This window comes from Cyprinus carpio, unplaced genomic scaffold, assembly GCF_018340385.1.
Source record: "Cyprinus carpio isolate SPL01 unplaced genomic scaffold, ASM1834038v1 S000006694, whole genome shotgun sequence".
Classification (NCBI taxonomy): Eukaryota; Metazoa; Chordata; class Actinopteri; order Cypriniformes; family Cyprinidae; genus Cyprinus; species Cyprinus carpio.
The window spans coordinates 1,177,985-1,315,866 of NW_024879306.1; the positions used below are offsets into that span (position 1 = coordinate 1,177,985).

At 37.8% G+C, this 137,882-nt stretch overlaps 5 protein-coding genes, 1 long non-coding RNA gene and 11 pseudogenes across 9 annotated transcripts; 9 read left to right on the top strand and 8 right to left on the bottom strand.

Annotated features, from left to right (window-relative positions):
• Positions 1-1,447: 1,447 nt before the first annotated feature.
• On the top strand, positions 1,448-7,953 carry LOC109058789 (annotated as a pseudogene).
• Positions 7,954-11,357: 3,404 nt separating this feature from the next.
• On the top strand, positions 11,358-13,221 carry LOC122144475 (annotated as a pseudogene).
• Positions 13,222-32,521: 19,300 nt separating this feature from the next.
• On the bottom strand, positions 32,522-35,133 carry LOC109101906 (annotated as a pseudogene).
• A 1,346-nt stretch (positions 35,134-36,479) lies between these two features.
• On the top strand, positions 36,480-39,270 carry LOC109101559 (beta-crystallin B1-like). Its single transcript, XM_019114922.2, has 6 exons — positions 36,480-36,529; positions 36,881-36,978; positions 37,067-37,185; positions 37,268-37,400; positions 37,478-37,620; positions 38,593-39,270. Exons 2-6 carry the CDS (start codon positions 36,886-36,888, stop codon positions 38,762-38,764), a joined length of 660 nt encoding a protein of 219 aa, XP_018970467.1. The 5' UTR covers positions 36,480-36,529; positions 36,881-36,885; the 3' UTR covers positions 38,765-39,270.
• Positions 39,271-40,489: 1,219 nt separating this feature from the next.
• On the bottom strand, positions 40,490-48,817 carry LOC109101558 (calcium-binding protein 2-like). Of its 3 annotated transcripts, XR_006159729.1 has the most exons (8): positions 48,699-48,817; positions 47,618-47,866; positions 42,198-42,228; positions 41,974-42,105; positions 41,656-41,765; positions 41,435-41,582; positions 41,239-41,320; positions 40,490-40,703 (listed from the first exon to the last, which is right to left on the bottom strand). XR_006159729.1 is itself a non-coding variant. In XM_019114917.2 (7 exons), the coding sequence occupies exons 1-7, from the start codon at positions 48,783-48,785 to the stop codon at positions 41,295-41,297; spliced, it is 783 nt and encodes a 260-aa protein (XP_018970462.2). In that variant the 5' UTR covers positions 48,786-48,817; the 3' UTR covers positions 41,135-41,294. The 3 variants fall into 3 exon arrangements, 2 of the variants coding, with proteins under 2 accessions (XP_018970462.2, XP_018970465.1); XM_019114917.2 differs by lacking the exon at positions 40,490-40,703 and having other exon boundaries at positions 41,135-41,320; XM_019114920.2 differs by lacking the exons at positions 40,490-40,703; positions 47,618-47,866; positions 48,699-48,817 and adding an exon at positions 43,737-43,823 and having other exon boundaries at positions 41,135-41,320.
• A 13,180-nt stretch (positions 48,818-61,997) lies between these two features.
• On the bottom strand, positions 61,998-63,959 carry LOC122144476 (microsomal glutathione S-transferase 2-like). Its single transcript, XM_042755386.1, has 4 exons — positions 63,309-63,959; positions 62,471-62,570; positions 62,215-62,285; positions 61,998-62,083 (listed from the first exon to the last, which is right to left on the bottom strand). Exons 1-4 carry the CDS (start codon positions 63,367-63,369, stop codon positions 61,998-62,000), a joined length of 318 nt encoding a protein of 105 aa, XP_042611320.1. The 5' UTR covers positions 63,370-63,959.
• A 126-nt stretch (positions 63,960-64,085) lies between these two features.
• LOC109102490 lies at positions 64,086-68,242 on the top strand (annotated as a pseudogene).
• Positions 68,243-68,444: 202 nt separating this feature from the next.
• LOC122144467 lies at positions 68,445-70,198 on the top strand. Of its 2 annotated transcripts, none has more exons than XR_006159728.1 (5): positions 68,445-68,488; positions 68,832-68,996; positions 69,684-69,744; positions 69,838-69,969; positions 70,061-70,198. It is a non-coding gene; the product is annotated as an uncharacterized LOC122144467 (long non-coding RNA). The 2 variants fall into 2 exon arrangements; XR_006159727.1 differs by lacking the exon at positions 68,445-68,488 and adding an exon at positions 68,523-68,707.
• Positions 70,199-73,801: 3,603 nt separating this feature from the next.
• Positions 73,802-75,629, bottom strand: LOC122144466 (annotated as a pseudogene).
• Positions 75,630-76,134: 505 nt separating this feature from the next.
• LOC122144477 lies at positions 76,135-81,267 on the top strand (annotated as a pseudogene).
• A 1,639-nt stretch (positions 81,268-82,906) lies between these two features.
• On the bottom strand, positions 82,907-94,329 carry LOC109063558 (annotated as a pseudogene).
• Positions 94,330-95,195: 866 nt separating this feature from the next.
• On the top strand, positions 95,196-96,254 carry LOC122144481 (NADH dehydrogenase [ubiquinone] 1 subunit C1, mitochondrial-like). The gene is made up of 4 exons (XM_042755391.1): positions 95,196-95,312; positions 95,812-95,908; positions 95,993-96,065; positions 96,165-96,254. Exons 1-3 carry the CDS (start codon positions 95,260-95,262, stop codon positions 96,050-96,052), a joined length of 210 nt encoding a protein of 69 aa, XP_042611325.1. The 5' UTR covers positions 95,196-95,259; the 3' UTR covers positions 96,053-96,065; positions 96,165-96,254.
• Positions 96,255-98,250: 1,996 nt separating this feature from the next.
• LOC122144478 lies at positions 98,251-106,532 on the top strand (annotated as a pseudogene).
• Positions 106,533-118,466: 11,934 nt separating this feature from the next.
• Positions 118,467-121,219, top strand: LOC122144482 (annotated as a pseudogene).
• A 1,279-nt stretch (positions 121,220-122,498) lies between these two features.
• On the bottom strand, positions 122,499-131,497 carry LOC109101575 (nocturnin-like). Its single transcript, XM_042755389.1, has 4 exons — positions 131,071-131,497; positions 130,699-130,894; positions 124,331-124,591; positions 122,499-123,796 (listed from the first exon to the last, which is right to left on the bottom strand). Exons 1-4 carry the CDS (start codon positions 131,074-131,076, stop codon positions 122,916-122,918), a joined length of 1,344 nt encoding a protein of 447 aa, XP_042611323.1. The 5' UTR covers positions 131,077-131,497; the 3' UTR covers positions 122,499-122,915.
• A 1,265-nt stretch (positions 131,498-132,762) lies between these two features.
• On the bottom strand, positions 132,763-134,614 carry LOC122134090 (annotated as a pseudogene).
• Positions 134,615-135,089: 475 nt separating this feature from the next.
• Positions 135,090-137,882, bottom strand: part of LOC122144479 — a 16,771-nt pseudogene continuing 13,978 nt past the window's right edge.

Here is a 137,882-nt window from a genome sequence, read left to right on the forward strand (position 1 = left end):
TGCAAAGCTTTGAAAGTCCTCAATACAGTTTTTCATTTTTTCATCCCTCCAATGCACGGTGTTTGCTGTCACATCTTTCATTGTCCAGCAGTTTCAGAAATCATAGCTGTATGCAAATCCTCCAAAGTCTCTTTTTTATTTTCATCTTTATCCATGATGTTTCTCTCTCAGAGCACAATGATGTCTGCAGGATCCCAGATGTGGCTGAAGGGTGCTATTGCCCACAGAGTTCCTGAGCTGTTTAAACAGCATCCACAGAAGAAGTCCCATCAGAAGCAGCAATACTGTGAAGAGCCCCACATACACACTTAAGTTCCAGCCCCATCCCGCTGTAAGAGGCAAAGAGGTGGACGCCACCAGAAACCTCCTCGGGGAGGGCATCGGTTGCAATAAAATTGCATAAAACTACTGCAGCCCTTTAGTGAATCCTCAGATCAAGCAGTGTGATAGTTCATAGTTCACTTTGGTGTGTAAGATTTATCCATGACAAGTGTCCTTGATGTCCCTCTGTCATTAAATCTTTATAATCCAGAAGGAAGCGTGCTGTCTCTGTGGTGTTGTGCAAAAAGAGAATAATGCTTGAAGCCCTCTCTGCAGCTGCGCCCCTCCTACTGTAGAGTCACATTCACGCCCATTCATCCACTCCTGTGTGTGTGACCAAAATGTCCCCACAAATAAATAAATAAATAAAATCGCTACTAAACATGTTTAATAATGTAATAATGAAAATCTCATAATGTAGAAAGGTTTAAGTCATAGCTTAGTGCACAGTAGAAATCAATGTGTGGATGTTTGGAAAAGCATAATCAAAGATCAATATGATGGAGCCTTGGTTTCTTAAACCAGCCTTAGATGGTTTGGCTGGTCTGTTTGCATTTTTTAAATGGTTTTTGTACACTTTCAGCTGACCACCAACCCAGCTTGACCAGTCTGGGATACCAGCTACTCCTAAAACCAGAAAACAGATCTATCATAAAGAAATTAATATGTTTTTTTTCAGCAGGGCTCTTCCTCCATGGTAGTGTTATTATTACGCTGAAGACATATTAAAAACAATTAAAATCAATGCGTGTGCTTCATATATGTTCAGCAAAATAAAAATTAGAACTAAAAACCTGAGTTGGAATAATTAAATAAATAATTATGTTAATTATTAACACATGTTTTATTTATTTTAAATATTTACAATTATTTAATTCCTTGTTTAAATTATTAGGGCACTAAGGGAAAAACTAGAAACGGCTGGATACAGACTAACGTTATCCGTTTACATGTTTGGAAACAGGAAACTGGGGAAATTATTTATTGTTTTTATCAGAGTTTTTATCAGGGTTTTAGGGCATCGAGGGGGAAAACTGTTTGCTTTTTGACTTGATTAAAATATAAAATATTTTCCAGTGTTTTGAACGAATCTTATTACGCGTGCTATTACCATGGTAACCAGAGACGGTTTGGGTGGCTGACAAACATGGCGCTGCTGAGGAAACGTGTTAGCTGTAAACAAAAACACTTTTGCTGCTGCTGTACTTAGACGGATTTTTATTTATTTTTTTCCGCGAAGCGAACCATATCGTTTGGATAAATGTGTATGAAAAGGTGGAATATGTTTTATTTTTTTACGTATTAATGCGACTTGAATTTTCTTGTAAAGCGGACCAACTGACACAGCTAATGTTAGCCTCTTCATCTGCAGCAGAATCAGCCACTAACGAACTAATCCGCAGGATAATCCAGAATAGTCAGGACCACTGTGTCCATCGGAAAAACTCGAAATACAGACTTCTATTTCAAAGTACCTAACGTTAATTGGGGAATTAATTACACAGGACTACTCTGGGGCATCTTCAATATCAACGCTAACAGAAAACGGTTAAGCTGTCACAGTTCAGAAGGATCTGTGGAGTGATTATTCTGACAGACGAAATGGAGTTGAACTTAAACCACGTTGATTATCTCCAGGTAAGGTCTCAACTTCTCTATGTATTTGCATATCTGCTGTGATTTACAGTGATGGCGAATGTGCACTTGGTCGTTTAAAATGCACACTTGTAAGGCCTGTGGCTGAGTCATTAGGCATTTTAAATATTATTGATCATTAGAAAGATAATTTACTAATGGCCATGTCATCTTTGTTTTCTCAGGTTGGAGTGACTTCTCAAAAAAAACCATGAAACTTCTCCCAACTGTGGGGCGAAAAGCAACTCAAAAGGTATATCTGCATCCCTTTTAAAAGAATATCCCAGGTTTAGGTCAAGATATTAAGTCAAGCTTGTGAAAATCATCTGTTCACAGAAAATTATTATTACCATACATCTTATAACACAAATAATATTACTCATTCCTCACAGTGCGGACATTTATGCAAAAAAAAAAATAAAAAACTACATTACATTCTCCGTAATCAGGAATTGCGAGGAATATTCTTTTAACAGGAAAGTTCAGTCTTAAAACTTGCTGCAAGTGTATGAAATCAGGTATTAATATCCATAACTAAAATGTACAGTCTTATAAACTTTCCATAGTTTCAAGGACTTAATGACATTTCTTCTTTAGACTATTTCATGGGTTACTTTGTAAAACGAGGGCACTGGAGATTAGATCTTACTTGTGAACGAGTATGCAACATGTTCTGTTTATTTGAGCATGTGCTTGACATTTCTCCCCCGCTCAATTAAACAAGGAACAAGCATTTGTCTATAAGCACCCTGTTGGTGTATCTGGTGATGCTAGTGTGTCGGTTTCTCATTTCAGGTGGTTGTTGCAGATCATGATGGTGTTGTGACCTGTTTTGGAATGAAAAAAGGGGAGGCTGTGGTATTTATCAGAAGCGTTTCCTGTTTTAGTGTACACAAACATTCAAAAGTTTGGGTTCAGTCAGATGTTGGAAGGAAAGAATACCGTAAAATCAACAAGGATGCATCAAATTGATGAACGGTGACAGTAAAGACATTTATGATATTATTAAATGTTTTGTTTTAAATGATAAAATACATTTATTTTGAACTTTATATTAATCAACGAATCCTGAGAAAAATCACGGTCTTCACAAAAATATTAAACAGCACAACTGTTTGCAACATTAATAATAATAAATAATATTTCTCAAGCTCCAATCACTGTGATTGCCATCACAGGTATAAATTGCATTTAAAAATATTTTAAATTAGAGACAGTTATTTTTAAATGTAAAAAAATATTTTATCATACTATTTTTTACTGTATTTTTGATCACATAAATGCATCCTAGGTAAATATAAGATACTTATTTCAGAAACATACAAAAATCTTATTGACCCCAAACTTTTGAATGGTAGTGTGTATATTAATGTAAACAAACAAAGTTATTTTTACTCAATGGGAGAATAAATGTCTGCCTTTTTTGTCAGCCTGTGTTCAAATCACTCCCAGGACAGAAGATCTCCAGACTTGAGCTTGGAGGGGCTTTGGGAACCCCAGAGGAAAAAGATCTTTGTCAGCTCTGGCTCTGAAGTGAGAGGATATACGAAAAAGGGCAAACAGTTTCTTACATTTGAAGCAAACCTAACAGAGAGTATAAATGCCATGTGAGATCTGCTTCTTGTTTTTCAGACTCTCTCAACTTTGGGTATTTTGTGCTTTACTTTTTGTTGTGCCTTACTTTCCCACAGGCATGTTTCAGGGGCAGATCTGTTTGTGTGTGCCAGTTACATTTATAACCATTACTGTGACTGCAAGGATCAGGACTACTACCTGTCAGGAGACAAGATCAACGACGTCCTGTGTTTACCTGTGGAGACTGTGGGCCACATTGTGCCCATCCTGGCCTGCCAGGACAGAGTACTTAGAGTATTGCAGGTAGTCCGACACAACCTCTAGTCATGTTGGCCACCTTTTGTCTCTACTTTGTTACCCAATTATACTTTAGCTATCACTGGTAGCCGTGATATCCTTTACTTGGTGGCCATATCCAATTCTTGATGCTCAAGTCCACAGTCATCCTACACTTTGTGCTCCATCAGGGCTCCGACCTTCAGTACCACGTAGAAGTTCCCGGACCTCCAACTGTTCTGGAACTTCTCAACAGAGATGGAGGTATGTGCTAAAAATCTGCTCACTCGTTTTAATGTGAAAGAATGTATTGTTTGAGTCTGAGTATTTGATGCATAATATCTTGATCTTCAGGAAAGGGTGGTGAGGAAGTTCTTTATGGAACAGCTGATGGGAAACTAGGTCTTGTGCAGATTACCAAATCTGGGCCCATTACTAGTTGGGAATTGGATAATGAGAAGAAAAAAGGAGGTAGGAATTAGATAGTGAGGGGCTATTAGAAATTAAAAATTGAAGCCATGCTAATTTGTATTGGTCTTTTGGTGTTTTCAAGGTGTGTGCTTTGTATTGATACCTTTTGACATTGTTGGTGATGGTGTGAAGGACATCCTGGTGGGAAGGGATGATGGGACTGTGGAGGTCTACGGGTTGGACAGTTCAAATGAGCCAACGGTGCGCTTTGAGAATGTGAGTGTCACATTTGAATGATAAGCGATACATGGAACAGCCTCATTTTGTCTCAGATTCAATTCTGCTGCGCTATAGTTGTGGTGGTAATTGTCTTTCTCTGTTTACAAGGTTTTGTCTGAGAGTGTCACATCAATCCAGGGTGGCTGCGTCGGAAAGGAAATGTATGATGAAGTTCTTACAACAACTTACACAGGTTAGCTGGGGCATTTTACTACGTATTTCTAAGAACAATACTGTATGGGTGATGTAAGTATACAGTTTATCATTCACCTGTGTTGACTGAGAGGTCATGTGACTGGTTTTCAGGATGGGTGTCAGGCCTCACCACAGAGCCTCAGCAGATGGTTGCAGGCCCAGGGGATGAAATCAAGATGAGCCGGGAGACCCAGGGGAAGGTGGCTGCACTCAGGTACTACACATCCGGCTGTTTCCTGCCATGATGAGGAGTCTGAAACAGCCTGCAGAACATCTGTTTACCAAACTGACATAGATTTTGAAATACCTTCTGCCATGCTTTGTTTGGTAATGCATGTGTTTGTACAGGGCAGAGTTAGAGCAGTTGCAGGTGAAAGTGTTGCAGGGCAGAGAAAAATACCAGCAGAGCTCTCAATCCAGCACGGCAGTGTCCGCTGTGCCAGTCTTTAGCATCAATGACAAATTCACATTGTGCCAGGATGATGCCAGCTACAGCCTCACACTAGAGGTGCAGACCGCCATTGACAACATTTTGCTGCTACAGGTGAGAGCAATACACTCATTTATCTTGCTTTTATTTATATAAACTACTGTTCAAAAGTTTGGGGTTGGTAAGATTGTTTTAGTGTTTTTCAAAGAAGTCTCTTATGCTAATAAAGCCTGTATTTCTTTGATCAAAAATATAGTAAAGAATGTGAAATATTATTACAATGTGAAAATAACTTTTCTGTTTGAGTATAATTAAAACATTTATTTTATAATTTATACATTTATTCCTGTGACGGCAAAGCTGATTTTTCAGCAGCCATTACTCCCGGTTTTCAGTGTCACACACGATCCTTCAGAAATCAGTCTATTATGCTGATTTTGTACTCAATAAATCAGTCAGCATTGAACTGGAAGTCAGAACTGGAACTATGCATTTTAATTAAAGTTGTATTTTAGATCTTCGCTAATTCTACATTATTTTTAGATGTATTGTAATTTCGGCATTATGAGTTTCCTTTCATTCACTTGCATGTTTTTTTGTTTCTGATAGAGTGATGTTCCCATTGACCTGTTGGATGTTGATAAGAATTCAGCAGTGGTCAGCTTCAGCGAATGTGATTCAGAGGTAAAGCATCATTAAGCTTACTTAATGACCACATCACATGCGTTTGCAAAACTGTCCTTGTTTGTTCATCTAACCCCACAGTCAAACGGGAACTTCCTCCTCGCCACCTACAGGTGCCAAGCAAATACCACTAGGCTGGAACTGAAGGTGTCTGATGTGTTTGGATAGTTTTCAATATAATAATGTATGTTTTATTTTTTCTTAAATTGCAAGGTAGGCAATATCTGAGCATTTGTCCTGGTTTTTCTCTAAGGTGAGATCTATAGAGGGTCAGTATGGCACCCTTCAGGCTTACGTGACGCCAAGGCTACAGCCCAAAACCTGCCAGGTTCGACAATACCAGATCAAACCCCTTTCCCTCCACCAAAGGACACATGTAATTGATCAGGAGCGGTGAGCTTAGAGAAAAGCAGCAGTTATAAATTCTTATCATGCAGTTATTCTGCCAGCTAAATGTTACTGTTATTCTCTCTTCATGACTAGCCCCATGAACACCTTGAGACTGACAGGACAGTTCAGTTTTGCAGAGATCCATTCCTGGATTGTGTTCTGTCTTCCTGAGGTCCCAGAGAAAACCCCGGCAGGAGACAGCATCACATTCCACTTTCAGAACACTTTCTTAGGCACACAGCTAGAAGCCACATATTGGTGAGGCCTGCCTTTTCAATATCCAGATATGTTGTTTATTTATGAAATGTATCCATGAATAAGTACTATTTTTTCTTCATATGCATATGATTGTTTTTGAAAAAAGCTGATTATGATTTAAAATATATATATTAAAGTTGGACAAAGATCCTACTAGATGTATTGTAATCAATCTTTATACATTTTTGTAATGGGTTCCAGTAAAGGTGAGGCAAACTTCAAATCAGACAACATTTCTACCATATCCATACTGAAGGATGTTTTGTCCAAAGAGGCCACTAAGCGAAAAATCAATCTGAATATATCCTACGGTGAGTTCACAAGCTGATCTGTTAATTGATATATGTGGTCTTCCTCTTGACTAAATCCAATCACAAGTGATCAGTGTAGATGCATTTGGGTTGCGTAATGATACTAGTTTTGTCTAACACCATGTCTGTACTGGACTTGACAAATCGACCCATTGCAAATCATTTGCACTTTGTGTCAGTATGTCCAAAAATAGAACGAGGCATCAGTTTACTGTCGGGGATTTGACATGATGTGTCGCACCACACCGCATACAGTGTCGGCAGCATCACTGATTATAATGGGTTCTGTTGTCTTTTGTTGCGCCGTGTCGAGTCGTTCACATCCAGTGTAGACATGGTGTAAATGGTGATCTGTCTTGGCTGACCACTTGTGACTGGTTCAACTGAGACTATGTTTGATACCAGATAAAACTGATCTTAATTCTTCATGCATCACATATAATTAATAATTTGTTTGTTGTGTTGGCTGTTATTGTGTGGTTTTAGAGGTGAATGAGGACTCTGTGAGCCATACTCTTCGAATGATTCATCCCAAGCTAGAGTATCAGCTGATTTTGGCCAAAAAAGTTCAGCTTATTGATGCTTTAAAGGTAAAAAATAAAGACTACAAAAAAACTGCTAAAAAACAAGCCTATTGAGTGTGTTTGTGTGTGTATTTGTGTGTGTGTGTGTCTGTGTGTGTGTGTGTGGTCTGTGTTTTTGTATTTTCTTGCAGGAGCTGCAGGTGCATGAGGGGAATGCAGATTTTCTGATTCCAGAGTATCGTAGTATATTGGATGAATCTGCCCAGCTCTTAGAAGAATATAAGAAACAACCAGCTCACTTAGAAAGATTGTATGGTGAGTGAATTCAGATGAGCGAGGGAGATGGTATTTTACAATACATTATTTGAAATTTTAGATGTTAAGTTATTCACATGTACTGTAGATTTCTATAAGATTAATGTTTTTTCTCACAACCCCTGCATATTCAGATGAGTCTTTGGAGAAGAAATAATGACATATCTATGGGTTAACAAACCATTTTGTGTTTTCTTACAGGTATGATCACTGATCTGTTTCATCGACAAAGTTTCAAATTTAAAGGACAAAATGTCAAAACAAAAGTTTCACACGAGCTGCTTGCAATTTTTGAACAACTATGAACTTGATTCATTGATGGAATTTTTCAGTGAAGCTTGATGGAATGTAAAATTTAAAGCACTTTTTGGACTGTGTTTTGTGAATTTTGTTTTTGTGCATTAAACATTTGGTGTTCTATAGGGATCAAGCTGATTGTACCATTATAGATTCAAATTAACATGTTCAGTGCAATAAACACAAAAATTATCTGCGACTGCAGTTGTTGTAAAACTCATCCATTGTCTAGTTCCATTTCTACAGAAATAAAAAGAAAATCATGAAAAATTTCAGTTTTGTTTGTCTTTCAGTCAGGATACAAACTTTCAGTTAATAATATTTTAATATGTAACTTTATTTGGGGGGAAAAAACCTCCAAAAGTTCAGTATCAGAGACAGTGATTATTTGCTATACAAATTAGAAAATGTGCACATAAGTACCAAAAACATTAAAATTATTATTTATATTCAAAATTATTGTTGTTGTTATTTATGTTGTTTTATTTTCAGTATTTTTTTGTTTTAAGTACTGCTTGGGCAGAACATTTCACTAATGTAAGACTTACCCCTGTACATTTATATACTTGTAATTCTTGAGTTTGTATATTTATGTATAAACTTGACATCATGAGCTTAAATTTAACATTGTGCTCAAACAGTTTCAACAAATTCCTTTGAACCAATGTGAAAGTAACTCTCAACGGCTCGGTTCATAAAAGCAGAATCGCAGTTTGTACTTTCCAAGCTTCCGTAGAATCAATGACGTTCTTTTTTGCTTTATTATTGGCCCGTTTCAATAGTCGCGGGCTACTTGAACTGAGACGGCCACCCACCACAATATCAAATCAGGCAGCAGCATTAAAAAAAAGAAACACCAACAAGGCCGCAGTTCTACTTTTTCATAGAAGCATCTTTTGTGAGCTCTTGTGCCGCGTTGAGGGGGTTTTGCACACCGCCCATGGCGCGATTTCTGTAGTATAGTGCTGCATGATTTATTTTTGAATCTCGGTTTTGTAACACGCAGCTAGCGACTGTTTATTTTGTGTTTTTGTCCGGATTTCAACAGCTCCTTTCCACCAGTTTCCCTGGTTAGTGTTGCTTATCCATTGCTTTATTCGTTATTCACGTGTTAAAAACCCTCAAACCCTGGTGTTTAAGTGCTGGTTGATCGATCCGTCTTGCAGGGCGACTTGAGTTGATCTGCCTGCTGCTGTGAGGCGTTGTCGTCTGTCGGTCAAACACAAAGAAGCGCGCTTCAAGATACGGGAGCAGATATACCACAATCAAGAAAACATGCTTTCACGACTACGCGGTGCAGCAAAGAACAGAAGTGAAAATCGGGAAAATGTCAACCCTAAACCAGGCTCCAGGACTGTGCTGGGCGCCCTGGAGAACAATCAGCGCAGACAGCCCGTCCTGCGCGGCGCTAAACAGGGTCAGAGCACGCATGCCACACGGATATCAAATATGCTTCTATTACTGAATGATTTCATTGTAGCACGTACGAGTATTTAGTTTAATAATCGGTGTGTTTTGCTTTTAACAATTGCTAACTTAATAATGTTGATTTTAGATGAACTGAACGTTGCTGTAGTGAACTGGTCAAAGTGCTCGCAGGGCCCGTTGTCCCTTTTGAATCATGAATAATATAAATCTAAATCTCGTTCCCTTTTGGGGTCAAACTGCATTTAACGTTATGGCGCCACAGGTCAATGAATGAAATGCAGTGTTAAATGCCCCGCACTCATTCCCTCGCAATGCGGAGACCGCCATTTTACAAACCATTCACTGCTACCATGGTAAACCGGGTGGGTTGGTTAAAATGGTAGTTCACCAAAAACAAGTTGATGATCTGAGGACCACGATAGACCAAAAACACCAAAAAGATCTGTGACCTGAGGCTGCCATTCATATGTTTCCATATGAGAATTCCATGAAGTTTTTGTTACACTTCCATTTCTGGCCAGCTGTCCTTTTATTACTGCAACAGGTGCATATCTACTGTTTTGTTTTTTTTTTTTTGTTTTTTTTGTTTTTTGTGTTTTGTGCAAAGTGTAATTAAAGCTTAACACGTTTTTGTTTTTCAAAATCTGGGTACAGTTTTTTTATGGAGTGGGGTTGTGAATTTACACCAATTTTAATTCAGCCAAGATTCACCACACCATGAAGATTTGGATTAAAAAACGGGCTAGTTTTTAACATGCTTGCTCACACCAAAAGTGAGTTGTTGTTTTTTAAATATAGAATGTTTAACCTATATTTCAAACTATTTTTTTTTTTTTTTTTTTTTTTTTTTTTTTTTTTTTTTTAACATTACTACACCCCAAAATGGAAAATTGTCCATTAATTACTTACCCCATGTCGTTCCAAACCCATAAAAGCTTCAGTAATCTTCCGAACACAATTTAAGATATTTTGGATGAAAACTGGGAGGCTTGTGGCTGTCCCATAGACTGCCAAGTAAATAACACTGTCAAGGTCCAGGAAAGTATGAAAGACGTCGTCAGAATAGTCCACCTGCCATCAGTGATTCAATCTGAATTTTATGATGGATGAGAATACTTTCTGTATGCGAGAGAAACAAAAATAACAACTTTATTCAACAGTTTGTCTCCGCTTCACCGTAGTGCCATTTTGGAGAATATCCATAACAGCACATCAGTGCAACAAGACACGAGCATAAGCTGCTTGCGTCCAGTGGATATTCTCCAAAGTGGTGATGTGGAGAGAGACAGAGGAGACTAATTGTTGAATAAAGTTATTTTTGTTTTCTTCACTTACAAAAAGTGTTCTCATCGCTTTGTAAAATTCAGATTGATCCACTGATGGCAGATGGAGTATTCTGACGATGTCTTTCATACTTTTCTGGACCTTGACAGTGTAAGTTACTTGGCAGTCAATGGGACAGTCACAAGCCTCCCGGTTTTCATCCAAAATATCTTAAATTGTGTTCTGAAGACAAATTAAGCTTTTACAGGTTTGGAATGACAGGGGGGTAAGTGATGAGACCATTATCATTTTGAGGGGGTGAAGTAGTATCCCCTATCTAAGAGCAAAACATGTTTATTAAAAAGCAGACTTGTGTGCTTTCCTAAAGCTCAAAACAGTTTCTCATGACACAGCAAGACTGTGGGTTAAATTCCCAGTGAAATAAACATGTATGGACTGAACTTGCTCTTTCAGTGAAGTTTCTTCAGACAACGCATGTGAAGTGAAAGCATAAAATGTGATTACTTTCTGAGTATAGTTGAGAAACTAAAAACTAAAATGAATTTTATTTCAGGTCTGTGCTGCTGCCTTTAATAAGTGGTCGAACTGACTCTGACATCAGAATTGTATTATAAATTTTATGCATATTCCACATCAAAGAGGGTGTTAGAGAGATACTTTGACATGTTTTTGTGACCTTAAATTAGTCCATTTCAATAAAAAAATACACCACACACAACCAGTATTTCCAACCACTCAGTTGAAATGGGTCTAATTGACCTGCTACATAATGAAGCTACTGCGACCTTGCGAAGGGCTTTGTAAGTACCTTATGTACTGTATAGGATGTGTTTTCCCCCCAGCCACTCTAATCCAGTTTTTTTTGTTGTTTTTTTTTTTTTTTTTTTTCAGGTCTCTGGGCCCCAAATAATCGCATGCAAGTCCCTGAAGAACATGGCAGATTTTTGGAGAGAAAGCCCTCCACCAGGCCACCTGCTTTTTCAGATCCATGTGGATAGCCTGACGGTGCATGCTCTAAGAAAACATGTACCCAAAGAGCAACCATGGATTGCTCTCCCCTCTCACACTAAATCCCACCGTGACCCGCCTAAGGCAGCCACTCGCCACTATCGTCTCTTCCAGTGGATAGGGCCAGTTTTGGTAAGAAAAACGACTTAAGTGTTAAATGGGCAATGCCCATACTGTCTTCTGTTGCACTTTATAGAAAACCTGAAATACAACCTTGTACAACTTTTTTTAATATATAGTTTTCTCCTATGGATAGTCAATAAGTTGATAGTGAGAGATGAGGCCCACAAATGTCAATGAAGTCTCCGAGATTATGCAGCAGAAATACACGCAACACTTGCGGAAATGGAGGTGAGGATGTTTAAACGTGTTAAGTTCTCCATTTTAAACTCCTCTTTTAATGATGCGTGTTCTCCCTACTTCATGACTACTTATTTAATCATGTAGGTCAGTCAAAACCAAAAGTCTGGTTACATGAAGAAACAGCCCGACATCACAAACAGCATGCGAGCCATTCTGGTGGGACTGGTTGGTGGAGGTGGAGAGGAGTACAAGCTCCAGAATGAGACCCTGTAACCTGGCTGTGAACTACATCGATCGCTTTTTTGCTTCCATGTCTGTCCTGAGAGGAAAACTACAGCTGGTGGGCACAGCTGCTATGCTTCTGGCTTCGTAAGTATCTTTGCATTAGAGCCCTCAGGCTGCACTTGTTCTCCATGCTCACACTTCTCTGCTTGACTGTAGGAAGTTTGAGGAGATCTACCCCCCGGAGGTAGCAGAATTTGTTTACATCACTGACGACACCTACACAAAAAAACAAGTGTTGAGAATGGAGCATCTGGTGCTGACGGTTCTCTCGTTTGATCTTGCTGCTCCAACAATCAATCAGTTCCTCACCCAGTATTTCTTGCACCAGCCTGTGAGCAGCAAAGTAAGAGAGCTTATCACGATGTGATCAATGTTTCCTGCAGTTCAGAGTTGCATTGTGTGTTTTTACTTTTATTAAATTTAAACCTTTTTTTAAAATTTTTTTTTTTTTTCTTTAGTTTTTTTGTTGGGTTGAGCCTGATAGAGGACCCCTTCCCCTGAAATACCTCCCATCTCACTGCTGCTGCAGCTTTCATTCTGGCCAACCATACAATTGCAGGTGGATCATGGGTAAGTTTGCACGATCAGCTTGTGCAAAAACTAGGATACTGGCCGTTATGTGTACATTATGCTGTCTTAATTAGAATGGCCAAGGGATGATCAGTGTTTTCAGCATCAAATTGGTGTTTTATAGGGTTCACTTGGATATTTCGCTTTTTCCTCATAACTCTGTCTCTTGCAGTCAAAGGAATGTGTTGAGATGACTGGGCTACACTCTGGAGGATCTTATGTGCCGTGCATTCAGGATCTACATCAGACCCTACCTCGGTGCTGCTCAGCACACACAGCAGGCGTTGGTAGTGGAGAAGTACCAAGGGCTCAAAGTAAGTTCAACTTGCTCTCCATGCTAAATAGCTTGGTTAGCAAATGGCTAACTTTTTTTCCCCCCCTTCACTCCAGGTACCATGAAGTCTCTCTCATTGAGCCCTCCAGGAAGCTGGTGCTGAACTAACCAGGCCCATCAACATTGTGTTCAGTGGTTTCCAGACCTCCAGGGAATTTGTGCCCACCTCTTCTGATGGCTTTATTTCCTCATACTCCAATAACTGAAGCCATAGCCTCAATTTGGGGGAAATGGTGAGATCCTATTGTGATTTTTTTTTTTTTTTTTTTTTTTTTTTTTTTTCAGTCCTTAAGGATTGAGATTTTATTTTTATGCTTGATGCATCCAGATATTTTGTACGATTAGGTAATCAAGCAATTGTTTTAATATTCAGTGTCTGTATTCTATTTTTTTATGAAAGTCTCCAGCAATGCACTTGTTAGTCCCTGTTTTTTTTACACTGTTTAAGTGGCCCTCCCTTTACACATCTTAATAAAAGTAGCTGCGGGCCTTTTAATGTAACTTTGTTCATGTCATATTTCTAGTTGTTTGTGAGGTGGGAGGAGATAAACTGGTGTCTGATGGTCTGGCATATGTCCTAAGATGGACATTAAATTGAATTGCTCATGCTTCTTTATGGAAATGAGGCGCTTGATCATTGCTTCTTTGGTCTACTTTGGTTCGTGGTAAAAATGGTCCTCCATGCAGTCCACTTTAAATGCTAGCTGGATTTGAACTAGCTGTTGAAATAGGTACTAAATGGGTAATTTTTGTATCTGTCATGGTTCAAATTAAAGCATGGCTTTAAACTGTTCGCGTAACTGGTGCATTAAAACACATGGTTTCCTCTTTTATCTCTGGCACATTGTTTACGGTTGTAAGGTACGGTGCTGACGGTGGGGCAAACGCACATCTGAGTATTCTTATTGTTCTCCTGTTGCCAGCTTTTCCTCTTGTGAAATAGCATATGTATGTGCTTAAAAGAATTGTGTTGCCCGGACAAAGGGCCATGCGCAATGATGTAGTTTTAATGGATCTAAATTAAAGCATATTAAGTAAGATTTCACTTTCACGTACTACATTTAAATTAAAAACTTAAGCAAATTAAGTGGCATCCCTCCAACTCGTTCCGTTAGCGCATGTTTATGCACTAATGACCAGGTCAAAACTGTTACGATATAAGGGGACACAAAACTGTATCCGCAACCAAAACAACAAATGTCTCAATAGTCAAATTTCATCAAGGCATTTCAAGCGGTTCTATAAATGTCTGTGGACCTGTTCAAGTGGACGGATTCAGTTTATCTCCAGAGGAAATGCTCTCTAGCTCTATAACATTTTCATGCGTTGGTATATCACTGCTTTAATTAACTATAATCTTAATGTTGAAATTAAGCAAAATAATTATAGTGGCACAGTAACATCAACTATATTGCCATAAAATTACGATTTGTGGTATGGTAAGAAAAAAAACTCATGTAGCAATCATTGATTCGTAGGTCTTGGTGTATTAAATTATTTTTAGTGCAACACATACTCGGTTCTATAATTGTCATTAAAACTGTTTAGAGCTTTAAAATCTAACACATTAAACCCATAAGCTGGTAGTTAAATCTAACAACATTTCTATTAGATGTCATCTAACATTAGACTATAGTTCTAAACCGAGGACCATAAATATAATAGTATACAACATGCCTTAAACAAGCAAATAATTGACATTCTCAAATGCAGTTACACAACTTGCCTGAACTAAATCACATAGAATGCAAGAACAGCTGAGTATAGGGCTCTATGTAATAGACGAGAAATCTCAGAATATTTGGAACAAAACCAAATCATCAAGTTCACAATGTAAAAAAGTCATGGTATCATAAGTTATATATGACAACTTACTGAACTCATTGCAGATCATTGGCAATATTGGGAAAAGGTAGAGATTTAAAGGGTTAATCGCAGAGTAGCAACAATAACAAAAAGTTGTAGCAGAACTAAAAAAAATGGAATCACAAACAATAAAGACAGGACAAGCCTAATGACAGCTGAAATTTGAGTGATTTTTATCAGGAGTGGTATGATTTCATTAGAAAAGACAAAGCTAGTAAGAAGCTATATCTATTTTACACTAGCAGTTAAGATTAAAAAATCGAAAGGGCTCCTCTCTGACCCCTCTGAAAATCAATATGAATATAAGTAGCTTCTAATGAAACTAAAAAATGTTGGTAAACCCTAACAGAAAACAACTGTCACACAGAGATGACATCTTCTTGGTGTTTTGTTTTTGGATGTAGTATGTCAGATTGATAGGCTCTCCAAACATACGCGTACGCAGTCCATCAAGTGAGAAGAGGACATCCATCTCTGAGTGATTCAGAGCTGGCCATCCTGTTTGAAAGTCACTCTTGAAAATCTGCTCCCATTCTGGGAAACTGTAGTGTAGTAGTCTTGTGTCTGTTCGATAGACGACGGTGGGGAGAAAGGCGGACTAAGAAAGGCAATGCCTGTTGAGGCACATCCTCCTGATCGAATGCCCGGGACAGCCTAAGGCTTATCATCACAAAATGCTCCAGAAAAAGTCTCTCAGCTCTCGTGGACAGAGTCCTGACAGGACTAAACAACACAAAAAATAAAAGTAAAGCAGACTGTGCAAGACACTGAGTCTGGGCTGGTCACAAACACACCCACACACACATCACATATGCAGAATTGTAGTCTACATTAACAAATGCTAGAGCGTAGCTAAACTGGCTTCTGAATTATTCATTTGTCTATGGAAAAATGAAAACAACATGCAGAGGGCATCGCGTCATATTCGGGGATAAAGTACTGCACTGTGCTAAGTCTAACACATGCTCACAGTGTGATTCATCAGACCGAGATTCTGACCAGCACCAGATGGTGGGTTGAGGCTGAGTGACGGTATAGCCGCAGGAGTGGAGAAACCTTTGTAGTGAATGATTATGCCTAGAAGCAAGCGGCCTGACCAACTGTGAAATCACAAAATCTAACATCTTGATATTACAAGAAAACATGGCATGGATTATAATCATGTTTTATACCAGCAAAACAAAACTTACCTACTTGTTTAAATATCTATAAAGTCCTACTGTCTCATATTCATACATACATTCTAAGGCTAAATTATAAAACTTTTGCTGTGAAAGTCCCTGCACCAAACTACTACGAATTCTGTCATTGGATTGTAACTTTTTAGCAACAATCAAACATGTTCCTAAAACTGCATGGTTGTGTGGTACACGTCTTTCGCATTGAACTCGTTAATGATTTTTAAGAAAAGGTTATGTCAGAGCCAACTTTTATATGTGTTAGCTATTATGTCAAGAGGAACACTTAAAGTCCCTTTGAGGCAAGGCATGTACACTCGAGTGGCCAGTCTTTGAACCGCATCTCGGGCATGCAAGTGCAGATCCTACCATCTTGTGAAGGGGTCAACAATACAATTTCGCTAAAACTGTTCAACCAAGATTGAACCTTTCATATTTGAATCACAATTAAATCACCACAACAACGGTCTAAAATGTGGTTATTTGCACACAACAGCGTTTAAAGCTATTTTTCAGGCATCGGAGCAGCCATTGACACATGCACAATCCTGAGCGCACATCTCAAAACACGGACTGTGTTATATAGCAAACAGGGCTTCTAACGGCCACTGCAGAGCTGACTGACGGATTAGCAATTGGCTCTTTTACGTCAAAAGGGGGGCTGGTTCAATTCAATAGAGTGGACACATTGAGTGTTGCATTTTTCCCCATTCAAAAACTGAGTGAAAAGTCGTGGGTTAATTTATTTGTCGTTGCAGTATTCTAAGGATATGTAACAAAATCACTCAGCATAAGTGAGGCAATATGATTCACAAAACTGATTTCATGATATTGATTGTTCTAACAATGATCAAACATTTGCATCTAGAAGATTATAATCATTCAAAACTTACAGGTCTCTCACCTTAAGGCAATATAGCTCAACGATTTTGAATGACAATAACCATGCACTCCAGCTTCTCATCAGATTTTCTGTCCAATCAAATCGATCTCTAGAGTCTGAAGCGTCCCACCCACCACACTATAAATATACACTGAAGCAGCGGCTGAAATCGGTCACGTGTTCACAGTAGTAGTAATTTTCCGGTGTATGCTTGACTGGCACCGTAGTTACATATCTAGGGGATAGGAAACGAGTAGATTTGAGGACAGAGTAAAATAGGCTTTCCATTGGGCCAAATGAAGGCTGGGTTTCACGTTGTGTGAGGCGATTGCAACAGTGTACACACACTCTGCTCCAGGTCCAGAGACACACAATCGCAATGCGAGCGGGTCATATGCACAAGACGGTTTGCAGTGGTCTCGAATCCATTTGAAATTATACACAGAATGCTATATTTTATAACAATATGGGATGGAGGATTAGGGAGGAAAAAACTGTTAAGACTCATGTATCCAGAAACCAACACTGACGAGGAGTTCGAAAGAGCTCCTGCTTACCTTCTTGTTTCAGTTGAAATTATGTCATCACATAGAATTCCTGCTGCGTCTTTCAAGCCATTCAGTGGACCTTTAAACAAAACACTACTTTAATATGCATTATACAGAGGCATGATGAGAAGATAATATCTTTTTTTTTGAAGGTAAGCAGTTCCCCTCAGAGATACATTCCCAATAAACGCCCACCCACAATTGTATTGGCTGGATCGTTTAACCATCTCTAGCGGACTTGATTCATCACATATTTGTATCGATGTTCAACCGGCCTCAGGGTTGGCACGTTACCTCCCTAATATTATGTCATAGTTCAGAATTTTAAAGGGTTTAATGTTGTTCTAACACTCGGACCAAACAGCTGGAATGTCAGCACTGACCTGAAGAGCATGAAGATGGAGCTGGCATCAAGAAGATCCTCATTAGAAAGCAATAAACTTTAGGATGTTCCTGCGATCTGGCTGTGAGCTTGTTCAATAAGTTCCTCACAAACATAAGGCGTTTGGACCCTGGTCTGAGAACCGATGAAACAGAGAACAAAAATTCAGGATGGACTTATGACAAATACACATTTCTGAGCAATATAAGTACACAGGCAGAGACTACGATCAAGGACTTTTGTAGTGTAGGTGGTGTGGCGTGAGAATGTTGTGAATAAGGAGGAACCATGATGGAAAAATGCCACTGAGAAACAAAAAGTCCAAGGCTGCATAAAGACAATATATGATGCCATAACACTTACACACAACACAAAAGAGTATTTCCCCTCCAAGATTCTTCCAAAGGAAGGGGTCTTTGAGAAAGAAGAACAGGTACTTGTTGATTAGGGTAGGAGTTGACTAGTATGAGGGAGTAGTAGAGAGATAGGGGCAGCTGTCCTCCTGTAAGGCCTGGGCAGGAAGCGCTCTGCCTCAGCTGAAAGTGAGGAAGTCTATGGCTGGCATATACGCCCCCGAGCGCTGGTCAAGGCGTTTGACCCAGTAAATGACTCTGGATAGAAAGTTAGTAGCTGCTTGAGGACTGGACAGAAAACACAAAACAAAGTTCTTCTTCCAACTCATTCACCTTAAGAAAGAAACAAATAAAAAAATCGTGTGAGTTGGCTGTCGTCCTCCTTCTACTACCCCTAAATAGTCCTCATCATACTAATGTGATGCCACAAAACTACAATATCGTTAACTCCTATTGTTGCTGGCGTCAAATCGATCCCAAAGCACCTGAATTTGCAAATTGCTTGAAATTACTGGTTTAAACTTTATGGCTTCGTGGGAAATGTTGTGACTTTTTCTCAATTAAGGGTCATGAATGTGCATGCAAAGTTTCAACACCTAGATGTGTTTTGGACAAGGCAGAATTTGTTACAACTTTTGTGTTCAAAATTTGTGAAATCATTAGAACTTAGTAAAATTTGAGACTCAAAGGTTTACCTGAAATTGGAGATTGTCTTCTGAATCATGGCCCAGGGCTGTAAATCCATAAAATCCACTTTAAACATTCACTTTTTTGATCTAGTTCCACATTGTCTGACAAGCTACAATGGAGGTTTATGTGAATCTTTAAGGTGTTTTTCATAGTGCCAATTTTTGGCAAATGAAAACCAATGTGGGTCAATCTGATCCTTAACACATATGTTCGCACCCAGTTTTTGAACACAAAACAGGATGGTAAAACGCGCTTGTGAACCTGCCTTGTAAAAGACCATGACTCAACTCCCAAGTAGTGCAGAATGCACCACATGATGGCAAGCAGTAGACTGTGAACAGCGTTGACAGCCACATAAGCCGTTTCCAGCTTATTACTCCAAGAGGAATTCTGCACACATTAATATGATCACTGAGTAAGGTGATAACGAAGCATAAGAGTCATATATATATATCTATTATATAAATATTAGAGCCGACCAATATATTGTATAGAATGGGAAACCAACTTATGGACATTTTATGCAAGATATTACATAAAGTAAAAATAGTTATCAAATCGGATGTAACATTCACCACAAGCCAATCAATACAAATATTGACGATTCAAAGCGGTTAGTGTAAACGAATAGCCATACATTTGGGGTGGAGTATATGAATGTATCTCTGAGAGGAACGACTGTTTCTGAAATGTTTAGAGTGTATCTTCTTCATCTATCTCTGTATAATGCATATTAAAGAAGCGGTAAGAAGCACTGCTCTTTGTTACAGAAGCAATTCAAGCAAACGCTGTAATCGCTGCGTGTCCATAAGTGCCACCTGCTGTCAGAGAGGTGAATTCTGCCTTCTCATTTAGGTTTGTCTGCTTGTTTCTGTTTTAGTTTATGCAGAATGTTTTATGTCGTATAGTATCACAAAAAAAGTCCTGAAGCATTCTGTTTTTTGTTTTAAAAAATTTCATAAATTATCACCAATCTAATTTAGATAAAAACAACATGTATACAGTATTGTCACCGACGTACTGTGACTATATAACTTATTTTTGAACCCAGGACCCCCCCCTGCTAAAGTGCCTTGGGTGTGCACTGAAACACGCCACATGAACAGGTTTCCACCATTATACACACAACAAACTAGATGCTGGGCAAAATGACAATCAGATATAATAGTGATGTTGTTATTTTACTGTTTTATGTGTGGTGAAATATGCCCTTTGTGGCCTTTGCTTAGTTTCGTTGTGTTGGTTATACAATTTTCTTGTCTTTTGTTTTGTTTTGTGGCTCAATTTTTAATGTTTTGTTATATGCCATTTAAAAGCAAAAAACCAAATCCCGCACACATCCTATCTATGCAAAAAAATGCAAATTATTTATTTAAAGGCTAAAAATAACGTTTTGGTCGCATTACCTTATAAGGATTTTTTTTCAAACATGACATCCAAAGTACACCCCAGTTAAAAACTGATTCAAGCCCAATCACTGTAAAGATCCATTGAATTAATAACAACCCTCAATAGGTACATCATCAACTTGAAGTTCATATATGACACAAACATCCCCCCCCCTATACATACATCCAGGTCCAGATCCCGGCATTATAACATCACACATTAAATAAAGCTTACAATTGGACTGTGTTATATGATTTAAAAGATTTCAAAGAAACGCACACCATAACACTTTACAAATGGTAAACAATTTATTTCCCATGCCACAAACACTAACATAGACATTTAAAAAATTGTATTGATCCCTTGCTTACAGTAGTGAGTCCACTATCAACTGGCAAACCCATGTGCAGTGAAAGCTGCCATTTTAAAGCATCCATTTGCCAGTAGGAAGAGGCATCTCTCATTTACAGTGCAACGCATCACAGGCGTGAAAAATCAAGGGTGGCAAACAAGGAATTTCTCAGCATTTTTAGCTTTGCCGTGTTGTTTATTTACTTTCAGATTGCTCAGTAGTGTGATTGCCATATGTTGCAGGTTAATGCCTTATTCGTGTGTTGTATTTATGTAGTGTAACTCAACTTAAAACTTTTAAAATTATAATTGACTTCCATTTGGTATGCTCCAGAAATGGGAGGAGGCCTAATACTTATAAAAGGACTCACGGTACTCATTTTAAAAGTGTTTGGAGTTGTTGTGTGTGGGGGACCTTGAGGTATTTTTGGGCCAGGAAATTAGGCATAGCAATTAATTCCTCTCTGAGCATCTTAAAAAATGTATTTTCTTTGTACAGTTTTTGTATCTATTTTGGACTTTATTACTTTATCCTAGTTTTGTCATTACATTTATATTTTTGCATTTTGCTTGGGAACCACAATTTTTGCAGCACCGACAAAAATAAAACCGCCGGGGCGGTAGGCACCCCCCACTCAAAACCAGTTATATTGTTTGGATTGTGATGTGAGAAACTGCAGCTGGCATCTGCCTCTAATTTGAATGGAAATACCATCAAGCAATAGCCTTTGTTTTATATGAAAAGGATTATGTATGTCGCAAACGTTATAGATTGGTGGATTTTATGAATTAATATTGTAATTAGATTTGGGGCGGGGTTCGTTTTAAAAAGTTTCCCGAGATTTAAGTTTTGTTATTTGTTGACGCAGACCAATGTCATTACAATTTGGTGTTTGTTGAGATCTTCAATTTCACAAAGAAAAATTGCAGAACTCTGTCCCGCACAATTTTTGTTTTGTTTTGTTGGGCCAATCCACCTACCACCTCGGGACCCCTTTCCTTAAAGTAATGATGGACTGGAAATCTAATGACCTCCTGACTAGAACGCAGCATGCGGCCCACACGCCCTCCAGAAATGCTCCCGATCCTCCCGGCCCATACCCGCCCCAGCCCCCTGCCGGCCCTGGCCCCGTCCCCACCCCCCTACCCAGCACCGGCACCGCCACATCCATCTCGAGAAACCATGCCTGGGGGTGCGACGCCGTGCATGTTGGCGGCCGGCTCGTGAGTTGATGAACTCGTCTTACCGGTGGAGTTAGTGAGGGACGGGGCGCTGCGCCGCGGCCGGGGGCGAGCGAGTCCTCCGCGGGTGCGCCCGCAACCTCCCCCCCGACCAACATCCTTAAACCCAATCCTTCGTCCTAACATATCTTTCAATAACATAGTTGAGGAATCATTTTGTATATACAGTTTGTTTAAAAATAGCCTGAAACCTAAAAACACTGATTTTTGGTGAATGGAATGAAAAAGAAAACAGTGTTTGCCTATACATGCCATTTTCATGTATATTATTTATTTAGTATTTAGTTTTGAATACTTAGTCCTGGTGTCATCTACAAAGGGACACAGAATTAAAAAATCTGCATATTGTATTTTAAAAAAAAAAAAAGTTTTGTTTTCTCCATTTGTTTCTTATGCTCCAAACCAAGTTGTAATGGCATAAAAAAGAACAAAATATGGTTTTTGATTCTCCCAACCCCCCCCAGGAACACATTATCATTGGGTCATTGTTTAGTACTTAAAAGAAGCTTATACAAAACTAAAAAAGACCATAGACACTTACACGGACCAGTCTGAGGCTGAAGGAGGTGGAATCCATTGCTCTGTGTCTGCCATCTTTCAAATAGTTGCAAGGCTTTTACTATTTCCTGAGAGAAATAATTAAAAATAAGCTGTGCACGCACGCTCAGGAATCCTATTCACGAAACACACACAACTTCACATATTCAGTGCACAGCAGGAGGAAGGTGGGGGGCGCTTGCGCTATTAAAACCCTAGGAACGAAGAAATGGACAAAGTGACTAGAGTTAGTCTTCTAAAACCCTGGAAACAGTTCTTTATATGAGTTAGCGACCGTCTATGTTTGAAAGCGTTGTGGGGTACATGTTAGCAAGAGCACATTTAGCTCTTACTAGCTCTATTGGCTTATTTAAACATGAGGAGCTGATTCTGTACAACAACAATTTGTTGAAAAAAAACACATTATATTGTTTCACCAAGGCACTACCTACAACTCAGTAGAAATACATTCATAATGTACCATCCCCCAAAAGCAGAGAACTACAACTGTCAACGTAAATGCTTGACCGTTAACTAGTCCATGATATATTCACACCATCAACAACTTACAGATTAGGGCAATAATTACTGTACAACCCGTCATAAGCGTCGTCGCCAGATTTTGATTTATAATACGTAAATAAAAGTATGACGAAATTGTCCATTCATGTAGTATAAAGTACGTATTAATTTTTAGTGAAATATAGTCGGAAAGTATCTAGAACACTCTTCCAGTACGTTAGTCCCAGAGGAGCTAACAATGTAGCCGACAAGCTAACCTCTTCACACGAGACACTGCAGCGCTGCATATCCACTGGACAGCCCCCCTGAAATACTGGGAGCAACTTCTGCGCATATTTACGTTTCCATAGATGTCCATATGAAAAAAATTTGTTAATACCTGCGATATACTGTTGAATATCACGTTTCGTGAGAAGGTAAAAATTGGGGACACGTCTAGTAGTCACAGCTTAGGGCGCACACGCGCTTCTCTCCGATAGTAACCATAGACTTGTGGCAATAACGCACGAGAGGTTGGTCAGCTGAGTCGAGCCTCGCGACGCCTCGTGTGAATTTCTGAAATCTCCGCGACACGGTTCGGCCCCACAGGATGTATGCTCAAAGCGAAATTCATTGCCGTGCTATGGTTTTCATATCATCTGCCAGTTGGTTTTTTTTTTTTTGTTTTTTTTTTGTGTTCCGTATCAACATAATCTGTTTGTCAGCAGCAGTTGGATATGAATGGTTTTGAGAGAAAAACTCTCAGCTAACAAACTTTACTGCTATTTTATGGAGAAACCCATTAGTAGTAATGATACATGATTATTATGAATACGGGCCCAGGGCCCATTATTCAAAAAACATTTTAAGGCATTCTAAAAGTAGCAATCTCACCGCATTTAGGAAGAAAACTTCAAATAATATGGGCGTGTCAAGGTTCATAAAGGTTAGAAATCTAGAAAGTATGTTCACCAAAGCATTTTAGCGCTACAACTAGCTCCTAAATCTGTGAAACGTTTAGGAGTATGTGAAGAGGACTCACTAAGTCCAAGCCACTAACTATCCTAAAATGGCTTGTGCTGCCTCAGGCAAATCTGCCTCGGAACGTAAACATTTTAGAAATATTTGAAGGATAATAAGCTTTTATAAAGGATATATCACCTTTCGGTTTTGAAAGTTTATCCCAACTTTAAAATGTTCCTGCTGATTGTGTCCTTGTTTTCATTAACCAGTTGGGCAAGAAGAAACAGCTGTTCTTGCGTCCAGTTTGGTTGTTTCTTTTTACAATGTGCTATGCCTTACTATCAGCCATTTATTATTCTACTCTGTTAATTAAAAGGCTGATTATATGCATATTCACTGATTATGAGAAGCATACGTGTAGCGGGCTGACAATTAGAGGAACTGAAGCACACTGCAGTGAATTGTTATAATTAGTGACAGCCTGCCATTCTTACAGATCTTTATTTGAATGTGGCAAAGATTCTGATTTTTAAACTTTTATCTTGATACCTGTAAAAATATTTCGATGAATAAATGCTCTGACTGACTGACTACTCAGCCAAAGCGACTGTGGGCATTGTTAGGAAGCATTGCTCGACAGCCAATCCATAGCAACGAGGCGTCAGACCCCCCCCTTAGCGTCCTTAAGCTTCAGGCAAGGGAATAGCCTCGACCCCACCACAATGAGCAAGGGATTTTGTCACCCTTAATCACTTTACCACAATGTCGTTCCAAACCGTAAACGCCTTCGTCTAATCTTCGGAAACACAATTTAAGATATTTTGGATGATAAACCAGGAAAGGCCCTGTGACTGTCGCCAATTAGACTGCCAAGCAGTAAATTATACACAGATGAGTTCAAGGTCAATAAAAGCGTTATGAGTGCGTAGTCAGGAATACTCCATCGTGCCAGTCCAGACAGTGCAATCTGGGTTATATGAAGCGAAAAAACGGGAAACACTTTTTGTAAGTGAGAAAACAACATACGCAACAACAAAATATACGACTTTATTCAACAATTTCCTTCGTCACGAACAGTCTCCTCTGTGGACCATTCTCCATTAATGCGGTATGACATGATTCTGTATCATCCACGCCACAACGGATGCGCACGCTCAGAAAGCTGCAAGAGCTAAAATACAAGTAGAGAAAACAGTGGCATCCTTCTGTGAGAGCGCCCTGCGGGGCTCAATGATACCAGCCAAGAGCATACGAAAATATGGGATGCGGAACAAAGAGGGGAGGACCTAGGTTGACGAGAGGGACACGCACGCGTGATATTGTGAATTAAAGTCATTCTTTTGTTATTTGTGTTGTGGATGTCGTTTTATTCGCTTCACAAAAAAGTGTTCCTGTAGCGGATGCGTCATAGGAGATCAGGAACGCGCGCCAGATTGCACGTCTGGATGGTCAGATGGAGTTTATTGCCGGAGACTCTGTCATAACTGTTTTATGCGACCTTGACACTGTTATTTACTTAGATATGGGACAGTCCACAGGCCTCCCCGGTTTTCATCTAAAATACTCCTGAAAATTTGGTGTTCCGAAGATGGAACGAACACTTTTAGGATTTTGGAACGACATGGGGGTAGCCAGTGATTTAATGACACGCCGCAGTTAATGATCAGGGGAAGTGGGAGTAGTCCCTTTAACATGAGGGTGATCTATATCATGTCCCGACGAAAGCTTAAGTTAAAAAGTTTGTTCCACAGCGAAATGCTGTGAATAGGGTTAAGAGAGAAAACTCTGTGCTAAAAACTTTTACTGCTATTCTAGGAGAACTCTTAGTAGCGAAGATAAAAAAGTTTGTGTAATAGCCGGTGCCCAGAACTCTTCTCTTTGTCATCACTGCAACCACTCAGAAAACATTCCAAGCGCCACTAACATTGTCTTTTCGGAAATTTTAAAAATGCTTTGCAACATTTAAAAAATGTTTTTCCACTCTCCCTCTCTCACCAAGGACGCACCCCCCAAAAAAAAAATAAAAAAAAAGATCACTGGTGCTGATATTAATAAAAGAGTGAGGCCTTTTCCCACATTGTACGCGGAAAGACAACGAGCCACTGTGGAAATGCTTGAGCCCAGTTCGGCGCGGTATCAATCTGCGTTAACCGTGGAAGCTCACGAGTTTGTAGCGATGCACGTGCCGACCATTCTACACATCCAGTGATTTCGACACAAAAACAGGAGAGACAAAATTGGAAAATAAACGGGACTGGACGTTATTGAATTTCCTCATGTCATAACGACAAAAGGTCAGAATTAGTTTTTATTCGCTAAGACGTTTGGATCTGGACATGTTTCCGTATCAAGCAGTGAACGATTAAGTTGCTTAAACACAATTGATATTTAATCTGTTTTATAATTTTCCTGCGAGTGCATGAAAAGTAAATCATCGCTTAACAATGTTTGCCACAATCTAGCGACTCCCCATGAGATCAGCAGTGCACGGCCCCGACGTCTCAAACAGGTGTCTGGTAGCTCTGCACAGACTGCACGGGAGAAACGGCAGCGTTAAACTTTTAGAGCTTGCATATCTACCATTAATTTGAATTTGTGTTATGAGCATGTCTTCGTTTGTCACAGATGTTGACGTTCGAGACGCTTCTGGTGACCTGAAGAGCTGCAAAAAAACAGCAGAGCAGGGCAGAGAGTTCTGTGACACATGTGCTGCAGACCGCGAGGTTCTGACATAGAAAGTTCCATCATTTGCTCATATTAATCAGGTCTTTTTTCAATCTTCCCTTATGTTTACTGTACTTTCTCCACCCCTATCCAGGTGTTGTGTCAGTGCCTGTGCACAGCTGTGTGGTGTCTGCCTTCAAGTTCCTTGGCTCTGTTGGATGCTCTGTGTCAGCCATGCCATCACCCGAGAACGGACAGAGGAGACTGATAGAAGTCCACAAGCATGTGGAGGCCTTGTATACGTTGCTCAGTCTGGTCAGTCTGCTGTACTCAGGTCAGTTGAACGAGAACAAAGAGCGGAAGTTTCCTATCGGCAGCTTGCAAAATATGGCATCGACCATACCTCAGCAAGTAGCAAACAAAGGGCCGTCAAACTGAGCAAAAACACACAGACGGGAGTGCATGAAAGAGGTGGCGGAGAGAGAGTGTCAAACTGAGACCATCCACTTCTGAAGTGATTCAAAACCCAAAGAGACCCACTTGAAAGTGTTCATTTTGATTGGCAGCTATAATGGAGGACCCCGATCAGGGGATCTGCACGTACACGAAGATGGCTCTGATATCACCCTGGCCACACTTCAGAAACGTCCAGGTTAATCCAGAGAAAATGCCTTCCTTTCAAGTCATGGATGTGGTCCCTGAAACTAACGCAATGTATCCCACAGCGAGTGGACCAGCCTGCATTGCCCCAGGTCTACGTATGTCCCCCTTCAGCTTTCATTACCAACAGCCTCCAAACCCATGCCACCTCACCCTTACCCTTCTCATAGTACAAATGTTGAGACATTGGCCAATGAAGCCCCAGCCAGCATTTTGGGGCGGTTTTCAGAGGGTGAGGAGTGTGTTTTAGAACCATTTGCACGGTTTGCAGACAAGTATCCCAGGTTTGTATCAATTACTTTTTGACACCAACATTGTGCAGGCTGCAGGGCAGAGAGGGAAGCAGAGTCAGAGAGGAATGAGAGGGGACATCAAAACTGAGGGAAGGGCGACAAGGGTGCGGAGGGCACTGGGGCACGCGGAGGACGTTGCTCTGAAGGGGAGAAGGGTTGAGTATTTGTAAAAGAGAGCAAAACACGAATAGGTGCGGAAGAGTGGCGAGGTCGGCCTGGATGGGGCAAGGTGGAGGTAGGATTGGCAGGATGCTAGACACCAGACAAATGTTCAAGAATCACGAGAGGCTTAAACGGAGACGACAAGGCAGAGGAGCGATGAAAGAGGAAGGAGAGAGAGGCAGGTCTTCATCAAGGGGGAGACCCAGGCAGAGACAGACAGGGAGCAGAGGCAGATTGGTAGAACCAGTGTGTCAGGTAGGGGTCTCACGACATCTTCAGATGAGGAGGGGACATTACATAAAAATCTAAGTTTTTTTGTGATTTTTACTTCTGTTCGAATGAATGATATAAATGGGTCATATCATGAGCGATCTAATTTTCCTTGATCTTTTGAGGAAAATAAGCTTAAGAAGTGTTGCCTTTGGATAAAACATCAAAACATACTTTAACCTGGAATACATCCTCTCAAAACCGAAAAGACCATTCAGTTAGACTAGAATGAATGCACTGATGCATGACCACCTATATGTCAGAAATATTTAAAATATTAAAAATACACTACCATTTATAAGTTTGGTGTCAGAAAGACCACTAAGAATGGATTAAATTGAACAAAAATTACATTTATAATGTTACAAAAGATGAACTTTTGAACTTTCTATTTTTAAAGAATCAGTAAAAACCATGTTTACGATTTTCATTTCTGAATTCTTTTCACTTTCAGAATTTAGTTTTTCGATATTAAGGATCAGTGAACCTGCTAAAGACTGGCGTAAAGGCTGTTAGAAATTCAGCTTTTGACATCACAGGAATAAATTACTATTTTATACTATATTAAAACAGAAAAAAATGTTAATTTTAAACTGTAATAATATTTTACATTTTTTTCTGTAGTTTTTTTTCAACAAATGGAGCCTTAATGAGCTCAAAATAACTTCTTTAAAAACATTTACTTTTTTTTTTTTTAAATCTTACTGACCCCCCAAACTTTTAAATTAAAAGTATATTAAATATAAAAAATATTAACTAGTGATATGACCCCTTCAAATTATAAATGCAAACTAAAAGCATTACTCTAATTGTTCTCTGAATTACGACACTTGTCTCTTTTCTGTAGGAAATAGCTCCACCTCGAAGAGGGCGAAGAGTCGCCCCGCAAAACGTCCTTGCCGAAGCCAGATGTTTCCCAAAATTTCAGTGGAATTTTCACCACCTGATCAGAAAACCCATGAACCCTCCAGCTCCATCCCTGATGCACAACCGCAGCTCTCCCAGCAGCCAATCAGAGCGGCCTCGCTCAGCCAATGGGATGGCTTATAGATTGACGTCATTGCGCAGCTCCCATTTATGCCCAACAGTCAAAATATGGAATAACGAATACTGCAACTGTAGATTCCAACATGGACCCATCCAAGAAAACACAGTCCTCAGTTAAGCTTCACGGATCTGGGTATAACACCAACCGCAGTCTGAAGGTGAGCTGTCTGACATACTTGATAGTTTCTGAGAACGTTTGAGCAAACACGTTGCTGTATGCGACGTTTCAGACGTTCAAGATGGAATGGTGCCCAACATAATAGATGGAAAACAGCACCAACCTGTGGACAGTCCTCACAGCATTACACAGTCCAAACACACACACATCAAATGCACATGCCACTTTATGAACACAACAACAAAGGGATCAAAAGCCTCATTATCCAAGAACAGACACAAGGATCAATCTGCTCGTAGACCACAGAAGCCATCGCATGTGTTTTGGAGGTGTCAGGTGTGGAAATGGAGAAATCAACAGGACAGCAAAGTGAACAGAAGCCTAAATCTGGCAGGATGACCAGAAGCCAGAGTAGGAAGAGGAAGCTGGATGTTATTGAAGAACTGCCTAGGATAGACGAGCTTCTAGCCAAACGGAAGAAAAAACGCACGAAAAAAAAAAAGAACAACTTAGAGAAGATGAAGGTAGAGGCTTCGTACCAAAGAAGAAAAAAGAGAGAAAGACAGCTAGCAGGTGCATAGTGAAGAAAAGTGCACCAGCAGCACAGCTGACTCGAAGCTGCAGTGTTACGAGTTCATTAAGAAGGCGTCATGAACAGACCAGCTAGTGGCCAACAACATGAAGTGTGCCACACAATCAACAAAGACATTGAAGATTTTGACCGATGCAAAGTCTTCTGTAGAGTTTCATGCTCCCAAAGAGTCCAGTCTTGTAAAAAAAGACATGGACGCTGCAGTGCATTTACAGGGAGTTCACGACCCAAGCAATCAGCCACACAGAATAAATCCACTGGTCCCGTCCAGCTCTTTCTGCATTTGAGTTAATGCAAAAGATCTTGGGAAATCAGCAGAAAATGCGAGAGGAAGAGCAAAAAGGAGAAGAGAACAGAATGTGGACGGGTTGAAAAAAACAGAAAAGTAAAGGAGGTTGGCAAATGCACATGTATGTGGAGCTGAGGTGGAAAATGACTGAGAATACGGAAAGAGAAGAATGCTAGAATCAGGGTTGAAGGCCACAATAATAGCCGAATAAACCTAAAATGAAGATGAGGAAACAAGTGGGGGAATGAAGGAGGCTGGCAATCAGAAGAACATTCTTCTTCAGCAGAATCTGCCATCAGTAATTGTAAGAGCTCAAAAAGGTTCAATTCTTTGCCCATATTAGAGATTTGGATATATATTAATGGTATTTACATAAGATTAACCTTTACTGCCATCTAGTGCTCACTTAAAACACATTTTCAAAAACACGAATAACTTTTGATCCTCACAAAATGAATATCATAGTATTATTGAATATTATAATGTTTTGATGCATCTGTAGCAGTGTTGTTTAATATTTATATACAGTTATAGTATTTTATAAATTACGATAAATTCAAATTTGTTAATTAAAAATGTAGTTTTTATTTTTTCTTTTTAGCCTTTATTTGTGTATCTTTATTTCAGTTTTACCTTTATTCAGTTTTAGTACTTTAAGCTTATTTTATGTTCAAGTAGTTGCTTAAGTTTTCAATCTAATATTTATATTTGATTTCAGCTTGATTTTGATTAATAAAATTCTTCAGCTTTAGTTAACTGTAACAACCTGGACTATTTAGTGATGATGATTTTGTATTTAGACAAGAAAGTATAGATTTAACAGACTAACAATTTGATATTGGTCATTCATTTGTTATTAGCAAAAAAACATGAAATTACACGATCAGCTTAATTAATAATTCTCTGTTGTAACTATTATTTATTCACAGGTTGCACCAGTCAAAAGGGAGAGGGGACTGATGGAAGGACAGCCTACAGCAAAGAAAGATTTGAGACTGCTGACTCTCTCAATGATTGTCCTTTGCAAAGATGCAGCACAGAAGGCCTCAAGCTTAAAAACACGACAGACATGCCTTTTGTCTCACACGCACTGGTCCCCACCACACCTCTAGAGAAACTCGGATAAAACACACAAGGGTCAATAGCAGTTCAGAAGAGGGATGAGGATGTTGATGTTGTTGGAGGTCTCTAGTTCTTGTCTGAGTCCTTCCCTGTGCTGCCAATCACTGCTGATATTGTTCTCAGCACAGAGGAGGAGGAGGACAGTGATGAAGACGACGAGATTGATGTTATAAGTTTAGGATCTAATTAAACGTAGTAATTTCTGTTACTGTTTATTACTGTTTAGCTTCAGAGTTCTAGGTGTGTGTTGGTGCATATTTGAAATAGTTTCTCAAATGATCAAAGACTTAGAACATGGTATCTTTTCCCTGTGTATAATTCAACACACGTTGAGTTCACACGTGTGACAGTTGGCAGTATTTGCTCTTTAGACTTTGGTGGCTTCAGTTTCAGGCATCAGAAATTTTTATAGATTTGAGTTCTGAATGTTAAAGTTGTTTATTTGGTCACAATCGCTGCCTATCGTAATTATTGAGGACTGCTATTAATGCACACAAGTTTCTTGTCATTTGCCATCTTTTGTAGCCATGTTCAGAATTAAAAGACATGGATCCAACCTTGGTTGTTCTTGTGTTCAAATATGGGGCTCTGAATTTTCAAAGGGAAATGGCAAAACTCAATAAAAAATAATATTGGGTAACATTTTTACAATAAGGTATCATTTGCTAAAATGAGTTCATGCATAAGCTATCATGCAATAACATTAGCAATGTTTTTACACTATTTATTAATATTTGTTAATGTTAGTTTATAAAAATGGTGGTTTAAAATGGTTGGTTACTGTGTGAACTATATTATCAGTTATATATTAAATGTTGGATGTATAAGTACATCCTGTACATGACATAAAGGTGTACATACTACATAGCAAATCTGAACTGCTTGGATGTATGATGGAAAATATAAACTTTATTATCGCCCAGGTCTAATCTTCTAAATGCAGATAAGGAATGAAGATAATACGATATTAAAAATATTAACAATGGTTTTCTGTAAAGCTGACTTTGAATCAACAAAGATTCACAGCTTCTCTATTACTGACTGTCCTATAACAATAACCACACAAAAAGTGCAAAGATTTCAATATGAACATATAAGAAACTCATCAGATTTGCTTTAATTTGAAGTATCAGCAGTGATTTATTATAAATTGAAGAAAACAATTCATGTGTAATACTGTATATTTCTTAAGCTAGTCATTAAATGTCATTATTATAATGAACTGGATTATGAATTGGTTCTAATGAAATGAACGTACTCTGTGTATCCCACATCCTGACACACAATAACTGCACAGAACTGAGTCACTGAAGTGAACACAAATTTATTTATTAAGTATTTATTTGTCTGTGATGTTCTTGTTCTGAGCTCTCAGCCAGTCCCCCTCCGGGGATATGGCCTAACTAAGCTTTGATTTGCATTGGTTGTGTTGAGCACCTCGGGAGGGTGTTGTTTAGCACTTGACATCAGTCATAGTCAGAAATGTGATTGGCACCCTCATGTAAAATATGATGGTATGTGTGCCGTGTAGATGTGTGTGTTCCTAGGAATAAAAAAGACACTCATTAGGAAAAACTGTGTGAGTGTGTGTATATGTAAAGTGTGTTTGTCGGGCGGCAGGGTGATCGGTGAAGTGTCCCCCGGTGAGCCTGAGCTCTTAGTGCTGGATTCTGCGGATGGACTGGATCTGAGGGGTCTGGCTGTGGGACCCCAGTTTCTCCAGTGCTGAAAGTCTCCGCTGTGCCTCTCACACTCCATGATGTACTGCCTTCCCCCTGTATCCTGGGAACTCGTAACACACAAAACTACACACATAGATGGAGAAATGAGGGTTAGGTAATTCTGTGCCAAAAAGAGAAAATTAAAATACAGAGAAGAGACTCACGCGCCACACTGCACATGCATGGAGCCCACTTCAGGACCACACCATCCCATGGCCTGCAGAGAAGGGTAGTCATCACACAGCTCCACATTGCGGCCCAGGAAGTTCTCCTTTTCGAAGATGGTCATGCGACTGCTCTGGTGAGACTGAGAGGAGAGCGAGAGAGAGATTAACCCTAAATATCCACATATTCAAGTGATTATATCAGTGCTGTTGTTGTTAACTAAAACTATAAAAAAAATTCTGTTAATTAAATTAATGCTGAAATAAAAGAATAAAAAAAACTTAATGAAAAATTTGAAACGTTGCCTCTGCAACTAGCTGAAATAAAATATGTTTAAGTTAAAGTACCAAAATTACTAATACTAGAACTGAAATAAAAATAAAGCTAAATAGACATATTAACAGACAGATTAAAAATAAAAGCTATAGTTTAATAAGCTGTAATACTGAGCTAATACATATTAAAAACACAAAACCACCACATTCCTTACCTGTGAAAGTTTTATGCAATTTCTTCAGGAATTTAAAATTCAGCAGTTTTTTACAACCAGAGGCTGCTGTTTGTCGGGTATCTCATTGACTGGACAAAACTCTTATACAAACTTGATTTTTATTGTGAGATGGTGGACAGGGTCGACATGTCAAATGTGGCATCTACCATATACATATCTATGATATAAACTATATAGCCAATCTAAACTGTTGACCTATTAGGGCTGCTATGTTGAGATCACATTGACCACTCCAAATGCAACTTGCTTTTTTCCTTAAAATCTTGTTATGGAGACTTTCACTTGTTGAAATAAATATACATATTAGCCAGCACAAAATACTGTATACCTTTATGATTTCTAGTATATGAAAGGCAATGAATAACTCACAGCACAGTAGACAGGTCTAAAAGACATGAGTCTCTCCACGTGGTAGGACAGGTTTCCACTGTAGGCATCCCAGTGAGGATACTCTCCTCTCTCCAGGATGAACTGCTGTCCCTGGAAGTCGTGGTGCTCATAACCCACCCAGCTATTGAGAGAGAGAACATCCAGTCAAACATGGGCAAACATTGCTGAAATCTCCCTAGAGTATACTGTATGGAGGCACTCACGCGCCACTCTCAACGCGAATAGAACGGATGTTTGTCGAAGCCCAACTCCAGCCACACTCCTGGATGTTGCAGCATTCTGAGGTGAATTCCTGACATTTTCCCTGGAAGTGTTCCTGCTCAAATACAGTCACCTAGGCCACAGGTAGTGTCTTGTGTGAATTATTAGTTATTATTTTCTATAATATACACGCAAAAGTTCCTCTAACAAATGAATGAATTTTGTTTGTTTTTTGGTTGTATTGTGGATGATATATTATTATTTTTATATTGTTTAATTATGTTTAATTATATGTGTGTGTGTGTGTGTGTGTGTTTAATGGCATATTACCTTGAAGAAAGGGGCCATTCCCATGCCATAGTTGATCATGGGCTGCATCATGGCAGATCGAGTAAACCTATACATCTTTATATCTTAAAAAAAAATAAAAATAAAAAAAAAAAACAGACCATAATAATTATGATTGATATTAGTTGCAAATTGTGAAATGAAGTCAAATAAATAACACTTATATGTTAGTAATAAACAAAACAAAACAAGGTAATAAAGGTAAACTGTTCTTTATCATTAAAGATTTCAAAAAGATACTTAAAACAAACAATAATTGATATATTAGATTAATTCGTTACTTTATTAATAAAATTGATATTTTAGTAATAAATTGTAGTACAATTGTTAGATTTATGTAAATCAAAACCATTCGCATAATGTGGCCATAAAATGATGTTTGTAAAGTAGGCCATAATAAATATATAATTATGCCATGAGCTCCGTGAGATGTCATTTGGGATCTTACCGTTTTAGTCACTGAGTTCGAGTGTGGCACACGCCTTAACGCCGGTTTCGCGTGGAGCTTTCGGAGAACCTGGCGCTTCGGTTTTATACCGACCGTAGCGTGCGCGCACCCGCTATTGTGCGCGCGGTGCGCGTGAAGCGCGTTCTGATGGGCTCGCGGGACAGACCCCAGGGTCGCCAGCTCAGCACATACTATAGAAGTGCTTTCAGTTGGGTGTTTTGGTGTTGTTAGCTGGATTGTGTGGTTAGTGGTTTTGGGTGTTTTGGGTGGGAGCACAGGGGGGTTTGGTGGTTTGGTCCCAGTATGGTTCAGCACTCCTGCTCACAATGCGCGCAAAATACTGGGATTAGCTGAATGAACTTGCTCCAGCTGAGTGTGGGTTTGAAATAAAGTATCTGACCTGCTGTGGCTCCAGTGAGAAAAGTTACATTTTCATTCAAGTTACAATTTTTGCTGCAAGGGTGACATTCAAGACTGGGGAGACCAAATATAAAAGTATCTACAACGTGTGATTAAATAAACCCATACTGAATTTCACTGGGACATTAATGGTTGGAGCAAAATATAAAATATAAATACATATCAGCTGAACCCAAATCAACTTTACAATTAGTTTCAGTTCTTTAAAAAATCATCCCCTCTTGCACTGAATGTGCAGTAATGTGAAGGAAAGTCTTACTTTTCTTTATCAACGTGGTCGAATCCATAACTGACCCTTAAGGAGAGCATGTTCACCCAATAGTTATCTTAAATTAACAGATGTTGTTCACTAATGTTTTCTGTTGCACAATCCCAGACAGCAAAATAGTGTTGGCCCAGATTTGGCCCCGCGTGAAATCAATGCGGGCCGGATTGGGCCGACACTGCATGCTGTCTGGGATGTTTTTATACATTTATATTGTATTTATTTAATTTAGATTTTTGCATGTTGTTGTAATAATTATTATTTACTCTATTTATTTATATAATGATTTGTAGAACAACCATATTTTGTGTATGTGTACAGGATAACACAAATGTATAAAGTGTAAAGTATATTTTAATTTTAATAATTAAATCCTTTTTTTTTTTTTGTCTCCCCAGTGCTACAATATATGATACATCCTAAGCCCAAAATGTTACTGATAATATAAAAACTGTGTAAACACTGTTTAAATCATTGGTAAAGTGGCATAAAAAAAGGGTCACCTTCAGTTATTAGTTCAATTTCACTCTCTCTAAAAATAGATTGTTTTCCCCCATATTGTTTATTTATTAGGCTTAAATGTTGAAGCTTGTGTGGTGATATGTTTGAAGTTGGAACTCGTTTGCTGAGTTATTTTCCTTTTTGGCTCTCACATATACTCTTTTTCTCACTCTGTGCTGATGATGAGGGGCTTCTTTTCTGTGAAGTATGCTGAACACGGCATGTTTCAGTGTTTCCGTGTAATCCTCATAGACTCAGCGCCAGGGTATAAGAGCTGAGAGCACAGTCAGATGCAAACACTCTCAGAGTGAACCTGGGTACGGACACACACACTCACTGAACACAGGTAAGCAGAATTTCCACTCACACATACACATTCAACTTTAACCTAACAGCTTGGAGAGTATAAGAGGCAAGAAGTTTTGATTTGCATTACCATCATCAACACCAACACACTTCCCTTTGCCCCTACCACTTTGTTTCCCCCAAAGACCCCTATGTTTTATGTTGTTTTTTTTTGTCTTTTTCATTTCCTAAAACACTTCATCCCTCTCTTCCATCAAATATTTTATAGCAGTCAGCCCTGCCATTTCTTTATTCATTTCTCTCAATCTCAGTTTTATCTCTAATTTCTGAGCTATATAACATTTATATGAATATTCCTTCTTTTAATTCTCTATTATTCATTTTACACCAGGTGCCATGTCTTCCAGTGGAGAAAAAAAGACTGCCTCCCAGACCGACGGCAAGGCAGCCCAGAGCAAGAAGTCTGAGATGGGCATGATGTCCTACAAGGTAAAGCTTTCAGATAAGCATACACATGTGAATGTCTGCTTGAACATCGAATTAAAATGTTAATAATAGGTTTCTATCTTTCCATTAGATGTATGTGTTCGACCAGGAGAACTTCCAGGGACGCATGATTGAGATTAACGCTGAGTGCATGAATGTTTGTGAAATGGGCATGGACAGAGTTCGCTCTCTACGTGTGGAGTGTGGCCCGTAAGCATCTCTGCATCTATTAAACATGCATGATTTAAAAAGAATAACATATCTCACTCACCTCTTTATGTGCTCTCTGCAGTTTTGTGGGCTTTGAGCAGATGAACTTCTGTGGTGAGATGTACATCCTGGAGAAGGGTGAGTATCCTCGTTGGGATTCTTGGAGCAACTGCCAGAAGAACGACTACCTGCTTTCCTTCAGACCCGTCAGAATGGTGTGTAAAGACTCTCACAACTTTAGGCCCATTACTTGAATGCTTTCGCAATGCATTCATTGCGTTTTCTCCTGCAGGACCCTGAGAAGCACAAGATCTGCCTGTATGAGGTGGGCGAGTACAAGGGCCGCAAGATGGAGATCATGGATGATGACGTTCCTAGTCTGTTCTCTTACGGATTCACCGACAGAGTTGGCAGCATCATGGTCAGCTGTGGAACGTAAGTGCACAGTATCTTTAGCCCCTGATGTTTCATTTGATGAAACCTCTGTGTGCTTGTGGTGATCCCAAAAGCTTGTCAGTACTGACAAACGTGGCTGTCACTTATTAAACTGTAAACTAGAAGAAATACGTAAAAGAGATAGTATAGATAGATATAACATTAACATATCTTGCACAAGATGCTTAAGATGCATAATTGAGATACTATTTTTGTTTTTCTATTTATATTTTTAGTATATTTTCCTTTTTATTTGTATATTTTTTTTAAGTTTTGAAAGTTTTAAAGTTTTTTTTGTCATTTATATTAGGTTTTTTATATCTATAGTTTTTATAAATTTTTATTTCATTTTTAGTTATTTTAGTAAATCAAGTTACTAAACAAAAAAGGGTAATTTTGTCTTGGCAACTAGCTGAAATATTATAATTATACTGTAAAAAAAAATGTATTTATGAAAATATTATTTTAATGATTTTAGTGTACTATAATAACCCTGGTTTAAATAGATAAATTAGTTTATGTAGTTTATTTGTCAAGAGTGTGCAAACTAAAAAAAAGCAACAAAAAAGTATTTTATTTTATTTATTTAATTTTAAATATTTTTACGAAAATGTTTTTTTATGGTTTTAGCTTATATTTATAGTATCCATTTTCATTTTCATTCAAAAGTTTCGTTCAAAGTTTTCATAACTTTATTGTGTTTTGTCATTTTTATTAGTTTGTTTTTTAAAAAATGTCTATATAGTTTTTATTAATTTTATTTCAGTACAACTAAATGAAAAAGATAAGTTTTGCCTTGGAAACTAGCTGAAATAAAATAATAAAAAATGGAAAAAATATATTGAAAAAATATTTTATTTACAAAAATATTTGTATGTTTTTAGATTTAATAACCCTGGTTTAAATTTAAAATTGAGTTAATGCATAGTACAGTATCAAGGGTGCACAAACTAACCTCTTTGTTTCCTTCAGCTGGGTGGGCTATCAGTACCCTGGATACCGTGGCAGCCAGTACCTGCTGGAGAAGGGTGAATACAGACACTTTAACGAGTATGGTGCCCGTTGCCCTCAGTTTCAGTCTGTGAGGCGTATCCGTGACATGCAGTGGCACCCACACGGCTGCTACACCATGGCCAGCAAGTGAGGGCCAGACCAGGAGAGGAAGAGGAGAGGTGGAGCAGAGGGAGAGGGGCACAAGAGGAAGGAGAGGAGGAGAGACGTCTGAGAGGCTGCACCTTCCCTGTGTTGCCGTTATGAAGGGGCAGATGTTTTCGGGGTGACAGACTCCCTGACTCACATTGCAGTCTGGGTCTGTCAAGCTGTTAAAGCCCAGCGGTGCTGTGATTCTCCCAGGCCTCTGAGTGTCTCTGTTTGGGACGGAGACACCAATAAAAACACTTCCCTCTTCCTCCCTAGTTCCTCTCCTCTCTTTCTCTCCTGCATGGCTTCTTTTTTTTCCTTCCATAATTTAATTTTTTTGTCATCTGTTCTTTCCCCGGCTCACATCCCCCTTTCCCCAGGAGGATGGAAAGAGAGAGGGAGAGATAAAGGGATGAGGAGAGGAAAGCTCCTGTGCCCTAGACATCTCCCTTTGCCTGCTGTACAGAATCCTGGTCATCTTTTGAATAAATTGCTAAAAGCTTGATACCAAACTTTTGTCTTTGTGAATGTGTCATGTTATCATTTTGTATATATTGATAAGGGGTTTATAAATGAAATTTGAATTTATAGGAAGGGGAAAATGGTGCATTTGTGAAATATAATGTCAGTTTACTTGCTGTAGGCTTACAATAATAATAATAATAATAAAATAATAACAAAAAGAGGAGAGATCCCCCACAGGATTGTAAAGCGCACTGTACAGCAATACACAAAAAAGCACTATATAGCCTAAATGCATCATTCATTCATTAATTCAAAGGAAAAAAAACCTACTTTCTCTCTGTTCTTATGTGCGTTCATAAATTGTATTAATTTGTATGTGTTATATTTGGCAGTTGGCATAAGAAGTTATATTACTTATAACAGTGGTACATGAGAAGTTAATACCACAGAAAAAAAGCAAAATATGCCTTTTTCGAAGCTGCTGTGTATAAAAAAGTGGCATGCTATTTAGATAGCTGAAGCTTAGGCGTTCATTACTTTCAATTTAATTCGTTTTTAGCATCCCCGTTGAACTGTTGCACTGTTGTTTGTAGCTCCCTTAACAAAATATCCTGGAGCCGCCGGTGGACCCCGTTCATTACTGCATCTAACTGATATAAATATATACTGAATACTGATTAGATTTAGGTTAAATAAAACTTTTGAATTAGTGTTTCCATGAACAGCACGTGAGCAAAACATTGTCTTTTTTTTAAGACCCAGCCAGAAGATGGCGGTATTTCCACGCGCACTGAATGAGAACGCGCGTGATGAGTTTACATCACTGATCTATAAAGGCTAAATATATCAAATAAAAGTTAATTCGTTTAAATAAATACAGGCGAATAAAACAACAGTTACCCTTTAAATGTAGAATGGTAAAAAAAAAAAAAAAATTCTGCTAGTCTATTTTAAATCATCACTGGGCATTTTCAGTTTAATAGCCTACGCTATAATAAAGTTTATGACTGTCTGTCATTATTCTGAAAATGTTCCAGACCGCTGCTGGAGAGACACGTACACCAACCTGTCATCGCTGGTTTGAATGGCCCAGTCAAAGTTGTGATGGCTAAAGAGAGAGAAAAGTAGCCTATACAGACAGAGCGCCTTCTATAGGGTTTTCTGTAATAAAAAAACAAAGTTTCAAGGACGCGCATGTTGTGAGCTTAAAAAAGACATAGCATAGCCTACATCCACGTAGCCACCTCATGCATTCTTGTATTAGCCATCAAACATAAAGCACTCCACCAATTCTATTTCTAATCGTGAAGTGTTTCTAAAACTGAAGCGTTGGTCCAAACGATGCAAAATGACGTGTTTGATTACATTTCTTTTAAATACACTGAAAAGAAGTGCACTTCTGTCTGTCATATAGCTTACCGTTCTGTCCGAGTTCAGAGTCATATGATACAAGTAACGTAAGCAGGAACCACTCGTTTCTACAAGAAAGAAAGACAAGTCAGACGTCAAACGCCCAAGGGTCCGGTAAGTGTGCCCAAACAAACAAAAGAAAGCTAAAGTCTGTCAGTGGATCTCAACAACCCTTCAGTCAGACGATACCAATGAAGTAAACTGGACACGCCACATTACCATTTCTGACCTTTGCAGACCAAAAAAAAAAAAAAAAAAAGTTATATTAGATAAAACATTGTAATTTTTAAGAAGAAGAGGCATAAACAAGTAATTTACAAACCACTGTAATCCAAATGTTTATATATATATATATATATATATATATATATATATATAATATATATATATATATATATATAAAATTTAACACTATACAAATTCAATACACTTGTAATCAGACAAATATATATTTGAAACTATACATTTACAACATTACTCTGTTGAAATGAGACACTGCTCTTTTGCTTAATAATGCTTATTTAATAAATAAAATGAAAAATCATTTTTTACAAATTGTATCTCTTGAGGCATAGGCTATCGAAAACATTCAGATTGCTGCACCATATGTCCCTCTTAGAGTCTCATGATGAAAATAAAGTCTCTCTGTGTGGCTTTCGTCAGCGTGACATCATCCTCACAAACTCTGGAAAATTGAGTGAGGAAGAACAAAAACAAAAAAGTAAACCGAAAAGAATATTCAGTGAGGTAAACTGAAAATGTTAAGAAAGATGTCATTATTTGTCCATCATTCCTTTACCTTCAAAATCAACAAGTCCGTCCCCGTTGAGGTCAGCATCACAAAGTATATCGTCAATATCCCTGGAATTTAGCTGCTCCCCCATTAGCTTCTTCATGGCTTCTCTCAGTTCTGTGATGCTGATTTGCCCATCTCCATTGGAGTCAAACTGCAGCAGTAATTTGTCAGTAAGGCCACTGACTGGTGCTGTTAGCACAGTACGTGTAAGTGAGTGTGTTTACCTCTTTAAAGGCATCTCTCAGCTCCTTGACTCCAATCATGTCTGCTGTCTCTGCCAGCATTTTGGGGCCCATGAGTTCCACAAAGTCCTCAAAGTCAATTTTACCCCCACCTATAAAATACAGGAATATATTACTTCAAATATATATATTTTCTCTTTAATTTAATACATTACATTTTATTATAATTATTATTATAAATTATGTTTTCAAAATTAAAAAATTTCATGGTCTCAGACATTTAAACTATAATACAGTACAATAATGTTTGGATGAAGGCACACAGATCATAAATGCTCTCTGAAGGATGATGTAACTCACTTATTTGTTGACTCAGTTCAATGAGTTCCATCTCTGTTGGCATGTATCCCATCGTCCGCATGCATTCGCCCAGGTCCCTGCAGTTGATGTAGCCTTTGTTCCTATCAAACTCTTTAAAGGCTTCTCTTAGTTCTGCATGAACACAAGGATAGAGGTGATGAAATGCATAAACAGGTTGTTTTCCGATCTGACTCTTATGTGAGGTGTGTGGTTTCTGTGAATACCTTCTATCTCTTCTGGCCGCAGTTCCCTGTCCTGTTAAATTAAGACACATAAGAAAGATGTTAAACACAGATGCATTTGAAGACATGTCTCTGTTTGACATTATCTCTCTCTGAATCATCAAATAGACTCAAACAAAACACATGGGTGGGGATGTGGAAATGAGAAAGTTGGGCAAAATGCGTATTTGAGGACTGGTAAGTGAAATGGGTAGTCACTAGATTACACAGTGAAAGTTGCCTGATAAGGAGATAAGGAGATTTGGGGGTTTAACTTGAGGAGAACTCAGAGAAAGACGCAACTCATTGTCCAGAGAGTGCCATATGAGAAAATCTCACAGATGATTCTCTTTTCCATTTACAGCTTTATGTATAATACCCAATACCATATAGTACACACACACACACACACACACACACACACACACACACACACACATGCATTCATATAAACTGGTGGATAACATATGCCACAAATCCAGTGCTAAATCCTTTAGTTAACTGAGTATCCTCATGTCTTTTTAATACAAAGCATTGTTAAGATGTGTCATTCATCTCAACAAGAGACATTTTTTATAAATACAATTATATATTTATATATAAATATTACAGTAAATATCAGTTGAAAAGAGTTGTGCTGCTTAATTTTTAATTCAGATAGATTTTTTGTGAGAATAAAATGTCAAAATATGGGTGAAATAATATTCCATTGTCATTCATTCAGCGTAACAGATATGTTTATGTAAAAATGAAGAAGCCACTCAGATTTGAGGACCAGAAGCAACTGTTCCAAGAGGTATGAGATAAAATCATACTGTTCCCCAACTATTGAGTGGTAGCATACTTTTTATGGCAGCCAAACTATGCTTTAACCTAACAAACCTGCAAACAGCTTTTTTAACAACTTTGAGGTTGTATAAAGAATTACTTTTTTTCAACTGTCCGCATGATCTTTTACAACACACTAGAGGAGGGAGTGAAATGTGGATGATTCACAACGATGATGAGAAAACTGCTGAAATAGCTCTGATGATCTTTTGGATGAATGCAAGGGGAGAATGTAGATGCTGAGACACTGTGTTTTCAGTTTTTCATAGTACATACGAGCTGTGACTTTGCGAAGCCCTGTCTTAGGAAGATGCATGCTGGTCCAACGATGTTATGCAGCATGGTGCAGTTTTGGACTAGTGCATTCAGAGGCCCCTTAAACTCAGAAGTTACTTCATTTTCTCCATCTGCTTCTCCAAGTGGGCGGGGCCCTGGCACTACTGGCCCGGCCCCTTTACCCTCTGCCACACCCTTAGGGTGGGGCCACATTTTACTTGAGACATAATCTAATTAAGCACAGTTTAGTCAATTTGTTTGACATGTCCTTAAACTACTGAAGTATTATAATTTTACTGAAATACTGATTACTATCTTTACAATAGATCTAAGTTTTGAAGTATGATTCCTCTCCCACACTTAATTGAATATTATAATTAACACAAACACACAGACCCCCGATATATAGGCCCTGACCTTTAAATATGTTTATCTTACCTTCTTAATTTTGCTTTTCATTGATGGTTTGGTGCAGTTTCCCATGCCTTAGTCCTCAGTGAAGATTCCCGCCTCTCCTCTTCTGCCTTTTTTTATATAATTAATTTATCGAGTGGACACACAATGTATCTATACAAACTTTGCGTTCTTTCTCATCTCAGCCTTTCTCTTATACTATCCGACAAAGCAAAAGCAAAATACAAAGAATACTGTTTCATAAACCCAAGCATACTTTTACCTATTCTTGTAATCTTCATAAATCTCGCTAAAATACATCTCCAAGTCTCTCCCTCTCTTCCTATATCCACTCACTTTCCCTCACAGATTGCAGTCCCATGCAAAGGATTTCATTTGCAAGCTGAAAGATAGGGATGCGGAGTAGGAGGGGGTGGTAAGGAGGGTGAGAATTAGACGAGGAGGAAAATGAGAAGCTTTTTTAATCCCCCCTTTCTATTTCAGATTAAAGTCGAAGAGCCATGGGATGATGTACAGAGAGGGAGAAAAAGAGAACAAGGAGATTCGAGGAGAAACAAATAATACGGCAGTGGTCGATCAATCTGCGATATTTATCCATTTTGATAATATTTTTCTTTTTCAGAGAGTTTGAAGTACATATTGTGCAAAATAACTGTAAATTTAATTCACACTGTATTGCTCAACATTAAAATATCATTAAATTATTGCTGGCGAACATGATCATCAGGCTTTAGCCAAACCTGTGGAGTCCATTTTTAAAGCAAAACAAAGACAAAGCAAATACTAAGACATTCTGAAATTCATGTAAATTTTTCAGCTGAACAATTTACTCAAATTGTTGTAGTCAGAATATAATTTGCGATCATTTTTATTAGTTGTCTCAGATATTTCAGCCATTATAAGTAGACCACTAAGAAATCGTTCTTAGCTTGTAAAATTAGTATGACGAAGATGAAGAATACAGGAGGTTTAAAAAAAGAAATTGATTACGTCTTTTCAACACCGAGGTTAAAATTGTGTGTGTGATAATCCTGGACTAATCAGAACACACCTTTGAGCAGATAAACAGAGACTTGCTGTTTAATCCGCACTCATATTTTAGTAAAACCCAGTGACATTGCCCTGTGTTTCCAGCCTGTCAGAACCATAATCTACTCTAATCCACACAAATACATGTTCAAGTATTAAAATGTTTTTCTGTGCCAACAATATGGTTTGTTGTTTTAAAAAAAAGTTCAACAAATAGATGAATGCTACTATTTATTGTATAATATAGTGTATAATAATAACCATCATGACACAAGTGTGGTGTGTATGAGGAGGAATTTAAGCCAACACAAAAGATTAGAATCAAATCAGACGAGGTCACTCTATGAGCAGCAGTGCATTGTGGGACTGGAGTCCCAGCTGTGTTTGTGTAGTGAGTGTGTAGTGACAGAGAGACATGTCAGGACAGTTTAGTAGTGGGATCTATGAGGTACTGTCAGTCTGCAAAATCTTTGATTTATATTGTATAAAATAATAAAACCTATTTTTAATATTTAAAATGTTTGATTTAATTTTACAAATTAAAAAGTTGTATTTATAAACACACATCACAAGTGGGGTCCGTTACATGTATATGAAAATCTAAATATGCCTATATGTTTTAGAAAGTGGATGCTTCACAATCATCTATTTTGGGTGTCCATGGCATCAAATTGTTTCAAAGCTCCTTCCTAAACTACTATCTTTAAAACTTTGTTAATAGCTATATAGAATCTATTAAAAATTCATGCATTGGTTTTAAAAAACACCTTAATTTGTTCCCACGGTTCAACTGGCCCGAGATGATAGATAAAACCTCTCAGTAGTTTGAGAGACTTGTTTTTGAAGACTGCCATATGTGTAATGGGGACTTCATTTATTATTAAATCGATTTTGAAATAAAACACTTATCCTCCCTTTTCTTTTGCTTACCCTCCCATTTCGGTGGAGAGTAACTCACATATCCAGTTCAAATCTCCTGCTTTATTCATTGACTTAAAGATAACAAGATGTCAGACTAGTCAACCTAAACTATGTGTTAATCCTTATCTAACAATACGTCATTCTTAGGTGACTTAAACTAATGGATAGAGTTTCAGTGAATGCTCTAATGGTAATTACTGTGCAAATGTAAATTGTAAAATACAAATCTAACGTTAATACACGGCTTAGGCAATGACTCAGTGAATGCATCATCTAAATTAGCATGTAGCTATCTATGTCTCCAAGCCAATTAAATAATTATGACAATACAAGCAATGATCCCTCTTCCAGAAAGGTGAGTGGGCAAGATTGGGTTTCTTGTGTGCTCACTGCTGGTGATTCAAGCTCAATATCAAGTGATTAGCACTGGATGCAAGGTTATCCTAGTGTGGGAATGCAACACCACAAGGCTAAGACCAGGTCATGAGCGGGTGAACCACAAGGGGACAGATGTGCTTGTTAGGACAGCTCCTTAACCTGTTTATCTCATGCCTGACCGTCACCTAACCACCTATCTGCTAATGAAGTTAAGTCGCTCTGGGACACCCAGAAACATTAACATAATATATTAAAAAAGCATGGTACTGTAAAAAAATGAGAAAATGTTTTGCCAGGCAACCAAAAATATTTACTTCATGTGGTAAATCTAAATTAACTGGTTTCATTCAATTAAAAATATGACTGAATAGTAAACTAAATGATATGTATTACCATTATCTAAAACTAAAATATGAAATAAAATTAAATAACCAAAACAGGTAAACAAAAGATAGAAATGCTGTAACTAACTGAAGTTATAACTAAAACTACAGTAAGTTTAACTTTAAACTAAAAATAAAAAAAAACTAAACCTGAATTAGTGATGCTTGATAAAAACCAATAAAACTGACAAAACCAAATCACAAAAATTACTAAATATAAAAAAAAAATGAATGATACTAAAAAAACACTAACACTAATAACACTAAAATAGCACTGTTACTTTATCAGCTTGACTTTGCTACAGTGAAATTATTTTAAATAAAATTTTGACTTGAAAAAATCACTTAAACTACACCTAGATAACATGATGCTTTGTTTTTGAAAACATTTTTACATTGCATTCACAATTAGATTTATCCAAGGGTACCATACAGGTGAAATACACAGCTGATTAAAGGAGATTGTGGCTTTCTCTGTTGCGGCTCCACGATTGTGGAACGGATCTGCCGCTACACATTAGACTTTCATCCGATGTTGAGTGTGTTTAAATCTTTGCTGAAAACATATCTTTTATCTCTGGCTTTTGGATCAATGTAATTTTATTAATCAGGGTGTTCTCTTGGCAAGTCTATCTGTTTTTGTTGTATTTGTATTTTCTTTTAGTGTGTATTTGATTGTTTTACGTTTTTAGACTGTTTTGGTCAAATGTGTTTTAAAAATATTAGAAATAAAAAAAATAAAAAGCCTTGCCTTGCCTAGTCAAATATCATAAGAGATATGATAACATTTAATCAAAAAAAATATTGGGTCTGACTCTGAGCTTCAAGATTTTCAAGTCTGTGATCAACAGTTACTCTTATAGTGAGTGTCACTTAAAATAGAAAATAAATGAGTTGGCAGAGCTCAACAAGGGATCGTCTGTATCATGTATCATGTATCATGTATCAACATAGTTAGCAAACAGAGCAGGGACAAGGATATACCCATCAGACTAAAGACCGGGTATGGGCCTTCAGTAGTTTGAATGTAAGCCACTCTAGTTCTATTAAGTATATAAGCAGTTTTTGGTTATAATAACACAACAAAGAATGTAAAAAAAAGGTAGTTTTGGATCACAGTGAGACTGCTTTAGGTAGAAGGGCATGGAATGGCAGCATGTGTTGGCATATGTGATATGAATTGTGTGCTCTTACTTGGCCAAAAACAGAATCCACGATGGGTCTGAGGCTGAGTTCCTCCTTCTCCTTCTCCTTCTGTTCCCCAGTCTCAACAGGCTCCTCCTCATCTTCCTCCTCACCATCTCCATTTCTGCTGGGTGGATGGAGGGGCTGATTCTTTTTCTGTCCCATTTTAGGTCTTGAATTACTGTTAAATACCTCCACCACACCCATTTCAACTTGCTTTCTCTGTTTCTCCACTTTCTTCTTGATTGCGGCCTGGACCTGTCAGAAGACACAGGAGGTCAGACATCCTAAACCAAGCTGATGATTAATCAGCAACTGGGGACATTTACATAGCTAATTATAACCATAATTGCAATTATAATCTGCATAATGGGAGTGAAGGACACATAAGGTTTGATCAGAGTAGACTCGTTTGAAATGTGCCTAGCCTCGCCTGAAATTTAGGTGAGAGTATGGGCTGCAGTGAAGGGAGGAGTGAAATAAGCGCAGTCAAAACGGACACTTCTGACACTAAACATGATATCAGTTCAGTTCTGTTGCTTTTATATGAAAACAAATATGATGAACAAGACAAGATAGTGTGACTGGCCCTTCAGCCAATCAAATTGGACTGTAATGTTGATGATATAAATATCATGCTTCACAACAAATCATTTTACTAATCATCCAGCAAAATTACATATTAAACTTTAATCTTAACAGTTAAGTGTAATTTCAGTCTACAGCTGCACTGCAAAAATAATGATTGTTTTCAAAAAGGTTAACTGAACAAATTTCCTCTGTCTTCTATTGGTTGGACAAACAGATGGCCCCACCCCCAAATTTATGTTATTGTGCCAGACTGGTCAGTGCACTCAAAAAAGGAAAGAAAAAACCCAGGGCAATGCTCATGATGGTGTCAGAGTTTACAGTTTACATGGAAATCAGTCTACCAATGGTTTAGGTATAGTTGTCTGTACATATTAAGCTGGAATAAAGGAAACCATTACAAAATGACTCACTTTGCCTTTTAAGCAGATTATATTAAGAACTGAATATTTTAAAGACAAATGTCTACAAAATGCACATAGAAGCACATGTACAACTCTACCTGTTTGGCTGTTCTCTCTGGTGGAGCGCTCATGCCGCCAGTACTACCTGCCCCTCCTGCTGATCCTTCTCGAATAATCATGAACATCCCTGCAACAATGGCACGCTCTCTCTTTCTCTTCCTCTTGTTTCTCTCTCTCTCTCTCACACACACACACAGTAAGACAACACCTGTTTTACCCCTCCCAGTATGGGCCTATCTGAAGTTTCTTCCGTGCAATTACAATTGTTACTCTCCTGTGAATTTTTCAGAACTGTTTTCAGTAACTCAAGCTGAATTAGCAAGATGTGGCAAATGTGGTAAATGTTCTTTAAAAACCAAAAGAAATCAATTTAAACCTCTTTCTGCTTTTCTACATCTTTCAGTCTATACTGATGCCTCTCTCTCTCTCTCTCTCTCTGTCAGACTCTAGCATCTGCTCCTCTGTACAAGTCCACAGAATGTCATCCTTCTCCCTGCCCAGGTGTGTTTTATCCAGGAGGGCAAAGAAAGACTGAAGGATACCGTGTCTGCTTTTTGGCCTTCTAACATTCACTGGAGGTGACACTACTATCCATCCGATACCTCTCTCCTTATCTTTTCGTTTTGCCCTTTTCTGTCTGAGTTGCAGGCTGTATTCTAGAAAAGTGCATTGGATTGGTAAGATAAGGGTTTCTGTATCAGCAGTAAAAAAGCAACAAAGGATTTATATGAAAATCTCTCTCTCACACACAACACACACACGCACAAATATACACTGTATATGTGGTTTACAGGGACTCTCCATAGGCCAAATGGTTTTTTATACTGTACAAACTGTGTTTTCTATTCCCTAAACCTGGATCTGTTCTTATCTGATGCCACAACAATCACCTCTATTTCTTATGATTCTGTTATTGAAGTAAATGTGGACTCTTACTTTTAACAACAAGCTTTCAACATGTCTAAGCATGAAAAATTTTAATAAGTGAAAATTTTCATTAAAGTTGCATACGTGTGACTGAAATGTGAAATATGTTAATTTACACTAGAACCTTTAAATACGTTTTACTTAAAATTCCTAAAATGCAATTAAGTTGGGATTATGCCAAGTTATGTGCTGTGGCAGTATTCAATAAATCAATAATTTTGAGTAATAAAATCTCATTGCAGATTTGTATGGGACATAAAACCATGGTGACCTCACTGCATAAAGTTTATGTGCCCACATTTTGTGGTCCCCTATCTTATTTCAACATTAAACTTTCTAGATGTGATCAGTACATTGAAATGTATTTCCCAACATATCTACTCTGCTCAGTTTTATCCTAAACTTGATATTTAAAGCAGATTCCATGATTATAGCATGAAATCTTTTCCTCTTTCTGTCAACTTCACTGATGTAATAATATATGTATAAAGAGCTACACTTAGTCAGGGAGGAAGAGAAACCTCAGTAACGGAAAATGAAAGAGGAGTAAAAAAACGGGAGTATTTGTACTGTCAGACACAGTGAACTCAGGGTGAGGGGAGAAGAGAGGATGCAATTTACTGATGACATAACCGAAATGTAAAACTGCAGGATTGAGTAACAACTCTTTCTGGATGTTACAAAGATTCTAATTGCGATCTATCAAATGTTAGGGGAAAACTTATGAGGAAAGAGGGATATAAAGGGAGAAAGAGAGACTGAAAGGGTAGGGAAAGGGGTAATTGGGTATAAATAACAAATAAGAGAAAATTAGATCTTGTAAAGTAGACGGGATCTATTCCTTATTGATCAGTCATATATATTCAATGCCATATGTGCACATATTTTGTTGCAGCTGCTAACCATGGTATGTTTTCTGTTATAGGACCCTGCTATAATAATCTGTTTGATAAGGTTTATACAGCAACATACATCTGTTGAAGCCTGCTATAGAGAATTTTATATAATGTTCATTTTTATCCATTTCCCTTATTGAAAACAACCATGTACATTTCATAAATAGTGTACAAAGACATCAAGTCTGTATCTGCCCCCAAAAAACAAGATTTTGGTGTGTGCAACTGCAAAGCTCTTGACATTTTTTGGCTGTATGAAATTAAATTTATACAACATTGTCATTTAAAAATAATCTGATGCACTGATATTGTATAATTAAAAAATAATATTAATATTGAATTTTAAAAATTGCTAATAATAATAATAATAGCAGTGTCCAACAGTTCGCATCTGGGTCGGACTGGGACACAATTTTAGGCCAGGGAAATCTCACACTCATCCAGACCACACAGACAAAAAGGGACCAAAATTAGTATCTTTTGGGGTACAACAGCTTGAACAATGTAGCCAGTACTTTTAAAATATTGCTAATAAACATGATATAATTTCAGTTCTGTTGCTTTTTATATGAAAATAAATATGATGAAACAAGACACAGTCACAGAAGTTACTTGCTATCTTGATTCCATACGAAAGCTGTATTTATCACCTCCGTGTCACCGAAATCGCTCTATGCGGATAACAACGGGGTGAAATCCTTTGGCTTTTGTCCACCATTGAATCTAAGACAGAATAGATTTCACAGTCCAGCATCTTGAATTTGCTCGCTCTGATTGCAAGGTTCAAACGGCAGAAAATCCAATATTGGCAATTAGCCGCCATCTTTTTTGGGCACAACAAAATATCAGCTGTAAAACCTGATTCCGTCTGAGAGGGGTGTACTTTTTCTATAGCCCCTTTCTCAGCAGAGATGACACCTCTTGACGCTTAGCACTGTGGTTTCCTTTTGAACTCACGATTGAGAAAAATCCCACAGAAAGGAGGCTGGCCTTTTCAAAACTGGAATGGTGTATCCGTGAATACGAATTGTGCATAGTACCCATTGCAGAATGCCGGGCAAGCATTCCCATGCGGCTCGAAAATGCTTTAATGGCCTCAAGACCTCCGCCTGTGGCTCTGATGTCTCCGCATGCTAGCACGAAAAGCTCCCCGCATCCGTAAGAACGGAAAATGCATGTGTCAAGGTTGTATAGGATCCTGAAGCGTTTTTATGGCAGGATTTATTCCAACAGGATGCACATCGGGCCCCGCTGCTAGCAACGGGGCGCCAGTTTGTGGGCCGTCATAAACGGACCATCTTTGCAGACCCTTGGGCAGTCCCTCGAACCTTGAAGGCTGAAGTGCACAGAGTGTCTGAGGGGAGCACTCGAACGAAAATTCGGCATGCGGCTCTATCAATGCTGCTCGGAGTCACATTCTGCGGTGAGACAGTATGTTTGAGCCTGGAGACTGCAGTGAGAAGGGTTGGATGGCGCATTAGCGGTCCAACAACACTCTCTAGTGGAGGGCACAGTCCCTGACTAACAGCAGAAGGATCAGGAACGCGCTGCTAGGGGCCTGAGGACGAGAGGTTTTCAGCTGCTGAAGCTCAGGTCCAGCCTTTTCCACTGGCGCGCGGTGTAGTATAAGCCCTAGGACCCCAATCCTTACGAGGGGGTGCCATAGGTGATAGCTCTTCCCGCGGGGTGCCCTATTGGCGGTGTGAAGACAATGAACGTGAGCGCGCCTCTGGCGTCTGACGTCGCTCCTTTTCCCTGGGCCTGGGCTTCGCTGCCCTGAATTTCTCCACCACCGCGGTGACTGAATCGCCAAACAGTCCGGCCCTTGGGAGATCTGGCATGCATAAGAAAAGACATATCTTTTTCCTCTTTATATTGGTGAGGTTGGAGCCAAAGGTGGCGCCAACCGCACATCCCGCCCATCGAACGGCCGACTTTCCGACGAGGCTCGAACGTGACTCCAACACGCCTTCGACGGGAGGAGGGGGCGAGACTTCTAAGCTGCGACTGAGTTTGGCGCCAAATGTCCAGCTGAAGGTCTCTTCCACTGGCGGCATCGTTTGCATGACCACAGCCCGCATGTCAGCGATGGTGGTCGAAATCATGGGCTGCTGCGCGGTTAGGATGCACGCCAAAACGGCTAAGCTTCCAGGATCCCAAACCTCCTGATGGAGGTCCGGGAAGAAGGGGAGGGGCTTACAGAGCTGGAGCAGGTGCACGACTAGTTAGGAAACGGTCGCCCAGCTTAGATTGAGGTTGGGCCTAGGTCATCGATCATACAGCCGCGGCTGAAAGAAATTGCACTGCAGGCTTCTGGGGGCCGTAGATCCTGGATTGGCCCGAAAACAACTGGCTCCACAAAGTTTCTGCTGACTTCTTGCACTCGAAAGTGGGGGAGAGTTAGCGAATGGAAGGAACAGCTCCAGCGCAGCACTGTCCTCACGGTCCGAGTCGCACTACGTAAGCCCAAGCCATTGCCTCATGTGGCGCCTGGCAGCTGCAGGAAGCGAACGGGTAGTGGGCCGGATGCGGAGGTGACCTTAAAGAAAACTTCTACCCCGGCGCCAGAACTTTCAGCGCAGGCTGTCCACAGTGGGGACAAGTCGACCCAGCGCGCTAAGCGCCACCTGCGCATGATGCAGGCACACAACGCACCTTCCATGAGCATCCCCTGCCAAGATAAACCTGCTTCATGGCTCTTTACATTTCCAATTACTCAACGCGTCCACGAGGGCCGTTGAACACTGCTCAAAGAAGTTGTCGCTGAGAACGCAAGATGCTTTCTGGGGCACGAGAATTTGCATTCGCTTCCCTAAGGAAAATTAAATCTGAGCAATATAGCGCGCCATGCAGGTATACTATGCGTACGCGTGAGTTAAAGCGGTGCCAAGCGGTATTTGGCCAATAGGATTGGCGGGGATGGTACAGGGGCTTTCAGACATTAGATCACGCCAAAGGGTGTTCCCATACGGAGACGATCACGCTAGCATTGAAGTGACCTATGTAATGGGAACGATTGTTTTAAGTCGTGTTTCTCAGTTCTGTATTCTCATTGGTTTATTGTCTTGATAGTTCTCAGGTGGTGTCTTGTTTTACTCATTAGTCTCATATAGCCTCATGTTACCATTGCCCTTTTGTCTGTGTAACCACTGTTGGTAAATCACTTGTTCATGTTTTGAGACAAGTCAGAAGTCCAGTCTTGTTTTTTGGGACTATTATTTTTTTTTTTGTTGTATTTTTTAGTTATTTTTTCTGTTTTAAAAAACTGCACATGGGTTCTACTACAAAAACTTGCCTTCCAGTGGATCATTTACAGAATATATGGTGATGATTTAGTTTGAGCTACTCAAAATGAAATCACTTAAAAAAAAAATTAAAAACTTAACTTTCAAGCGCAACTATTTTAATAGTATTTGCATCGTTTATCAGAAGCTTTTATCCAAACGACGATTTACAGTGCATTCAGACTATACATTTTGACCAGTATGTGTGTTTTCCTAAGATGAAGACCACATAGCCTTTTGCACTGTTAACACAATGCTCTACATGGCCCACAGGAACAATATTTTGTGTTCTTTTCTCATTAGAAAAGCACACCATAACAAAGTTTCTTAAAGACATGACCAACCAATAATAACAAAGTGATTTGATTATTTTCTTTTGTGTCATTGTTCAGGGCTAGAGATTATATATTGCCCCCCAGACATGCTTGACAGATGAAACTGTCCGTTTTAGTTGAAGTAACATCAGAGGGCATGTCTGACTCTCGAAAAGATCATTATCCTGCTGATTTACCACTATGAGAGCAGTAAATGTGCTCCTGTAGATGCTTTCTAGTTTTTGAGTTCATCTCTGTTACAGTTCAGACTTATCCCACCGTACAAAAACAGAGAGAAAAACTGATTTCACCAAACACAGCTAGACATCAGTTCAAATATAGTGCAAAAGACCAAGTGGAGGTTTAAATGGTGATACACTGAGCCAAGCTGCATTTTCAAACCTTCGTAACGCTCAGAACCTTTATAGGTCGTTTCTTATGTATCTTAAGTTGATTATTTGTTATAGTTTTACATTGTGTACCCGAAAGTTATATAAGAAAGAAAGTAGAGAAATTCGAAAGTTAACATACCCAGTGTCATTGAGCCTCTTTCTCTCTTTTTTCTCCACCAATAGTATATTTTGGGATTATATGTTTCCCGTTTCGTTGCACTCTTATTGAGTAGCTCATCCGTAATATAAGTTAGTGATTTACACAACAATACGTTAATGGCGGCTGTTGTGCACCAATGAACCTGGTTGTGGAGGTGGTAAACGAGCACTCTTACCTGAATGTTTTTTCTGTTGGACTTGTGTAGGGCCCAAGTTGTTGTTTTTTTTTCTCTCTCTCTCTTCTGTTAAAAGCTGCTTCAATTATTAAGCATGTCGTCTTGTGTAGGTTTTTCTCCCTGGTGTATGTTAGGTAGTGACCACTGGGAGGTGCTCTGGGCATATATTTTTCTTTCTTGGTATTATTCCCTGACGTGATGTATGTTGCCAAAGCGAATGGAAAGTAAAAGTTTTTACGCAAAGTTCGTTGCATACAGGAAGGAGTTCCGTGTATTTAGTTTAAAATCAACCCTTCTTTTATAAAGAAACACCGCTTTCTCACATAATGCAGTGAAGCACCCCGTGCATAAAATGAATAAATCGATTCTCGAGGCTATCGATATCAACCATAGACTGTATAAAAAACATATCGACCAATTCAGCACCACCGCCATGGACAGAACCTGGTAACGTCGCACATAAGGAAGTATATCTTAAGCAGGTATAGTTCGAGGAACATGCCTAGAACAGGTATAACCTTTAGTTATACTACTCTTGGGGGCCGTTGAATGCATTGAATCTGATCTGAACAAATGTTTCTGAGGTATTTTCTGGGAAACGCACGGCGAACGTGGGTTCCAGCCAGCACTCTTGACCGCATTACAGTTCCTATGACTTCGCATAGTAAAACTGTAATAACGGAAAATTACAGGACTCACAAAAACAACAACATGAGAGACGATTTTCCGAAAGTAAATACACACAGGACATTTCTCACTAGCGATGTGGTAATAAAAGCGCTATTTACGCTGCTTGTAGAACACTGTTGAGGGACGCACAGAGGTAGTCTAATTCACACAAGCTCTCTCTCTCTCTCTCTCTCTCTCTCTCTCTCTCTCTCTCTCTCTCTCTCTCTCTCTCTCTCTGTGTGTGTGTGTCTCTCTCGCTTTCTTTCTAATAACTTCATTAATAACTGCATTAGAATGCTATCAAACGGCTCAAGCCTCCATTACCAGCTTTAAAATGACGTTTTTGGAACCAGCAAAAAAGAGGCGTTGGATGAGATGCGCGGAAGAAATAAAATAATCCTACTTACTAAAGGGACGAATCCCTTTAAATATATCATCTGATCGATTGTCTTGAAAGGCCGCATCACCACCTCAGGTGTGCATATTTTTCTAATAATTCAACTGCCCCGTGCGTCAATTATTCCTTACTTACGATATACATTTAGAGTTTTCGTAGCGAGTTTCTAAGAGACAAACGCAGCCCCAAATCTCTGATGTAAAGAATTTGACCCAGTAGCTATATTTCCCTCTTAGTCTTTCTGATGCATGGCATAAATGTGCCATAGCGTTAATACATTACCACCCATTCCGAAAGTAAAATAAAATGTTTTTGCGCTGGGCTCCCAAAAAACTGAGATCATTAGTGAAAATGCTTTGTTTGCATTTTATTTAATACAAAAACATTATCGTTACAAATTATTTTAATCAGAATAACCTAGTCAAAAGTCGAGTTGCAAACATTAATTTACATGAATTTCAGGACTATCCTAAAATTCAGCTTGTATTAAAGGAAGACGTACTCTAGATGCATGAACTCCAGATATTTTAAAAACCTGATGACTGTGTGTGTTGTTTTATCTCCCCCTAGTGGAGGATCAAATTCAATGCTTACTTGCATTCCAGGACTAATACTAAGTCCAAGACTAACGCTGTCCACACGGGGGCTAGAGTTGTGCTGAGGATTGTGGCATTCCTTAATTTCACAATATATGAACACAAGCCAAAGAAAGAAAAAAGTCAAGATATCCACATAGCTCACTGATGATGTTCTTTTAGTGTGTTAATTGTGTGTAGTCTTTGGTTTTAGCTGTCAGGTCGAAGCTTTCACTGTGAATCTTGATTCCCCTGTGGATCATTAACTAAGACATAGCTCTCTATAGAGCTCCAATTTTACCATTGTTTAACGCTCAGCATAAGTGAAGACGACATCTCTAAGCGCAGTGGACACTCAACAGCAATTGCAATGCATGGTACAGCATAAGCAGCACATTCCAGGACAACAGCTTCTCACGAGGAGCTATTCATGCAGTTGTAGAGCTGACTGGGGAAAAGACATAATTATCATAATTAGGCCTACTCTTTTTTCAAAAGTATGCTAAAGTGTACTTAATTTTTCACAAAGGAGATGCACAAGATACAAGACACAGGGCAACAAAGCAGTGTGAGTACTTGAACACTTCCAGCACATGTGATTAATATTGATAACCGTGATCATTTTGGTCACTATAATCGTAATATGAAGTTTCAGCTTGACGGGTAACAGAAATGGAGAGAGAAAAAAAAAAAACCTTGGGAAAACCCTGACTCAGGTGGAGCAGATCTCCTCAGGCCCTTAGCAATCGAACATGGTGTGATACTGATTGGGTGGGAAAGGAAGAGTTGTTTTTCCAGCAGGTTGAAACATGAAGGTAGGGCTGCCATTTTTTTTTTTTAGGTTTAGCCAGTTTAGCTAGTAGGAGTCATCACCAATCTGTGTTTAATCCTGCCATACCTTCATATGATTGATTTTCAATAATACTTTACAGTTTGCCTCATGACAAGGTGGGAAGTGCTATTCGCTAAAACAAATACTGTGTCTGAACTGGATAAATATATTGTGCAAGTTCTTCAGTGAATATATTTCACTGACCGGACCGGCAGTAGGTTGTGTTAACTGATTGGGGTGTGTCTGAGAATGCAGTATATCTAGAACTGACACATTTCTCCAAAATAATATGAAACAGAGAAGGATCTGAACTGAGGCTAGATTTGTGAGATTTGACTACATTTATCATTACTGAGCCTTTCACTGCTAGTAAAGTAAGTTAAAAAATAATGATGTGTAAATAAATGAATAAATATTATTTTCCAATATAACATGTAAATATTACCTATAAATATAAAGAAACATATTGGACTCGTGCCTGTTATTGCTTCGGAACCGTAATGGTATATGTTATTCTAAAATATAGTAACGTGGCCAGTTTTCAGATACGTCAACTGTATTTTAAATGATTACATCACTTAATAGCCTGTAACTTTTAAAAACTGTTACAAATCTCTTCTGAATAGTCATTTATTAGCCTAACATGGTTATTACAGACTACCATGATGCTGATGAAATGGGGAATAGTAGATAACGGGTAGTTGAGCAGCGATGTACTCTTCTGCCTGTTCGTTTCAGCTTCAACGGTTCTTGAGTGAGAAACATGTTACATAATTACTTATTCCCTAAAATGACCCTCAACAAGTTGCACATATAAGGTTGATTACTTCCAGGAATACTTTTGTGAGAAATCTATTATGATGAAAGCTCTTGCTGTCATTGTGACGTTTTCGCGATTGTGTTGTGCATCCAGTGCATAAATAAATATGCATTGTAGCCTATTTCAGCAATGATATTTAAACGTAGGCTTTATAATTATAATTAAGTATAATTATACTTAAGTATAAAGTATAATTAAGTTAAGACCGTTTCAAGAATGATTAGCGCCAGTGGTATGAAAATGATCACTGCGAGACGCTAGCAGAGGCTTGAGAGAGTTTTTTTTTGAGTGGAGGCGCGGGGCGCATCTGTTGCCAGATCCAGTTAATATAAGTGTCTTTGGACTTGTGTCTTTCTACTTTAGAAAGTTAATAGAGCGGGAAGTTAATCTTATCTTAACTCATCATATCTAACAAAAGATTTGAAGTCATTTTTGGTTGAATTATTATTTATTTTCGGGTTTTTATTTATTTTCATAACACAATATCTGGCAACACTGCAATAATTGTCAGAACTTAAACTGGCAGAAATCAAAAGAGCCCATGGACATGTTATTGCTTGAAAGGATATCACATTCGTATTCGTTAAGGCAAATGAAAAAAAAAAAAAAATAAAATTATTATATATATATATATATATATATATATATATATATATATATATATATATATATATATATATATATATATATATATATTTTTTTTTTTTTTTAAAACGCAAAAAAACACAAAAAATGATATTATCTGTCAGAAACGTTATCAACGCTATCAAAACTTCACTCACCTAAAGGATTATTAGGAACACCATACTAATACTGTGTTTGACCCCCTTTCGCCTTCAGAACTTCCTTAATTCTATGTGGCATTGATTCAACAAGGTGCTGAAAGCATTCTTCAAAAATGTTGGCCCATATTGATAGGATGGCATCTTGCAGTTGATGGAGATTTGTGGGATGCACATCCAGGGCACGAAGCTCCCGTTCCACCACATCCCAAAGATGCTCTATTGGGTTGAGATCTGGGTGATTGTGGGGGCCATTTTAGTACAGTGAACTCATTGTCATGTTCAAGAAACCAATCTGAAATGATTTGAGCTTTGTGACATGGTGCATTATCCTGCTGCAAGTAGCCATCAGAGGAGTGGGTACATGGTGGTCATAAAGGGATGGACATGGTCAGAAACAATGCTCAGGTAGGCCGTGGCATTTAAACTATGCCCAATTGGCACTAAGGGGCCTAAAGTGTCCCATTAAAACATCCCCCACACCATTTACACCACCACCACCAGCCTGCACAGTGGTAACAAGGGATGATGGATCCATGTTCTCATTCTGTTTACGCCAAATTCTGACTCTACCATCTGAATGTCTCAACAGAAATCGAGACTCATCAGACCAGGCAACATTTTTCCAGTCTTCAGCTGTCCAATTTTGGGGAGTTCATGCAAATCGTAGCCTCTTTTTCCTATTGTAGTGGAGATGAGTGGTACGCGGTGCGGTCTTCTGCTGTTGTAGCCCATCCGCCTCAAGGTTGTGCGTGTTGTGGCTTCACAAATGCTTTACTGCATACCTCGGTTGTAACGATAGTGGTTATTTCAGTCAAAGTTGCTCTTCTATCAGCTTGAACCAGTCGGCCCATTCTCCTCTGACCTCTAGCATCAACAAGGCATTTTCGCCCACAGGACTGCCGCATATGGATGTTTTTCCCTTTTCACACCATTCTTTTGTAACCCTAGAAATGGTTGTGTGTGAAAATCCAAGTAACTGAGCAGATTGTGAAATACTCAGACCGGCCCGTCTGGCACCAACAACCATGCAACGCTCAGAATTGCTTAAATCATCTTTCTTTCCCATTCTGACATTCAGTATGGAGTTCAGGAGATTGTCTTGACCAGGACCATACCCCTAAATGCATTGAAGCAACTGCCATGTGATTGGTTGATTAGATAATTGCATTAATGAGAAATTGAACAGGTGTTCCTAATAATCCTTTAGGTGAGTGTATAGCATATGCCACCAGAGCAGAGATCTGTAGAACAAGTAGTTACAGAAGGGGAAAAAATGCAAACAGCCATGAAGAAGTCTATGCTATTTCATTGACTATTGAAGTTAAATTTTCACTAAATCATGCTAACAACATTCAAGTGCACTAGCCAAAGTTATCATCTATATAGCAATGGTTATTCATGAAAACTATAACAGTAATACTATTATTAACAGTATAATATAGTTATATTAGCCTACTGGTATAGGGCTGTGTGTTGTATTATTGAATGAATAATAAACAACTGAAAATAATTATACACCCCTAACTTATAGTAATGGTGCAATATGATATAATTTAACAATGCTCATTCCTCCAAAACAGAGGAGGCCATGCATTTATTCGTCCCCAACCGGTTCAGTTCATGCAGTCATCAATGAAAACAGTCAGTCATAGGGGTGAGACTTGAAACCGCAACCTTTGAGTTACAAGCCTGACTCTCTAACCACTAGACCTCTCCGAGTCTACTCTTAATTCAAGATATACTCTTTGAAAACAAAGCTTAATCTTTTCTTATACATTTTTGTCAGAGTTTTCTTATATAAAAGATCTTAAAATGTTTTACTGGAAAAGTTACAATATACTGATCAAGAAAATGATTTGTGTTGCAGTATAGAAAAAGGTCTTAAAAGAGGATGAAACAGAACAGCCTTTTTACAGTACATAAAATATAAATCAAAAATGTGGAGTGTTTTAATGGAAATTAACTCTCCTACCAAAAAAAAAAAAAAAAAAAAAAAAAAAAAACATACACACCATTCTATGTATGTATTTATTTATTTATTTATTTATCTCTTCAAGGTTAACCAGAATGGTTCAGACTGCAAAGTAGACTTTCTCTGCATGCTGATTTCCTGACAAGGCAGCAAACAAGGGGGAAGTGTCCTGTTGTTGTAAAACGTGTTACAACCCCAGCAAATAATTTAAAGACAATACATTTTTAAGTACAGTTAAAGTTCTTGATTTAATACTAAGTTAATGACTTGGTGTATTGAATGGTACATGAAAATGTGATTGCAAGGTTTATCTAAAGCAAGTGCATGGTAACTAAATTCATATTTACACAAAAATATATTTTTTTTTTTACCTTGATAGCGACTGTGACACATGGAAAGGTGATGCAAATTTCCCAATATCATAATTAAGCAAAAAAGCCTCATTAAAAGATTTTTTGCGCTTTATTGGTTAAATAATTCCTTTTAAATTAAATTTATAAGTTCTAATATGTTCAAAAATACTTAAATAATTGTGAATGCAAAGGACAGGGTGACAAACACTAGCTTTAATGTTCCTCAATTTGTATTCATAAGAAGACCCAGTTCTCCCTGTTGCCCTGAAACAGCACAAATATGCTGACTCTATCCCTTAGTTTCGACACACTAGGTCTGAAGTTCAAACACAATTTGTCGGTAAAAAACATACAAAATATATTAGCATTCCAATTCATTCCACATGATGTCCACCAGAGATCATGCTTTCAACAAGAATTTAGTGGTGAGTTTATCACTGGGTTCTCTGAATTAATACTGTAATTTGAATCTTAAAATTAGATTAAACTGACACATGAAACATGCATAACATACATTTTACATGACTTTTATTTAACAGATTGGTGAAAACTGTTTTGAAAATTTGAATTAAATTATTTAGAGAAGTCTGGTGTTGAGATATTTGTTCAAAAATGCTTGAATTATTCCAATGGTAGCCGTCACAGTTAGGAATAACAGGGCACACAATGCCAAATAAAACCCTGGCAACCTAGAAACAAAGGCAAGAGTAGGCTGTAATGTGTTATGACTTGACTTTACAGAATATAATGTCATATAAAAATATATATCATAACTTGTTTTGATTATCACATTTTCTTGCTTTCACGGATATAGCCAGTAAAGTACATCTCTCTGCCCACAACATATAGAAGTCCTCCAAGAGAAGCAAGCACTGTGAAAAGGGAAAAATGATCTCTTTATAAGCTATAAAACAGTTCCTAATTTTTTATTTATCCACCATAAATATTGTATTACTATATCATTGTTATAGATATAATTATAGAAGTATACTATGTAACATACCTTCACTGCAAAAGATGCCAGAGATCCACAATACCACCAAGAAAACTGAATACATCTCTACGCTATTCTGGCTAAAAACATAGTGGAGGGACACATTTTTTAATATTTTATATATGACTTATTTGTACAGGTTTATTCAAGTTAGGATTATCTGTGACAACTTGCCAATCAAACTAGGTTTTTTGTTTTTTTTTTACATTACATATATATGATTTTTTCATGAATTAAAAGAGTGAGAAGTGTCTGAAGATCTTACTGTGCACGAAACGTCCTTTCAAACTCAGGAGGTCCAGTAACAGTGGGGGGCATAATTTTATGTTTCATCCTTGACCACCCCACACGTTTAGCCTGAAGCGCTAAAGAAATTCACCACAATTATTATTCATTTTACCACAGACTTTGCTACAAAAAAAAAGACTAATAATTATGTATCTGAAATGTCACTTAAAATGTAGTATTACCTTGATAATCATATACATTTATAGAACCTTTTTGATTTATGTCATATTAACTGTTATCTTGAAATACCTCACTATGGCCCTAATTAAACATTATTATTATCCAAAGCCTTGACCTGATCTAATTTACACAATGTACTGGTTTTGGCAGGGTTTATGAAAAAAAAAACAAGAGGTTGTTATGTTCTACAGAGATCTGTCATCGACTAAGTGCTAAGATAACATCTTTTCAACATTTAAAATTGATCAAATTTATCAAATGTAACATATTATAGTTTATCCTAAATAAAAAGTTTTTACAGCCTGATGCAGTTAATTCTATACATCAAACAGTTAATTCTATACATCAAATCAAACAGTTCTTTAAAAAAAAAAGTATAAATGGATTAAAGAAACATAGAAACTGATCAGAATAACTTATAATAACCTATAATTCAACATCAAAGACTGATCTTTCCAAAGGTAGCAAATGTAAAAAAAAAAAAAAAAAAAATGAAAGAAATCTTTGCTGAACCTTTATGAGATTTTAAGAGTCTTAGATTTTTTTTAAATACTATTAGGATTGAACAGTCCAGTTATCACAGCAGTGCAGTGGCTGAACTCTTGTCATTTTGGATGGAGCAGAAGAAGATTTACCCAGGTGGAGAGCAGACAGAATCGAGACTGCTGCGAGGAGAACTGGCAGATCCGAAGTCATATTTGTGCTGATATGGTTCGATACAACTCCTTTTTAGACAACGTCTCTCCACACAGTTGTGAAATTAGGTCTGTAGCCTACGTCCGCCTATAGCCTACTGCACCTTCTTCTGTTTTGGAGATCAGGAAGTACCGGTCTAAGGTTTACACTGGGTGTAACGTGTTATACAACGCACATCGGTTCTCCAGCTATTCCGCCGTTCAGGTCAAATATCAGTTGGGAAGGACAACGAAATGCATTAGCTATGTCTCGTGTGCTTTTGAAACTAAGACACTACAATACTTCGATTCAACTAAATTTACAAAAGTACAAACTAAATTTTCAAGTAAGCTAGTCGCTCCTTTTAAAGTGCCTCAACAATCTTTAGTTTTAATCTGCCAGCGTGTCTACACCGGATGCGACAGCTGTAGACTGGACGCGATAAAGCGACAGTTGCAAATCATTTGAATTTTGTGTCAGTACGTCATAGATAGAACGAGGCAGCAGTAACATATTTATAAACAACAGACTTTTTTTTAGAAAGCATCGTGGTGACATTGTCAGTGTTTTAGCAGGGTTTCGTCCACATCGGCTAAAAAAATACGTTTTCCTCGGGTTTCCGACCCTAGTTTTGAAGAAGACTCAAATCAGTGAATCATTTTTAACTAGTTGATAGAAGCGAATCGTCCAAATGAACCGATTCGCTAAAATGATTCGAACGTTCGTACTCTGGAGCACTAGGCTCTTGTGTAACTGGAAATCTGTGCTAGGCGTTCGGCGCTGATGACGTCAGACTGTGCGCCGGGAACTGTCGTTTCAAGCTTCCGCGACAGGCATATACAGAAGCAGAATATATTCTTCTAATAAACAACAGAGGAAGCGCAATCATGGACAGCGACGATGACAACATTGAAGAAGTTGTGGAAGGTATACGACAAAACGATGCGTGAATTTGTTTTTGTCGTCTTCTCGGGCTGAACTGTTATGCAGTTTCATTCAGCCAAGGATTCCGACAAGCTTTCTTTCGTACACAAGCTCTCAAGCACCCAAAGCCCGTAAACTTGGGTATTTTTAAATCCTCCAGATGACAACGAGTTTTATTTCGGCTTAGACTGCAATTTTGTCTGAAGTCCCATGAACTGAGATAGTATAAAAACTGGAAGAATAAACGCTGTTAGGCTAATTGATTTCTCTTGAAATATCTTTTTAATTTATTACATTTTCTGACACTTTGTATTATATAATCTTTTTGGGAGCCTGTAAATGTTCTATATATAAGTTAGATTTGTAATTGGATGAACTCAATAGTGTTGTTGAAGCCACGTGGTTATTAAAAAGTGGGGTGCTGATACAAAAGTTGCAAGTTGAGCTTTGAAGCTCGATTCAAACTGCAGATGCACATAGTTCTTAGCTCTGGACTATCACCATAATACCCAGGTCCTCCGTCAATTAGTGTACTATTACTTTGTTTTAAAAGTTTTTGCTAAATGTCAAGTATCTAACTGAGCTGATTTTATCAACATGGTCCTTTAAAATTAGTTTTATTGTTGGGTAGTGAGTGCGTTACTTATTCATCAGTATATTACTTGGCTTATCTCTGATTAGGACCACTGGATGAGGATGACCAGCCTCATGGTTTCTGCACTGTGACTTACTCCTCCAGCGACAGATTTGAGGGACACTTTGTTCATGGGGAGAAAAATGGAAAAGGAAAATTCTTTCTTTTTGATGGCAGGTTTGAGACTTTATGTTGGCACCATTGATAAGTCTATTATTGATTTACAGCATATGTTTTAATAATGGAATATAAGTCACTTTTGATTAGACTCTAAGATTTCATAATTTAAATCATGACAACTCTAAAGACGGGGTTATCGTTTTATTCGTATGAATGGATTGCAAGTAGGATTGGTCTTGGCGGACTAGTTTTGCTATGTTGCTGCTACTGCTGACATTAGTGAAAGGTTACTGTTGAAACATGATCAATATTATAGGGATTAGGATACATGATGTTGTAAGATAAACTAAAGGAAAACCCCTGTAGCAGATCTAGACATGTGGTGCTGGGGAGGAGGAAGGATAATGAAAATTCCCACTGCCCACAATACTGATATGTACCAGGGCGAGATGGAAATAAATAAGACATAGATGGGAAAGAGAGATTGATTGACTGTGCTGCCATTTTAGGTGTATCAATCAGCTGCTCCTAAGAATTTTATGATTGAACTTGGTATATAATTTAGAATCATATCACTGTGAGTCACTATCATTCAAATGCACATGCAGACACATGGACCATCAACAGTCAGAGATGAAATTAACTTGCTTATTTTCTTTCTCCCCAATTTATTTGCTTCTTTGGGGTCTTATTTTTTTATACTCTTACATACTAAAAAGCTGATTTGGATTATTTTGATTATAGCAGATAAATGTGAGTATATTTCACCCAAATATCACCTGTTTTCTTTCCTTTATAGTAGGCTGGAGGGTTTCTATGTGGATGATGCTTTGCAGGGCCAGGGCATTTACACTTACGAGGATGGGGGAGCATTACATGGGACTTACATAGACGGCGAGCTCAATGGCCCTGCTCAAGAGTTCAATCCAGAAGGTCAACTGGTCTTCAGGGGCCAGTACAAGGACAACATTCACTATGGCATGTGCTGGATCTACTACACGGTGTGTTTTACCCAACATCAATCACTTATCACAAGTTAAATTCAATCAACAGCATTTTAACATATTGAATTCTAATCATGAACAGTCTATTGAAAAGTTCCAGGTTTATGTATGTAAGTTTTCTATTTTCTCTGCCATCTAAAGGATGGCGCCTGCGTGGTTGGGGAAGTGAATGAAGATGGAGAGATGACTGGAAAGTCTGTGTCTTATGTTTATCCTGATGGGCGTACGGCTCTGTATGGCTCCTTTGTTGATGGAGAACTGATTGAGGCCCGACGTGCCACTCTTACCACCCAAGAGAACAGCCGACCACACTTCACTGTTGATCCAGATAGTAAGTTTATTTTTATTTTTCAGTTTTATTTGCAAGACTTCATTTAAAGCAGTTTAAAAGACCCAAATCAGTAAAAGTTGCTTGCTATAAAATTGTTAATCTTTCTTTCTCTTGTAGGTCTTGTTTACTGCTACGATAAATCCACCTCGTCATGTATCGCCGGTCATAAACTGTTGCCTGACCCCTACGAAAGTCAACGGTTGGTGCATGCTGTGATCCACCATGTAAACCTCAATCTATCAAATCTTTGTTTTGAACAGAAAAACATATATTTGTTTTTTCCAGTGACGGATTGTCTTGCCATTACGTTGGGGAGATTCTGTTGGTTCTCAAGACTTAATACAGTATTTATCATATCATGATTTCGTTGATTCAAGCTGAAAGGTGGTTTTCTTTATGTTTAACAGTGTGTATGTTGGACAGTCACTTATTTCCGGAGCTGGAGAAGGGCTGTTTACAAAAATTGAGGCTGAGGCTAACACAGTGATGGCTTTTTATAATGGTGTCCGCATTACACATACGGAGGTTTGTCTGTTTGCCTTTACATTTCAAGGCCAGAATGTAATGATTTTTTAAGGATGGACTGTGCTATATTAAGTTTTTCTTTAAATCTGTTTGTACTTAATTTAACAGGTGGACAGTCGTGACTGGTCCCTGAATGGGAACACTATTTCATTGGATGAGGACACTGTGATTGATGTTCCGGAACCTTTCAATCTGAGCGGAGAATTATTGTGCATCTCTAGGTCACAAGGCCAATCACTCCTTCACTCCCAATTGCAAATATGATCAGTGAGTGTGTATGTATATTTTAGAAATATACAGAAGCATCGTGCTTTTGTTTCATAGTAGCATTTTGTTGGAGTATTTCAATATAAACAATTCTTATTGTTGGACAATAATTGGTTAGTTATGTAACAGCTGTTTTTACCTGTCAAGGTACGTCCATCCTCGTTTTGGGCGAATAAAATGCATCCGAACAATCCGTGCTGTGGAGAAAGATGAAGAACTCACTGTTGCTTATGGTTATGACCATGAGCCATCAGGGAAGTCTGGTCCAGAGGCACCAGGAATGGTATACAAAGCAATTGCTGGAGTTTCAGCAGAGGGAGTCTGGAGAAGATGCTGACGAGACCTGCTAAGACTCCTCTCACCACAGCTGTCTCCCATCCCAACCTGTAACTACCACCAGAAACTCTAACTTGGTTCTTCAACCTTCTTGCAGCTAACACCAACATCTAATCACCCTTGAATGATTTCTGGCATCCTCATCAGTTTGCAAGGATTCACTCAGATCACTGAGCAAACTGCAAAATACTATGGTTCTACAGTGTGGAAGGACTAGTATGTGTGTCAGTTGGTGACTGATTTGGTTGCACTACAAGAATACAGAGACTGAAAAAGAGCAAGTGATTTAAAAGGCATTTTGTTGGAAATCCATGAAGTGGAGTGGAGTTTGAAAGTTTTAAAGACTGTTGTCACTATTTCTTGACTTTATGTATACAACCTCTATACCACAACTTGTGAAAACTATGCAGTATTAAACCAGTATAGTTTCTATAATTATTCTTGTATTGTAAACCAATTTGTTCTGTCTTTTTTTTTTTTTTTTTGCATGTGTGAACAACTACAGTTACGTTTAAATATGCTCAGTATTATACCGACAAAGCTGTTTATTTATATGATTTTTTTCAAGAAAAACTGAAAAATTTACACCATTAAAAGAAAGTTAAGTAAGGTGTATATGTGGGGAAAAGACTGAACAGAATGTACAGTATTTGAGAAAAAGGCACAGGGTTAAGAAAAATCTTTCTACTGAACTGAACTTCAGCCTTTGATATGCAAAAGATTTATCAATAAAAACTCCAGCATAGAGCACAATTTGACTCATGTTTTCAGTGTTCTCAGCTATAATATAATGATAAAATGTAAAAAAATATGAATCGGGGTTTCGATAAACCAAAAGGGAGAAATGTTTAAGTAATTATGTCAACACTGTAAATATCCACAGTGTGGGGGCGTGGTCATCGTGCAGCACCTGCGCGCGCGCCAGGTAAATGAGTGACGTTGGGTTTCACCGCTTCCAAACATAAGCGGTCAGGAAGTGATCAAGGAAAAACGGCACAGGTAAATACTACATGTATTCTAATTTATAGGACTTATACACCAATTTATGCGTATTTAATTGGGTGTAGCATAGCTTAATTATAGCGTTTAGTCAAATTAAGTTGTGTAAAGTGGTTTTGCAGTTTCAGAATCGACGCACAATAAACGTGGAAAGCGGTCGTGACCGGTTTCAAGTCATTAGATGTTTGAAAGGACACCGCTCCGTTCAGAGACATAATAGTGAACGATTTTCTCTTTTAAATGATGTATATATATATATATATATTATATATATATATATATATATATATATATATGAACATAAAAATACGATACCTTCTCTTTGATTCTTTTCTCTCCTGAGATGGACCGTTACAGGTATTTCATCTTCAATCAGAAGAGTGTGGTGGTCTTCGGCATCCTTCAGGTGGCGTGCGCGGGGCTTTGCGTGGTTTGCGGCTTTATGGATGCAGTCTTCCGCAAGAGCACTACTCTGAGTGAAACTAGAGCTCCACTCTGGGCTGGACTGGTAAAAACCTTAAAACTGACAATTTAAATTATTTAAATGGCTTCCTCCGTTAACCAATAATGCACCATCCTAGTTTGCCAGTATACTGTGTCAAAGTCACATAAAAAAAAATATAATATGGCACTTATGTTATGAAAAATAGAATTCACAGCTGTATCCCATATTAAAACATACCACGTTTAGCTATTTTATCATGTTAACATGATTTTCCTTCTTTGTCAATTTACTGTAATGTTTCTCACTGCTGTGTGAATGTGGTTTAAGATGAACTTAATAATGCTGATTTTTAGTAATAGAAGATTCTACATAATAATAATAAAGAGGATTAGGCCTAGGTGTCCCACTTGACCTGTATTCATCCTCTTGTAGCATCTTTGTGCATTGAGAGATGGTGATTCTACAGGGCCCCTAACAGGATGGGTGATGGAAAAAATATGAGATTGTAGGAAAAATACTTTTGCATTCATTTACAAAGTTATTGCATTCCCCTGAGAAACTGTGCATGCTTTCGCAAATGCCCTGAAATATAGTTTTTCCTCCCACCTCATATTATGTCCATCACAAAGGTTTTCGAGTGAAAACTCGAGTGAAAACACAAAAGTTTTGTGTGAAAATACAAAAGCATTGAAATTATTATTATTTTTTTCCATATGATTTTGCTCATTTCACTTTTTCCTCTTCTTTTAGATTATGGCTGCCCCTGGTGTGCTTGCTCTCTTTGCATCCCAGAAGGAAAAACCCAATTTTGGTAGTTTCTTATCACTCTAATCCAAAGTTTTTTTTCCTAACAGTTGTCTCTTTCTACCTGTTGATATTAACAAGCTTTCATTAATACCTTTAGGTAAATGTCATGATCGCATCATCTGTAATGTCGCTTTTTGCTGTTGTGATTGTCTTCGTTTATGCTTGCGTCACTCTCAGCTATGGAGAAGAGGATGATGAGATCTTCCATGCCCATCCTATCCCTGAAGTGGTACAGTCACACCCAGTCATGTTTACTGTCCCATCTGTTGTACACTCAGCTCAAAACATATAAGTATTTGATAAAGCTGTGTCCTGTGTAGAGGTTTGTCCTCAGCCGGATGGTGAAAGGAGCAAACAGCACCCTTCTGTTGGCCTGCATGGGGTCCTTCCTCTTTTCTTCTCTCATTGCATATGTTGGCTGCCGCAGTCTGCCGCTTTGTGGCTGCTATGACTCCGTGAATGGCCTGGTGGGTGAGATCTTTTGTAACATAAGAAAAACTTAAGTATTTTAAAGTTAGTATACAGAAAACAACATTGAGCTGTTAATTACTACATGGTTGTGTATTTTACAGGAGTTTCTGGTTTTATCAGAATGACCCTGTTACTTAAACTGAACTTGTATGCTCTTGGCGAGGTATGTGAGAGATGTGTTGTTGGAGTGGGTTTGTACAACCGAGATAACAAAATCATATTTCATAAGTCATCTGCTGTATGAGCCACAATGTATGCCATTATGATGATGTTAGTGAGGATATGGCCTGACTGTAATAAGATTTTATTTTGAATTATGCAGATGATGAGCGAATCTTTAACTCCCCCATGTCATTCATGGATCACTGTCCTGAACAGGAACAGCAAGACCTCTCCATGCTTCCACCATATAGCAGACTAGCTCAGTAATTGATTATTTTTTTATGTGTGTGTGTCTGGGGAAAATATGAAATATTGGGAAATATAGTTCATTAATTTTCCCCATAAATATTTCAGCTTGTTTCAAATCAACTTAAATTTGTTTCTTGATGTTAAATTTATTATCAGTGCCATATTTTATATGATCTTTCATTTTTTTTTTTTTTTTTCTTAAGGCACGTGCCTTAGCTTTATATATTTTACATGATAGACCGATATATTTGCACACATGTATATATTTTACAATAAACAATATATTACAAATTAAGTATTATATTTGCCTCTTCATGAATTTTACAAACTACTTGCATTTCAGTGGATGTTCAGTAAGACATAATGTACATCCAGCCAGATGTTATCGCAGAATAACCCCCGACAGGGCGATCAGGACCCCGACGCGAAGTATGCGTTGTCTAATCCCGCTTATTACATGGCTACTTTGCCACATAAGTAAATAATTAGACACGAAATGTTGATTTCAGTTTCAATATTTGAATGCAAAGCTTCCGTGAAGACAGGAGTTGCGAGGGAGTGGCAAAATCAAAACTAAACGGACAATTAAGGAAAACAGTTGCAGTCATACCACTTATTACACAACGGATGAGCCTGTTATTTAGCTTTTACCGGTTGTTATCTTGGGATACATACCTCAGAATGTCGCGACTGACCAATCAGAATCAAGTATTTCCACAGAGCCGTGTAATAAGACTATATGATAACATACCAAGGGACAGGATCATTTTTGCAATGTCATTACTTTAAAATAAGTTTCTAATTTTTCTGAACAATGAGTTTCCCAAATGCACTCTTTAATAAGACAAATAAAGCACAATACCCGTCACGCTGAAATTCAAAGATGTGGTACTTTTATTTTAGTAGAACATTGAAAACCAAACCGCAACAAGCATTTGATTTCTTTTGTACTCCTTTGATTATAGTGGATCGATGGCTTGTGTTATTTTCTTAAAACTATATCACTACAACTCACTGATCAACATTAAAGTCATGAGTTGTATCAGACAAATGACTAGTAAAGACATGCTGTGCATGCTTGAGTTCTGGCATTGCAAGGTGTTATTTTATCAACTGCCGACTCCAGATACCAAGAATTGGCCTCATACTTTTTGTTTGCAAAGATGCATAATTATCCCAAGAATAATAAACAATTACATATAATAAAAATGTAACTCTTAAACATTTTAATAATCTTCCATATATTTTCTGCATTTGGAATTTTCAAGCTGTAACATTGTTTTTGTGGATTTTTGAGATCTGCTAATATTTACATTACAATAATTGATGTGTTCATGAAGACAGAAAAAAATACAGAATTAAATCTGAAGGACACTTGAAATAGTGAAAAGAGACAATTGAAACTTGACACTTGAAAAGAGAAAAATCTGTACAGACAACAATGAAGAGAAAATCCAGACCACGAGTGTTTTCATCAAGACCAGTTCAGCATATGAACCTACAAAAATCATTGTTTATGGCAGATAAATACAATAAAAACTTTCTGTAAGCACCCAGGGACAAAAACATTAAGCACAAATAGACAAGTCTTAGTATGCATTTATGTTGCATTTAAATATTTAAAAGCCATCCCTCGCCAACCCGTGCCTCAAATAATCACATGCATCCCCTATTATTGTACCCAAATCAAACAATGCAAAGCATCAGCTAATCAGGCCCTTTACCAACCTACTTCAAAAAATTAACTAGAAATCGTATGCAAAACCTCTTTTTGGCAATTTCCCATAAAAATAAATAATGTCATGCCTGAGCTTCTTTCGTGCACTTGTGGGATTATAATTTTAAGAAGAATCTGTTTAAAATATGATGATCCTATGTTCTGACATAGCATCACATGGAAAATTAAGGTTATGTATATTGTGTATTCCATTTTGAGATGATGACATTCTAAGAAGATCAAGTCAAGCAGCCCAGGTGTCTGAGACCATTAACCATTTGTCTTCATGCACTTCCTGACTATAGGGCAGGGTTCCAAGTTAAAGGTGATGATAAAGGTGACACACAGCTGTGCCTTTGTCTCTATGATAATGTGAAGGTATGGGGGATACTGTCAGGTCTTTTCTCTCTTGATTGAATTAGCACCTATGCATTTGAATCCTTGACACTGTACGTTAAAGGTGATGAGATGAGATCAGGGCTGTGGAAACTCCGGTAACGGGCTGATTTCTGTACTGCATTTGGATGCTTTGTTTAGATTGTCTCCACCTCTACTCAATGTATCCCTCCCCCTTGAATGGATATATACGACGAAGCATTACTGCATTAGTTAGACTTCTGATGACTGCAGTGCCACGCAGCGCGTTCTCAATAAAGAGTCCTGCTGAAGATTACCCAAGAGTCTCCTGGTCTTTGCTTCTGAGTTTCCAACACACTCCACAGGACCAGCTGTGGTTACATAATGACATGAGTGAATATTCCCTGTAATGGATTCAAACTCCTTTCTGCATATCAGTGTGGAAAAGAAGACAGCCGAAGGAAAAGACAATTTAGTCATTACAGATCTCTGTGTATTTGTACTGACAGATTACACATTGAAATACAAATTGATATCAAACCTTCTAATCAGATTTATGCCATGCACAGAGCAATGCCATGAATAATATGAGATACTCATACTAATCTGCGATTATACACAACAGATCATCTTCATTTTGCCTAACAAAGCAGTACTACCATACAAAACCTGAGTGTAGACACTGAAGTAATATTTTGTCAGCAAATTCTTGTCCCTTTTTACCTAACTTACCTACATTTCAACATGATTCACAGGAAGGACTGGTTATCATGCATAACCCAGATGTCTTTACAGTAGATTTTATTCAGATGAATGACTGCTTGGAAAAAATTAAATTGGCAAAAATAAACAATGGCAGTGGACTAGGACTGGCTTTTTCAGAAAGGCAAGGATATCAGCTTTATTTTTCTTTAAAATTCATCCCTCGTTTTGTCTAAAACCTATTAGCATCACTAATAAATAACCTGCATTTAGTATGTGTGGCTTGCAAAGAATGAGAGACAAACAAAACAAAAACAAACAGACCTAAACCAGATTCACCTGGGAGGCTGAAGAGATTTAACAGAACAGTTATCTAATTGTGGCATAAAAAAAAGTAAAAATTTTCAAATTCACCTACAGAGAATACATGTTCTTGTGTCATCAACCCTGGACCTTCACAGATAACACAAAAGCACCTCTGTATCTGCTTCTTTAAAAAGGTGCTTTACCTTTGTCACCTCCATCCTGTAAAGTGGTGACTCCTTCATTACCTAACATCCACAGCCCCAAGTTTCCCCTGTCCTCTTCGTCCTCCCTCCTGAGAGTGACAGTATCTCCTGATCTGCACGGTGGTTGGCTTAACACCAGCGGCCTTCTGAGATTTCAGCTTATGCGCCACCGTCATAAAAATGGCTTCCCCGTGGTCACTATTATTCCGACCGCTATCATCGTTTCCATAGGGGTTCTTGGCCGAGGTCTCGAACAGAGGCATTGAGTGTGCATCGGCAAACTGCTGCGCTACGTCAGTGCTTACCTTGCGGGAGCAGCGTGGCGCAGGTCGCATTTGTTGCCAACCAAGATTCTGGGCACCTCTTGACCCAAGGCATGCTGACAGCACTCCTCGATCCACGCTGGAAGGCTTCGGAAACTAGCGGCATTGGTGACGTCATAGACAAACACCACAGCGTGACGTTGCGGTAGTAGTGCTGCACCATACTCTTGCGGAAAGCGCTCCTGGCCTGCGGTGTCCCACAACTGGACCTTGTAGAGAGGGAAAAAAGGAGAGCTAATTACCAGTCAACTTATATCATACCATGCATAGTTGTTCTTTTAACATTGCAGGAAAATGTAAGGTGTGTTCATACATAAATGACAAACACAGTTAGGTATTATGATGAAAGTGTGGGTTGTGTGCATTAAGGTTTTTGGAAATTTACATTTAGTTACATAATGAGGCTACTATGAACAATGCAATGGTGTGTAAAAACCCCCAACCGATGCATAGACAGTCAAGAAGCCTAACCTTGCATTACACTGGCCATCTCTTCAACTTTATAAAGCCTATTGTATATGTAGATATTCAACAAGCTCAAAAACTGAAAAAAATATTGTACACAATCTAGTACATGCATTCTGGCCGCTGAATTAATGGTTCATAGTCACAACTGATATTTATACACTTTTAAGTATTCTGCAATATTACTGATTTAATTATTTACATGACAGGCTTTAGCCATATCAATAACAGCATCTAACCAACATGCATAGTTTGAAATAAAAGCTCTGAATAAAACCATACTCTATGGGTCCTATAGGTGATCAAATCCTGATGTATCAAATATGGTACCAAACATAAAACACACATGCAAACTTTTTCATATCTCTTTATTCTAAAGTTTCAATAAACTGTTCTATTTTAAAATATTCTTAACTATTATTTTATGTCAGGATTTACAGTATGACCATAAACAACATTGGAGTCATTCTGCAAAATAACCTCCTGAAATCAGAAGCATCCTCTCCTCACCTTGAGTTTCTCTCCGTCTATTTCAATAACCTTTTCCCGAAAGTCCACCCCGATAGTGGCCTCGGTCTTGTCAGGAAACTTGCCCCGCACAGAATCTATAGGTGAGGCAAGTCTTGCCAACTCCAGAGTCTCCTATCACGATGATCTTAAAGATCCGAGTCCGCGGGGGAGGCAGCGAAGAGCTGGTCAAAGATGAGCTAAAGTCAAAGGAGGACTCGATATCTGCCATGCTGTCTTCCTAAAGACAAACAAGTGCCTCACAGAATGGCACAGTGCAAATGTTGTGATGCTAACGGGTCAAACAAATGACTCGAACGCAGGCTAAGTTTAACATTCAGCCCTTCACCTCAAGCTTCATGTGCAAAATTCAGAGATTCAAGCGTCGGGGACTGTATTTGACGTGTTGACCTGGTTAGTTCTCCGCATTTTGCTGATGCATTCCTGGCGGAGTCTTCCTAGACTGTTTGGGTCTGTAGCCCAGCCACCGTACGACGTTGACACAACTGTAATCTCGCGAGACGTCACATAATACTGAGAGCGTTATGGGTTGGTACTTCCAAACAATACACCACAAAAGAACATAACAAAAACTAAAACTTACCATTGCAAACTGAGCACCGCAACACACGCACTAAATAAATATGGGAAATTATTATATTATATTGTAATATATTATGTTGTATTAAAAAAGGGGGGTGGAAGTTTTTTACTTCTTTCCAGTGATATTTGTGCTTTTAATATGGCAGGATAACTGCACTAAAAAGATTTTAGTCGAGTTTGTTTACTGATTTGTTTCCCTTAAAAGCTTTGTTAAAACACTGATTCGTTCACGAAAAGAAACCTCACTACACGTCATTTGTGGCTTAAAGTAAACAGTGCAATGACACTTATCAAAGTCCAACTCTAGATTTACTGGACGACTGCTGAAAATGTTGGTAAGTTCTCATACTGTGTGACTGCTTTTAAAAACAGCAGTAACCCTCTCATTAAAATATTTTTTCAGTATGTTCCTATATTTGTATGTATTTGGTCTCAGTGTCTGGAGATCATGCAGATTTAATGTGCTGCTGATAAACAGGTACATCAAGGGTTGAGCTGGCTGGAAACGCCTCTCCTCAGGACTGGAGAGAGAGTTTCATACTCTTTTAATTCTGATGCTCTGCATTTTCTGTCTGAACTCATCTCTACCTTCCAAGCAGAGGTTGACAAGGTAAGCTATTGGGGAAACCACTTGAACTTTATATATATTTCTATTAGGATTTAACCCCATAATGCTTGTTAAGGAAACCCAAAATACTTATTTAGGCTAGTCATAACAATGTTTGCTCATTTATTGTTTGGATGAGTATTCATCAAAAGACCGTCATCACTCCTTTGCAAGGTTTTGAATTTACGAGTCCTCCGGAAAGTTCAGCTGGATCTGACCGGAGAGTTGCCAGGCTTTTCTAAAGGACACAGCTCACATCCGAAATGATCCCAGCTGGAGAGTGAGTCCATGTTCCAGACCGATTACACTGCAGACATGTAGACGTTTGGTGACCTTTCACCCTGTGATACACAGCGACTTATAACAGGACTCAAATCTACTGCCCAAGGGTTACAGGTAGGATTTAGTTGTGCAAATAAGATGACATACACTAAAATTTCTGGTTGTAATTGCATTATTTTTTCTGTTCTGTTGTAGATCGATTTTGATGATGGCAACTGAACATATCACAATCAAATAAAGGGCATTTACAATGTTTATCAGGCTGTGCACAACCAGTTTCAGGGTGAGTCTTATGATTCTAATTGCTTTTGACAGAAGTGTAATGAATTAATATTCTTTAACAAAGAAGAATCCCATCAGAGATGTATGGAAAGCATGTGGTAACAATCTGTCATATTCCTTTTGAATAGATGTACCACCCATTTCTCAGGCTCCAGTGCTGCTGATGCTCCGCCCTCGAGCATGGAACATGGTGGAGCACAATATGATGGTATAGATCAAAAGAGAGCTGGTCTAATGGCACAGATGATGATTTCTGCATTTTTGTTTGCTTGCTCAAATCATGTGTTAGTTTGTTTGATATTTATCTAGTTTCACATTTCACATTATAATGATTTATTGATCTATATTGTAAGGTTTTCCTTGTATTAAAATTATAATCACTCATAACGAAACAATTGAGATTTGTTTTAATATTTTAGCTCTCAGTCTTAATAATAATCTTTCATCATAAAACTCTTCACATTCATGTTATTTCCTCTTTACTCTTCATTTATTTCATAATTTCTCATTTGTGTCTCATTATAAGCTCCACATTGCGAGTGTGTTTAAATTTAGCTAATGAAATCTTGAATAAAAAAAAATGAGAAACATCCTGATTCAGATTCCAGATTAAATGAAAGATAAATCAGTTAACTCTTTAGCTGTAAAATGAGCTGATCCTGAGTAGTAAATATCCTTCTTGGTAGTTTTGAAGTATATGAGCATCTTTTCTTTGTAGGTGAATGGTCGAGAGGTTCCAGGTCCATTGTTTGATTTTGGTCTGCTGATGTTTCATAATGCAAAACAACTTCTTCAAAACCAGAGTGGCCCTTTTTTCTACTTGTCCAAGGTCAGTGTCAGATCACGTTACTCTGTTTACCAGAACAGAACTTCAATGTAGAATCAAACATATTCTAGAAAACTCTTCGTGTTTTGTTGTGCAGGTTGAAAGCTACATGGAGGCCAGACTCTGGGAGTCAGATTTTTTTCTGGACTGAAAAGAAGGTGCAAGTGTTGGCAGAGATTACACATGACCCTGCTGCAGTTTTAACTGCCTTGAATTTTATTTTTCTAATGTGTTCTGAAATGTTTTGTAGCTTGGCCTGCCAGCGGGCTGTATAAAAGCCACCGTGTTGATCGAGTGTGTCCTGGCATCGTTCGAGATGGAGGAGATTTTGTACGAGCTCAAGGAGCACTCTGCTGGTCTAAACTGTGGCATCTGGGATTACTCGGCTTCCTTTGTCAAACAAATTCGGTCAGTGCATACATTTTCTGCGAGTTTGACTAGTAGACTCAATCAAATTCCTTGTTAGTGATGATGGTTTGCTTTCTAGGTCATCGGGCTCATTTCCTCCTCCCTGATCGCAGTAAGTATGTGGATATGGAGAAGCGTTTCCTGCACAGCTACATGGATCTTCTAGTGCAGACGTGTCACCGCAGGGGTGCCCTAGCAACAGGTGGCATGGCAGCATTGCTGTTGCCTAGAGACAAAGAGAGTGACCTCTACAAGACTGTACTCAGAACTGTCACCAGGCAAAGACACAACCAGAGCAAATAAAAGATCTGTAGTGATTTGAATCCAACCCATTTTTGCAATCAAAATCTAGTGGCACATGCTTGTAAATCCTAATATGGCATAAAACATGAAGTAAACTTAATTGTTTTGCACTTAATCTAAATATCATACATTTTCACTAACGCTATAAATTAAGCGGCATCACTATTGCTATCAATAAAGCTTAGGGTTGGGGATTTGAAACAACCCCATGACCCTAAGTATTAAAATTTGACCTGTAGTTCTGCACCAATATGTATTATGAACCTTAAATCATGTACCAAGCAGGCTGACACATGTTGCCTTACAGACAATAAAAGTAGCCTATTTTTTCTAACAACGCTTTGCTAACGTTCCCATTACGTTATGAAAACATTATTTCTAAATATATATATATATATATATATATATATATCTATATATATATATATATATATATATATATATAATGTATATAAATGGTAAGGGGGAGCATTTAATTTTACAAATATTATGGGAATGATAAATATATTACAAGATATATGAATATATTACAAGAAAGATTAATTATATTACAAGAAAATGTTCTATGAATGATGTATAAATAACATTTTTGTGCAAATATTTTGATTATGAAAGACCAGATGACTTTGAACAAATATTCTATTAATGTTACTGGAAAAAATTTTCTTCTAAGAACGTTCTCTGTTAGCTGGGCCTGTTTAGCATGGGTATGCACCAGATTCATCACAGATTGTACTTATCAAGTTATTTGACTCTTGGCTCACTGTCATCTTAGGTAATTTTTTGTATGCATAACATTAATATATTATTGACCAAATCAAAGAAATACATCAATACCGCTCAACCAAGTATGGTTCTGTATTTGTTTTCCATACAAGTGATCATTCTTGTTTTGTTTTAGACTTAAATTACTGGAGATCAAGGCAGGAGTTGATGGGTTCATGGTCTACGACATGGACCTGATCGAGCCTATGCAGAAAGTAAGTGTCTCACATAAGTTGTTCATTTCTGTCTAGTCATTGATAGACTTCCCCATCACAGCAACTTGCATATATATACATATGAAAACATTTGTTCTCTCTCTCACACAGCTGTTTGAGCTTCACTCTCATGGTCCGAATCAACTCCTGCAGCTGCGTGAAGACATCACTGTGACCCCTGAAGACTTGCTCACTATGCCCGCCGTCAGTTGAATCACTGCAAAATCATGTCAACATTTTAATGTTTGCTGAATGAAAATGCTGTTGTGTTTGTATTGTGTGCTTTATATCTCTATAGGGAGTGGGGAGTAACACTGTACGGACTGAGGTATAACATTGCTGTAGGAGTCCTCTTCATTGAAGCCTGGCTTTCAGGTGCAAAACTTTATTTCACCCATATGACCTTTTAAACAACTCTTTTTTTGCTATGTGATGAATTGAGGTTTTTTTATATTAACTTTGTACAACAGGCAGAGGTCATTTCTTCTATCTGGGGAAGGTTGAGGATTCAGCAACAGCAGAGATATCCAGATCTCAGGTTGGTTCACAACACTGTCCAGCTCTCATGCTACAATGTAATATTATCTTTACTTAAAGAGGCTGCATTTGTCAGGTCTGGCAGTGGATCCGGCACCAAGTGAGACTGGAGGATGATGGGACAGTAGTGACCCGAGCTCTTGTCGGTAGTGTTGGCTGAAGGTTTGATGGAAGATCTGAAGGCAGCCATATATTGCCAAACAAGCAGGTAAAGAATGCCGTACAGACGCTTCATATATTGGACAGAGAAAACATTTGTTGGAATGTGCACTTTAACAAGGAAAAAGTGACCAGAAAATTAGTGGAATTCACACAACAGAAGAGACCATGCATTACAGTGATTTTACAATGGTTACAGGATGTCCTTGAAGACGGAATGAAGAAATCATTGTTCAGTAGTTCAATGTATTATATAAAATACCTCAATTACAATATATATAAAAAATATGTTAATATACCATATTACTCTAACTCAGAGTTTCATTAACTAAAACAATCTCTCAGTAATGGACACAACTGAGGACTGAAATAAAATTTATATATATGAAAAATGAAAATGAAAATAAATGCCTTGGCAACTAACTGAATAAGTTCTAACTTACTCAAATTTAGCTGAAATAAAAATATTACAAAAAATTTAAAAATACTAAAATAAAATAAACTTAAAAAAAAATTAAAGTAAATATGTGATTAAAAAAATACTGTTTTAATGGATTTTATGTAATCTAATGTCCCTCCTTTTATAATATAAAAAAAATACAGTAGTAGTTTACATTGTAAATCTGTTACAGAGCTAAGGGACCTCTGTGATTGCTCAAGAACACACATTGAGAAATACTGACCTTTTCTCTATTTCCACTCTTTTTAGGGACAAACAGAGGTTGATGACTGCTGTGTCCATGTTTATAGAAATAGTGCAGAAGAATGATTTCCCAGAGTTCCTCACCACATACCTGAACTTGGACCACACTTTCCTCAGCTCTCAGAGCCAAACATGAGAATGGTCAGACAGACATGGTGCCCAAAGCCAGACTCTAGCGTGCCTAAATAAATTACTTTTACATCACAAGCAAAATAATACCACCATGAACGCTTGTTGTCTTAACATTTGCGAACTCACAAACTCGCTATACCAAATTTTAGACAAATAACTATGAAGATGGTTTATAACAGTCTAAAAAAAAAAAGGACAGGAAATTTACTTCAGTGTACCTAGCACAGTGGTTCTCAACCCAGAGACCTCAAGATGACTTAAAAGCCAAAATATACCAATAGGCCAAAACAACTTTAAATCAATCAATCAATATGATTTTTATTTTAGCCCCTAAAAATATTTTGAAAAAAAAAAAAAAAAAGGTTATATGAGGAAATATATATACTGTATATATATATTCCATTTAAATTAGACCTTTAAAAAAAATAATGGATGTTAATACATTTTTAAAAGTACTATAGTATAATTGTTTTATAGCCATTTCAAGTTTCAAAATTCTGAGCACAAAATTATTTATCCTTAATTTATATCCAGTAAATCACAAACAGCTGGAAAAAAAAATCTATGAATATTGTTGTGGACAATGGGGAGTGGGGGCATGGATTAAAATGTTGATAACCACTACTATTGCACAGGAATCATGGCTGTAATTCATTTGAATATATTTTAAAGTCATCTTATTGGCAAACAACCAATAAAAGTAAAGCCCAAATGAGTAAAGAAAAAATAGGTGCAAATTCTAGCTCTTTTCACCAGCAAATATATTTAGTTTTAAGTTTAGCAACCCCTGCAAATTCTGGTGTTCTGTATTTAAGAGATGAAACTGTCATATCTTATCATATCAGTGTACAACCACATGTGGAAATTAAAAAACAAAAAGAGAAGTACATCACAGTCATGTTATTTTGTTTTATTTGTAATTGGTGTGAGTGTCAAATGACCAGACATGTTCTCAGAATTCAGACAGTGGTATGTTTGATTGAGTCTTGTGTTATGGTGAAAAAAAAAAAAAATCAAAGTTTGCAACCAACAGAAGAACCTAAACAATGAGTGTGAGAAAAAAAAAAAAAAAAAAAAAGGTAAAAACCAACCCAACAGAAACACAGTCACAGTAAAGGTCCTACAGGTCCAACAGAAGCCACTGCCACCTTGAAGACATTCACTGAAAAACCAATAGGCAGCACAGGATGAAAGAGGGAAAAATAATAATAATAATAATAAAAAAAAAGAGATGCACGTCTGCCTCTCCTCTGCAACCCAGGTGACCTTTCAATCGACTGTGTTATCAGCTTACTGGCTGAACATCAGTGTCTCCTCCCAGCAGACATGGTGGGATTCGACTGTTGGCTGATCCTGGAACTGTTTCTGCCCAGACACATTAATTCACTGCCACACACTCCCCACACCCCCAACCCCCCTTCCCAGGTACCCTCGCAACAGGTGCCGTCATCTGCCTCTAAAGGTCCGCCCCACAGGTTTGGCACACGACCACGCAAGTCAAACCAGGACCAAAAGTATTGCTCCTCCTGATATTATTCGGTTCTCTTTAATATTGTCTTATATAAATTACTCTTAAAAACATGAGAAGCAAGATGCATGTGTCTGATAAACAGGAATTAGGCCCAATGAGTTCACTGTGACCATCTTGATCAATCTTTCTCTTTAATACCATTTATTCTGTTCTAGCATAAAGAGACACCATTGGCCGTATTTAAAAAAAAAAAAAAAAAAAAAAGAACAAGATAGAAAGGAAAAAAATAGTAAAACGGGTTTTTCCCCTATTGCTCACTCGCTTCTGTGAGTGGAAGTGAAGGCGGAAGGTAACCATGGTCTCGTTAGTGCAGTAGAGTCTCAACCTCAGTGGGGCGTCTCAAAAAATGCTGACGGCCATAAAACGGCCACCCTGCTCCCTTCCTGAAATGCTCACATCTCATTGGGCATGTCCTCGTGGTCGCAGGGGGACAGGTCTCCATTGGTGGTCACCGCAGAGTTGTCCTGGTAACCCGGGGGGCATGAAGGCTAAAGCGTAGGGATAGATACCATGGCAAGACGCACGGTACGATTCAAGATTCTTCTCCTGCTGCGAGCCCAGACTGCCATCCCTCAAAGCCTGGAGCACCTCGGTACACGTCTAATATTCACACATACAAATATGAGATATGTAACATCATGCGTTTCATGAGCAATATTACTAATTTTATACTGTTATATTGTTTATGGTAAATGTACCCTGAATGGTTCTGCCTGTTAGGGACTCGTTCAAAGAGGTAGCCAGCTCAGCAGCCATCCCCTCAGAGGAGGGGTCCAGAAAGACCATCATCTTGGCAGCTGCATACAACAAAAAGGCAGATGCTAAATGAAAAGCTAAAAAAAAATCAGCAGCACACTCATACTAAAAAGGTTTCAAAGCAATTCATTTCTGGTCACATGAGCAAAAGTGGCCATTGGTGTAGTTCAAATTTATGAGCAGCGATGTGACTGAACAATTTCTGCTTTAACTGTGCGATACCCTCACGAGGGGCAACTAAAATTTCAGAAACTCATCCAACCGTCCGACTGCCTGTCGGGAGAGACTTGTCAATTCTTGTTTCCCCCATACACTGCACGACAAATGATGCACGACAAAACTGAAATTCGGCCTGAAAAAAAAAAAAAGTTGCACAAGCTAAAATTCCGCTCAAAATCAGGCGAAAAATGGTACACAGTGTATGCCTGGCTTTAGACAAAACTTTTAAACAGCAATGGCAAACAGTGGAGAGGGAAAATGTGAGCGCTGTCAAAATAAATACATTGGCCAAACAGAAAAATGTATTGGCCGATGCTGATATTTAAAAAAATACCAAATACCGGCCTTGGTGATATATCATCGACCACTAGTCTGTAGTGGTTTCCAAAAATTCATTAACATCGTAAAAAGTGGGTACCTGCAACTCTGTGTGGTATTGAGTTCGCTGTTTTGCTCAGGAAGTTCTTGTTGAAAGTCTTGGGGTCACTCTCTCCAAACAGTTTTGTGATCTCCTGCTTCAGAACTGTCTGTACAGCCTCCGGCATGTCCTTACTGTCTGACACTGAAAAAACAGACACAAATCTTAGTGTTCTTGTATGTTTTTTGTCCCATGTGAGAAAAGTATATTAGTATATACTTTATGTACCTCCTTTGAAGAATCGCACCAAACACTGGTGGAGCCAGGGGTGATCAGGGTCCAATGAGTAAGCTCTCTTCACTGACTGCAGCATCAAAAGATACTTCTCTACAAACACAAACACACATTATGAGTTTTAAATCAGGCGTCCTAAAACATTATGAATCACTATGTTAAAGTTCATCAGTGTGCTCACCTTTCCTGAGGTAGATCTCAAAGGCCAGCAGGTGTGTCTCTATTTTATTCTTTACTAAGTTCTTCAGAGGAGTAAGAAACTTAACCGCTTCTTCTAGAGGATTCTCAACCTACAGACACAAAAAAAAGTACATTCTGATGAACAATTCAAATACTTTATCCTCCTAAGTATAAGTGGCTTTGTCAACATATGCCACCTTTGCCAGTTTTTCTGGTATGAGCTCCTCTTTAGGTCCTCCAATCTCCTCCTCATCCTCTTCTTTTTTCTTCTTTTGGTTCTTTAGCTGTTTCTCTTTCTCAGCATTTTTCTTTTCTTCCTCTAACTGGGCTTTCTTTTGGGCACGTCTCTGTTTGTTGCGCAATTTCTTCAGCTCCTTGTCCGTTAGGTTGGCTACAGAATAAACAATTGTTAAAAAAAAAAAACAAAAAAAAAAACACCTCACTTTTCTGTTTTTTTTTTTTTTTTTTAAATCAAGGATGGACCTCTAAAGTTTGAATGTGTTTGTGTACATGACTAGAGATGCACCGATTGCTATTTTCTGGCCGATTCCGATTTTTTTTTTGTAAGAAGTGACCTGCCGATACCGATTTTTTGCTGATTCCAATTTTCAGAACTACAACCGACTGCAAAAAAAAAAAAAAGAAATGATTAAACATTACAATTTCCCCCAATCTAAACTAAGTTACAGATGTTCTCTCAATTAAACAACTCTCAAAATAAAGTGCTCTGTGACTGGAAAGAGGCAGAAATAACTATTTAATTGCTGTATATATAACAAAACGGATTCATTTTCCAAGGTTTAGAAACTGCCGTTTTTTCCTCTAACCTTATTAAATGTCATCTTTTACATCTATACTTACATTGATTCAATTAATTAATACAGAATAATAAGAAACTTTAGAGTTGTTACCAATCAAATAAAATCAGTATCAACATACTCTATCTTTCCACTGCAGGAAACACTGAAGCTGCATCTGAAGTGGCATTAGATGTATTTACACAGACTGTTTGATTAAGCTTGAGGTGCCATGAATGCATTTACACTGAAAAATTGCACATGCATAAATAATGATATAAGATTAATGTTATAAATAATTTTTTTGAACATACAAATAAGAAATGTTGGGAAAAATGCAATTATACTTTTAAATAAGAAACCAAACCAACAGTAGTTGGCGGCCAAAGACCAAAGTTTTAATGAGTGACTCACTCGATTCATTCAAAAACATGGATTCATTCAGTAAGGAAACTACAGTTCTGCTGTGGCTTTAATTTGTAATTATTTTAGTTTGTGAAATAGAGCAAAAACAGTCAACATTGTGTCTAAAATGTAATTCACTTAATTTTAACCTTTATTTAACTATTATTGTATAAAATTAATGTCACATTGCAATCCTGCTGATATTCGAGGAAACATCTTTGTAAAGTTGTTTACCAATATCATTTATTATAAATATATATCTTTTTTTTTTGTACCGCAATATGCATCTATAACATTCTGTGAGTTACCTTGTGTGTGGTGTTACGCTCATTTGTTTTGATTTCTGCACAAGTCGGTCTCTCTCACTCAGGCTGAGCAAACCTTATCAGTCGTGGTTTACACGCTTACACTGAATGCAAAAAAATCTGAATAATTCTCACGTGAAAATTTTTGGTGGCCAAGTTTCAGTGCTTACCAAGTTATTTTTGTTACTGATGTTTTAATCAGACTGTCTATCCGGTCAGGCAAGTAAAATTTTCTCTCACTTGCCCCTATAAAAATCTACCCAGAAAAACGTTAATTGAGCCCTGTGGTTCCCCCACGGTTTACTTTGGCCCTGCAAGTATTACAAACACAGTGAACAACTTTTATGGTGACGACATGTTCACATGTGGATGTGAGTGTAGTTGTGACATCAAAACGGACCGGCTCGGAATCGGCAAGAGGTCACCGGTCCAGGCCGATCATGCGGAAAATCAGCTGATTCCGGTCCCTGGCCGGTGAATCAGTGCATCTCTATACATGATGATACCATTGTCTGCCTGCGACTCCTTGTTGTCATCGGAGAGTGGGTTATCATGAAGGCTGAGGTACATGTCGATGGCTGTACGTGCTGTCTTGAAGTAGAAAGGGTGCATGCGCAACACATCCTCTAGTTTGAGCAAATCCACGTAAGAACGCAACGTCATCTTCCGCATACAGTATGTGTAGAAGTCAACTGGTCGTCCGTTATCTCCACAAAATGCTGTGAGTGACAAAAGAAAGTGTCAGGATATTTCAGTCTGTTGGGTAAATCCATTCTACTTTGAACTCTAAACTAACATTGTGCTAAACCTACAGATTTAGCATTGAGGTATACACCATGTCAGTTTGCTATCTACGGTTGAAATAAACATCTGATAGTGTCTAATTCTGCAAGACTTACCCTCTCAATTTCATGGCACTTCTTCAACGCCTCTCCATATTTGTTCAAGGACTTGTAGGCCAGAGCACATTCCGTCTGGAACCACATGCACTGCATCTCATTCAGATTCTCTACTGCAGAAGTTCCTTCCTGCAGGTGATAAAGATTGGATACACTCAGACTGATGTGTTTTTTATAATGAGACACTCTTGAAAAAATTAACGGGAGACATTAAAAAGGTCATTTTGTAAGTTGTAGGGTAAGCAAGTCCTATCTTCAGTTACAAGGGACAACTGAATTATTGGTTAAATCGGGGGTTCTCAACTCTAATCCTTGAGGTCCACTTTCCTGCAGAGTTAAGCTCCAACCTTGATCAAACTCACCTCCCTATTAAAAACACTTAAACTATTTTAATACATTTTAAAATGTGATGTATTCCTGTGATGGCAAAGCTTAATTTTCAGCCGTCATTTCTCCAGTCTTCAGTGTCACATGATCCTTCAGAAATTATTCTAACATGCTTTAGTGCTCAAAAACATTTCTTAATTTAAAATTGAAATCCTTTATAATATTATACAAATCTTCACTGACACTTTTGATCAATTTAATGCACTCTTACTCAATAAAAGTATTCAATTATTTTTTTAAAACATCTAACTGACCATTTGAACCATATTATGTATGTAATAACTGGTGTTATTTTAAGTGCGTTCTCACAAGTGTGTGACCTTCACCATACTAACCCGTGTGTGAACTTGGAACACATTTCTTCAGCCTCTTTGATAAGTCCAGCCTTGAGCAAATACTTGGCACACTTGGAGTTGATGAAGCGGTCAGCGGTGTCCAGAGCCTGGGCCTCGTCCATCCAGCGAGCTGCTTCACGGATGTTTACCTGCATGCTTTCAAGAGAACAAGGCATGGAACATAAACTCTCATGTTCTCTCAAGTCTATCATTTTGTTTTACCTCAGGCTGTTTCAATGACCTGAGCTGAGTGTGTTTACCTTGTATATCTTCGCCTTGATGAGGAAGAGCTCTATGAGGGTGGGGGTGCTTTCAATGGCTGTGTTGATGTATTCGAGGGCATGAGTCTGTTTGCCGATATGGTTGAAATGCTGGGCCAGGAAATACTGAACCCACAGCAAAGTAGTGGGTGGCTCTGTTTTCCCATCATCTACAAATTCAGTATCACATGTCTTCAGTGAGAACTTTGGCACCATTACTGCAACTGCTATCTGTCATTAAAATCTGTTTACATGTACTCACCATTTTGGTTGAACATTTTACAAGCTCTCAAACTTTTTTCATAGCCCACAACTAATTCCTCAATTATAGCTACCTGCAGAAGACAAGATGATGTTATAAAAATGAGGTGTCTTTTCTTATATGTTTAAGTCTAGAAGAAACATTTTCTTAGTCACATTGCCCCATCTCACCTTGTCTTTAAGGTGGTAGATTGATTTCAGTGTGGTAAAGACAGGCGGGCATCCTTTGCTGAAGTTCAACCTCAGGAAGCGATCCAAACACTCTCTAAACTTCTCACCTGCGAGAGTCAAATGCGGTCACATACACAGACACATTATGAGAGCATAACAGCACTATTGATTTGACAAGACTGGCGCTGACCTGTGAGGAAGTTGAGAGGAAGTCTTCTTGGCACCAGGCCTTTAGGATACTTAACCCAGGCATCTTCATAGATTTTCTGCTTCTCCTCGACACTCTCTGAAAGCAGCATGACATAGAATAAGGGATTAATAGAAATGAAAATCAGCCAAGATTTGTGTCCAGAAAAATGTATATTTACTCGGTTTGAGTGCTTTCTCTAGCCCTTGATAATAGCTCCAGTTCTCAGGGTTTCTCTCCAGCAGTCGGTGGTAGACCTCTGTAGCTTCACCAGCCCGATCTAACTTGAGAAGCAGCTCTCCTGCACACATATCAACATACGTTGCTTTAAAGAAACTGCAACAGCAGATGATAAACAAGTTCATGACACACACAAGGATTTCACAAACATGAAAATTGGCAGTACAGACATAATTTTTTACAAAAGATTTTAAATAAATGCTATTTATCTACTTATTTTATCCTACAAATGTATTAGTTTCCACAAAAATATTCAGCAGCACAACCGTTTTCAATATTAATAATAATAAATGTTTCTTGAGCACCAAATCAGTAAATGCAGCTTTGGTGAGCATTAGAGATTTCTTTCAAAAACATTATAAAATCTTACCCACCCCAAACTTTTGAATGGTAGTTAAATAATCAACAACAAAAAAGTAAATAAATAACATGTAAATGGTGTAAGCAAATTTTGGCATCACAACACAACATGTTCAGCATTAAAATATGTATATTCATTCTAAGATTTGTTAGGATTTAACAGTGTTATTAAATGAGTGTTTGTTTTAAATATTAAGCAAGCATTAGATGACAACAAAATATGACAAAAACTTGAAAAATGAGCATCCATCAATAATCATGCAATCAGCTGAAAAAAAAAAAACAGAAACCCTCTAATTTCAATTGATAACCAATATATATGCATAAAAAAAAAACACACCTCGTGTCTCCTCTACAGCCAGTTTGTCACAGATCTGTTTTTCATAGTTGGTCAGGTGATCGAGGGCTTCTTTGATAAGCCCCGCCTCCCTCAACAGCTGATTCTGATAAAGCAACAGCTCACTGTACTCGTAATCCAATTTATCTGGAGATGTCTGAAACACAATCAACAACAAACCTCAGCGGCATTCAAAAACAAACACTTGGTGGTATCCACTATTAATCTGTCTGCAACAATAAACTTAGTGTAAATGACAACTTACAGGAAGCAGTGAAAAAAATACCTGTCGTGTTTTGCGGAACTCCTCCACGATCTTAGCCGCCATCTCATAATCTTCCAGAGGTGGTACGCAATGGCATAAACCGATCCAGGAGGCTCTTTGAGCCGGCCGCAACTGCAGTAACTGGTACCTGGTCTCCTGTGATAGAGAACATTTTACAAATGATATTATGACCATAACTGTATTTTTACTGCCTTGTTCCATGGAACATTATTTCCTAACACGTGGAAGCACTTACTTTTAAAATAACTTACCCTGTAACCTTCGAGGTCTCTCATTTGGATCTGCAGCAGTGAGAGATCTCTGAGGATTTGCAGATTGTCTTTGTCCCATTTAAGAGCATTCCTGTAGCACTTGATGGCCTCGTCATATTTCTTATCCGAGCGCTGAAGCAAACCATAAACGTGCCAACCTGAAGAAGAGTTAAGGACAGGAAACAGCACTGCGCCTAGGGCTGTACGATTTGGCAGGAAAATAATCTAATTACTATTTTTCTGATAATCGAACATACTATTTTTATCATCGACTGTGATTTAAAGGGGACATTTGATGCAAAATTCACTTTTACATGGTGTTTGCATATAAATGTGTCTTATCAGCGTGTGGACACAACCACCCTACAATAATAAAAAAATCCATTCACTCCCGTTTTTTTTTTTTTTTTTTTTTTAAATCCCCAAGAAACCAAAACAGTCTCAGTTATCAAGCCGATTTTCTGAGCAGTATGACGTCATCATGAGTGGTTGCTCATTATCATTTAAAGAGACATGCACCGAAATGGGTCGCAGTGAACAGAGCTTTTTTTGACAAGGTAAAAAGGGTGCTGTTTTACACGACCACTAAGGAATTTTAGACATTTCATCTAGTAAAATAAAAATCTACTTCAAATCTATTTATGGTTCAAATTTGTTATGAATTAATGTAAGGAAAATGTTTTATATTTTTAAATTCAAAATGACTGAAGGTAAAACACCAGTAGACTATTAGTCTGATGTCACCATGATGTAAACATTAAATATCATACATAAAGTAGTAGTTCTTTACAGCTGTTGCGCTCATGTCTCATGCATGAAACGGCTTTCTAAAAACACGGCGTTCAAGTTAAAAGAAGTTCAACTCCCATCTTCCCACATTTTTTCCTATTCCACTGCCTGCGTTGCATCTTTGTCAACACAAAAGCGCATTCTGTGTGAATGGCACCTGGTGATATATTCTACTTATGGTCCTTCACAGAGCGCGTGAGACGTGATCGGTTAATCAGATTGGGTTGGATATTTGTTTTTTATTTAGTGTTATGGTTGGCATATTGTCAAAGTGTCTAATTCTAACGTTTGGTAATATTTCTATTCAAAATCATGATTCCTCGATTTATAAAAAATAAAATCATGGCAAAACATTCAAATTAATCGATAAAATCTGAAAAATAGCTCAGCCCTGTTGTGAGGTTATCTGTGCCAAACAGTTGCCAGACATCTGAAATTACGAGTCAAAAAATACCTTAAACTGGGAGTCTATGACGAACAGTTGAGTACAAGTGTTAATATGTGCACAGAAATTACTGCTTCTTTTGACAACGCTTTTTATGAATCTACTGACAGTGGAAAAAGTGTTAAGGATACACACATGACTCTTCAGATCATTTCTTAAGCCACGTCTCACTCGGTCATACGCCTCCTCCTTTCGGCCCAAGCAGTTCAGAGTCAGTCCTTTCATTGCAAGGGTCTCTGCGGGATGGAAAAACAAAAAAGAGATCATTATGTGCTCAACAAATTGAATTAGTCAAAATGATGAAAAACTATAGCAACGAATGTCTGAGAAAGGACTTACCTCCATGTTCGGCGAACTTTGGGTTGGACAGGATCTGTTTGCAAAACTTGAGCCCATTTCTGTACTGCTTGTGTTCGTAGCATCTCTGCAAGACATAAAATGGAAAAAGCATGCTAAGAATAACAACACTTTGACTGCACATCAGGCAAAATGAAAGTAGGGTTAAGGTGTGTGGTTAGCAATGTTCATCTTTCGAACACTTCAAATTCCCTTCAAAACCACACAGAAATAAGTGAGGCACATCACGATTCCAAACATAAAATCAGGACACTCAAAGCGTATTATACAAGTGTGAATCACCTCAGCACTCTGTAGAAGATGACACAAAGACAAAAGGAGTTCATGAACTCCTGCAAAGACATGAGCTGGATAATCAAGATATCAATGCCAGAAAAGAATCTGACGCACCTCTTGTTGCAAGCTTCCCCTTAAAGATCTGCTGCTTAAGGCTGGAACACACTACATGGCTCTTAAAATATGAACAGATTTTAAAATACTAGGCATCGTACACTTACCGACTTTGCAAACAGTCACAGAAGAAAAATTGGGGGAGACCAGACTTCCAAGTCATTCCAATTACAGCAAACTCACACAGAAATGTGCGCCTTGTTGCAAAGAGACACGTGACAAATAAAAACAATGTGTGATCTAAAATCTAAAATGTCTGATATCCTCAAACTGAATGGAATCATAGTCTGAAGCTAAGCAGAAGATTCTTTGACTACCATACACTTATGTGATTTGCTGTCAACTCAAATCTGCAGACTGGCTCTGACTTTCGGTAACTAGCGTCAACTTGTTCAGACTGTAAATCGGGGGAAAGATTGTGTGTAGTGCATTCCAGCCTTTCCTCATGTAACTCTTATAAAATTAGTTCACAATGCTGCTAAAACGCCTGTGGCAGGCTCAGAAAAAAAGGCTATGATGGTAAGATGTTGATTACAAAATTCCGATCTACTTTGGTCACCACAACAGTTTAGACATCTCAGGAGAGCTGTCTGCCAAATATCAACACAACAGTAACATGAAGGAATGACTTCTGGCATAATCAGGTTTAATGGACAGACATCTTTAAGCTCTGCTGTTGGCACTGTTATCATGACTGAAAAGTCATGTGTGAGTCTAAGAAATTAGATCAAAATAAGGTCTTCTCAAGCTCCCTCACTGTGACAGAACAGAAACAGATGTTAGAAAACACAAATAAACCATCGTCAGATGACTCTGAATGTCTAACTCTGTATTCTGGAATAACAAAAATCACGATTGTCTCACAATCAGTAAAAACAACCATTTGGGGCTGTTTCGTGACTGGTCATTAACACACATTACTAATTAAGAGCAATGACTGCTGAGTCACTACGACCTAAAACTACTTCTTAAAGCTCAAAGCATTTCATAACAAGAAAAGTTCATCATTTGGATGTTTAAAACTATTCTAATTGTTCTCTATCAGAGTAGTCATTTTTCCGGCTCTGTCCTAGAAAGCTGAACTTTCCCAGAATTCGTGATCATAATTGTTGTCTAGGCAGACAGCTAACCGGGTTTTGAGACACAGCCAACCTGTCAAGCAAGTCAGCCTCTCACAGTACACTCTCTTTTGGTTTCTGTGTAAACCTTAAAAGTAAACTTGATACTCAATCAATTAAACCTGTATTCTGTGGCATAATCTTAAGAAAAACCCTGTGAAATCACAATAGTTTTGCAGCTTTTAGTAAAGGCAGCTTTGCTTCACGCTGCCGTGTCAGCATATAACACTACATGCTAGTAGTGTTGACAAATTTAAGGGTCAACCATTATTAAATCTCAGTAACAGAATAACTGTTAAACACAATATATATCAAGTAACTAATATCAATAACTGACTCATATTGCATTACACCCACTTCTGTCCAATCAAAAACACGTCCCTCCCTCGACATGACTAAGAAATCCTGATTCATGAACTAAAGCTTCCATTTCCCAATTCGTATATAATGCACTTATGGTTAATGTTAATGCATGATTTCTCCAGTTAGGATCTGACAACAGATCTGAGGGGCAGCGTTCAGGTACGAATTAAAATGTCAATGCAAAATAATGGTGTATTTAAAACCATGCTTTTCCAATAAAGCTTGCATAACAAATCAGTAAACGACACACTAACGTAATTATTGCAACACTGCCTTCGTACGTTTCATGCTCTGCTATTATTTTTATTATCTTGAGGTTAGTGTTGCTTTAAATGGATTCGCTTTCATTCTGTTCACTTGTACGGTGACTAATCGATTCAACCCCTTACTGCACGAAACCCTCCAACAACACGGTCATCAGCATTGTTTAATGTTCATTCCGTCCACACAGCAACCAAATCACCGATCTCTGCGTTTGGCCGTTCTGTGTCGGGCAAGTTCATCCGTTCTCAAAGTGCGTGAACGTGCATGAGCTAATAGTCACGTTACGAGTATTAAAGCAGACCAATGCTCTCTGTTAGCTCGCAGAGACTCCGAGTGGGTTTCTCTTGAGGTCAGCGGAGAGAGATCCTGGCTAAAATAGGAAGGGGGTTGACACACGCTTGCGGTCTATTATTAACAATCCAGCGTTCGTTTGCAGATATATTTTCCCCAACTTACCAATATTCTCTTAAAGAGAGCGTTCTCCTTCGGCGGCAGAGTTACCGAGGGCATGCTTCGTCTTCTTCTCTGGTGCTGATCACCGTGACTTTGCTCTGATCATGAATCGGAATCCGCGATCTTTTGGCCGGATTGTCTGCCGTATCGTAAGAGCCCCCCGAACTTCGCTGTGTGGGGCTTCTCGCCTTCACGTGGTGACAGCAGGCCCCCCTTCAGAACCAAAATGGCGACGCTGCTTCTCCCCGGGTCAAGCGGTGAACTGCGCATGCGCGGAGTCTGCACTATTTCCGAGGCGGGGATGAAACAGTGGAAATGAACTACACATATATATATATATTAGACGGTAATTATACGAGAAATATACATGATTTGAAATTAAATGACAGTGTAAATTTACGATAAAATTTTTAGACCAAGCATATATATTGAATGATATGCCTGTAGTCACTAGATGGCAATATTATCTTGGTCGTATGCTGTTGTGCAATTGACGCAATATCTCAGCAAATATACATTTGTAAGGGCTTGTGGGAGCTATGCTTATGAGGCACTATGTTAAAGACATATTTATAGGAGATATAAACACAATTGTACTAATGCACATATGTTTATTAACTGATTAAACAGCTACTCATAAAAGCCTATTGTGGACAAAATGTGTATAAACTGGAGTAAAAACTTGTAGTATATATGGAAAATACTGTTAAAAAATGAAGTAAAAGAGGTTATGTGGCTTTACATGGTATATATTCAGCTAAAAGTGTGTTAGAGGGATATCGAGGGGATATGATTATTCCTGTATTTTTTTGTTCAATAGAAAAAGAGTAAAAAGTATTTTTGAGTGGAAAACTTAGGATTTTTTTATTTTATAGATTCAGGATAATTGTAATTTATTAATGTATCATTCCAGTAAAAAACAAAGATGATGTTTGTATGTATGTATTTTTCTCATCCACATTTTTATTGTTTTGGGAATTTTTAATTTATCTTTGTCCAGGAGATCAAAGACTACAGCATCTATTTAGAGAACATTGTCAATAAAAAAGAAAAAGAAAACCTTTAATATTTTCCATGAATATAGAGTTTTTTTGATAATTAATGACTGGTTGTATGTTCACTCGAGTGTGTCGTGATCGATTACTCTCCTTGCCACTAGGCCAGCCAATTCATTCAGGAGCCAGGGAAAGTAATCGAGCAAGGAGCGCATCTTGTCTGGGAGAGAAACGCTGTGAAAATGCCTTTTGGTCGGTTATTGTTGCGGACTTCAACTGTCAATAAGAGTGAGTAGTTCAACAATGCAAATTGTATTTGGCGAACATTATAGTCTCAGTACATTTCCTCGGTACATTTGTTAATTAGCCTCATGTAAGTTAGCAAAGCAGGATGGCCTGACCTTGCTTAGCACAGCAAGACTAGCAACACAGCAGCAGCCCATACATTAGTTTCACCGCACGTATGAGTTATTTATGTTACAGGCATTTATTTACAGTTTTAGAAAACATTTTCAGGTGTTATGCGATTTTAATTGCCATTTTCAAGGTGTTTGTTATTTTTTAATACAAGGACACTGAAAAACAGTTTTTAATACCTTAATACATGTAACATTAATATGGAATATTGTGCATAAAATAACATTTTAAATATTTGGAAAACTGCCACCAGTGGGTTAATAAATGAATTCATATACAAACTATCAAGTTTCAAGTTACCAAAACTATCCAATTAATCAAGCATTGTGTTAAATATAAACGGGTTTCTTGCTTTTTCTCTCTTTTCAGTTGTTTAGCAGAAATTCCTTTATAGCTTCAAAACCGGATCCCTCCAAGCCAAACATGCTGAGAGTAGGACTGGCATTCGGGAGCACTGCTGTCTTGTGGGCATTGGTAACTCACTTTGAATGATCTCTCGAACATATGCACAAACTTTCTTCTTTGATTTTTCTAACCACACTCTCTGTTCCCCACCAGCTGTTTAAACAGCACAGCACTGATGTGCATGAGTACAAAACACGGAACGGGTTAGAGTAATTCACCAGGCCATGTAAGTGAAACCATTATCATATCTTTAGTCAGTGTAAGTGTCATTTGTTAAGTGATGCCATGCTAATGATGTAATAGTAACTGTTTTTTTCCTTTGTAGGGCAGCGATTGCTCTGTGCTTTGTGGATCTTCTGTTTCCTTTGCTTTTGAAAGATGTACAATAACGTTTATTAAAGATGTGTATATATAACTTTCCTCTTGTCACTCTCTCTTGACTCCAGCAAACATGAGTTGCCGAGATAAATATACGGTTTAGCTTTGTTCCTTTCAGTTTAGACTAATGATGTGGTTTATAAGCAAAACAATTACAGAATCATTCTTGAACTTTGTCTATTTTAATAAAGTAAATATAACTGTTAATTCTTTTTGTTAAACTGTGAAATCAGACTTTTAGAATAATTATGTGGTTTATAAGCAAAACACAGTGACGTTCCAAGATTCAATTTTTAATATTCAATAAGAGTCAGGTTAATGTGTTTAGGAGAAACAAGTTGACGATTTGAGTAAAAAGATTACCTTCATACAGTGGAGGACATGCATGGACACACAAAACTGCGAGTATGTTAGGTGTAATGGTAAATCTCTGCACCAAGATCTCATAATAGTATATTAATTAATTGGCCAGAGAGCTCTGGAGAATGTCCTGTCTTATTAATCACTGCAGCTTATCAACACACAGAAAAGCATACTGTATAAACATACTATTAAACAGAATAGTATAATAAAAATTAGACTCCAGCTAACAGTAGACAGGTTGTTACACAGAAAACCATTCTGCAAATTTCTGGTAAAGTTAGTATCCAGTTATGAAACCTAGAAAACAACTATGAGAAAATGTTCTTATTAGGTTGCCACACGAGCACCCCTGTGAACGTTTTTCGGAACATAAGAATATGGATAAAAAGAATCGGGAACCATACACTAATGTTAGGGAAATGTAGTCTACTGTAATTACTGATACCATGATAAATCTGCAAAAACTGGGATCATCCTGTGGCACTTTAATTCAATTTAGATGTTTTTTTTTGCAATGTAAGTAGCATCAATTAAACAAATAATACAGGTAAAAAGACTATTTGAGTAAATATAAGATACTTCATGCTTTGAAGGAGTGTTGCCAACTTTGCAATTTTGTTGCTAGATTTAGCAACTTTTCAAACTACCCTAGCAACTTAAAAAAAAAAAAAAAAAGCACTAAGCAACAAATTTAGTTATTTTTAAAGGTTTTTGGCAACTTTTAGCAACTTTTGTAAAGTGACTCAAATGATAAAAAAAGTCATTTTTCATCTAAATTGCACAAAAGAGGAAATCATTGAAAACAGCTAGCCAGCGAAGCAGCACATCAAAACCTGGAGAGAGCTGGAGAAAGATGCCTAACAGTACAAACATCAAATGTGCATTAAGTTTCTAGTTCCAATTGGTCAGGTAATAAATGCACATTTATGATACAGCATGTTATTAGCTTGTACAATTGTTGTTCAATTAGGTACACTTAAAGGAAAAGATATGTGGAAAAAACTGAAAAGGTACTAGTAATTTTCTGCATTATCCATAAGTTGTAAGTTAAAACACAAAACCAATGTGGAACTTAAAACACCCCTGTGGAAAAAAAATACTTATTGTTGAATATAAAACGTGCCCAACCTGTGAAAAATAATCGACTGTCCTGCATTGTTTAGCTTCAACACTAATCAAACCACACCTGCCTTTAATTTTTTAAGTTGAGCCTGAAGAACTTAATTAGTTGCTTCAGGTGTGTTTGATTAGGGTTGGAGCTGAACTTTACAGGACAGTCGATCGCCAGGAGCAGGGTTGGGCACCCCTGATATAAACAGTACAAGGTGTCCTATTTTTATAGACTTGTGTAGCACACTAACTAACTACCAGAACACTGATTAAACTATAATTGTTGAGAAAGAGCAGTCTTACTAGTTAATAAGAAAATACATTAAATCTGTAACTGTTCAGTGATTCAATGTAGTAAAAAATATCCGATCATCAAGATGTGCTACTTTTGTTACTTTTACAAATTAAAATATTTTATGTTTATAATATTTTTTTTTATGAACAAATAACGTAAAAAATATATATTTTTCGCTGAGATTTGAGTAATATCGTTGTATATTCTACGTAAGAACGCTGTTTTGTGTAATGGTTATGCAATGACATCACAACATCCTTCAGCATTTTTTAGCAACAAATCGATCTGCCTTTAGGAACTTACCCTGAAAATTAGTTGGCAACACCGCTTTGAAGGCAGTGCTACGGAATCCCAGCAGTTGGGAGGGTTTAGTCGAGCGTTTTCTCCTCCCCTCCGTGTGTCTCCGCTCTTTCAGTCATTCATTGCGTCTCCGCAGGACTCGCAGTTTGGACGATGTCTGTGTGCAGAGCAGCCTGGCAGAGGTGTGGGCCTCTCGCGCGACAGTCCCTGTACCGCGCACACCTCAATAGAGATGGTGAGCACCATCTTATCTGTCTCATAAAGTTTCATTTTTCCTAGAAATCATGTCATTTGCAATGCGCTTTGGGCTTTCGCGATCTGTTTAATTGTGATATTTCACACATTCCGATGTTGCCGACAGTGAAAATGTGCTTGAGCGAGCTATATACATGTTATTTTACAAAAACGACAAATTTTTGGGCAGGTTACATGTAGTTTAGGGTTAAGGGGACATGAAGGTCAAGTCTCAACATCGGATCCTATTGGTGCTCCACAGTTTTTAAATGGCTTTCGAGATACGCTCACGTTTTAGGGCCCTTCAGAGGTTACAAGTCTACTATACTAACACATATTCGCAGTCATTTTCAGGGAACACAATGTACACACTTCTCCAAACCGCAGCCTGGCATCAAGCACACAAAAAATGTAGCCATCTTGGCCAATGCAGATCTGCACTAAAATAGTCATTTTGCAGAGACCTATTTATTAAGAAAAAAAAAAACCCATCCCTGTGCATTTTAAACATTGTGAAGTTAGGTTGTGGACTCTTGAACGTGATTCGATTAATGTTTGTTCTGTCAAATTCATTCTGTCGTCACTAAATGGATTATGAAACACAAAATTGCGTAATAGGGAATCGGTTGAAATTTGACATCATGGTATAAGTACACATACTGCTTGATTTGTGACCTTCAATGTTCTCAGGGTGCTATATGTTTCCACGAACAGCTCACGTGGTTGTTTACGTGGTCGCGTTAAGGCTGATTTATACTTACAGACGCAGGCGCGCGGACCTATGGAACTCAGTGGATGCTGTATGGCAAGCCGTGTTACATTTAATCCTTGAAAATAGTCAATTTCATGCTACTAGTACTTATTTTTAAGCTACTCCATTCCATTAGGCACTAATGTTATTTTTTAGGTACATACAGACATCAACTATTCAGGTCTGACTAGTATGTTTCCCAATTGTGACTAGTTATTAGATAGTACTACTAGTTTTTAATTAGTCTAAAGTTTTGTGCCCTAGCTCATGCTTTTTTTTTTTTTTTAATTCAGTTCTGTGTTTTCGCTCATGGATTTGTATATGTAGTTTAGAGTTTTTCTACCTTAGGCATCTAAACATTTGCATTTATTATATTTAATTTAGCACTGGCATTTCAATCTCACAATCACCGCAGTTCCTTTATGTACCCTAGGGGGGTTAGTACTAGACCCCTGTTGGGAAACCCTGGTTGTTTAAATAAACATGCAAACATTCTTGAAGCCAGACATTTGCAGTGCTGTGTTTGATTGTATTGGATAAATGAATGTGAAAATCTAGGTTAGGATGTTTGTAATGCAGTTAATAAGAATATTACATGAAAATAAGCATAGATATAATCACACTGTCTGTCTTTGTTCAATAAGTATCTCCTCAAATAGCCATGAGCGGATGGCCGATAGGCCTACACTTGTTCAGATACCACTTGCTTAAAGCCTTTCATTGTAATTCTAGTTCACTCAGCCACTCCAGTATCAAGCTGTGATAATCTCTTTTTGCAGAGGGAGATTTGCTGGTTAGTTGGTTCAGAAAGTTCATGGGTTTCAACAGACATGAGGTTGAGTAAATGATCTTTTTGTAAATGGTGAACTTTGAATATAGTGTTGTAAAAAAAGATATATATTATTGGACGCTTTAACTTGTGGAATAAAATAAATGTGACTGACTGCAAACAGAGCATTTTTGGTAACTTAATTTATTTTTTTTATTAATTTATTCCTTTTTTATATATACTGCATCCACACCACTAGATGTCAGTATATTGGGATTTTTTTTTTCATTTTGTAAAATATTGTGTGATATTGAGTTTCCTTTCATTTATTTCTTATTTGCTGTTGTTAAATGGTATTATGTAAATATAGGTATTATAATCGGCTATTTCTAACCTAAATTAGATATTGTCATCAGCATCTGACATTGAAAAAGTTATGTTGGTTCCTATTAGTCTAACCGAGCACATATCGTTTTCAGTTTGCTTCACCCTTTGACTCCTGGGAAAGATTAACAGAATAGCTGGTATAAATAACACAGAGGTGTCTAAAACCTATTTACTCTAGCTGGGCACAAGTGACTGGATTATTTTAAGGAGAGTATTGAAGTTTCTCCTTAACAAATCTACAAATTTTGTGTCAGAATGATCTTTGCCCTCCTATCCTGTTTGGACTGCACTGATGGTTTTCTAAATTTAAGTTGCTCCCTGCCCTCTAACTTTTTTTAGGACAAGGAACTGTCAGCACTGAGGAGACTTAGTGGAAGCTAAGTTTATAAAATGAAATATTTGGTGATATAAAAGCAATTATCTAGGTAAGAAAATAGAGAAAATAATGCATAAATCTTTTTATGTATTGAGGAATCATTGACTGATGTTTATATAAACCCTTAACTGTTGCAGTAACACTTGTATATAGAGTGTTACAAACCTGAATTTTATTTTGAGTCTGCTTAGTACTTTACATCCATAGTATAAAATTCTGTTTCTGAGTCATGGAAATGAAAGAACACAAAAAATATCTAAATGAATGCTGACAGGCATAATTATAGGTACCTAAAACCATTGCCCAGAATCCAATCAGGCAGTGACCTACTGGGCAGAAAGCATCTCTGGTTTGACTGACAAGAAGGTCAATCTCCATGTCAGACATTTTAACTAAAACATTAACTATTAACTACAGATAGTATTTCAACTTCTATTAAACTATTAAATTGATTAAATCTTGAAACTGAGAGAGATAAAGGATTTCTTACATTGTTGCTTTACACATCCAAAATCTTTGTCTAACTCCTCTGTTCTCTATGCAGTAGTTCCACGGAGGCTCATGTCGTTGGTTCCTGGCGGCTCTGGTGAGAATTTCTTTTACGTCGTCCTCTGCGGTGGAGCCTTCGCAGGTGCCTTGGCATATGTAAGTCTGATTAAAACTCAAACCATTGATGATATAGTTTGATGTCAGATCACTTGTTAAATAAATAATGTCTTTATTGAATTCTGTGATAGGCTTATAAAACAGTTTCAACAGACCACGCACGTTTTGTTGATCGTGTTTCCTGAAATTGATGCTCGTCCCAAGTCTGACTGGAAACCCAAAGCATGGCCACCCAAGGGTAAGTCTTATCTATGGTCTGGTTAAACAGTGTTAATTCTGTCTGCTTTAGTGTTGTGATTTAGTCACTTCTGGGATTCTGAAAGGAGTTTCCTATGGCCTTTTTAAACTAAACCATTTACCTGTCTGTAAAAAATTTAATACTAGTTGCATAGCTTTCTCAAGATAAAGGTATAAGGTAATACGCAGATAATCTTCAGCAACTTATTGGACATATTTAATAAAAACAATGCTATTTACATGGCACTGGTAGTAACCCTGAAGATTTCATTCTCAGTGGGATCAGGAATGCTCTAATTTTGTCGGTTTAGAATCAGTCTGAATCCAAAAATATGAGATCCAATGTAGATAAATATGAATAAATAAATCCATTGCAGCCCTTCCAAAACATCAGAATTACAATCACGACAATAGACATGTTGGTGTGTGTGGAAGACATTTTGGCACCCTCTCACATTTATCTCGTGGTCAGCATGGTAATGCCAGACAGATCATTAAATATATTGTGTCAAATCCAAGTGTCTCTAACACTTCTGCACCTGAGCCCAAAATGTTTAAACTGTCTTATCTAATAACAGGCAGTATTAAAAAGCTCTCTCTTTTAAGTATTATAAATAAGGAGATATTATGTGTTGTAAATGCGTTCTGATAGGAGGGAGTTTTAACAGCAGCTTCAGGGGTTTAATGACATTTCAGATTCACAGTGTGCCATCATTCAGTTCAATATTTTTGTTGTTGTTGTTGTTTTTTTAATATTTTTGTTGTTGTTGTTGTTTTTTTCTATTATTTTATAGCCTAATTCTTATTACTTCGTTGAAGTACCATAATAAATAACTTTATGATATTTAAATGGACTAATTACAGTTCTGTCTCTTAAATGTCTATGTAACACATCTGTTTGTCTTAAAACCAGTAGGATCCATTTAGTGAATTTTGTTCAATTAACTTGTGCTTTAACTCGCATGATCTGAACTGCTGCATAACAAGTATTTTTGGGAGTTATTTCTGTGTAAACTCGAACTATATTATAGAAAGGTAAAAGGTTAACTAAATGATGACGACCTGCTACTTTTCAGTCTCCTCCCATTCAGTTTGATCCTGATACCTTGTTGTCTGATAGCTGCAAAACACTGGACAAAAAACTGATTATTGGCACATAGGTTATGACCTGTTCTGATTAATAGTTGCTATTTGCTATATCCTTTGATGATACTATAATGGGCAGATATTGGTAGAATAATGACTAATTGCAATGTCAAATGCTTGTTTATAAAGAGCCTAGATCTTCCACAGACTGAACCTGAAAAGTGAGCTAAAAAAAAAAAACAATGCCCAAACAATGCCAAGGTTCAATTTGGGAGGGTAATTATGAGCTGATAAAACTGATACCTTGAATGCAATCACTTTGAATAAAGGCATCTCCCAAATGCACAAATCTAAATGTATGATTGGTTTAGTAGTTGTTCTCATGTTACCCTTCTAATCCTGATCCTGTTTGTCAGAAAGCCTGTTTTAATCAGAACTGGAGTGCCTTTCTCTTTGACACTGTGTCACTTTCCTCTTAATAAACTGTGTACTCCTATTCTCTCACACAACCCTTTTTCCCAACTTACTTACCTGTGATTCTCTATTAATGACTGCAGTCCAGTCCAGAAAGTCTTGCCAGCCAATATGAACAGTTTTATACTGTGGACTTTCAAATGCCATAAAAAAAAAACCTAAGAAATCATAATATTGAACAACAAACTCAAAACTTCACCTAATCTCTTTCCTAACTTTCCTGTCTCTTTGTTCTGACTCTTTCCAGAATAAACTTATTCGGACAGAGTCGGGCTGGTGACCTATAGTCTTCATTCAGAACTTTTTGGATGATTCTCTCCCTGACTAATGTTCCTTATGATTCCTGCTTTTTCCATTGAACTGATATTTTTCATTCCATTGACTTTCAAACACTCATTTCAAATGTTAATTTGTGGTGTAATACAGTAGAAATTGAAAGACATGTAAAAGAATACTTCCCCTCTGTGAGTAAACTAATTAAACACGCACAACAAAGCCCCTTTGGTTTGTTATTTAGTTTTGCGGAATTCACAGAGTTGCTGGTACTGCTAACTTTGAACAGATGGTAAGGCTCACCCATCTTTGTATTCCCTCTCCTCACCTGTCCTCCCAGCCCCCTTTCTCCCTGTAGTTTCTGTTCAGTTTCTCGTTTTCACCCTCCCTCCTCATTCCTTGGGTTTTGCATGCTGCCTGCAGTGATCGGGTTATGGGTTTTTTGACAAAGCTAGGTTTCCAGGAGGTTTGATAAGATGGATGCTGTGTGTGGAGAGGATTTGAAAGGCTTGGTGGCGAGTGTAAATGCTTTGAATATGGATGTTCTTAGCTGCACTTATGTTCTTAGGTAGCTAGCATAAATTAAATTCAGTTAAATTAATCCTATTATCAAAAAAAAAAAAAAATATACCTATAAACTAAATAAATTGTCAATACTCTTTATATAATAAAAAATAATTATTTGAGTATTGAGTATGCGTTTTCTTACATTACAAAAAATTTATTATAAATATAGTTCATTATATTGTTATATATCTCTTAGGTAATTAATTGCAGTTGGTACAGTTCTCAAAAGATTCATTTATGAATATTAGGGAAGTAATATTATAGATATTGGTGATTATAGTACCACCTTACAAAAACTGTCAAGGTAGCATTACACTCCTGAATCAAAAGTTATATTTTGCAAGATCTATAATATTACATCTCTGTATCATAAATAAAAAATCTGTTTTTATTTCAATATGTAATGTAATATGTAATAAATTGTAATAATTATTTTTATTATATAATAATAAATTATTAGAAAAATTCTCTGATTCTCTAATTTATAAAAACATCATGGTAATAATTAATTAGTAGTAGTTAATTTATGACAAGATGATTTGAATTACTGCCACGTGGTGAGTTTTTATTTTTTATATAATTATTAAATAATTATGAAAAATAAATACATTATTTATATTATTTATATTTTTACATTTTGATTGCAAAATATGCAGTTTTTTCTTTTTTTAAATCGTATAGTCCCTAAAATGGGTTTCATTTTAAAATATAATTTCTTATCATTTCAACCCATCATTTTTATGTGAGATTCAAAAGTAAGTATGAGTGGTGCCAAAAATGAAAACGTAGCTTGATGCCCTTATTTTTCTTTCTTCTCTGTTGTCTGGTTTAGAAGAAGCTGGTGCAGAGGAAGGTGAGGTGGCAGAAACTGTAGAGAGCGCAGCTGAGGAGGATGTCCTGCTGAGGCACCTGAGGTCTTGCTGGAAACAGCCGAGGCCACTAGAGGGAAGACAGGAACTCTTTGAGACCGTTGTGGAAAGGTTTGCAGAGACAGTTGCAGAGACTGCAGAGGTGGTCGCTTGAGGTGGTCGGGGGTTTGTTCATGAAACAGCAGAGGAAGTGGCAGCGGTGGCACAGGAAGTGCAGAAGGTTAGCAGAGGACGTAGAAGCAGCAGCAGAGGCTGTCGAAACTCCTGTTATCCAAGCTGAAGAGCCGGCTTCAGAGAGCAACGGTACTCCCACAGCCTCCAAAGATGAGGCAGTAGCAGAGGCCTCTGGTACAGAGTCCTATGAATGGCTCATTGGTACTCAAACACTCACCCACCCACACACAAGATATGGAAACACTCAAATGTTCTGTATAGCAAAATGGTCACTGTCTCACTTTACCCAAACAAAAATAGGCATTTTAAACAAAATTTAGAGAGATTTTTATTGCTTAAATCCTGCAGTTCTCTCTGTCTATCATCATTTTTTCCTCCCTTACAAGTAGATTCTTTAGTCATAAACTGAAGTTTTGAGGGTGCTCAGAGACGCATGAACTAAATTATAGTATATGTGATTAACAGTATAGTCCTTATCATACTGTACTGTTCTCTGGTTGCATCAATGTTATACTACAGGATTTGATGCTTGCTTTGCAGTAATGTCATCCCACTATATAGCACAGAGCTTATTGTGTATATTTTTGCTGGAAATATTTGAAAAATTATATAAATAAAGTATAACTTTTTAAATTATAACCGTTTTTTTCAAGTGTTGATAACTGTAGAAACCACTGTGAGAATCCAAAGTTGCTGGCTTTTTGTTACATGTGACCAAACATTCCAATGGACACACTTCAGACCATCTACTCCGTTTCTCCTAATTTCTTACTCTTAGCTTCACTCTCAATCTTCTCACAAATCTGAGCCAGCCTCATTTAAACTCTATTCTGCCTTACTTCCTATCTGAGAACCAATTGCACGCAAAGACACCAAAAAAGCAAATGTACTTCTGTATGTAGTTATTTGTTGTTTTAAAATAACAGTAATAGTTCATTTATTACATTTTGGATTTGTAAAAAGTATTTCTCTGCCAGGATATCACTTATGTGTGTACAAGCCAGTTAATATTGTGAAACCTGTGAGTGTTTTGCTCCCTAGCAACTAGGCCAGCTGTGTTTCTGTATTAGTTTTTCCCTTTATACTCCTCTGTATGACTGAACTGAAAGAACTCAGTAACTTATCAAGACGGTCAAGTGTGGTGTGATTAATGAATTTGCTCATTTACTTATGGAAAAATGCAGTCATGTAATAAAATGGATCCAAAGCCATTTAATAAAATTAATAAAATGAAATTGATAAATATCAAAATATATTCTGTGTTTAATTTTTGTTTTCCAGAAAACACAACAAAATGAAATATTACATCATAAAAACTGACATCTTCATCTTCTGTTTTTAAAAGTAATGTTTTAAAATGCTGAATTTAGTGTAAAGGTCATTGGGGTTTTTTGTTGTAGTTAATCTTGTGGTGTGTCCCTTTCTAGGTGATATTTGGCAGTAAAGCCTTCATGTATGTTCTGAATGATTGGAAACCCCTAAATGGAGCTGCATGCTGTGAACATGCATGATGATACTCACTAAAAATCAAAGATACACATCATAGATCATACCTGAATGCGCTAAACTTTACTTCAGCTACTTACACACGTTTCTCTGTTGTTATAACTATCACTAATATAGTGGGGGATGAACCTTTGTGTTCTACTTTTGGTAGTCTCATTTGTATCTTTTCCATTGTGTCTCTGTCTAGATTAATCGTCTGTTTTAAACTAGTCACACACAAAAACACACAGAAATATGACAATTTATTAATAATATTTAAACTTACAATTATTTGAACAGCTATAAACACCTCTAAATAAGTCATTGATACCTCTCAAAAATCTAATGTCTTGTGTACTTGTGTGTGGTGATTATTGGGGTGGTTTGATTTGTGTCTTGCAGAATCAGTTCAGTCCAGCAGAAGCAGAACCAGCAAAGCTGGCTGCTGCCTCTGTGATCGAGGCTGTTCCTAGGAGTCTGTATCCATCGGAAGAATGTTGCCAGTTGAAGCTGTACCAGAGAAGCCCACTGAGGTTCCTACAACAGATCATTTGGAAAGTGAACCTGTAAGAGAATGGTATCCCGTTCTCCAGTTGTAGAAGAGCCACTGTTGCCACAGTGGTAGAAGAGGCTCCAGTAGTAGTAGAGCCATTTGATTCACCCAGTATCCACAGAAGAAGCACTGATGTCCTGGTGATAGAACAGGAAATATTGGTTGTCCCAGTGACAGAAGAGACACCAGTTTTCCTCTGTAACAGAAGAGGGAGCAGTTTCCTTGGTTACCGAAGACGCTCCTGTTGCTGTGGCTGAAGATGCACCTGTTGTAGCAACCGAAGAACTTGAGGAAACCCCTGCAACACAAGTAACAGAAGAGGTTTATTTCCAGGGTTGAGGAAGGTGTGGAAGTGAAGGCAGCAGAGGCTAGTGTTATAGAGGCTTCGGTAAGTATAGTCGAGAAGAAGAAGCAGCAAGTCCATTTGTGGAAGTTTACAGAAAGTTGTTGTTGAACCCAGATGTTGCAAGCACAGTGGTACTGAGGAAAGTTGCTCTAGCTGCTGAAACCATCAAGTGAGCCCTGATTCTTTGGAAGAGCCCAAACGGAGACTACATAGTGAGTTATTCTTGGAGGGAGCTCCCAAAACAGAAAAGAAGCCCATGGTGCTCGGTGTGTCCCCACATGATTGGCAGATCATCACAGCCCCTGATGATGGTGAAGGAAGCCATCGGGACCAGGTGACAGGTAATTTTTTCTGGTTTTAACCATGCAGTCCTGGGTAACTAGTTAAGTAATAATGATGGGGAGCAAAAAATATGGTTTAACAGAAACATACTTGACAAATATATGAAACTTATTTGAACAAGTGAATTAGTGAACGGATGGAAAGATATATTAAGACAAAGACATCTGTATCTCTGATGTAAGTGTCTTGATGTACCGTGAAACATCGTTTTTATGATCCTAAATGTTACTTGTTTTATGTTGGTTCATAGGGCAAGCGCCGTATGCTTAACGTGGCAGATGCATTAGCGCCAACTAAAAAAGGTAACATTGTGAAAATGCATGTATTTTTCGTTTTTTTTACTAATATAGTATATAATATATTTTATAATGAAATTTTGATAGTTTTATCAAATTTAATGTTCGAAATTGGTAAACCTTTTATTATAGTTCTATATGTATAATACTTGGATTTTAAAATATATTATAAATGGTTTCACAATATGTAATTTTTAACTGTATTCTCAAATCAAATAAATGTAGCCTTTTATGAGCACCAAAAGATTCTTTCAAAAAACATTAGGAACTCTTACTCTGACCCCAAACCATTGAAAGGACTGTATATTGAGCATTTTCATTCTTGTTTTGTCTTTTTTCTCATTGGGAGCAGTCAGACGTTCGGGGATAGTAAACTGGTTTAAACACCTGATAAAGAATTAGTGATGTGCCTCGCCCTTTTCTTACTTACATGACCCCCTGGATTTCAGTAATCCTTATGGGCCCAGAAGGCTGTTTCCTTCCGACTCTTTCCACTTATCATGCTGGTCCACTGGGGAGAGTGGTTACTTCATGTGAACTTTCACGTCACTTTGATGTGAGACAATACAATGTTTGTTGTGACCTATCTTTATACCCTTTTTAAATGGAACTACCATTCTTTTTGAGTCAAACTGCACATTGGAGCCTATACTAATAGTGAACCCTACCTCAAACATCACATTTTTGAGGACATGTCTTGGGAAACGCCATGTCAATATTACAATACCAGCTAGGCTAAACATTGTGCCACAAACACTGTCGTTATCTGCATGCTGAACCACCAATTTTTTTGGTTAAGACTTCAGGTTCTCCTCTAGCTTCAATATATGCTATTTGTCATTTGCAGTATTTATGAATTTGAACACCATTTTTTATATGTTTAACCTCTCCTAACCTCAGCCTGAAATAAGCACAGTGTTCTCCTTTAAAAACCAGTATTCTAGTAACCAACCTAACCTTACCAGTGTGACATGAAAATAGGTCAACAAAAAAACAACAATGCACAAAACAGAATAACCATTTATCAATATTATCAATACAACAATAAGCCCTATGTTAACAAGTCACATTCCAGTATTAATTTTTAAAGGCTGACATTACAATATTATCAAAAAAGGTAAACCCACTGCTTCGTCCCTTTGCCTTTGGTTTCTTGTTCTCTCTTAGGTGGTCACCCCATCACCAAACCTATTATGGAAAATGTTACACTTAACTTTGATACTAGTTTTGATGCTCATTTGATTTGATGATTTTGGAATGATGGTAGGACAAGAGTATACTATATCGAGCTCAAGACGAAACTTAATGTCAGATTAAAAAAAAAAAATAAACATACCTAACAATTTTGTTTCTTACTCTCCTTCATGTTCCAAAGGACCCTTATAAGTGTGGATAGGTAAGAGATACAAACTTTAATAATGGAATGTGAGGGGAATAATGTTGAAGTATGGTTTAGTATAAAGGGTGTGTTCATGGCGTTCTTTTTTTATTTTGTGTTCAGGGTTAGCCGAATTCATTTAATACACAGGATGTGCTCCTTTTGAAGGTTCACCTTTCACACGTAAGGCCCGTAACTAGCGTTTATTGTATTTTTTTAACTAGAATGTATAAAGGAAAAAAAATAAAGAGTTGAGAACATTTCTGTGTGATCAGGGGCAGATTTAGTGAATTGGGGCCCACAGGCAAAATCTAGGAATGGGGCCCTATACATCTGTACAATTTTACCTATACCTGAGGTTTCCTTTTTGTGAGCTGCTTGGCTGGTGCACACTGGTGCCCCATTCATAGTTGTATCCAGTGTTTCTACATTTTTTCCTGAGCATGTTCTGATGGGCTTTCTTCATGAAATAGCAATGATTTACAGTTGAGATAAAACCTCTTAATTGAGCCTTTAAACCATTTTATTGAGAAAAAAAAAAGGGATGAGTCAGAAGTATAGATTATTATAATCAGTTTAAAACGGGGTTATTGTGGTGGATTGGTCGAAACAGAAAATGCAGACGGATTATTGAAAATGAAACAGGAAAAACAAAGTAATGAAAAGGAAATAAAACTTTTAAAGACCTAAGGATATATCAACCAAAAAAAATGCTTAATTTATATCCTTGGCCTGTATGCGTAAAGGCATTTAAAACAATAGTATAATGCCTACGCATGCACTGTTGCCTCATATACATTTACAGCATCAGTAATGATATTTCATTTGCTACAAGGATACATAAGACTGTCTTATTATTCTGAACCAACCATTTTTTGGTTGACGGTTTCTCCTCTATGCAATATCTATTGCTCTACTTTCTCATGGCATTATTTATGAGATGGCTATACCGTCATTTTCATTTCGCTATGACAAACTGCAGGATAAACTGCAGAAGCAACAACTCTGTCCTTCATCTGGACTGAAACTTTCCCTTGGACAATGTCTTCGAAGCAATGCTCCTTTTGAACACTACCGTCAATGATTCAAGCTTTCAGGTCTGCAGGCCCCTTATAGGCGACCGTCAAAAAGGACACAAATGCAGACCAACTGCTTTAGGACAACCTGCTACGCTAAGGCCACCACTGTCCTCACATGAATTCATGTTCCCAGACCAGTTGGAAAAGGAGTTTTGCTTGCAACATTCAAATTGGCGGTGAAAGACAGTTCCTCCTGAACCTTTCTTGAACTAGACGTACATTGTACAACAGATACCCTATAGGGCGTGTGATTTAAATTTTCTCTTCCCTCGCACCCTATGTTTGTGGCCAAAATTGATAATCATATTAATACGAAGGCTCTTTGTGATTATAAACTCTGTTACAGCTTGGCTGGGGACGACTGTACAGATTACAGCATCTGTCAGTGCTTAAAGGCTGTTTCATTTTCCATACTTGCTAGGCAAACATTCGACTTTCACCATACATCATATCCACTGCCCTGCTATACAAACCAAAACATCAGGTAAACATGGAGCATACCTTTGAACAGGATGACAGTTTGTATCGCATCTCGTAGCACTGTACCCACTTTTCCTCAGACCTCGCGGGATTACCATCATGCTGGCCTAAGGTTCTATTAAACATCTTTCAACAAGCCCCTTGGGGTGGTTAAGCAGTTGTTTTTTCACACCGGCAACCTGAGCAACTCTCGTGTCTAAAATTGCCCCCGATCCGAGGGGATCGCTGTCAGGAAAACCGTAACACAAAATTGATCACACTGCGTGGGTTTTGCCTACTGGTGACACGTCATGCGCCATCCTGTCATCTTACTACCATCACGATTATACGACCTTTTGACCTTTCTGCAGTTCTTACATACTAGTCCAATGGACTTTATTTCAGCTCGAGTGTGGGGGGGGGAGCTCTGCCCGGGTTCAGGCATTTTTCTAACAACGGAGCGCTATGCAACATTACATAACATCAGATTCCAGCCCAACCCAAAAGAATCTGCCAGGTTGCAAAAGGAAATAGCCTTGGCCCCCTGTCATCGGGAATGCCTTTGACATTGAATCAAAGAATAGTGAACAGCATAAGGACAGTATCTTTCCTGTCAGATTATCTAAACAATTTTAACAGGGCCACGGCTTATAGCCCCTTACACCTGTACGTTTCGCCAGCAGTTCACGACCTTTCTATTTACATAAAACAGGACCCGTAGGAGCAGACAAGGATCAATTTAATACTGTCATTCTCGAAGTTATAACGAAATACTGCAATGGGGCATTGCCCAACAGCCAAACACCTGTGATGTCTTGGAGGCGATCCAGAGACAGCTCTCGTTCGAACCCTGCTTCCCAGTCGTGCGGCCCTCTAACACAGCAACACGGCACTGGAAAGCGTACAATGGCTACCGTATTACACAAGGGAGGTGATGCGATGCTCTGAGCACTAAAGTCTAGAGCCTAAATGTGTCCTGCCAGGTCTCTTTCGTCAAATGCTTCCTCATTATTTAGGCTCATCCAGCAGCCTCGGACTGACACCGGTTAACGAAATGTTAATGACATTACTTATTATCTTACCTCCCAGCTATTTTGATAGGGATAGTTCGGAACTTGGAACCCACCTCTGCTTCACGAACGCGTAGTTTGGGCTACAGTGAGAATCAGTTAAAGTGGGATTGTGTTATCGCATCAGACGACCAAATCGTGTTTCATGATACGCCAGTGTGGAATTCTAAAGCCGGCCCACTTCAAAGCCTAAAATTCTAGCGTTTCAGATTTGTGCGCGCTTAAGCTTTCACCTGCACAGGGGGTCTGTGACAGCGGTGCAGATGGTGGACAAAATCCGGACTAAAATCATGATGCGGTTCAAACAAGAAGTCCAGCGAAAGCTTTTAGTTGGAAGAACATACTGGGTCCTTCACTGTGAGTCAACCTGATATACTCGCAACTTCCTGAATGAACAACGGGGCCTACCTCGGTCTATTTCTGAACGTGTCGAAGAGAGGCTTGGTAACTTATCCCTTGACCCCTTGGTGCTGTGAACAAAACTTGTACCTAGCAATGGGGCAGAAGAAAACAGCATTTTGGATTTCGAGTGTACTGATGGAACGATTTTACCTTGGGTGGGGAAGGTTGATGGCGTTAAAAAGCTAGCCATCCGTTCATCATTGAGAATAAAACCAGTTTATGTGACCGGGAGAGCGCGGGACATTTGTCAAAGATGGCGCGCCGGGCACCTGAAATGTCTTGTACCACCGAAAAACCCGCAGACAAAAGCAGGCTTCTCACTCTCCGGGAGGAAAAAACATTTTTGTTGGGGGCTTTTTAGCCTCATGCCTCTCAGGGAGTACTGAACACCTTTTCCGCTTGGCTCATTCGGGGCATGACACACTTTTGGACAACAGTGCAAGTAACGTCAACATTTTTGATACATTGTTTACGTCCAGTGACGCATTTGGCTACGAATTACAACTTTTGTTTCTGAACGGGCAGTAAGTGTTTTGCATATTGACTACCGAGCATTGAGTGTTATAAAAATCACGAGATGTCCCAACGCGCTAAAGGGCGCTTTGCAGCCCAATGGATCCGAATGGCGTCTGCAATCAAGCATACGCATTTGACAAACGTTGGTACTCGACACCCAACGACCTAACTACTTTTCTTTAACCATCCCAGGATGGGCCACATTACGTCCCATGATTTAGTTCACCTGACATTATTTAGCACTTTTTCTCAATTATTAGAATCGAAAGTCTTAAAGGGTTTATGTGAAGCGCGGGACAGTTTCGTTCGCTTTATAGCGGGTATGTTTTAGATATCATAATCAGTGTCTTTAAAACTGAGTGACCTTTTACAACGACTCATAGATCGCAGCATTGCAGTGTCACACAACAGTGTTTGGTGCTAAGGAGACAGGCTTGGCTCTGAATTTCCGATTTTCCCCCATCATCATGTTTTGAAATTTGATTTCTATTTTAGCAGTGTGACGTCTAAAAAAGGAATGGTTTATTGGATGGTTGAAGTTACGTTAACCGGGCACCCATTCTGTCCACACAGAATGAGTCTATGACATCGTGGCCTTATATGGCTCAAACACACGGAAAAAAATTGGGTTGGAAGTATGTACCCCGACACGAGGTCTGTCTTTGGGATTACGAGCGTGCGAGAGAGGAAGGCAGTAGCCTCTACGGGTTGGGATAGTACCACCTGCTACTTGTCATGGCCAGGACAACATAACAAAAACTGTCATAATTGGGTTCGCCGTTGGTAGTATGTTGGCAGTTTCTGACACACCCAGTAAACGTCTTGACTCTTGAGGGTTGACAGGACAAACTGTGATAAAGTTAGTTTAACAATTTGGGTCTTTTTTTTGAGGTTGTTGCCCTGATAGCATGGAGTGGGCTGACGGAGATAAGGCACTGTTGATGGAACACATTGTGAGAACACCGAACCGAACACAACACCAACAACAAGGTCAAGCAACACATCAGATGTATGATGTGGATTTGCGTCAGTTATCGCAACCCTTAGTGTTATCTAGATGATTCAACTACCTGGTGCATGCGCATGGTTGAGGAAAAAGTTCTGGAACAGTGATTGGCTTTGATGGGGGTAAGCAATCACTTTGGTCACAATTTTCACAGGCTTGTTTCTGCCAAGCATGAAAGGTAAGATGAAAACAAGTTGTATTATTCACTGTTATCCACTTGAAGACAGCAATAAAAGAAAAACAAATTAAAAAAAAGGGTTCAAAGATGCGAAAGTGTGGTGTTCAACGTGTGGAGAATTTGCCATGTGTGTGTAACTAACCACCATAACGCCTTTACCTAATTGCCCCGAAAAGCATGATTGAATTGGAAATTAAGCCTTATGGATTTTACCACCAAACATGAATTTCCAAATGCCCAATATTTTATTTTCTTAACAGGGAACATAGTTAAAGAGGGACAGATTGTGGCGTTTTAATTTATGGTCCCCATGATACAGATTAGAACATGAAAAATCAAATTTATTATTGCACTAATTCTAAAAATCGTTCATACATTAATCTTGTGTACAATGGTTTATCATCACACAACGCTAATGTGTTTGTATCTGGGGCCCTTGGCTTTTGGTGTCCCAAGTCGGTCACCAACCTTTTGACAAATGTGTACAATTCCACCCTGTGATTATCAGACGCTTGGTGCAGATTCCTTTTAATAACGCAGATTGTGATTTTGGAAAATTGGCCCTATTTGGGAAAATTCTTAAGGATATTAATAAAGATTTTTAAGTTTGGAGGTTACGACTGTACAGATTACCATTTCAATTATATATGTATATTTGAATACAATGCAAAGGCATAGCAATGTCTGTACTCTCATATATCTATTTATATCTCCTGCTATCTCCCTCAGAACATTGCAATTTAAACATAGTATTATGACTATTTATTTTGATAGTATTATAAATAGTTTATGTCATGATCGCTATCCTATTTTGTTGTGTTTTTAAATTGGCTGCTGGAATTTGTGCGCGCTCGCACCTGACAAGGGGGGTGTGTGACGTCACTTCCGGTCGCTGCGCATTCTTCGTCGGTCGGAAACCTGCAACTGGAGGCCCGAAAACCTGCGCTACGCAAAACATTACCTACTACACCAACGCAGCCTGCCAAAACTGATTTATTTTCATATTTTACATTGATCAAATAGGCCATCTGGTTTATGCGCCTGCACGCGTGCTTATTTCAGCGTGCAGTTTACGCAATTTGACAAGCTTTATCGTCAGCCAGTCATCTGTCCATTAGCATGGTTAGCATGCTAACCTTCTGACAGAGTGCACTCGACTGTCTGAGCTTCACCCAACGACAAGAAATCGCCACAAACGGTGAGTAAATTCCTATTTTTTCCATGCATACATACATAAGAGGTTAAAGTTCATTAATTAGAATATAATTTGAAGGTATGTGGAACGCGGCTGTTTGTACAACAGGCGTTGTTTATCGATCTAATAATTCGGGTCATATACAGTGTTTGAAAAGTTTATAATTTAGTTTTGATTTACGTTCTTTGCATGGTTGGTGCTTAACATTTGTCCACTCCTTTTAAAAAAAAAAAATAAGTTGAATTAAATGTTATTGCAGGAGAATGGGGGCGCTATTTGAATGTCATAGTAACAGACCCCTTGTGTCGTGTTTACATTTTGTTATACTTGATGGAAAAACTGATTGATAAAGGGCTTACACATTAGAGAAAAATATATGCAAAGATGGGGCATGAAATCGGCAACCCTTAGTGGTTTTTTTTTTTATTGAGAAAAACTAAAACAGTGATTATGATTGGGCTGAGATCAGTTTTGCGACAACAGGATACAGGCCTCTTCGTTCTTATTTTTGTTTTTTTTGTTTCTGCAATGTGTGTGCATTGTTTTTGCTTGAAGGTCTGCTTGTGATCTAGTAAGAATATTACTTATTTGCATGCCAACTGAAAAGGCATCATGACTTGCCTAATTAGTCCCATGATTAGTTCACATGACATTTATTTATGTAATTCTAAAAATTATAATTAACTTACAAGGGTTTATCTGAACAGTTTGTTGAGGGGTATGTTTTTACCGTAATTAATGTTTTTTTTTTTTTAGAGATAAGCACAATGTGTTTCACACCGCATTTACCCGTGTTGTTTTTGTTTTTGATTTCTCAGGCTGTGACTCACTCAAGGTCATCAGCATGGGGCGCAGTGGATAAGTGCGGTTCTGACACAGAGGAATGAGTCATGACCTCTGTGGTGATTTGTAATGTGGAGGGAATATATTGGAGTATGTCCGCTGGAGATGAGGAAGCTCTCAGCAGGTGAAGTCTGCACTTGTACAAAATATACACTCCATATAGAATTGCAGCTGAACTAAAATCTACCATTTTAAGGAAACTGAAAATGTTTGTTTTGTTTTTGGCCAGGAGGTTTGTCCTGATGGGATGGAGGCTGACGGAGAGAAGGACTGTCCTGCAGTGATGTGGAGCAGGTGAATAGTGCTGATGGGGAGCAGTGTTATGCTGCTCAGGTGTTAGTCTATGATGATCAGAATACCTACCTGGTGCAGGATGTGGCTGGGGAACAAGTTGTGGAGACTGAGTTGCCGGAGATGGCAGGTAAGCAATAATTCTCACAATTTTCAGAGGGCTTTGTTTCCAAGCAAGGAAAATGTTGTATTATTCGTTTGCTTGAAAGAGCAATCAGTGAGGTCAACTTGTGGCACTTGCTTTTGTGTGTGTGTAACTAAACAATAAACCTAATTTTGAAAACCCAGAAAAGCATGATTGCATTGACTTTGAATGGACATGTTTTTTACCACCAAACATGATTTCCAAATATGCCCAATATTTTATTTTCTTTTAACAGCAGGAACAGCTAAAGAGGGACATCTTGTGGCGTTTTTGCGGAAGTAATAAACGATACAAATTAGAAAAAACAAAAACAAATCTTATAATTTGTAGGATTATTACACTTGAAAACACTTGGGAAAGGTGTAAATAGGTATATACCAACACTAATCTTGATGTAAACAATGGTTTTGTAATAATTTGTGTTTGTTCTCTGTTCTCAAAGATGCGAAATACAACACTGACTGCTCAGAATGTATGTTCCTTTTTAAAACGCAGAAAAAGAGGCTTATATATAGTTGCATTGTCTTCATTGTAACCAAAGACTGAGAAATATTGGTAATTATTGATATAATATTGGCGAGGAGATAATTTATCGTTTTTAAACAGCAAGAAGCTGGGATGACTGCTCAGTTGAAATGTACTAAAGACCATATTTTACTCGGCAAAGCTAGTAAACAACAATAAAAACCCCCTCGCTCGTCTCAGAAGCGTGTCACGTGATTTGAGGTAATGCGCGCTGGCTCGCGCTGAAGTGAAGGATGCAAAAGCGCTTGACAACCAGGAAGTGAAGAAGAGCTGTCGTTTTAAGCCGTGCGCCAAGTTTAAGTAATACTAATTTCTTGCTATTTAGTTTTTAGCGGGACTTTTATTCTGTGTTTGTAGAGTAATATTAGCCATTGGTGTTGTGTGTAGTTTAAAATTGGTTCGTTTACTGTCAGTTCTGATGATTTCTTAGCGGATTGATGCTGATTGTTGGGAACCAGGAAGTGTGTTTGTTTTCTTTTTTGAGTCTTAGACACGCTGTGTGTTATAGTGTTTAATACGGGGTTTACTGTTTAACAGGGTTTCTTGGTAGAGCTTGAGGCTTTAAATGTTTTGTAGCAGCCGTGTAATTTTGTTGCTTTGATTGTTTGTTTAAATCAGCTAACGGTTCTGCTCTTTATTGATGTCTTTTCTAGATTAACGAAGACGATAATGATTGACAGATTTTGGTTGCGGTATATTTTGAAGGATAACTGTTGCGGGATTGCATTTTTACATTAAAATTGTCATGCAAGAAATTTGAATTGACAGCTTTTGGTTTTATGAGACTTGCGCGAGATTGTTGCAGAAAACTTCGGGAACGTGTGGTTTTATAACGTTTCGATATATTTTCTTTGATGTAGAGAACTATTCAAGCACGTTGGCAGTATATCAAAAATATGATTAAAAATACGCTTTTCGTTTTCGAAGCTCAAAGCGGAAATGTACTTATAAGCGTTCTAGGTCGTTGAGTGACAGGACTCCTGGCCAATGAGCGCTTAGTATTGTTTCGTACAGCCAATGAACACATCGAAATAGAACTATATTTTTCTTTACCGCCAATTTATTAGTTTATATACAGGAACATGTTTTTGAACGTAGAATGCTCTTTCAGAAGCAATCAATTTTAAATCTTCTGTATCAGTTTTTTGTAACATCTGTTTCACATTATAGTCTTAAACATAGCAAAAGTATTTCTTGATTTAGAATAGTGTATTAAAAATGATTATATTTGTTACTTTTTTTGTGCAAGAAAAAATCTTTTTTTCTTTATTAGTGGAGGTCTCTGTGCATGATAAAACTATTGAAGCAGCTGAAGCTTTGCTGCACATGGATTCACCAGCCAGCTTGCAGGGGGATCGCAGCACAGGTGTGATTTACATCTACACATTTACTGCATGCTGGAATACAGGCCTTACTTACTCTGTATATCAATTTTGTATGAAGAATAAAATTAACAATAGATCTCAATCTCTGCAGAGGAGCTTTTATCTGAGATGGAGGTGGAAGTGAGCTCAGAGGATATGGGACCTGTTTGCCAAGGATATTGTTGTCCTGCAGGAGACCGATTTGTTGAAGAAGAAAAAGAGAGGTGAACCCACACTTCCTATTACCCAAAACCATGAAATACAGATATGTTTGGAAACTAATGCATGATTATTGCTTAATATTATAGTACAATGCATGTGTGCTTAAAGTTCGCTTTCAACTCAATTTCTTAATTGCATTAACTAAGTGGAAAAGTCAACATAGCATAGTTCAAAAACTGTGTAATTTTCTAGAAGAGATTCATTTGTTTTCTGTGATCTTCTTCAGCAGGACGAAAACCCAGAACTCCACGGAGTTTCTGTGATGGTTCTCTGGATATGGGTCTATAAGAGGAAATCAAAGACAGCAAGGGTTAGTGTTTCTGTTTGTTTATTTGTGCAAGAGAATTTTATTTTCTGGTGCCACAAATCTTAAGTGTGTCTCTTACAGGCTCAACCACTTACCTGTGGGAGTTCCTACTGGACCTTCTGCAGGACAAGGAAACCTGTCCAAAGTACATTAAGTGGACTCAGAAAGAGAAGGGCATATTCAAACTTGTGGACTCCAAAGCGGTGTCTAAATTATGGGGCAGGCATAAGAATAAACCTGACATGAACTATGAGACAATGGGGGAGAGCACTCAGGTAATGTCTGTTGTTTAATAAAACAAAAATTTAAATAGAAAATTGTGCTAGCAATCTTGATTATTTTTTTTTTTTCTTCTTCTTTTTTTTTATTTTATTTATTAATTATTGTAGGTATTACTATCAAAGGGCATTTTATCAAAAGTGGAAGGCCAAAGACTTGTGTATCAGTTTAAGGAGATGCCCAAAGACATTGTTTTCATAGATGATGACAATATGGATGACAGCATTGATGAAGGAAAGAGAGAAAGCCCAGCTGCATCCAATCGCAGCAATCCAAAAGGCAAAGGGATGCTGGTCTCTCCCTCTTCTGCTGTACCTAAAGTCATCAATCTAACCTCAGGACAAGATGCCTTTATGACCGGGCAGCCAGTCGCCAGACAACATAGCAACAGCCCTGGGTATTGTATCAAAATGTCTTTTGTGTAAATTGCTTTTTTGATATGGCCCTATAGTGTATAAAAGTTTAACACTTACACGTATACCAATGCTTTTTGGTTGTTTCCAGGACAGTGAGGCTTGCCATGCAGGTTCCTGTACTCATGACAACACAGGGTCAGAAAATCTCCACAGTAACTGTCAACTCTCCCACCATCCGCTCGCCGATCTTCTCTGTGCCCAACTCAGTCACTGGGGGTAACAGTGCAGGCAAAGTGGTTCTCCAGGCCGTGCCAACGCTAGTGCCTGCTCAGGGCCAAAGCGGTGAGAGAATCACCTTGCAGTTCATCACCCTTCCCACCATGCCTGGCAAACCCGGCACTCCCATCACTCTGAGCACGCTATCCCCTGTCACCGTATCTACCAGCAACGCCCAGGTCCTGAAGCTCGCCGTGCCCTCCAACATCACCACCACTGCCTCCTCAGCTCCTGTAACTGTGGTGACCTCTCAGCCGGGAGTGACCATGGTGCCGAACGTACAGCCAGCGATGTCTTTACAGGATGTGACTATTATTAAGGTTGAATCTCCTGAGGTTTCTGTGGATCAGACAGTTAACAGGGCTGCAGAGAACACACCGAGCACACAGACGAACCCCACGACCACACAGAGCTGAGCAAACATCACTGCATTCACTTACAGGAACCAACATCAACGCTTGTGACACAGATGCACATAAAACAAGTGATGTGAAGAGTGGCTGTGAAACGGAAGAAACCAGCACTACAGCTCAGATGCTTGTTCATGTCCAACACTATAACCACCGTGTCTAGCCTGAGCCTGGATTAGATGTCAGATGGCCTTTCTTCCTGCTTTTATTTCTTAAAATTTATCTATTCAAATCACGCTTTGTTATAGCATACCATCTGTGCTGTGATGCTGTAGGAAACGAACCTCACTTGGTGCTAAAGACTGAGAGGAAGTCATGTGGGAGAAGAGAAACAGACAAGATTTTGATCACCTGGTAATTTGGAGCATAAAAGAATCTGTGCATAGACATACCATTGCGGTAGTTATTGATAATAAAACAAGCAGCCTTAGGTCAGCTTTTTTTTTTCTCCTAAATCATTACTAAAAGTAATTGATTGCGCTTTTTGTGTAAATATGAGATTTTTTTTTTTTTTGATTATACAGTTTAAAGGAAACTGTTTCCTGAAGGACATTGAAATGTTTTTTCCTGTCATTTCAAACTTTTTAAATAATTTTCTTTCTGTGCATTTATCACTGTATGCTTTCTGTATCATGTATTCACTGCTTTGTATTTTGCAGATCTTGTTTTTTTTTCACATGTACAAAAAAGGGGAAAGAATGTCTTATATAGTGTATTGAATATTCAATATATGAAGCATATATTTTGTTGTATTCTTACCCTAAAAATGTATCCAAGTAGATTTAAATATAGAGAAATATGCAAACAACTGGTTCTGAGTTGTTGTTTTTTGACTAGAAATGACTCTATGTAAATGTGATCTTGATTGAAAGATTATAAAAACCTTTATCCAGTCATTCAGTGAAAGTGATGTGACATACAGCCAAGTATGGTGACCCATACTCAGAATTCGTGCTCTGCATTTTAACCCATCCAAAGTGCACACACCGTGAACACACACACACACCCAGAGCAGTGGGCAGCCATTTATGCTGCGGTGTCCGGTGAGCAGTTGGGGGTTCAGTGCCTTGCTCAAGGGCACCTCAGTCATGGTATTGACGGTGGAGAGAGCACTGTACATGCACTCCCCCCAACCTACAATTCCTGCCGCCCCCAAGACTTGAACTCACAACCCTTGGATTGCAAGTCCAACACTCTAACCGTTAGGCCATGACTTGCCCACAAATGACATATGACACGTGGAAAAAAATCATAGAAGTTTATTAGTCTAATGCGTGGGAAACTTGTCTTCATGTGGTGTGACGTTTGATCTTAGTCATTTCAGTTTAAATTTCTGTCCAGTATGAATGAAACCATATTTCAAAGTATCTACAATTCTGCACACAAACTTTCCCTACATATGCAGTTTGATATTAGATGTTCTACTGTAGAGACTTTATTAGTCTCTGTGGAATGTACTAGGATTACTGCAGAGCTCTTTACTGTTTTAGTAATTTTGGCTCAGAGGGATCCGGACCAGAATAAATTGGCTTTGAAGGATGACAGTCTTTGCATCCAGATCATAAAAGATTTCACCATTAAAGGATGGATTTAGAAGGCTGCAAGAAGAATTTGTTAAAATAAATGATTAAGTTGATGTAGAAAAAATTACAATGTTTAAAATATAAGCGTTCTGTATGTAATTTAAAAAAATCCACGCTATGTAACTTTTGGCCCTCTAGCGGTTGAAGCATAAAACCGCTTAGAATTAGGTTAGTTGTGCTTCGACTCCGCTAGCCTGTGCGGATGAGTTTGATTGCTTTTTTTTGTGTTGTTATAATAGTCTGATGATGGTGGAATTACATTCAAGTTATTTAAAAAAAGAAAATTTCTTGGCCAAGTCAGGGTGCTGGTAAAAAACATTCCCTCTGCAGAATCGGTTATACGTGCATTTAAATCGAATTCATGTTTTTTCTACCTTTTACCCTGCAAGCAAATAAAGATGAAACAAATCCAATACAATCTTCTAGTGGAAATCAAAATCTGAATTTTTTTTTTCAAACCAGTCCACTTTCACTTATCATTAAAGAAAGAGATCACACAATTTTAATACACTGATGTATTTGGATTACTGGTCAGTGGCAAACAGATCAATGATTACAGTGTTACTAAAAGAAAAAAGTCAAGTCAGTATAAATATAAACATCTTTCCACTTCCAGAACCTTTTAATCGAGAATGTGCATCTTCCTGAGATCATCCTTTAGCACTTAAATTACAATATATTGCACAACCTCTGCTTAAACAATAAGAATATAATAATTAATCTCCTTCAATGATAGAAAGCATAGAGGTGTATTAAGACCTACATCAGCATGTAAAAAATAAGGTTTTGGTGAATAATATGTTACATTCTTTGCAATAATGCACTCTCACATTCAGACATAAACACACACACACTAGGAATGTCCTAAGCTATTCTGGATCCCTATTGGAGATGAAGGCCGGGAGCATTAATGACTGACAGCTACATGAGCCTATGAGGCTGCTGACTAAAGCTTAAGTCACACACCAGTGACAAGTGATCAGAGGGATAATGATACGACGGGCGGTCGAGCCCGATCTGCTCTTCGTTCGGTATCCTCAGCACAGCGTCCACCTGGAACGCTCTTTCAGAGTACCAAATGTAGTCCAATGTGGATCTGCTCTCTCCGCTGGGCCGGATCTTCCAGCTGGTGTAGGGCGGCTCTGTGTTCCCGTCCTCACTCAGACACTTGTAAGCGCTGTCTAGCCCCAGTGGAGAAGTCATAAAGCGCCTGTACACTTCCTCGCTTGGTTCTGCATTAAAAATCCCCACATACCACCACGGAATACCCTCTTCACTTTCCCCAACCCTAGTCCGGTTTTCATCATCCATCTCCGTGTGTGACTGTGTGGTTAGGTCACAGAGCTGCTGGAGGAGATGAGCCCCCTGTGCGCTGCGAAACGCCTCCCAGCCGCTCCGTGCTTTCAGGTGTGTTACTGCCACGCAGAAGACTTGACCTGTGAGCCTGCAGCGAAGCGTAGCCACGACGGCCACCTGGTTGGTTTTGAGCATCATGACAGAGAGTCTGTGAGTGGTGTGGAGCAGCTGGAAGCGACGTCGGTTGAAAAAAAGAGCGCAGCCATCGGGGCCATTGTTATTGTGAACATGCAGGCAGGGGGAGCATGGCTTGGGGCAGAAGCTGCTCTGGTAGCCTAAGCTGGCGAGCACAGGCTGGAAGGTGTCAAAGTAGTGGTCCACCTCCTGTAGACACAGCACATCTGGCCTGTAGGTAAGGATCTCTTCCAGTATAAGATACTTCCTCTCTGACCAGTTCAACGCCTCCATCGGACAGCGCACAAAACTGTCCTTGCCTTCGCCCAGAGCTGCAGATACACAAGAAAAATGAAGAATGTTTACACCATGTATTGAGCACAATATGGCAGCACTGCAGTTAAATGTGATGTCTTTATCCTAGATTGATATAAATATACATTTTGGAAAAAGAAAAAAATGTCATGTGTGCTGATTATAAAGTGCAGCACAACAATAGAATACCAAATAGATGGCAGAAAACCAAACAACACAGAGTATATATAATGGGTAAATTAACAAGACACCTGAAACTACTAGCTAACCAAGGCAACTAATGATAAAAACAGAAACTAGGGAGACAGGAACTAAACAGGGCAGGAGAACATGTTTTTTAAAAAATAATTTTTTGTTTGTTCGTTTCTTTTACAATATTAGAGAAAACATAATATCACGTTTATTTTTCTCACACAGTATAAATGAGTCTTTACACATGCAAATAAATATCTGCCTTTCAAGAAGCTGGTGGCATTAAAAAAGCATAAAACCTCTGATCTAAGTTACCCCCTGTGAATTAAATACATGACATAAGCAGACAGACTCTGTACCTTGTGCTAAGATGTTCCACTGCATGACCCGGATGGGTGTGTTCTGCAGTGAGCCGGCTCTGGTCGTAACAAAGTCTCGGTGCATTCGAGGAGGCCGGTTCCTTAAAACCTCCTCGCATTCACGCAACAGAGCGTCCGGGTCAGCCTGCTCATACTCATAATCGTCAGCATCCACATGTGGGTCTGTCAGCGCAGCGCTGCTCAGAGTCTGGGCCAGAGTACTGAAGAGTCTACTGCTGCTGCTGCTGCCCATCTGACACACTGCACACACACACACACAAACATGAATACACACTCTGGTATAGCTGTAGAAATTTTTTCTAAAACTTCACAGATTCATAATTGTTAATGGATGTTTATTAACATGTATTTATATATATATATTTGTGTGTGTGTGGGGGGGGGGTGTTTGTGTGTATAGCAAATCAAAACAGAAAATGTTTTTCCATGTTTTTAAAACATTTTTTAACCCTATTTTGCAGTTCACTTTAATATTCCTGCAGTGTCAAATGAATTTTACAAATATTGCAACATAAAATCAAATGAGGACATAAAAGCTGCATGTAAAATACATACAAGATTTTGAAGCCATTATATGCCTTCATATGTCTTTATATTTATCTACATTTCATGCCTCTTTTAATTATACTGTCTGATTACACCTTATTTTAATTTCCGTTGTCGCCGTTCACCAGGTGAAATGATTGTGTATGCTGTCACTTGTACATAGTACACAGTATGAAAGATGACATAACATACTTTATACAAAACAAACAACAGCCAATGTAGATATAAATAGCGGTGCAGCACACTGTATATGAAAATTACAAACAACAGTATGACAGCACATTGTAGCTATTTAAAGTGCAGATGAATTAGGTCTTAAGTACTGTCTGTTGTTAATGTGTACTAAAAAAAAGTATTACTAAAAAAAAAAAAAGTATAATAAAAAAAACTAGAAAGAACAACATTTGATACCTCACAGTGTATTGTGAGTGTAATGTTGAAAAGTACTACTCCTTTTAAAGCATTGATAATAAGTTCACAAGGGACATGGCTCTTATACCTCAGCATCTGTCTGGGCTTGTTCTGAGTCTTTAGAAGAGGTTTAACCAGATATGAATCACATATTAACATTCTTGCATGAGTGTGTGCATGTCTCTTGGCTAAAAATATTTGATTAACCTCTTTAGCCTCTCAAATCTTGATGGATACAAAGATGTGTGTATGCTAGTTTACCGCTATGTAAATTATTCATCATGTTAACAGACAATGGGTTAACTGCAGCCATGGAAACAGCTGTGTACTGTCTGTCATGACAACTCACAGATACAGTATCCAGTACAAACAGTGGGAAACACTCATCTCCTTGTGGACAGGAAACAGTACCTTTGTTAATGCTATTTAATGCTATTTAGAAATCACTGTTACTAATTGCTTATACTTGGTGTATATAAACCTTATACTAACTTATCCTAGACATGAATGACAACTCATGTTACTCATAATAGTAATCGATAACTCATATTCTAGTACCTGCACAACCATATACTAAAACCCCTCAAAACACATTAGAAATAACCAAAACCAGTAGGACCATGGCAGCAAATTTTGCATTCCTGTCATCTTAATCTTACATTTACATTAATGTTCAAACTTTTTAAAAGAAATTAAGGAAGGAGGAGGCAATAAATATATATATTTTTTAGATTTAAAATAAAGATATGTTGCAACAAAAAAAAAAAATGGTTTCAACAAAAATATTAAGCATCACAACTGTTTACAACATTGAAAAAGAAAATAAAAGCAAATCTACATATCAGAATGATTTCTGAAGGATCATGACACTGAAGACTGGAGTAATGATGCTGAAAATTCAGCGTTGCTATCATAGATATAAATATATATTTAAAAAAATATTAAAATAGAAAACAGTTAATTTTTAAATTTTAATATTTTTTAAAAATGATAATTTTTTTTTTGTATTTTATTAAAATAGATGTTTTTATATTGTGATTGTATTTCATAATATTACTGTTTTTATTATTGACCCCAAACATTTTAACGTTAGTGTAAATAAAATGAACATAAAAAAATCATATATTGTAGGAGTAATTCTTATCATTTAAATTTTGACTTAAATGTTTATGCCAGACACAGCTTTTGATTCATTTAATCTTACGCATATCATCTGATTTCATCTTGTTCCATTTCTGTTGTCTCTACCTCCTCAAGAATACTACATCCAATACATCCAAGAACTCTACATCCAGCCTCTCTCTCTTTAAATTTGTGTTTGATTATGTCTTCGTTAAATTTAAAAAGTGAAATCTCATAACTGACAAGTAAAGATTTTCCATTCATTGAAGTGAAGTGCTGAATACTCAAGGCTAGTCATTGCTTAGTAATCATTTAAATCACACATTTCCCATACAATTCAAGTCACATGCATATTTGTCATCTTGTCTAAGTTTAGTCTCACCATCTCTAGACATCCACTGTAACTAAATCGATGGCTCTTCAGGATCTATGGCCAGTATGGTCCCTTTCTCAAACATTTAGGTCTTATATTAATCTAAAAAAAACCTTAAAATCACATATTTCTTTTAAAAATACCTCTTATTAGATCCTTTCCCACTGAATGTCTCTGAAGCAGGTGAACTAAAGGCACAATCCTCTTCTCTTTGACTGATTCCAGGACTAATCCAGTGTCCGGTCAGTAGGTTAGTGTACGACAGAGAGAGAACACTAGCATTCACTCACTGAGCTCTTATGCATTCGTATGTGAAGATTCTGGGGGACTGTGGATGTGATAGTGTGTTTGTATCTGTGTATGTGTTCCTACACAAAGGGGTTCCTGAATGCACCAGTGTGTCTGTACTTCCCCTACCATTCATTCTGCACAATGACTCATTTAAAAAAACCACGAGAGGGACTCGAATCACGCCAGCGCACACATGTGCACACACACACGGTTATGCACAGTGAAGAGGACACTTCAGCACTAATTTAATATATGGTTTGAGGAAGACATTGTTGCTTATTAGGCACTTTTTCACTAACTCTTTACAATAAGGTTAAAATTTGTGAACATTAGTTCATTCATTGTATATTAAGAACTAAAACGGAAAATACATTTACATTTATTAATCTCAGTTAATGTTAATTTCATTTATTAATCTCAGTTAATGTTAATTTCTATATATCCACATGTAATATGAATGAAAATGAATATTCAACAATGCGGCTTTAAATCAAGATCAGAAGTGACAATCAGTTCTATTTTAAATAAATGTTGTTATTTTGAACTTTCATCAAAGAATCCTGAACAGAATTGATCTTGGCTACTACAAAATTATTAACCAGCACGACTGTATATTAATAATAATAATAATAATAATAATAAATAAATAATGTTACTTGAGCACCAAATCAGCATATCAGAATGATTTCTGAAGGATCATGTGACACTGAAGACTGGAGTAATGATGCTGAAATTTCAGCTTTATATCACAGGAATAAATTACATTATATATACTTTATATTAAAATAGAAAACAGTTATTTTAACTGCCTTTGTGAACATGAGAGACTTCTTTCTTACAGACCCTAAACTATAAAATACTAAAAATATTAAATCATTTTATGCATTATGAAAATGTAACATTATGATTAAGTAACAATGAGCAATAGTATTTTTATAAATTAACATTTAGCTAGACTAACAAATGCTGTAAGAAATATTGTTAATTATTACCAAAAATTATATAGTGCATTAATAACTTAAGAACTAATCTAAAATGTTCTTTAGTTATTGAAAAAAAAAAAATCTATCACTCAAAACCATCCAAACAAAATAGTCAATTTTGGAGCATGAGATTATAAAGCCTTATTACACAACTGATGCACATCGCTGAACTCTCTCCCCAAGCTCTGACATTTAGCACTTCATTTGACACAGAAGTTCATGAAGCGAAACTTCATATTTCCTTGTTCTGACTTGTATACATACTTCAATATGGAGATGTTACATTAGGCTTGGTAAAACTATGTTACATCTTCTGTTGTATAATTACAGTTTATTGCATTATTTAAGTATCATGTGTTACCATGATGTGTTTTGTGTTTTACATACTTCAATATGGAGATGTTATATGAATTTGTAAATTAGCAGTTTTTGGCTGTGAATTTACTGTTTACAGTCAAATTTGTTTTGTAAATTACAGTTTTTGGCTGTAAATGTGTTTACAGTTTTTCTGTATTTTTTATTAAATTATTCTGGCAACCACAGCTGCCAAAATTATTTTGTAAAAACTACAGATTTTTTTTTTTTTTTTACAGTGAAGCTATTCTCAGATTAAGAGAAATGCTGACAACCTCACTAGGTGTGAAGATGATGCATGCCATAACCTGAAAACTATGACTGAATGACATTTAATAAGAAGTTACACCTTGGATTAAGAGTGTAATCAACACAGGGCTGTTTCAAAGGGGTGTACTGTTCACTGACCTTTAGCAGGACTATCAAGTTACCTTGAAGGCACACTAGAATAGCTCTAAGTAGAGAACACCGAACTAACCCAAGCAAACAATATTAAGAAAAACAAAGTATAATAATGTTATATATCAACATTAAACAAAATTATATATCAAATTATAACTTCCTTCAGAACTGATTTTCTCAAGACAAAACAGTATAAAATTCTAATGACTCTAGCAGTTTGGTTGTTCCTAACTAAAAATATAAATATTAGATGAAAGGCTTACACTTAAATTAAAAATGATGCCTTGACAAATAAATAAAATTTTAGTTGAAGTACTAAAATTACTAAAGCTGACATAAAAAAAAACAAAGCTGAATAAAAATGTTTTTAAAAAAACTAAAGAATTACAAATGCACATAACATAAACTAAAATTAAAATGAAAAATAAAAATATAAAAATAAAGCTAATTAAAAATAAATACTATAATAGTATAAATAATACTAAAATAATAATGCTTTTTAGTGAGATTGGTTTGAGAATTAAAAAATATATAAATAAAAACAAATTGAACAAATGCATCTGAATAAAGATCATAAAATTATTGGGGATCTGCTATGGTTTCCCACACCTCAAAGGGTGAATGACAAGTCATCACTCTCTCTCTCAGTGTTGCCAACTTTGCAATTTTGTTGCTAGATTTAGCAACTTTTCAAACTACCCTAGCAACTGTTTTTTTTTTTTTTTTCAAAAAGCACTTAGCAACAAATTTAGCTATTTTTAAAGGTTTTTTGGCAACTTTTAGCAACTTTTGTAAAGTGAACTCTCAATGAATAAAAAAGGTGATCTCAAATGATAAAAAGGCAAATTTTTCATCTTAAGCTAACACAAAAGCACATCAAACTGGAAGCTCATTGAGCAGCTATCCAGCCAAGAAGCACATCAAACTGGAGAGAGCTGGATAACAATAATAAATGCATATTTATGATACAGCATGTTATTAGCTTGTATAATTGTTGTTCAGGTAGGTACACAGTAAGAAAAAATATGTGTAAAAACGGTACTAGTAATTTTCTGCGTTATTTATTAAGTTGTGTTGTTGTAATGTTAAATTAAAAAATGAAATGTGGAATTTAAAACACCTGTGAAAAATAAATATATATTGTTCTTCATATAAACAATACAAGGTGTCCTTTTGTGTAGCACACTAACTAACTACCAGAACACTGATTAAACTATAATTGTTGAGAAAGTGCAGTCTTACTAGTTAATAAGAAAATACATTAAAACTGTAACTGTTCAATAATTCAATGTAGTAAAAAATATCCGATCATAAAGTTGTGCTACTTTTGTCACTTTTACAAATTAAAATATTTTATGTTTATAATATTTTTATGAACAAATGACATTTAAAAAAAAAAATTCGCTGAGATTTGAGTAATATCGTTGTGTATTCTACGTAAGAACGCTGTTTTGTGTAATGGTTATGCAATGACGTCATCGCGCAATGATGTAACAACATCATTTAGCAACTTTAAGCAACAAATCGATCTGCCCTTAGGAACGTACCCTGAATATTAGTTGGCAACACTGCTCTCCCTCTTACTGTACACGAGTCCTCTGTTATAGCACGAGGGACACACTAAGTGATATGATCACAAATCACATTCTTTATGTGATTTATGTGACGTGTCTCCTAAGATTATCCTCAATCCTCTCACACTGTGTCACGTGAAACCCTAAAAACTGAATTTGTCTCAAAACGTTGCGGCGCGTTCCGAGTCACCTAACGTTACTGTCTAGGTAACTTAAAGAGCTCAACTTGGTTTTAAGACACAACCATGATCTTAGTAAGACAAAAGAATATGTGATGAAATCTTATATGACCTCGTAAAGGACCGAGCAGAAGGGGTGATGAGCTGGACCTGGTTGGAGGAGGATGAGCTACGCTGGTGTGGAAGGGTCGTGTCCTCGGAAGGCTGCTTTTCTTCAGCGGAGCGGGTTTCTCTGGATGTGTCCCCGGTGATGAGCGACAGACTGCAGCCAGTTCTCGGTGAAGCAGCGACGAACAGCGCCGGGCCGGTGTTGTGCCGAATTCTTCACCCCTGCCAGATTCTGCACATCCCCTCGTTGAAGTGCTACCTGATTGCCTAATCCAAAAACCCCTAATCCTAACCCCTCCCCACACCTACTCCCTAAACTACCAATACCAGGGGTGTGCATAATATGGCAGGGTGCAAATTTCGGCCACTACACCGTATTCATTCTTCTTCTTCGGTTGACAATCCTTAACCGCAGTTTAAAAACTGATAACCCAAACTATGGGTTGAAGTATGGCTAAGGAAGAAATAAGTTTACAAACCTATCTAACGCTTGTAAAAGCCATTTTGGACACTATTTAGAGATGATTCGTTGTCTTTTCACTAAACGGAAAAAAGCCGGTAGTGTCATCATATTCCAGGCAGGGTGACACGTGGACTATATCTTGATAGGGGAGTTCAGTAGATTAGGTTTTCATGCACGAATAAAATTACATTAAATATTAAGCTATTCTCTATATGAAATATGAGGACTGCATATGGGATTTCAACACTTCAAACAAATCCAAAACGTATATGGAAAAATACAAAACAGCAACATGTTTTAGCGCGATATTCACCTACACAACAGTGAATGGTTCAGTCCTACTGTCAAAGAGAGAACACCCAGTGCTTCTTTTGAAATAAAATCCGGACAATGGGAGGGGCTTGGCGCTTCTCCCGCCAATTAGAGTCGAACGTTCTAAGACGTATGGACATTAGAATACCACGTCATCATTGACGTACATTGTACGATTTTCCAAGCTCAAGCGCACATTCCATATTTGGTGATTTGATTTTCTAGTAATACTCCTGGTATAAGAAATACAATATTTACTAAAAGAGACGTCAATGACTGAACAGACAGAATTACAGCTTAAAGAAAGGCTGTCGTTCTGTTAAAATATGTACATTTACAAAGTGTGTGTACTGTATATGTATTGATATTGTAGTGGGATAAGTTATATGAGGGACAGATTGCTGTACGATACAAATAACGCGTAATCATTGTATCATTACATAACTTATACTGATCACATGAGTGATCACAGGCTCAATAACTGCGCTACACTTTTGTGTAAATAGTGGATTTAACCATTAACCTATATTGATTAGATGATTACAGCAGCATGCTTGGCTGCTATTTTTGGACAAAATTATACTTCAAAAGGAGGGTTTCACAGATCTCCAGTTACAGCATGTTTCAACAAGAAAAGGTCTACTAAACCTTTGAACTGTAATACAAGATTAGATTATGTGAATAGTAAATAAACAATATAAATAAGGGGGGAATTCATTAACAGAACAGTCTTGTAGAAGATCAAAAGTCATATGTGACTAAAAAAAGTAGTGTACATCATGGATAGAAGTCCCTTAAAAGGTTTTTCTGATTATTAGGGGCCTAAGACTGAGGTCAAAGTTGCACAATACTTGTAGTGAGAAAGTTGTTTCCCGTAATTTATAAGGAATAAATTTGGGTGTTAAAAACATGTACTCATGTTTTTAGACTTAATAATCTTTCTACATGTTCCTTGCCTCGTTTTGCTCTAATACTGATGTGGTGGATCTGTAAACACAGGGTTAATGGGGACTATTTGATAAAATATGAAACAAGTAGAATGCTCAATCAGGGTGATTCAGAACTGGTTATCACATTCATTTCATTTGGAGCAGGCTGATCAGCAAAAATGAAATACCCTGTTAAAAGAATGTCAATGTAGTATGGATAAAAAAAAATAAATATTTATCAAAATATTTCATGTGGAAATATAACAATAAAATCTGTGTTGATTGATTTTATGTAAAAGGCATTTATTCAATTAAAATATTCAATTTTTTTTTCTCGTAACAAATCTGATGAGGCAGTGTTATTTTAGTATTATTTATATAAGGCAGCATTTTTTTATATTTTAAATGTATTATTTATATTTTCATATAAAATATTTGTAAACACAGGTTATTGTGGGCCATTTGATAATATGTATACAAAAAAAAATAAAACGTTCAATCAGGATGATCCAGAATTGGTCTTTACCTCATTTCAAGTAGCCTGATCAGCAAAAATGAGAAATCCTGTGAAAAGACTGTCCGTCCAGAATGGATCAAAAAACAGTCCATTTTGTTCTGAATAAAAGATCTGAAGCCAGACCTGGTCTCCTTTTTGCAGTCTAAGTATTGTTGATCCTGAGGCCACGTCATAGTTTCCTGTGTTGGCATCAAATGTTTTGATCTTGTACTGGCCATTCTGGACAAGCCCGATTGCCAGGTGTTTGTTAGCCAACGTGATGTCATATGTGAAGTAATACACACCAGGAATCACACAGTTAAACTTGCCACTGGTGACATTGTAATGGTTAACCCTCGTTTCATTAAAATACGGTTTTAAAACGAATGGGCGTGTGTTCCTTGGGATAGCTCTTGGTTACCGCTACTGAGAAAGCAGATCGTGCCTCTGCTCCACAGGCACAGCCTCCTGCAGCACCCGTTTCCCCCACATCTCCCATCTCTCCTTTTATCCCAGGGACTCCAGACACACCAGGTGCCCCTCGCACCCCTTTAAGGCCTCGTGGTCCTGCCTTCCCAACAAGTCCTGGGCGTCCTTGTGGTCCATATTTTCCAGGGTTCCCAGGACGACCCTGTTCACCTGACATTTGAGAATAAAATTCACAAATGTCTTTAGTGCCTTTAAATTTGTATTTATTTAGCAGACAGATTTTATCATGTTTTATGAAACAACTTCCCCATTTTATTTTCATTGTTTGTCCAAATGTGATTTCATATAAAAAATATTTAACCTATAATTTTAAAAACTTTTAATGTTATTTTTCATTAATGACATTATAACCGCAACAGACATGTTCATATGTATTACCTTTCTCTCCCTTCTCTCCACTGTCACCATCCTTCCCATCCTGGCCATCAACACCTGGCATCCCCATCTTGCCTATGTTACCACTGGGACCTGCTGCACCTGGACTCCCTTGAGGACCCTTAGGGCCTGGCAAACTGCAGCTAAGCTGTGATGAATAGATAGTGAAGTTGCGGCCCTTCTTGGACAAGTCTGCAGTCAGCACAGAGAACAGAGACAGCAGGCAAACAGCCAGTAACTGATGCATGATGCAGCTGTGCCTGCAAACAGAGCAGATGGGGCCAGATTTTTTGTTGTAGGGAATTTCCATGGATTTCCTGTATATACATATACAGAGTCATTCACAGAGATAAGCACCATGAATCACATTATATTACATGCAGGTTGTGAATAATGCAGGTTATAACTTGACTTAGGCCTATTGGTGAAGTTTTATTTAGGTAAATGTAAGTAACAGACCACAGAATGCAATTATACAACACATTTAAAGCATGCATTAGAAAGAAATCCTCACCAGGGGAATGAGATTGGCGTTGCAATGCAAAGTAGAGGTCCAGCAGCTCTTTTGGTAAAGTCAAAAATGGAGAATATAAACAAGATTGTGAATCGATTTGTATCTTACATGTCCTCCAAACAACTTTGCAAGCATCCACCCAGTTTTAGCACGGACTTGCTCTGCCAGATAGCTCATCCATGATGTAATTGAACAAACTGGGGGAGGGGATTCATTTGAAAATTCGTCAGACTGTTATACTGTAGTTCTGCAGCCCACAAATCAATTAAAAAACAGCTTTATATTACACAAAACTACAGCCATATGAAATGTGCTCGTTTACATCACTCTCAACACTTCTGTGTATTTGCAATGATTTGGATTACATGTCACTTAGAAAAACCCATAACAAGACCAAACATAGTCATGTTCAGGTTTAAATATGTTTAATGTTAACCACTAGTCAGATTATTTTCTTACGAGTTTTTTTTTATACCTTTTTTTTTTTTAATACCTTGAAGATATATGACAATGGAACATATCTGTTAAATCAAAACAGATGATTCACCAAACATAACCCATTTGTAATTTATTGGGCACTTTATTATTAAGAGACAAAAAAAAAAAAAAAAAAAAAAAATCCATTATGAAAACGGAGAAAATACAGCTGATTTATTTTTTCTGCTATAATCTACACAGATTTATACAAAGTGAAAAGATGTCAAAACTGATGGTTCTAACAGACTGTCATGCATTAATAATATGGGGCGTTTCTCATTATTAGCTTAACATTGGTCTTTTCATAACACAGATTTACAATAACTGAGACTGACATTTATTTGGTTGGTGACAAAAGACATTTATTTTTTCATTCACTGCCCCAGGAAAGGGGCCATGGGGTCATCGGGTCGGCAACGTTTCATGCGGAAGGCTTCCATCTCCTCTTCTGTGGGTTCACGCACTTTCCTTTAGGCTGTTGTACGGCCGCTTCCTCTCATCGAGCTGCATCATTACAGACACCTGCTTCAGCCTCTGCTCCTCCGCACTCAATGCCTGCACAAAAAGACATTCTTTTCTTTTACAATAGGCTTTGTAGAGCACAGATGCATCTGAATATGAAGATTTGAGTTTGTGTGGCAGGAACAGCCCACCCACCTTCTTCAGCTTTTCTGTCTTTTTTGCTTCATCTTCCTCATCACTGCTGTCAGAATCTCTATGTTTCTTGCTCTTTTTCTTCTTTTTCTTGTCTTTCATTTTTTCCTGGTGCATCTGTGAATAAAAAAACATATTAGTTTAATACAGTCATCTACCTGCCATGTTGTTCCACTGGAATTATATCACAAAAGAAAGATGGCTGTAAATGTACCTGTAAAAGAGTCTTTGGTTCTTTACTCGTTTGGGCCTCCTCTTCATCATCTTCAAATGGAATACAAGAATTGCTCTGAAAGAATAAGCAGAAAATTTGATTTTAGAACAGAATCATGTTAGATAAATATAAAAATAGATAAATGATAATAAAAAAAAATTATGCATTTAATAATAATAAAACAAAATAAGAAAATGAATAATATAAAATAAATGCTTTGATACACAATTTAAAAAATCAGATTTTTGCTGCCTGTATTACTAAGTCATGCATCACAATATTTGCCAGTGCAATGGATAAACTTGATTCGCACCACTACTTTCTTGCCAGCTTCTCCTGTACAGTAACTTTGCTTCACCATTGAGTGGCAGCATTTGTAACCCCAATGGCCATCTTTCCAATACGATCCCCAGATACACTGCAAAACCAAAGGAACAAATCCTTAACATTCATAAAACAAATCTATCATTATTATCCAACTCGTCCTGTTATGTAACACTTCCATTAGTGACAGCAAACTTACCGTGTGGTTATTAATGAGCACGTCCTCCTCATATTTGGAACAGGCCACAGCCTTCTCCTGTCCTTTCAACACAGCTCCGTGACGAGAATACTCCACATACTCCTCTGTCTGAGCCAGCAGAAGCTCTCGTGGTGGGGCATCCAAGTGTTCCTGCCCACCATACTGCAGAGAGGTGCGACATGAAGCCATCACTACACGAGCAGAGGATGAAGGAAGTTTCACTGCCGTGTAAAAAAATGGAGGGTTCTCCAACTGCACCTTTTCCAAAATACTCCTCTTTCTGTTTCTCTTTGAATTCATCCTTTTTGACTCTGTAGGACTGATGGAGAAGCTCCAGCTTGGTGGGATCTGCCTGGAGGTGAACTTCAGATCCCTTCTCATAGGCTTCCCAAGCAAAAAGACTGCAGAGGAGACGCACAAAACAATGTTAGACCAACACGAACTGAGAGTCTGGAGCCCACATTTGAAGGGAAACTCCACCCCAAAATGAAATTTTGTCATTAATCACATACCCCCATGTCGTTCCAAACCCGTTAAAAGCTCAGTTCGTCTTTGGAATACAATTTAAAATATTTTGGATGAAAAACCGGGAGGCTTGAGACTGTCCCATACACTGCCAAATAAATAACAGAGTCAAGGTCCATAAAAAGGTATGAAAGTCATCGTCAGAATACTCCATCTGCCATCAAATGTGCCCCCATGTCGTTCCAAACCCGCAAAATCTGGGTTATATGAAGCGATGGGAACACTTTTTTTTGTAAGCGAAAAAAAACAAAATTTGTGAATAGTCTCCTCTGTCTCTCATTATCCCCATATGCTCTTCTGTATCATCTGCTCCACAAGAATGCACTGTTTTCTTTCAAATCAAAGCTAAATACACGTAGAAACAGCGCATCCTTGTGGCACGGATGATACAGAAGGTGATATGGAGATACACAGAGGAGACTGTTTGAAAGAGGAATTGTTGAATAAAGTAGTTATTTTTGTTTTCTTCGCTTACAAAAAAGTGTTCCCGTCGCTTCTACTCTTCTGGATTCTTTCCAGTGTTGGAGTATGGGTTCTCCCTCATAGCTCGAGTCTTGGGATCATAGTAGGCTGAATTTGGATCCAGATTTCTGAGATACTGTAAAATAAATTGGGAGAAAAAACATCATGATACAGCAGACTGTGGTAAAAATATTCATGTGTCATCTTATGCTACTACAAATCCTGATGATAAGACCATATAAATCCTCTTATTAGTCATATTTATGGGACTTTATGTGTGTGTTTTTTTTAGCGGCTGCCAATAAATAAATCAATAAATAAAATGCACATATTTCTATTACTATTGGTTTGCAGAAGTTCAAGTTAGTTTTTCACCTTAGCAATGTCCTCCCGGATTCTCAGGTTTCTAACTGTGATTCGTCTCTTGGAATCAAAGTTTTGTCCAGGCATGTCAAAGTCATCAACATATTTGTCATCAGCCTCATCTTCACTGCTGTGGTCCTGGACAGGGTGAGGAAAAAAGTTTAATTGAGTGAAGTGGCTTTATGATTTGAGTTTTATTTTATAGTCTACAATGTGCATAAAGATTCACCTGAATATGACATTTACCTGTGCTGCATCATCGATAAGATGCTTCCTTGAATTCTATATATAAGACGTATTGTTTAGTTACACAAAGGTAGTAAATAAAAGGTTGTGACAAACATATAAAATTTTTAGAAATCACACAGCTATAAGAGGAATGTAGAAAAATA

What these genes read in the sequence shown, in the direction of transcription:
- LOC109101559 (XM_019114922.2), top strand. Translation starts at nt 36,886, where the DNA reads ATGTCTTCCAGTGGAGAAAAAAAGACTGCCTCCCAGACCGACGGCAAG. An exon ending in TGGGCATGATGTCCTACAAG is followed by an intron (nt 36,979 to 37,066) that starts GTAAAGCTTTCA and finishes TCTTTCCATTAG; the next exon opens with ATGTATGTGTTCGACCAGGA. An exon ending in CCTTCAGACCCGTCAGAATG is followed by an intron (nt 37,401 to 37,477) that starts GTGTGTAAAGAC and finishes TTTCTCCTGCAG; the next exon opens with GACCCTGAGAAGCACAAGAT.
- LOC109101558 (XM_019114917.2), bottom strand. Translation starts at nt 48,785, where the DNA reads ATGTTCATGATTATTCGAGAAGGATCAGCAGGAGGGGCAGGTAGTACT. An exon ending in CAGAGAGAACAGCCAAACAG is followed by an intron (nt 47,867 to 48,698) that starts GTAGAGTTGTAC and finishes GTCTTCTGACAG; the next exon opens with GTCCAGGCCGCAATCAAGAA. An exon ending in TGAGAGATGCCTTTAAAGAG is followed by an intron (nt 41,583 to 41,655) that starts GTAAACACACTC and finishes TTACTGCTGCAG; the next exon opens with TTTGACTCCAATGGAGATGG.
- LOC122144476 (XM_042755386.1), bottom strand. Translation starts at nt 63,369, where the DNA reads ATGACTTCGGATCTGCCAGTTCTCCTCGCAGCAGTCTCGATTCTGTCT. An exon ending in TCTGTCTGCTCTCCACCTGG is followed by an intron (nt 62,571 to 63,308) that starts GTAAATCTTCTT and finishes GAATTTCTTTAG; the next exon opens with CGCTTCAGGCTAAACGTGTG. An exon ending in TGGCATCTTTTGCAGTGAAG is followed by an intron (nt 62,084 to 62,214) that starts GTATGTTACATA and finishes CCCTTTTCACAG; the next exon opens with TGCTTGCTTCTCTTGGAGGA.
- LOC122144481 (XM_042755391.1), top strand. Translation starts at nt 95,260, where the DNA reads ATGCCTTTTGGTCGGTTATTGTTGCGGACTTCAACTGTCAATAAGAGT. An exon ending in ACTGTCAATAAGAGTGAGTA is followed by an intron (nt 95,313 to 95,811) that starts GTTCAACAATGC and finishes TCAGTTGTTTAG; the next exon opens with CAGAAATTCCTTTATAGCTT. An exon ending in CTGCTGTCTTGTGGGCATTG is followed by an intron (nt 95,909 to 95,992) that starts GTAACTCACTTT and finishes GTTCCCCACCAG; the next exon opens with CTGTTTAAACAGCACAGCAC.
- LOC109101575 (XM_042755389.1), bottom strand. An exon ending in TCTGCTCGGTCCTTTACGAG is followed by an intron (nt 124,592 to 130,698) that starts GTCATATAAGAT and finishes GTGTGTGTGCAG; the next exon opens with TGTGTCAGATGGGCAGCAGC. An exon ending in GTGGAACATCTTAGCACAAG is followed by an intron (nt 123,797 to 124,330) that starts GTACAGAGTCTG and finishes GTGTATCTGCAG; the next exon opens with CTCTGGGCGAAGGCAAGGAC.